This window comes from Archocentrus centrarchus, chromosome 2 (assembly GCF_007364275.1).
Source record: "Archocentrus centrarchus isolate MPI-CPG fArcCen1 chromosome 2, fArcCen1, whole genome shotgun sequence".
In the NCBI taxonomy this organism is placed as follows: domain Eukaryota; kingdom Metazoa; phylum Chordata; class Actinopteri; order Cichliformes; family Cichlidae; genus Archocentrus; species Archocentrus centrarchus.
The window spans coordinates 10,398,758-10,518,143 of NC_044347.1; the positions used below are offsets into that span (position 1 = coordinate 10,398,758).

At 40.2% G+C, this 119,386-nt stretch overlaps 4 protein-coding genes and 1 long non-coding RNA gene across 11 annotated transcripts; 3 read left to right on the plus strand and 2 right to left on the minus strand.

Annotated features, from left to right (window-relative positions):
- Positions 1-11,212: 11,212 nt before the first annotated feature.
- LOC115795948 (uncharacterized) lies at positions 11,213-17,950 on the minus strand. Its single transcript, XM_030752106.1, has 6 exons — positions 17,841-17,950; positions 17,643-17,727; positions 17,352-17,502; positions 17,128-17,267; positions 11,427-12,021; positions 11,213-11,346 (listed from the first exon to the last, which is right to left on the minus strand). Exons 3-6 carry the CDS (start codon positions 17,407-17,409, stop codon positions 11,306-11,308), a joined length of 834 nt encoding a protein of 277 aa, XP_030607966.1. The 5' UTR covers positions 17,410-17,502; positions 17,643-17,727; positions 17,841-17,950; the 3' UTR covers positions 11,213-11,305.
- Positions 17,951-22,727: 4,777 nt separating this feature from the next.
- Positions 22,728-28,686, plus strand: LOC115797678 (uncharacterized). The gene is made up of 3 exons (XR_004021449.1): positions 22,728-22,941; positions 23,161-23,265; positions 27,619-28,686. It is a non-coding gene; the product is annotated as an uncharacterized LOC115797678 (long non-coding RNA).
- A 342-nt stretch (positions 28,687-29,028) lies between these two features.
- LOC115797020 (uncharacterized) lies at positions 29,029-35,075 on the minus strand. The gene is made up of 3 exons (XM_030753505.1): positions 34,970-35,075; positions 29,243-29,837; positions 29,029-29,162 (listed from the first exon to the last, which is right to left on the minus strand). The coding sequence occupies exons 2-3, from the start codon at positions 29,808-29,810 to the stop codon at positions 29,122-29,124; spliced, it is 609 nt and encodes a 202-aa protein (XP_030609365.1). The 5' UTR covers positions 29,811-29,837; positions 34,970-35,075; the 3' UTR covers positions 29,029-29,121.
- A 7,522-nt stretch (positions 35,076-42,597) lies between these two features.
- Positions 42,598-97,469, plus strand: LOC115795138 (collagen alpha-1(XVIII) chain-like). Of its 7 annotated transcripts, none has more exons than XM_030750980.1 (43): positions 42,598-42,885; positions 74,102-74,643; positions 76,235-76,315; positions 76,397-76,456; positions 77,296-77,371; positions 77,745-77,816; positions 79,598-79,740; positions 79,822-79,839; positions 80,379-80,585; positions 80,667-80,693; positions 80,812-80,874; positions 80,956-81,039; positions 81,120-81,170; positions 81,258-81,398; positions 81,669-81,722; positions 82,079-82,123; positions 82,262-82,324; positions 82,684-82,815; positions 83,467-83,532; positions 83,625-83,651; positions 84,386-84,484; positions 84,654-84,689; positions 85,733-85,819; positions 86,014-86,046; positions 86,150-86,185; positions 86,283-86,342; positions 86,637-86,714; positions 87,273-87,308; positions 87,409-87,462; positions 87,854-87,925; positions 88,026-88,103; positions 88,182-88,209; positions 89,022-89,072; positions 90,987-91,021; positions 91,121-91,237; positions 91,323-91,470; positions 92,087-92,151; positions 93,803-93,931; positions 94,021-94,053; positions 94,133-94,495; positions 94,579-94,776; positions 95,644-95,753; positions 95,837-97,469. In XM_030750980.1, exons 1-43 carry the CDS (start codon positions 42,810-42,812, stop codon positions 96,045-96,047), a joined length of 4,185 nt encoding a protein of 1,394 aa, XP_030606840.1. In that variant the 5' UTR covers positions 42,598-42,809; the 3' UTR covers positions 96,048-97,469. The 7 variants fall into 7 exon arrangements, with proteins under 7 accessions (XP_030606840.1, XP_030606805.1, XP_030606821.1 ...); XM_030750945.1 differs by lacking the exon at positions 42,598-42,885 and adding an exon at positions 62,909-63,837; XM_030750953.1 differs by lacking the exon at positions 42,598-42,885 and adding an exon at positions 62,910-63,837 and having other exon boundaries at positions 88,026-88,091.
- Positions 97,470-98,092: 623 nt separating this feature from the next.
- LOC115795190 (NACHT, LRR and PYD domains-containing protein 3-like) lies at positions 98,093-112,894 on the plus strand. The gene is made up of 18 exons (XM_030751003.1): positions 98,093-98,250; positions 99,052-99,109; positions 100,479-100,581; positions 100,906-101,016; positions 101,102-101,212; positions 102,493-102,571; positions 102,664-102,865; positions 103,209-105,000; positions 105,274-105,447; positions 105,596-105,763; positions 105,858-106,019; positions 106,819-106,992; positions 107,538-107,711; positions 108,149-108,304; positions 108,476-108,649; positions 109,648-109,821; positions 109,901-109,947; positions 110,050-112,894. Exons 3-18 carry the CDS (start codon positions 100,493-100,495, stop codon positions 110,577-110,579), a joined length of 4,317 nt encoding a protein of 1,438 aa, XP_030606863.1. The 5' UTR covers positions 98,093-98,250; positions 99,052-99,109; positions 100,479-100,492; the 3' UTR covers positions 110,580-112,894.
- The last annotated feature ends 6,492 nt before the right edge of the window (positions 112,895-119,386 follow it).

The window sequence follows — 119,386 nt, forward strand, 5'->3', positions numbered from 1 at the left end:
TTTTCCTTTTAATTATAGTTTTTATTTATTTCAGTTAACGACAATGTTTTTTCAATTTCAGTTTTCGTTATTTCGTTCGTTTTCGTTAACTATAATAACCCTGATTCCCACTGATCTGTGACCTGACTAATAAAGATATTTATTAGTCAGGTCACAGATCAGTGTGAAACAATCCCAGCTGCAATATGCATCACATAAAAATTTAGGAATAAAACAGTCCAGTGTCCCAACATGTAAAAGGAATAAAAGACACAAAGGCCAGGGCCAACAGTGCCACAATCAGCTACACTACACACAGTGACTACTTCGACAGGAAGTAGCAGTCGTCCTCGCAGACCCACCTGGATGTATGAAGCATTCACCTCAGTCTCAGCTTGCAAACTGTGCCTTTAGGCTGCAGCATGTGGTAGGCCCTGGCCTGCAGCAAGAGACAGAAAATAGAACCACATATTCAACTGCATCTTAATTACACAATTCACAGGACAGCAGCAAACTCTCCACTAATGATGTTATGTCTTGTACTGAAGCCCAGAGGCCTGCGCTGAGCAAAAGGGGACGTGTCCAAATGAAGCCTGTGTCCCATTTTCTGAAATCATGTGACTGCTTCATTATGTGGAGTTGCTGACAAAGACGTGGGAAATATAGGAAGTGTTCTGGGTGACCTGAGTCTGATCCGCTGTTATAGCAGCATAATCAGAATCACCTGGATCCTGTACACATTAGAACTTCAGTTTCTGCACCCCTGCTTCTTCAGTCTTCTGTGAGAGTGTTTTCCACGGCTGTGGACGTTATACCGAAAATGTATCGCCTTTTTTATTCATGAATAAAAATTAATAAAGGACCTCCACCTCCACCCAAGCACTTCCTGTAACTGTTTATCCACAAACACACCACACACTGTCTCTATACTATACTTTATACAGTGTTTTAAAGTGTATGTGTATTGATATATATATATTTTTAGATAGTGTTTGCTATTTAATTTCAGCCTTCTCCTGTACCTTAGCTGCTGTAATGCAAATGTCCCCATCATGGGATCATTAAAGTTTTATCTTATCTTATATTTTATTAATATACCACAATCAGCATAGATTTATTTCATCTTGCTTTACAATACCGCAAGTGGAGCTTTGGACAGAATTGCATAATTATGCTAAAAGATCCAGCAGCCACCAGAACAGCAGGAATGCTGTACGTCAAACGTCCAGCAGATGTCAGCACTGCTGAATGAGCTGTTAAACGGGGCCTCATCGTACCATCACTAGTGGAAGGTTCCAAATCTTTTTATAGTGAGGGGAGATTTGGAGCTCAATATGTGAGTAAGAATGCAGAGGGGGAATTTACCACTCTTTTTTTGTGAAGTAGTCTTTGATACACTGTAAACAAACTAATGTATTTAAAGCTTTGGAAGAGGTGATTGGGATGGTTTGTTTGCTCGTAAGTAGAAAAATCACTAATTGAAAGAGACTAATTAATGCTTCAAGACTTTAATACTTTTTTTACTTTAATACTTCAATACTTTAATACTATATAAAATAAGTATTAAAAGTATGAATGTAATCGAGTATTTTTTTAAAGTAATCGAGCACTTTAGAAAGTAATCGAGTACTTTTGAAAGTAATCGAGTATTTTTGCAAGTAATCGAGTATTTTTACGAGTAATCGAGTATTTTTACGAGTAATCGAGTATTTTTGCAAGTAATCGAGTATTTTTGCGAGTAATCGAGTATTTTTGGAAGTAATCGAGTATTTTTGAAAGTAATCGAGTATTTTTGCGAGTAATGGAGTATTTTTGCAAGTAATCGAGTATTTTTGAAAGTAATCGAGTATTTTTGCGAGTAATGGAGTATTTTTGCGAGTAATCGAGTATTTTTGCAAGTAATCGAGTATTTTTACGAGTAATCGAGTATTTTTGCAAGTAATCGAGTATGTTTGCAAGTAATCGAGTATTTTTACGAGTAATCGAGTATTTTTGCAAGTAATCGAGTATTTTTGCAAGTAATCGAGTATTGTCTGAGGTAATCGAGTATTGTCTGAGGTAATCGAGTATTTTTGCAAGTAATCGAGTATTTTTGAAAGTAATCGAGTATTTTTGAATATTTTATTCCTTTATCACTTTATTACTTTAATACTTTAATGCTTTTTTAATACTTAATACTAAATACCTAATTCTTTAATGCTTTAATACTTAATACTTTAATGCTTCAAGACTTTAATACTTTTTTTACTTTAATACTTCAATACTTTAATACTATATAAAATAAGTATTAAAAGTATGAATGTAATCGAGTACTTTAGAAAGTAATCGAGTACTTTAGAAAGTAATCGAGTACTTTTGAAAGTAATCGAGTATTTTTGCAAGTAATCGAGTATTTTTGAAAGTAATCGAGTATTGTCTGAGGTAATCGAGTATTTTTGCAAGTAATCGAGTATTTTTGCAAGTAATTGAGTATTTTTGAGAGTAATCGAGTATTTTTGCGAGTAATCGAGTATTTTTGAAAGTAATCGAGTATTTTTGAAAGTAATCGAGTATTTTTGAAGGTAATCGAGTATTTTTGAATATTTTATTCCTTTATCACTTTATTACTTTAATACTTTAATGCTTTTTTAATACTTAATACTAAATACCTAATTCTTTAATGCTTTAATACTTAATACTTTAATGCTTCAAGACTTTAATACTTTTTTACTTTAATACTTCAATACTTTAATACTATATAAAATAAGTATTAAAAGTATGAATGTAATGTATTTTTTTAAAGTAATCGAGCACTTTAGAAAGTAATCGAGTACTTTTGAAAGTAATCGAGTATTTTTGAAAGTAATCGAGTATTTTTACGAGTAATCGAGTATTTTTGCAAGTAATCGAGTATTTTTGAAAGTAATCGAGTATTTTTACGAGTAATCGAGTATTTTTGCAAGTAATCGAGTATTTTTGCGAGTAATGGAGTATTTTTACGAGTAATCGAGTATTTTTGCAAGTAATCGAGTATTTTTGCAAGTAATCGAGTATTTTTGCAAGTAATCGAGTATTGTCTGCAAGGTAATCGAGTATTGTCTGAGGTAATCGAGTATTTTGCAAGTAATCGAGTATTTTTGCAAGTAATCGAGTACTTTTGAAAGTAATCGAGTATTTTTGAAAGTAATCGAGTATTTTAGAAGTAATCGAGTATTTTTGAAAGTAATCGAGTATTTTTGAAAGTAATCGAGTATTTTTGCAAGTAATCGAGTATTTTTGAAAGTAATCGAGTATTTTTGCAAGTAATCGAGTATTTTTGCGAGTAATCGAGTATTTTTGCAAGTAATCGAGTATTTTTGCGAGTAATGGAGTATTTTTTACGAGTAATCGAGTATTTTTGCAAGTAATCGAGTATTTTTACGAGTAATCGAGTATTTTTGCAAGTAATCGAGTATTGTCGCGAGTAATCGAGTATTGTCTGAGGTAATCGAGTATTTTTTCAAGTAATCCAGTATTTTTGCAAGTAATCGAGTACTTTTGAAAGTAATCGAGTATTTTTGCAAGTAATCGAGTATTTTTACGAGTAATCGAGTATTTTTGCAAGTAATCGAGTATTGTGTGGGGTAATCGAGTATTTTTGAAAGTAATCGAGTATTGTCTGAGGTAATCGAGTATTTTTGAAAGTAATCGAGTATTTTTGCAAGTAATCGAGTATTTTTGCAAGTAATCGAGTATTTTTGCAAGTAATCGAGTATTGTCTGAGGTAATCGAGTATTGTCTGAGGTAATCGAGTATTTTTGCAAGTAATCGAGTATTTTTGAAAGTAATCGAGTATTTTTGAAAGTAATCGAGTATTTTTGAAGGTAATCGAGTATTTTTGAATATTTTATTCCTTTATCACTTTATTACTTTAATACTTTAATGCTTTTTTAATACTTAATACTAAATACCTAATTCTTTAATGCTTTAATACTTAATACTTTAATGCTTCAAGACTTTAATACTATATAAAATAAGTATTAAAAGTATGAATGCAATCGAGTACTTTAGAAAGTAATCGAGTACTTTAGAAAGTAATCGAGTATTTTTGAAAGTAATCGAGTATTTTTGAAAGTAATCGAGTATTGTCTGAGGTAATCGAGTATTGTCTGAGGTAATCGAGTATTGTCTGAGGTAATCGAGTATTTTTGCAAGTAATCGAGTATTGTCTGAGGTAATCGAGTAGTTTTGCAAGTAATCGAGTAGTTTTGCAAGTAATCGAGTAGTTTTGAAAGTAATCGAGTATTTTTTGAAAGTAATCGAGTATTTTGAGGTTAATCGAGTATTTTTGAAGGTAATCGAGTATTTTTGAATATTTTATTCCTTTATCACTTTATTACTTTAATACTTTAATGCTTTTTTAATACTTAATTACTTTAACACTTTTACTTTGATACTGCTTACTTTAATACTTACTTTAATAGTTTAATGCTTTCTTTACTACTTACTTTAGCACTTTATTACCTTAATGCTTTAATGCCTATTTTAATACTTGATTACTTTAACACTTTATTCCTTTAGCACTTTTTTAGTATAAGACTTTAATGCTTATTTTAACACTTGATTACTTGATTACTTTAACACTTTATTACTTTAACACTTTAATACGTAATGCTTATTGTAATAATTTCTTTACTGCTTACTTTATTCCTTTAATGCTTATTTTAGTACTTGATTACTTTATCATATTAATACTTTCCTGCTTACTTTAATACTTTCTTTACCATGTACTTTATTACTTTAACACTTTATTGCTTTTGCACTTTTTTAATATAAGACTTTAATGCTTATTTTAATACTTGATTACTTTATTAGTTGATTACTTTATTACTTTAACACTTTAAAACTTTACTGCTTACTGTGATACTTTCTTTACTGCTTACTTTATACCTTTGAAACTCCATCCATCCATCCATTTTCTTCCGCTTATCCGGGGCCGGGTCGCGGGGGCAGAAGCCTAAGCAGAGAAGCCCAGGCTTCCCTCTCCCCAGCCACCTCCTCCAGCTCATCCGGAGGGACCCCAAGGCGTTCCCAGGCCAGCCGAGATACATAATCTCTCCAGCGTGTCCTGGGTCTACCACGGGGCCTCTTCCCGGTGGGACATGCCCGGAACACCTCACCCAGGAGGCGGCCAGGAGGCATCCTAATCAGATGCCCGAGCCACCTCAACTGGCTCCTTTCGATGTGGAGGAGCAGCGGCTCTACTCTGAGCCCCTCCTGGATGGCCGCACTCCTCACCTTATCTCTAAGGGAGAGGCCAGCCACCCTTCGAAGGAAACTCATTTCTGCCGCTTGTATTCGCGATCTTATTCTTTCGGTCACTACCCAAAGCTCGTGACCATAGGTGAGGGTAGGAACGTAGATCGACCGGTAAATCGAGAGCTTCGCTTTTACGCTAAGCTCCCTCTTCACCACGACGGACCGGTGCAGCGTCCGCATCACTGCAGAAGCAGCCCCGATCCGCCTGTCGATCTCCCGTTCCCTTCTCCCATCACTCGTGAACAAGACCCCGAGATACTTGAACTCCTCCACTTGAGGCAAGAACTCGTTCCTGAGCCGGAGATGGCACTCCACCCTTTTCCGGCTGAGGACCATGGCCTCAGACTTGAACAGAATCGGTGACAAAGGGCAGCCCTGACGGAGTCCAACACCCACAGGAAACGAATCCGACTTATTACCGGCTATACGGACCAAGCTCTCACTGTGGTTGTACAAGGACTGAATGGCCCGCAACAATGGGCCAGACACCCCATACTCCCGCAGAACCTCCCAAAGGACACCCCGAGGGACACGGTCGAATGCCTTCTCCAAGTCCACAAAGCACATGTAGACTGGTTGGGCAAACTCCCATGCACACTCGAATATCCTTGAGAGGATAAAGAGCTGGTCCAGCGTTCCACGACCAGGACGAAAACCGCATTGTTCCTCCTGAATCCGAGGTTCGACTAACGGACGCACCCTCCTTTCCAGCACCCTGGCATAGACCTTACCGGGGAGGCTGAGGAGTGTGATCCCCCGAAAGTTGGAGCACACCCTCTGGTCTCCCTTCTTAAAGATGGGGACCACCACCCCGGTCTGCCAATCCAATGGCACTGCCCCAGATCTCCACGCGATGTTGCAGAGGCGTGTCAACCAAGACAGCCCTACAACATCCAGAGCCTTCAGGAACTCGGGGCGAATCTCGTCCACCCCAGGGGCTCTGCCACCAAGGAGTTGTTTAACTACCTCAGTGACCTCACCCCCAGTGATGGTCAAGTCATCCCCCTCATCCCCAGACTCTGCTTCCACTACAGAAGGCGTGTCAGTGGGATTCAGAAGGTCCTCGAAGTATTCCTTCCACCGTCCGACTATAGCCTCAGTTGAAGTCAGCAGCACACCCCCCCCCCCCCCCCCCCGCACTATAAACAGTGTGAGTGAAGCACTGCTTTCCCCTCCTGAGTCGCCTGACGGTTTGCCAGAATCGCTTCGATGCCGTCCGAAAGTCTTTTTCCATAGCCTCACCGAACTCCTCCCACACCCGAGTTTTTGCTTTGGCCACTACCCGAGCTGCATTCCGCTTGGCCTGTCGATACCTGTCAGCTGCCTCCGGAGTCCCACAGGCTAACCAAGCCCGATAGGACTCTTTCTTCAGCTTGATGGCTCCCTTCACCTCCGGTGACCACCATCTGGTTCGGGGGTTACCACCACGACAGGCACCAACCACCTTGCAGCCACAGCTCTGAGCAGCAGCCTCAACAATGGAGGTGCGGAACATGGTCCATTCGGACTCAATGTCCTCAGCCTCCCTCGGAATGCTGTCGAAGTTCTGCCGGAGGTGGGAGTTGAAGATCTCCCGGACTGGGGCTTCTGCCAGGCGTTCCCAGCGCACCCTCACAATACGTTTAGGTGTGCCAGGTCTGTCCAGCATCTTCCCCCGCCACCTGATCCAACTCACCACCAGGTGGTGATCAGTTGACAGCTCAGCTCCTCTCTTCACCCGAGTGTCCAAAACATACGGCCGCAGATCTGATGATACGATTACAAAATCGATCATCGACCTGCGACCTAGGGTGTCCTGGTGCCATGTGCACTTATGGACATCCTTGTGTTCGAACACGGTGTTTGTTATGGACAAACTGTGGTTTGCACAGAAGTCCAATAACAAAACACCATTCGGGTTCAGATCGGGCAGGCCGTTCCTCCCAACCACGCCCCTCCAGGTCTCACTGTCATTGCCCACGTGAGCGTTGAAGTCTCCCAGCAAGACTATGGAGTCACCAGATGGAGCACTCTCCAGCACCCCGCCCAGCAACTCCAAAAAGGGTGGGTACCCTGAACTGTCATTCGGCGCATAAGCGCAAACAACAGTAAGGACCCGTTCCCCAGCCCGAAGGCGCAGGGAAACTACCCTCTCGTCCACCGGTGAAAACTCCGACGTACAGGCAGCAAGCCGGGGGGATACAAGAATACCCACCCCAGCTCGCCGCCTCTCACCGAGGGCAACTCCAGACTGGAACAGAGTCCAGCCCTTCTCCAGGAGACTGGTTCCAGAGCCCAGGCCATGCGTTGAGGTGAGCCCAACTATATCTAGCTGGTATCTCTCAACCTCACGCACTAGCTCAGGCTCCTTCCCCACCAGAGAGGTGACATTCCATGTCCCAATAGCCAGTTTCGATAGCCGGGGAATCAGTCCGCCAGGGCCTCCGCCCTCGGCCACCGCCCGACACACACTGCACCCGACCCCTACGACACCTCCTGCGGGTGGTGGGCCTGCAGGAGGGCGGGCCCATGTAACCTCTTCGGTCTGCGCCCGGCCAAGCACCACGGGCTAATGCCTGGCCACCAGACGCTCTCCCTCGAGCTCCCTCCCCAGGCCTGGCTCCAGGGTGGGGCCCCGGTAACCCTATCCCGGGCAGGGTAAACTGTTCCCTTGTTTTTTCACTCATAAGGGTCTTCTGACCTTTGAAACTTTTTTACTTTAATATTTAATACTTGATTATTACTTTAATACGTTCTTTACTACTTTACCACTTTAATGGTTTAATAGTTTAATACTTTCTTTACTATGTTATTACTTTAACACTTTATTACTTTACTGCCTACTTTAATACTTTATTACTCAAAGTAAGTATTAAAAGTATTACGAAATACTTTAATTCTTAATACTTTAATACTTTCTCAAATACTTTCTTCCTTACTTTAATACTTTCGCTAATACATACTTTTATTAAATACTTTATTACTTTAAAATTTTACTGCTTTACTACTTTCTTTAATAGTTTACTAATTACTTTATTACTTGATTACTTTAATACTTTTTTACTATGTATTTTCTTTACTACTTTTATACTTATTACTTACTTTAATACTTTAAGCACGTTCAATAGTAATATTGAACGTAATATAATAGTAATATAATAGTAACATAGTTTAATCCAGGTGTAATTGTATATTCTTTTGGTTAAGTGGAATAAATGCACTGTTCACAATAATGAAAGGAACAAAGAAAAAAAAAGTAAAGCTTCAAGTCAAACATCTGGGTTATTGATCTGGTCAGTTCATTAGCAGAGGGGGTTGTTAGTCAGTTACAGCTGCTTTGGTGTTTAATGAAATTAACAGTAGGTGCACTAGAGGCTACAATGAGACAATCCTCAAAATGGGGATGGTTTTACAGGTGGATGCCACTGACATTTATTCCTTCCTCATCTTTTCTGTTTTTATTTGGTGTTTTTTTCCACTAGTTTTGCATTTGGCTAGGGTCAGTGTCACTTGTAGCATGAAGCAATACCTGGACCCTACAGAGGTTGCACAGGCAGTCCAACTCCTCCAAGATGGCACATCAATATGTCTCCCAGCACAGTCTCAAGAGCATGGAGGAGATTCTAGAGGACAGGAGAGCTCTAGGAGAGCTGGACAGGGCTATAGAAGGTCCTTAATCCATCAGCAGAATCGGTATCTGCTCCTTTGTGCAAGGAGGAACAGGATGAGCACTGCCAGAGCTACAAAATGACCTCCAGCAGGCCACTGGTATGAAAATCTCTGACCAAACAATCAAACAGACTTCATGAGGGTGGCCTGAGGGTCCGACATCCTCTAGTGTCTGTCCTCACTGCTGTGGAGGCTGATTGACATTTGCCATTGAATACGAGAATTGGCAGGTCTATCGCTGGTGCCCCATGCTTTTCACAGATGACAGCAGGTTCACCCTGAGCACACGTCTTTGGGGTGTTTTAAAAGTTTTAAAAACAATACTTGTATTTAAAATTCTTAGTTTGTCCAATTACTTTTGAGCCTCTGAAACGCCTTGAATTTAAGTCTGTGTTTCAATCACATCTTGATTGTTTGTACACCAGTACAGTGGTTTTTCAATTACAGTTCCTAACTTATCTGGTATAGACATTAAACTAAAATGGATAAACTCTGTAATAGGAACACTGTTTCTAAACCTGGCATTTCTGTACATTTCTTCTGGTGTGTGTGTTCTGCTGGATAGCTTTGTGCCATTTCTCTTGGAAAAAAACCACCAAAACAAAACAACAACAAAAAAAAAACCACCTCACAAATTAATCTAAGAAGAATCTGTTCAATTTTAGAAAGCTCAATATGTTTTTGAACATCTGAATAATAACCACCCAATGAAACCAAATGTGTTTTTGATTTTTAAATACATTAAACTTAGACACTAGTTTTTAGAGAATTTTAATTTTCATATTTGTGTACGTGAAACCAAACTGAGGTGTTTTTAAATCCTGTGGCATTGTATTTAGCCTATTTCAATATTTTTCTGATGTAGAAGCCCACTTATGATGTGATTGTGTTTTCACAGTGATAGGTTCCAGGAGAACAAGCAGAAACACCTGGAACCTAAAGGCTGCAGTGGCAAAAGAGCTGGGACTTAAACTTCCTAACGTTGCTTCCGTGACGGTGAATGAAGGAGGGAAAAGTTCAGCTCAAGAAACCTGTGGGAAGGAACCTGAAGGTGGAGGAAACGATGAGATGCAGTCGAGCTCAGGTGAACTAAATGGAAGGATGGACATCACTGCAAGCCCTTCGGCGCTTAGAAGTGAAGTGACGTGGGCAGATGTTTCAAAGTCAGTTGCAGCCAGCGGAACAGGAGGCAAAGCCACAGCTATAAATGGAGTAGGAGATGGCACCAGTGCCAATCGAAGAGCTGAAAAATGAACACAAAGCTAATGAAGAGTTGTAATCGAGTTTTCCAAAGTCACTGCTGTAAAATTAGAACCTCTTCCAGTATTTCCTGATGTAATTTGATCTAATGAACAAGGACAGAATGAGATTATAGAGAGTGGGAGGATGAAGATTTTACCTTAATACTGACTCTGTAAGAGGATTGAAACTTTTCTCTTTTTTTTCTTCTCAATAATCAACTTTTTACCATAGTATATTAAAGTGTCTTCAGTTACTCTTTTTGACACTTGCATGACTAAAGATGATACACAGATATTAAGGGGGAATTTACCACTCTTTTCTTGTGAAGTAGTCTTTGATACACTGTAAACAAACTAATGTATTTACGATCTTGTGCCAAAGCTTTAGAAGAGGTAATTGGGATGGTTTGTTTGCTCATAGGTAGAGAAATCACTAATTGAAAGAGTTAACTGTTGAATTCTCGTGTGGTTTATTCTGGGGGAGGGGCTTAGGTTTGGTAAGCCTGGGTCAATGCTCCTGACAGACGGTGGCATAACAGGCAGAGTGTGTTGGTGAGGGCCCAATAGTAGTGATGGCGAGCTGAAGCTTTGAAGCTTTCCATTCACTCAGCGAACCCATGGGTCGAAGCTTCTTGGTGCTTCATTTACTCTACTGCGCCATCAAGAGGACAGTAACTGTAAAACAGGTGATTATAATCACAAAGTGGCTTTAGTGTGTGAAGCCTTGAACAGAATAAATGAATGAATGAATTGTATGATGGCAATAAATAAATCCTGAAATAATTAATATGGTGTCTGTCTTTATGATGCAATGTTGGGGTAAAGAGGGAAAGTGGAAATAAACTGGGGAGAGGGTTGTGATGTGAATGTGATTGTGTTACTTGGTTTGTAACTGCTCATGACACAACGGACATTTTATTTATTCATTTTTATTTATTCATATTCATTCTTATTTAGAAATAAAAGCTACAGTAGCTACAAGCAACTACAGTGCTGGGCTTCAGGCAGGTTCTTTTGTTAGAGATGATCTCGTCTGCTTTAGAAAATATCCTTTATCTTTGCTTCCCAATAATCTAGGGGGTTCTCCAATCTGCCAACGTTTGGTTCAGCCAGGTTTGGACCTCCACCGTTGCCTCTGCAGTGACATTTTGGGTCCTCGTCTACAGGATTGTGGTGTCCAAACGATGCCACAGTTTGCTACCTAAGACAAACAGGCTGTAAGTGACAAGGTACATAACAAGTACATAAATGCAATGACATAATTAGAATGTATCCATTTACCTTGAGTCACAGGCTGAGAAGCTTCTGATATGTGCGGTTGTGATGATGAGGAAGAGGCGTAGTTACGTATGACAGCAGCACATTCAGAAATGAGCCTCTTCTCTGCATCTGCTGCTTTATTGGGGCTAAAGAAGCCTATCTTTTTAAACCTGGGATCAAGCAGTGTTGCCAGTGACATGACACTCATTGGTTGTAAAGCAGAGAGCTTCTCCCTTAACTGACTCCTCAGACTATCAGCCATTGCTGTGCTCTCTGGAGTCTGGACCATTCCCAGGTCTTCCTCCTCCAGTGCATGGTGCAGCATTGATAAAAGGGGAATGACCTTTGATCCTGAAACTCTCTTCTCCTCTGACAGCTCAACTGTGGCATCATTAAATGGGGACAGCACTTTTAAACAGTCTGCAATAATGTCATATTGTTCTGATGAAAGTGGGGTGATGTCAGGATGTAGGCCTGCCAAAGCTGCTCCTAGAGGTTCTCTGAGGTCATAAACATGTTGGAGCATGTTGTACGTGCTGTTCCAACATGTATCCGCTTCTTGGATTAGCTTCAGTGATGGCCGGCCCATTGGCTCCTGCACCTGTGTCAGCCTCTCCTATAAAATTAGCCAAGAAAAAGTGATTAATTCAAGTGTCACTGCAGCAGCGACATTTAATAAAATGGCACCATTTATACTAGGGATGCGCCGATCCAATATTCAGTATCGGTATCGGTCTGATCCTGACCTAAATTACTGGATCGGATATCGGAAAGAAATAAAAGATGCAATCTGATCCGATCCACCTAATGTGAGCGTTTCCCTCACATTAGCTGTATTACAGTTCGCCATTGTCTTCTTCTTCTTGTGGGTTTGCGGTTGACCAAACTAGCTTAGAGCTGTATTACCGCCACCTACTGGAATGGAGTGGGGATGAGGAGTTCGTAAAAGTCCGTCTGCACAAGCGCAAAGAGGCGGAGCCGGTGCCGGAGATAGTGAGCTCAGATGGAGTGGAAGGAAATATTTTTCTAAATTAAGCTTTTCCCCCTGTAACCACCATTAAACCTTTACTGGGAAACAGCTGGAGGTCCTTCATCAACCACCTGATCAGTAGGTGAAGAAAAGAGAACTTTGTAGCTGCTCCATCCACCCTGTTTGTGTCACACAGGGAAAAACTGCAGTATGGAAGTTAAATAATAAGTGTGTGTGCTGCTGCTTAAGCCTTTAGGTTTCTGCGTGTTCGTTTATCGAACAGGAATGACACAAAACAAACAGAATAAGGAGTCCAATTATTAAATTTAATAAAACCATTTCAAACAGTTCAGATATCTGGGCAGTGGCGGCTGGTGCTAAAAAAACTGAGGGGGGCGCACACAAACAAACAAATGAAAAACAAACAAAACAAATCTTAAAAAATAGCACTATATGAACATGAATTTTGCCCTACTTTCCTTCTGCCCTGCAAATTTCTCAATTACATTCTTGTTAAAGTCAGTCATCTCTGTGACTAGTCTTTTCTCCATTGACAACATGGCCAATGCATTCAGCCTGTCCTGAGTCATTGAGTTTCTCAGAAAAGTCTTGATTCTTTTCAGAGTTGAAAAGCACCGTTCAGCTTCTGCTGTGGTCATGGGTGTGGTGATGAGGATCTTCAAGAGCGTGACAGTTTCTGAAAAGACTTCTTTTAGATTGTTTTCCATAAACAGCTGGAGTAGGCCCACAGCACCACAACAGGCTTTGAACTCTTCCTTGCTGTAGATGAGAGTAAGCTCTGTCTTCAGCTTACCTCGATTGAGCACTGGATAGGCTTTTAAGGTGTTGCTCAGTGCATCTTCAGGAAATGCTGTGTTGTATTGTTCAAATCTGTCCCCCTGCAGGAGTGTGGCACTAACAAGGTGGTTTGTGAAAGAAAAGCGCTCCCTGGTGTGTCCCAGTATGATATCACAGACCTTAAGAGAGAAGGACAAACATGAAGATTATGATTTTATAATCACATTTTTCATTCTAAATATGAAATGTTATTTTGTCCTTTCTATTAAGTCATAGAAAGAAGGAACACATTTTATTTATAAACTTACTGATTTTAATAACATTTGCTGCCATTTTTTAAGGCTGTGTTATGAAATGTGTTACAGCATTTTTGTGGGACAAGATTATACAAAATTCAGTAACCAAATGTTTTATTCCCCATTACCCATAAACTTCAGTACAACTTAAATAATAAAATATCTTGCTGACAAACATTACATCAACATACCTACACAGCATAGACACAACTAAAGGTATTTCTAACTACAACGCACATCTTCCTAATATATTAAATAACACTACTATAAACCAGTGTAACAGTGATTTTCCGACGCTTCTTCACTGGCTGACTACTACCTACACTGCTTTGTCCAACCATGGAGTGGAGAGAATTTCTGCCAAAGAGAAATACTTGCAATATTATAATAATGAAGAAGAAGAAGAAGAAAAAGAAAAATCAGCTATTTAAACAATTACCTGATCTTTTGAATGTCCTGCTGGAACTGTTGGATGCTCTCCTGGATACAGACTGAATCTATGACCTTCTTCTGGAGTTTGGCATAGAGAAGGTCCACATGAGGCATGATATGGTGGAAAAGTTGCAGAAAGAACTTAAAATCCTGATCCTCCAGTAGCATGGCAAATGCTCCAGCATCTCTGACGGTAATGGGGTCAAAGTCACCAGAGTCTTGTATGCTTTGGAAACAGCGGATGAGGTCCTCTCTGTGCTCAAACACGGTATTGATGGCACGGCTGTGAAAGTTCCATCTGACATTGCTGGATGCTGGTAGTCTGTGGGCCACAACTTTATCAAGAACGCTTGTGCGCTTGGATGATCTGGAAAAAAAGCTGGAAAATCCACTAAGGTTAGAAAAAAAAATTCTAACTTTGGTTATGTGAGAAGTGGCCTGTTGCATTATTAGATTGAGCTGATGAGCATAGCAGTGGATGTAGTGGGCATTTGGGTACACATCTTGTATCTTCTTCTGAACACCTGCAGTGGCACCTCGCATCACGCTGGCTCCATCATATGCCTGACAGATTAGCTTAGCCTTTTGATCCTCAGGAAGAATAGTTGCAAGACGTTCTTTTAGGGCTGTAGCAATGGAATCAGCTGTAGCCGACTGCAGAGGGATAAACTCAAAAAACCTTTCCTGCACAGTGTTTTTGGCATCGATATAGCGTAGTACAAGCACAAGCTGGCACTGCGTAGCAACATCCACAGTCTCGTCTGCCTGGATAGAAAGAAAATCACTGCTCTGTGCTTCTTTGATTATATGCTCCTTCAGAACAGAAAACATACAGTCCAGTAGCTCATTCTGCACAGTTTTCGAAGTTCCCTTAAACACAGTAGCATTCTCAAGGTGCTCTTTTAGTACTCCATCAAGAGAAGCAACAAAATCAACCAACCCACGAAAGATCCCGGGATTTTCAGAGCTCTTACTTTCGTCATGACCACACAAGGCCAGCTCAAAGGCTCCACAAAACTTAACACAGTCTATTATTCTAGAAAGGATGTGCCGATTTTTTGTCACCTCTTCATTGTGCCTTCTAACAGCAATCCTGTAGCCTTCATCTAGCTGTTGAGCAATGCTAAGTTTCCCCCAAAAACTTAGCTTCATTGCATTGTCTAGGTGGCTGCGGCTGTTTTCGTGCCGTTTGCATTTTTCTGAAAGATGTTTTAAGTCTCTTACCCCAGTTGTTGTCCACATTGCCTCCGTGCCAGAACTTTGAAATAGCAAACACGGAAAGCAGTAAAAGGCATTGCTTACATCACATCCAGCTAGCCAACTCCGCTTGTCATAAGAAGAGCTGGAAAAAGCCCGCGTGTAGGATCGTCCACGATCACTTGCCTGCTGCTGAATTTGTAAATTGGGACGATCCGGTCCAAGCTCCTTTATCCTGTTTTTTTCTTCAAGTGAACGCTTTGTAAAAGCATTTTTTTGTAAAGACAAAACAGAATTTTCTCTCATTTTGAAACTACTCCACTTTGCAAACGTAAACGTGAATGACCTAACGAACTGCAGCTGCGCTAATGAGTCGAATCGGGGATTGTCCAATCACACAATGTTTTAAAAAAAATTAGCCAGTACTGACACTCTACCAGTAATGACACAACAGAATGGGTGTGTCCGGGACGCAGAGCGCTGCGCCCTGTGGAAAACCTTAAATAACCAATTAAAAGTCAGCCTCAGATCACCTACTTGCCAAAAGTTGATGCGCCTACATACACTCTCATTAGAACGGCGCCCTGCACATAGGATAGGAAGTGTGCACAATGTGAGCAATTAAATAGAATTATGTATTTACTATTTTAATAAATTCTAACATGTCTATTGGACACACAGTATGAATAAATACATTTCTAAGTATTTTGCAGTTCAGAAATCATTTATTATCTAAACAATTTAAAGGGGGCGGCGCCCAAGCGCCCCCTACTGGCCAGCCGCCACTGGACCAGAGAGTGTAGATGAAGAGGAGCAGACTCAGCAGGTGAGTTATGCAGGTGAGCGGTCGTCCTTTGGAGACTGCAAACAGGGAAACATTAGTGATGTTCCATCTGATACTAAAGCCTCGAGGTCTGTGTGGAGCAAAGGGGGCGTTTTCACATCAAGTCTGTGTGGAGGTCCGAATCGTTTTTCACAATTTCACGTTATAAAAGCCAAACGAGGCGCCGTTTCCTGAAATCACGTGACTGCTTCTTCACACCTGAACTCAAAGATTAAGAAGTGTGGCCCAATGTTTTTGTTTAGAGCAAGAACAAATCTAATGCTGAGTGAAGAGTTTCAGTGCTTTCAGCTTCCAGGTCATACAGATGTTTGACTGCAGCTGTTAATGCTTCCAAGGCTCTGTGCTGTGTGTGTGTGTGTGTGTGTGTGTGTGTGTGTGTGTGTGGTCTGCATCAGTCCTGCTGACTCTTTCTATGGGAGCTAATCTTCATATACACAGTTTGGGAGAATCCATTGAAATTCAAACCCTCCTAAAAAGTCACACTCACAGGTTTCCATTAACATGGATCGGAGGCTCTGAGGCAGCAGAGCTATAAATGTCAGCTAGAACCTGACAACTACTTCAAAAGCTCTTTCATCAAATTGTGACATCATGATTTTCTGATGTTTCCAGGAAGGTTCTTGGTTCTGGAGTGACGGCACATTTACGCCTTTTTCTAACTGCTGTCCTGGAGAGCCAAACAACCATGGTGGCGAGCAGCACTGCATCCTAATGAATCACTGAGGTCAAAGAGCACATCTATATTTGCTGATTAAAGACATGAAAGAAGTGGAAAACATAGATGCCGATGTTTGATGTAGAGATAAAAAGTGCTGGGATGATGCTGAGTGTCGGTCCACTCGTCCATCCGTCTGTGTGATGGTGATCTGGTGATTCCTCAGCTGAGCCAGTGACAGGAAGAAGCTTCCAGCAGCTCATTGCTTCCATGTTAGTGTGTGAATCATCAGCCTCATATAGAACTTTATTTCTTCTACATCACTGGAACTCTTCTTAAGGAAGAACTGATTCTGATTTCTCTGTGAGTGCAGAGGTTACCATTAAACTATTAAAGTAAGTAATCAGTTAAGTATTACAGTAATCAAGTACTGTATGCATGTCTAAAAAAGGTTCAGTTTCCCCTCAAAGCTATGTTATAATGTTTCTAGCTCACAGAGTCACTGAAGGGTTGCTGAGTGCTCAGCCTACCTCAGCTGTCTTCTCCTGGAGCAAAGCCACCTTGGCCAGCAAGCTGTGGCAATAACCCGCCCCAGGGTGAAGATCATCACACACCCTACCATACAGGTAGACTGCTTCTTTTAGCTGCTCATGGGCCTGATCCAGCAGACCTGCAATCAGAATCACACAAATTAAATGTTTATTTTTCAAATCAATTCACACTGCTAAAAATCACTAGCAGTCTGGTGACCTACCCTTCTCAATAGAGGTCTGTGCAGCGTGATATGCTTTTGAGGCATTCACAGTTGGCATGTGAACATACTTAACAGGGAGAATGTTGAGGATGTCATCTGGATCAACAGGAACTTTGCTTTGGTTGTCAAAGTAATAGTCTCTCAGTCTCAACTAGTGTGGACACAGGATTTAAAAAGTGCTTTTTCAAGAGCTAATTCTGCAACTTAAACTACATAATATGTCTTACACTTGGACGGACTCATTTAAACAGGCCAATTTAATACTAAATGCATATTTGGGGTGTCTGTTACCTGTACGCCAGTCTTTAAACAGAACTCTCTGAGCAAGGAGAGTTTCTGGAGGCCGCAGAGCTCCACCAGGTGGTTTGGACCAGAGCTGTTCCACAAAAAAAAAAAAAAAAAAAAAAAAGGGGCAAAGGAAGGGGTTGTCCTTATATCGACCCTCTATTACATAAACATGGTGAGAACCAACAAAAGCCATGTCCTCACCCCAGGCTGTCAGAGACGTTCTAGGTTTCAGCAGCATCCTGGCAGACCAGATTCCACAGCTCAGCCCCTGTGAGCGCTTTCAGATGCCCCAGACCCTCGGCCACGCCGTCTTGACTACTTCTTCGTCTCCTCTCCTACAGAAGTGGGTGAGAAGTGGGGGACCAGTAGGCAGCTGGGTGAAGGCCTGAACCAGCTCTGGCCTCAATCTACAGAGGCCATGAGGGAAGCTCCAACCTTCTTGTATACATCCCTTCTTGTTCTCATCCTCTTCACAGCTTTTATTACTCTCCTCTTCTCCAGTTTAATAAAGGACCTCATGTTTTTGGTTAAATGTGTTTGGTTACTGTAGTAATGCCACAGCTGTGAGGAAACACACTTGGAGGCAGGGGCGGGCTAAGGTTTAAATTCAGCCCGGGAGCTTGGTTTGGAAAGGCCTTTTATCCAATCGTACAACGGAGCAGCAAAAGGGGGAAAAAGTTAAACCCCCCTCCCCTTAGCTGGTGTCTCACTCTTCACCTCTCCTAATAATGTGCTGGCTGGGCTGCAGTGTTAATTTTGACAGCAAATTTTGATTTAGTTTACATTTTTGTCTTTTGACAAAAATGTAATTTTGTTTTAGTCATAACTTAGTCATGTGAATAGTTTTAGTTTTAGTCGACGAAATATCGTAAGAATATAGTCGACTAAATCTACAGTCGATTTAGTCGACTAAAATATAAAGGGTGTAAAATTTAAATGCTTTTTCTTCAGTTCCCTTGAATTAGTCATTATACACACTTACATTAAATTAAACATTTATTAAAAGTTATGCAATATTATTAATAATGTTAACATTAGCGTTTCACCTGCTTCCCACACACCTGATCATTAACACCACCTTACTGAGATAATACGAGCGTTTTACAGCAGGACGCTCTGAAAGGTACAGGGCAGTGTTCAGGACTAAGATTAGGAAAGGCTAATCCACCGCGGTGTGGAGATTTTCTCTAAACACAAACGCTAAACTGGGAAAAACACTTTACCCTGCATGACATTAAAATGCTGACCTTTGCATGGAGATCTGGGTGACTGGTTCGCGGAAGTCACTTAAGATTTGTCGTGTTTTTACCCGAGATAGTCGCCCTACATAGTTTACACATCAAGCATTTTCGTCTCGTTTTCATTCGTTGACAAAAGTGTCAATTGATTTCGTCATCGGTTATATCGTTTTGGGTAGTTTTTATTTAGTTATCGTCTCCTTTTCGTCATGAAAAAAAGGGCCATTAACGAAAACTATGACGAAAATATAGTAGCCCCTCCTGATGAAAAAAGAGCCAGCTCTTAGAGCCGACCATCACTGTCTGCACTTGCGGCCGCGCGAGCACTGCTGAGCTTAACTGGGTTAAAAATAAATAAATAAATAAATAATTCTGATCACCGGCCAGTTCGGCCTGGAAACGACCGGCCGTTCGGGAAACCTCCCGAACCTCCCGATGGCCACCCCGCCCCTGCTTGGAGGCCTGAATTCTCTTCATCCGATGTGCAATTTATTTACAAGTGCTGTTTACAAGGCAGGTCAGGCTGGTGATATGACCAAACAAAAACAAACTTAAAACTGTTCAGAAGAACTCAAAAATTAACTAAACCAAAGAAACCCAAAGGCTAGGCCCATATTGGGCCCTCACCAACACACTAGGCCTGTTATGCCACCCTCTCTCACTGTCAGGAGCATTGACCCGGGCCTATAAAACCTAAGCCCCTCCCCCAGAATAAACCACATGAGAATTCACCAATTAACTCTTTCAATTAGTCATTTCTCTACCTACGAGCAAAAAAACCATCCCAATCACCTCTTCTAAAGCTTTGGCACAAGATCGTCAATACATTAGTTTGTTTACAGTGAATCAAAGACTACTTCACAAGAAAAGAGTGGTAAATTCCCCCTCTGCATTCTTACATTCCTGAACCATGAAATAATTGCCAAAAGATAATTATTTTACACATGTGAGTTTTTTTAGGCTGTAGAGGTCTCAGAAACTAACATAAGCCCATGTATGAAATATTCTACACTTGGCATTAAGGGATTTAGAGCTCTTGTACAGATATTTTCTCTATGCTGGAAATTTTCATGCTGCTGCTGGACGCAGTATGAATTCACTGTCTGTCCACAAGAGGGCGCCAAACTGATGGCTCAGTTACTTGTGGGCCGTCTGTAAGTGAACAAAAAATCTCCAGGGGTGAAAATATTTATTAAATCCAGCACGTTTGTATGAATATTTTAATGTTTGGGAGGGTTGTAAAACTTTTGAAATGTTTATTAAGACATTTGTGGCTCCACCTTTATGTCCATGTTTTTAATGTATTTATCTTTATATGTTTATTATGTTTTGTTATGTTATGCATTGTTTTCACTTTAGATGTTCAGTACTGCTCTATTAATGTGATAGTCATAACTGACTGTGTTGCATTTATTACTGTAAACACACAATCCTCTGGACACTAAACTGCCTTTGTTTGTTTGTCTTTATTATTTTAGCTGATGTGCGGCTCAAATTAAAAAATAGCTTCAGTTAAAGGGTTAGGCTTCCTTTTAATTTGAACTATTTTAACCCCCAAACATCAGCTCACAGGTCCACTCTAAGTGCTTCCACTTTGCTTGAATGTAGAACAAACTTTACTGCACTGAAGGAGCACTGTGAGTTGCCTATGATATCACCACCATGCCTTAAGTGCCATATAGTTCAGATGCTATTGTGAGAGCATTATTCAGGAACTATCATATATCAGGCTTTTCTCGCCATTCAGGTCATGTGAAATGCACTGAATGTTTGCTGGTTAAAGTCCAGAATATGGGAACAGGTTTAGTGCAAACGGACAAACTGGTGTTAATCATTTTTCTGTTTTGGCTGCAGGGATTGTTTGGAACAACTGGATTTTTCTTCTGGATTTTTCATTTGAATTGATCAAAAAAAATTTCCAAAATAATTCAAAGTCAAGTCAAAGTAAGCGAGTGAATCTGTGTCTGTCAGTCTGAAGTGATTTATTGTGCATGTGTGCGTTTCTTGGATATTCCCATTGCCACACAAACATGTTAGAAAATTGTTCTGCAGACTCTGTTGTGCTTTAAAGGTCCCTCTTATAATTACCCTCTGCAGAATTTAACTAAACCACAAGGGGGCAGCATTTTATCATTTTGGTGCTCCTGTTTAACTTTTTTTTTCATATATTTTAATCTACCCTCATTTCCTCAAGAAGCTTATTGCCTTCTGTCTGGGATTTTTGCTGAAAGATTACACTGATCCACTGCATCATCTAGTGGTAGATATTGGTACTGCACAACAGTGCAGCCCAGCCTTAACTTAAGTTGATGTGTAACACACAGATTCTTGGACTAAAAAACAGCCTCAGTCGTGGGCAAACAATGACAACCAGTAAAATTCTAAGATATTCCCACTGATCTGTGACCTGACTAATAAAGATATTTATTAGTCAGGTCACAGATCAGTGGGAAACAATCCCAGCTGCAATATGCATCACATAAAAGTTTAGGAATAAAACAGTCCAGTGTCCCAACATGTAAAAGGAATAAAAGACACAAAGGCCAGGGCCAACAGTGCCACAATCAGCTACACTACACACAGTGACTACTTCGACAGGAAGTAGCAGTCGTCCTCGCAGACCCACCTGGATGTATGAAGCATTCACCTCAGTCTCAGCTTGCAAACTGTGCCTTTAGGCTGCAGCATGTGGTAGGCCCTGGCCTGCAGCAAGAGACAGAAAATAGAACCACATATTCAACTGCATCTTAATTACACAATTCACAGGACAGCAGCAAACTCTCCACTAATGATGTTATGTCTTGTACTGAAGCCCAGAGGCCTGCGCTGAGCAAAAGGGGACGTGTCCAAATGAAGCCTGTGTCCCGTTTTCTGAAATCATGTGACTGCTTCATTATGTGGAGTTGCTGACAAAGACGTGGGAAATATAGGAAGTGTTCTGGGTGACCTGAGTCTGATCCGCTGTTATAGCAGCATAATCAGAATCACCTGGATCCTGTACACATTAGAACTTCAGTTTCTGCACCCCTGTTTCTTCAGTCTTCTGTGAGAGTGTTTTCCACGGCTGTGGACGTTATACCGAAAATGTATCGCCTTTTTTATTCATGAATAAAAATTAATAAAGGACCTCCACCTCCACCCAAGCACTTCCTGTAACTGTTTATCCACAAACACACCACACACTGTCTCTATACTATACTGTATACAGTGTTTTAAAGTGTATGTGTATTGATATATATATATTTTTAGATAGTGTTTGCTATTTAATTTCAGCCTTCTCCTGTACCTTAGCTGCTGTAATGCAAATGTCCCCATCATGGGATCATTAAAGTTTTATCTTATCTTATATTTTATTAATATACCACAATCAGCATAGATTTATTTCATCTTGCTTTACAATACCGCAAGTGGAGCTTTGGACAGAATTGCATAATTATGCTAAAAGATCCAGCAGCCACCAGAACAGCAGGAATGCTGTACGTCAAACGTCCAGCAGATGTCAGCACTGCTGAATGAGCTGTTAAACGGGGCCTCATCGTACCATCACTAGTGGAAGGTTCCAAATCTTTTTATAGTGAGGGGAGATTTGGAGCTCAATATGTGAGTAAGAATGCAGAGGGGGAATTTACCACTCTTTTTTTGTGAAGTAGTCTTTGATACACTGTAAACAAACTAATGTATTTAAAGCTTTGGAAGAGGTGATTGGGATGGTTTGTTTGCTCGTAAGTAGAAAAATCACTAATTGAAAGAGTTAATTGGTGAATTCTCATGTGGTTTATTCTGAGGGAGGGGCTTAGGTTTTATAAGCCTGGGTCAATGCTCCTGACAGTGAGAGAGGCCTAGTGTGTTTGTGAGGACCCAATAGCCATGGGCCTAGCCTTTGGTTTAGTTAATTTTTGAGTTATTTTGAACAGTTTTAGAGGGTCGATATAAGGACAACCCCTTCCTTTCCCCCTTTTTTTTTTTTTTTGTGGAACAGCTCTGGTCCAAACCACCTGGTGGAGCTCTGCGGCCTCCAGAAACTCTCCTTGCTCAGAGAGTTCTGTTCAAAGACTGGCGTACAGGTAACAGACACCCCAAATATGAATTTAGTATTAAATTGGCCTGTTTAAATGAGTCCGTCCAAGTGTAAGACATATTATGTACTTGAAGATGCAGAATTAGCTCCTGAAAATAAATTGAAGGGTAGGCCACCAGACTAGCTGCTCCAGATTGCTAGTGATTTTTAGCAATGTGAATTGATTTGAAAAATAAACATTTAATTTGTGTGATTATGATTGCAGGTCTGCTGAATCAGGCCCATAAGATGTGATGATCTTCACCCTGAGGCGGGTTATTGCCACAGCTTGCTGGCCAAGGTGGCTTTCCTCCAGGAGAAGACAGCTGAGGTAGGCTGAACACTCAGCAACCCTTCAGTGACTCTGTGAGCTAGAAACATTATAACATAGCTTTGAGGGGAAACTGAACCTTTTTTAGACATGCATGCAGTACTTGATTACTGTAATACTTAACTGATTACTTACTTTAATAGTTTAATGCTTTCTTTACTACTTTATTACTTTAACACTTAATACTTAAATACCTAATTCTTTAATGCTTTAATACTTAATACTTTAATGCTTCAAGACTTTAATACTTTTTTTACTTTAATACTTCAATACTTTCATACTATATAAAATAAGTATTAAAAGTATGAATGTAATCGAGTATTTTTTTAAAGTAATCGAGCACTTTAGAAAGTAATCGAGTACTTTTGAAAGTAATCGAGTATTTTTGCAAGTAATCGAGTATTTTTTCTAGTAATCGAGTATTTTTGCAAGTAATCGAGTATTTTTGCGAGTAATCGAGTATTTTTGCAAGTAATCGAGTATTTTTGCAAGTAATCGAGTATTTTTGAAAGTAATCGAGTATTTTTCGAGTAATCGAGTATTTTTGAAATATCGAGTATTTTTGCGAGTAATGGAGTATTTTACGAGTGATGGAGTATTTTTGAAAGTATCGAGTATTTTGCAAGTAATCGAGTATTTTGAAAGTAATCGAGTATTTTTACGAGTAATCGAGTATTTTACGAGTAATCGAGTATTTTTGCGAGTAATCGAGTATTTTTGCGAGTAATCGAGTATTTTTGCAAGTAATCGAGTATTTTTTGAAGTAATCGAGTATTTTTGAAAGTAATCGAGTATTTTTGCGAGTAATCGAGTATTTTTGAAAGTAATCGAGTATTTTTTGCGAGTAATGGAGTATTTTAAGAGTGATGGAGTATTTTTGAAAGTAATCGAGTATTTTTGCAAGTAATCGAGTATTTTTGAAAGTAATCGAGTATTTTTACGAGTAATCGAGTATTTTTACGAGTAATCGAGTATTTTTGCGAGTAATCGAGTATTTTTGGAAGTAATCGAGTATTTTGAAGTAACGAGTATTTTTGCAAGTAATCGAGTATTTTTGCTAGTAATCGAGTATTTTTGCAAGTAATCGAGTATTTTTGCGAGTAATCGAGTATTTTTGCGAGTAATCGAGTATTTTTGCGAGTAAACGAGTATTTTTGCGAGTAATCGAGTATTTTGCAAGTAATCGAGTATTTTTTGCGAAGTAATCGAGTATTTTTGCGAGTAATCGAGTATTTTGCAAGTAATCGAGTATTTTTGCAAGTAATCGAGTATTTTTGCGAGTAATCGAGTATTTTTGCAAGTAATCGAGTATTTTGCAAGTAATCGAGTATGTTTTACGAGTAATCGAGTATTTTTGCGAGTAATCGAGTATTTTTGCGAGTAATCGAGTATTTTTGCAAGTAATCGAGTATTTTTGCAAGTAATCGAGTATTGTCTGAGGTAATCGAGTATTGTCTGAGGTAATCGAGTATTGTCTGAGGTAATCGAGTATTTTTGCGAGTAATCGAGTATTGTCTGAGGTAATCGAGTATTGTCTGAGGTAATCGAGTATTTTTGCAAGTAATCGAGTATTTTTGAAAGTAATCGAGTATTTTTGAAAGTAATCGAGTATTTTTGAATATTTTATTCCTTTATCACTTTATTACTTTAATACTTTAATGCTTTTTTAATAAATACTAAATACCTAATTCTTTAATGCTTTAATAATTATACTTTAATGCTTTAATACTTAATACTTTAATGCTTCAAGACTTTAATACTTTTTTTACTTTAATACTTCAATACTTTCATACTATATAAAATAAGTATTAAAAGTATGAAAGTAATCGAGTACTTTAGAAAGTAATCGAGTACTTTTGAAAGTAATCGAGTACTTTTGAAAGTAATCGAGTATTTTTGCGAGTAATCGAGTATTTTTACGAGTAATCGAGTATTTTTGCAAGTAATCGAGTATTTTTGAATATTTTATTCCTTTATCACTTTATTACTTTAATACTTTAATGCTTTTTTAATACTTAATACTAAATACCTAATTCTTTAATGCTTTAATACTTAATACTTTAATGCTTCAAGACTTTAATACTTTTTTTACTTTAATACTTCAATACTTTAATACTATATAAAATAAGTATTAAAAGTATGAATGTAATCGAGTACTTTAGAAAGTAATCGAGTACTTTAGAAAGTAATCGAGTATTTTTGCAAGTAATCGAGTATTGTCTGGGGTAATCGAGTATTTTTGCAAGTAATCGAGTATTTTTGCAAGTAATCGAGTATTTTTGAAAGTAATCGAGTATTTTTGAAGGTAATCGAGTATTTTTGAATATTTTATTCCTTTATCACTTTATTACTTTAATACTTTAATGCTTTTTTAATACTTAATTACTTTAACACTTTTACTTTGATACTGCTTACTTTAATACTTACTTTAATAGTTTGATGCTTTCTTTACTACTTACTTTAGCACTTTATTACCTTAATACTTTAATGCCTATTTTAATACTTGATTACTTTAACACTTTATTCCTTTAGCACTTTTTTAGTATAAGACTTTAATGCTTATTTTAACACTTGATTACTTGATTACTTTAACACTTTATTACTTTAACACTTTAATACGTAATGCTTATTGTAATAATTTCTTTACTGCTTACTTTATTCCTTTAATGCTTATTTTAATACTTGATTACTTTATCATTTTAATACTTTCCTGCTTACTTTAATACTTTCTTTACCATGTACTTTATTACTTCAACACTTTATTGCTTTTGCACTTTTTTAATATAAGACTTTAATGCTTATTTTAATACTTGATTACTTTATTAGTTGATTACTTTATTACTTTTTTACTATGTATTTTCTTTACTACTTTTATACTTATTACTTACTTTAATACTTTAAGCACGTTCAATAGTAATATTGAACGTAATATAATAGTAATATAATAGTAACATAGTTTAATCCAGGTGTAATTGTATATTCTTTTGGTTAAGTGGAATAAATGCACTGTTCACAATAATGAAAGGAACAAAGAAAAAAAAAGTAAAGCTTCAAGTCAAACATCTGGGTTATTGATCTGGTCAGTTCATTAGCAGAGGGGGTTGTTAGTCAGTTACAGCTGCTTTGGTGTTTAATGAAATTAACAGTAGGTGCACTAGAGGCTACAATGAGACAATCCTCAAAATGGGGATGGTTTTACAGGTGGATGCCACTGACATTTATTCCTTCCTCATCTTTTCTGTTTTTATTTGGTGTTTTTTTCCACTAGTTTTGCATTTGGCTAGGGTCAGTGTCACTTGTAGCATGAAGCAATACCTGGACCCTACAGAGGTTGCACAGGCAGTCCAACTCCTCCAAGATGGCACATCAATATGTCTCCCAGCACAGTCTCAAGAGCATGGAGGAGATTCTAGAGGACAGGAGAGCTCTAGGAGAGCTGGACAGGGCTATAGAAGGTCCTTAATCCATCAGCAGAATCGGTATCTGCTCCTTTGTGCAAGGAGGAACAGGATGAGCACTGCCAGAGCTACAAAATGACCTCCAGCAGGCCACTGGTATGAAAATCTCTGACCAAACAATCAAACAGACTTCATGAGGGTGGCCTGAGGGTCCGACATCCTCTAGTGTCTGTCCTCACTGCTGTGGAGGCTGATTGACATTTGCCATTGAATACGAGAATTGGCAGGTCTATCGCTGGTGCCCCATGCTTTTCACAGATGACAGCAGGTTCACCCTGAGCACACGTCTTTGGGGTGTTTTAAAAGTTTTAAAAACAATACTTGTATTTAAAATTCTTAGTTTGTCCAATTACTTTTGAGCCTCTGAAACGCCTTGAATTTAAGTCTGTGTTTCAATCACATCTTGATTGTTTGTACACCAGTACAGTGGTTTTTCAATTACAGTTCCTAACTTATCTGGTATAGACATTAAACTAAAATGGATAAACTCTGTAATAGGAACACTGTTTCTAAACCTGGCATTTCTGTACATTTCTTCTGGTGTGTGTGTTCTGCTGGATAGCTTTGTGCCATTTCTCTTGGAAAAAAACCACCAAAACAAAACAACAACAAAAAAAAAACCACCTCACAAATTAATCTAAGAAGAATCTGTTCAATTTTAGAAAGCTCAATATGTTTTTGAACATCTGAATAATAACCACCCAATGAAACCAAATGTGTTTTTGATTTTTAAATACATTAAACTTAGACACTAGTTTTTAGAGAATTTTAATTTTCATATTTGTGTACGTGAAACCAAACTGAGGTGTTTTTAAATCCTGTGGCATTGTATTTAGCCTATTTCAATATTTTTCTGATGTAGAAGCCCACTTATGATGTGATTGTGTTTTCACAGTGATAGGTTCCAGGAGAACAAGCAGAAACACCTGGAACCTAAAGGCTGCAGTGGCAAAAGAGCTGGGACTTAAACTTCCTAACGTTGCTTCCGTGACGGTGAATGAAGGAGGGAAAAGTTCAGCTCAAGAAACCTGTGGGAAGGAACCTGAAGGTGGAGGAAACGATGAGATGCAGTCGAGCTCAGGTGAACTAAATGGAAGGATGGACATCACTGCAAGCCCTTCGGCGCTTAGAAGTGAAGTGACGTGGGCAGATGTTTCAAAGTCAGTTGCAGCCAGCGGAACAGGAGGCAAAGCCACAGCTATAAATGGAGTAGGAGATGGCACCAGTGCCAATCGAAGAGCTGAAAAATGAACACAAAGCTAATGAAGAGTTGTAATCGAGTTTTCCAAAGTCACTGCTGTAAAATTAGAACCTCTTCCAGTATTTCCTGATGTAATTTGATCTAATGAACAAGGACAGAATGAGATTATAGAGAGTGGGAGGATGAAGATTTTACCTTAATACTGACTCTGTAAGAGGATTGAAACTTTTCTCTTTTTTTTCTTCTCAATAATCAACTTTTTACCATAGTATATTAAAGTGTCTTCAGTTACTCTTTTTGACACTTGCATGACTAAAGATGATACACAGATATTAAGGGGGAATTTACCACTCTTTTCTTGTGAAGTAGTCTTTGATACACTGTAAACAAACTAATGTATTTACGATCTTGTGCCAAAGCTTTAGAAGAGGTAATTGGGATGGTTTGTTTGCTCATAGGTAGAGAAATCACTAATTGAAAGAGTTAACTGTTGAATTCTCGTGTGGTTTATTCTGGGGGAGGGGCTTAGGTTTGGTAAGCCTGGGTCAATGCTCCTGACAGACGGTGGCATAACAGGCAGAGTGTGTTGGTGAGGGCCCAATAGTAGTGATGGCGAGCTGAAGCTTTGAAGCTTTCCATTCACTCAGCGAACCCATGGGTCGAAGCTTCTTGGTGCTTCATTTACTCTACTGCGCCATCAAGAGGACAGTAACTGTAAAACAGGTGATTATAATCACAAAGTGGCTTTAGTGTGTGAAGCCTTGAACAGAATAAATGAATGAATGAATTGTATGATGGCAATAAATAAATCCTGAAATAATTAATATGGTGTCTGTCTTTATGATGCAATGTTGGGGTAAAGAGGGAAAGTGGAAATAAACTGGGGAGAGGGTTGTGATGTGAATGTGATTGTGTTACTTGGTTTGTAACTGCTCATGACACAACGGACATTTTATTTATTCATTTTTATTTATTCATATTCATTCTTATTTAGAAATAAAAGCTACAGTAGCTACAAGCAACTACAGTGCTGGGCTTCAGGCAGGTTCTTTTGTTAGAGATGATCTCGTCTGCTTTAGAAAATATCCTTTATCTTTGCTTCCCAATAATCTAGGGGGTTCTCCAATCTGCCAACGTTTGGTTCAGCCAGGTTTGGACCTCCACCGTTGCCTCTGCAGTGACATTTTGGGTCCTCGTCTACAGGATTGTGGTGTCCAAACGATGCCACAGTTTGCTACCTAAGACAAACAGGCTGTAAGTGACAAGGTACATAACAAGTACATAAATGCAATGACATAATTAGAATGTATCCATTTACCTTGAGTCACAGGCTGAGAAGCTTCTGATATGTGCGGTTGTGATGATGAGGAAGAGGCGTAGTTACGTATGACAGCAGCACATTCAGAAATGAGCCTCTTCTCTGCATCTGCTGCTTTATTGGGGCTAAAGAAGCCTATCTTTTTAAACCTGGGATCAAGCAGTGTTGCCAGTGACATGACACTCATTGGTTGTAAAGCAGAGAGCTTCTCCCTTAACTGACTCCTCAGACTATCAGCCATTGCTGTGCTCTCTGGAGTCTGGACCATTCCCAGGTCTTCCTCCTCCAGTGCATGGTGCAGCATTGATAAAAGGGGAATGACCTTTGATCCTGAAACTCTCTTCTCCTCTGACAGCTCAACTGTGGCATCATTAAATGGGGACAGCACTTTTAAACAGTCTGCAATAATGTCATATTGTTCTGATGAAAGTGGGGTGATGTCAGGATGTAGGCCTGCCAAAGCTGCTCCTAGAGGTTCTCTGAGGTCATAAACATGTTGGAGCATGTTGTACGTGCTGTTCCAACATGTATCCGCTTCTTGGATTAGCTTCAGTGATGGCCGGCCCATTGGCTCCTGCACCTGTGTCAGCCTCTCCTATAAAATTAGCCAAGAAAAAGTGATTAATTCAAGTGTCACTGCAGCAGCGACATTTAATAAAATGGCACCATTTATACTAGGGATGCGCCGATCCAATATTCAGTATCGGTATCGGTCTGATCCTGACCTAAATTACTGGATCGGATATCGGAAAGAAATAAAAGATGCAATCTGATCCGATCCACCTAATGTGAGCGTTTCCCTCACATTAGCTGTATTACAGTTCGCCATTGTCTTCTTCTTCTTGTGGGTTTGCGGTTGACCAAACTAGCTTAGAGCTGTATTACCGCCACCTACTGGAATGGAGTGGGGATGAGGAGTTCGTAAAAGTCCGTCTGCACAAGCGCAAAGAGGCGGAGCCGGTGCCGGAGATAGTGAGCTCAGATGGAGTGGAAGGAAATATTTTTCTAAATTAAGCTTTTCCCCCTGTAACCACCATTAAACCTTTACTGGGAAACAGCTGGAGGTCCTTCATCAACCACCTGATCAGTAGGTGAAGAAAAGAGAACTTTGTAGCTGCTCCATCCACCCTGTTTGTGTCACACAGGGAAAAACTGCAGTATGGAAGTTAAATAATAAGTGTGTGTGCTGCTGCTTAAGCCTTTAGGTTTCTGCGTGTTCGTTTATCGAACAGGAATGACACAAAACAAACAGAATAAGGAGTCCAATTATTAAATTTAATAAAACCATTTCAAACAGTTCAGATATCTGGGCAGTGGCGGCTGGTGCTAAAAAAACTGAGGGGGGCGCACACAAACAAACAAATGAAAAACAAACAAAACAAATCTTAAAAAATAGCACTATATGAACATGAATTTTGCCCTCCTTTCCTTCTGCCCTGCAAATTTCTCAATTACATTCTTGTTAAAGTCAGTCATCTCTGTGACTAGTCTTTTCTCCATTGACAACATGGCCAATGCATTCAGCCTGTCCTGAGTCATTGAGTTTCTCAGAAAAGTCTTGATTCTTTTCAGAGTTGAAAAGCACCGTTCAGCTTCTGCTGTGGTCATGGGTGTGGTGATGAGGATCTTCAAGAGCGTGACAGTTTCTGAAAAGACTTCTTTTAGATTGTTTTCCATAAACAGCTGGAGTAGGCCCACAGCACCACAACAGGCTTTGAACTCTTCCTTGCTGTAGATGAGAGTAAGCTCTGTCTTCAGCTTACCTCGATTGAGCACTGGATAGGCTTTTAAGGTGTTGCTCAGTGCATCTTCAGGAAATGCTGTGTTGTATTGTTCAAATCTGTCCCCCTGCAGGAGTGTGGCACTAACAAGGTGGTTTGTGAAAGAAAAGCGCTCCCTGGTGTGTCCCAGTATGATATCACAGACCTTAAGAGAGAAGGACAAACATGAAGATTATGATTTTATAATCACATTTTTCATTCTAAATATGAAATGTTATTTTGTCCTTTCTATTAAGTCATAGAAAGAAGGAACACATTTTATTTATAAACTTACTGATTTTAATAACATTTGCTGCCATTTTTTAAGGCTGTGTTATGAAATGTGTTACAGCATTTTTGTGGGACAAGATTATACAAAATTCAGTAACCAAATGTTTTATTCCCCATTACCCATAAACTTCAGTACAACTTAAATAATAAAATATCTTGCTGACAAACATTACATCAACATACCTACACAGCATAGACACAACTAAAGGTATTTCTAACTACAACGCACATCTTCCTAATATATTAAATAACACTACTATAAACCAGTGTAACAGTGATTTTCCGACGCTTCTTCACTGGCTGACTACTACCTACACTGCTTTGTCCAACCATGGAGTGGAGAGAATTTCTGCCAAAGAGAAATACTTGCAATATTATAATAATGAAGAAGAAGAAGAAGAAAAAGAAAAATCAGCTATTTAAACAATTACCTGATCTTTTGAATGTCCTGCTGGAACTGTTGGATGCTCTCCTGGATACAGACTGAATCTATGACCTTCTTCTGGAGTTTGGCATAGAGAAGGTCCACATGAGGCATGATATGGTGGAAAAGTTGCAGAAAGAACTTAAAATCCTGATCCTCCAGTAGCATGGCAAATGCTCCAGCATCTCTGACGGTAATGGGGTCAAAGTCACCAGAGTCTTGTATGCTTTGGAAACAGCGGATGAGGTCCTCTCTGTGCTCAAACACGGTATTGATGGCACGGCTGTGAAAGTTCCATCTGACATTGCTGGATGCTGGTAGTCTGTGGGCCACAACTTTATCAAGAACGCTTGTGCGCTTGGATGATCTGGAAAAAAAGCTGGAAAATCCACTAAGGTTAGAAAAAAAAATTCTAACTTTGGTTATGTGAGAAGTGGCCTGTTGCATTATTAGATTGAGCTGATGAGCATAGCAGTGGATGTAGTGGGCATTTGGGTACACATCTTGTATCTTCTTCTGAACACCTGCAGTGGCACCTCGCATCACGCTGGCTCCATCATATGCCTGACAGATTAGCTTAGCCTTTTGATCCTCAGGAAGAATAGTTGCAAGACGTTCTTTTAGGGCTGTAGCAATGGAATCAGCTGTAGCCGACTGCAGAGGGATAAACTCAAAAAACCTTTCCTGCACAGTGTTTTTGGCATCGATATAGCGTAGTACAAGCACAAGCTGGCACTGCGTAGCAACATCCACAGTCTCGTCTGCCTGGATAGAAAGAAAATCACTGCTCTGTGCTTCTTTGATTATATGCTCCTTCAGAACAGAAAACATACAGTCCAGTAGCTCATTCTGCACAGTTTTCGAAGTTCCCTTAAACACAGTAGCATTCTCAAGGTGCTCTTTTAGTACTCCATCAAGAGAAGCAACAAAATCAACCAACCCACGAAAGATCCCGGGATTTTCAGAGCTCTTACTTTCGTCATGACCACACAAGGCCAGCTCAAAGGCTCCACAAAACTTAACACAGTCTATTATTCTAGAAAGGATGTGCCGATTTTTTGTCACCTCTTCATTGTGCCTTCTAACAGCAATCCTGTAGCCTTCATCTAGCTGTTGAGCAATGCTAAGTTTCCCCCAAAAACTTAGCTTCATTGCATTGTCTAGGTGGCTGCGGCTGTTTTCGTGCCGTTTGCATTTTTCTGAAAGATGTTTTAAGTCTCTTACCCCAGTTGTTGTCCACATTGCCTCCGTGCCAGAACTTTGAAATAGCAAACACGGAAAGCAGTAAAAGGCATTGCTTACATCACATCCAGCTAGCCAACTCCGCTTGTCATAAGAAGAGCTGGAAAAAGCCCGCGTGTAGGATCGTCCACGATCACTTGCCTGCTGCTGAATTTGTAAATTGGGACGATCCGGTCCAAGCTCCTTTATCCTGTTTTTTTCTTCAAGTGAACGCTTTGTAAAAGCATTTTTTTGTAAAGACAAAACAGAATTTTCTCTCATTTTGAAACTACTCCACTTTGCAAACGTAAACGTGAATGACCTAACGAACTGCAGCTGCGCTAATGAGTCGAATCGGGGATTGTCCAATCACACAATGTTTTAAAAAAAATTAGCCAGTACTGACACTCTACCAGTAATGACACAACAGAATGGGTGTGTCCGGGACGCAGAGCGCTGCGCCCTGTGGAAAACCTTAAATAACCAATTAAAAGTCAGCCTCAGATCACCTACTTGCCAAAAGTTGATGCGCCTACATACACTCTCATTAGAACGGCGCCCTGCACATAGGATAGGAAGTGTGCACAATGTGAGCAATTAAATAGAATTATGTATTTACTATTTTAATAAATTCTAACATGTCTATTGGACACACAGTATGAATAAATACATTTCTAAGTATTTTGCAGTTCAGAAATCATTTATTATCTAAACAATTTAAAGGGGGCGGCGCCCAAGCGCCCCCTACTGGCCAGCCGCCACTGGACCAGAGAGTGTAGATGAAGAGGAGCAGACTCAGCAGGTGAGTTATGCAGGTGAGCGGTCGTCCTTTGGAGACTGCAAACAGGGAAACATTAGTGATGTTCCATCTGATACTAAAGCCTCGAGGTCTGTGTGGAGCAAAGGGGGCGTTTTCACATCAAGTCTGTGTGGAGGTCCGAATCGTTTTTCACAATTTCACGTTATAAAAGCCAAACGAGGCGCCGTTTCCTGAAATCACGTGACTGCTTCTTCACACCTGAACTCAAAGATTAAGAAGTGTGGCCCAATGTTTTTGTTTAGAGCAAGAACAAATCTAATGCTGAGTGAAGAGTTTCAGTGCTTTCAGCTTCCAGGTCATACAGATGTTTGACTGCAGCTGTTAATGCTTCCAAGGCTCTGTGCTGTTTGTGTGTGTGTGTGTGTGTGTGTGTGTGTGTGTGTGTGTGTGTGTGTGTGTGTGTGTGTGTGGTCTGCATCAGTCCTGCTGACTCTTTCTATGGGAGCTAATCTTCATATACACAGTTTGGGAGAATCCATTGAAATTCAAACCCTCCTAAAAAGTCACACTCACAGGTTTCCATTAACATGGATCGGAGGCTCTGAGGCAGCAGAGCTATAAATGTCAGCTAGAACCTGACAACTACTTCAAAAGCTCTTTCATCAAATTGTGACATCATGATTTTCTGATGTTTCCAGGAAGGTTCTTGGTTCTGGAGTGACGGCACATTTACGCCTTTTTCTAACTGCTGTCCTGGAGAGCCAAACAACCATGGTGGCGAGCAGCACTGCATCCTAATGAATCACTGAGGTCAAAGAGCACATCTATATTTGCTGATTAAAGATATAAAAGAAGTGGAAAACATAGATGCCGATGTTTGATGTAGAGATAAAAAGTGCTGGGATGATGCTGAGTGTCGGTCCACTCGTCCATCCGTCTGTGTGATGGTGATCTGGTGATTCCTCAGCTGAGCCAGTGACAGGAAGAAGCTTCCAGCAGCTCATTGCTTCCATGTTAGTGTGTGAATCATCAGCCTCATATAGAACTTTATTTCTTCTACATCACTGGAACTCTTCTTAAGGAAGAACTGATTTTGATTTCTCTGTGAGTGCAGAGGTTACCATTAAACTATTAAAGTAAGTAATCAGTTAAGTATTACAGTAATCAAGTACTGTATGAATGTCTAAAAAAGGTTCAGTTTCCCCTCAAAGCTATGTTATAATGTTTCTAGCTCACAGAGTCACTGAAGGGTTGCTGAGTGCTCAGCCTACCTCAGCTGTCTTCTCCTGGAGCAAAGCCACCTTGGCCAGCAAGCTGTGGCAATAACCCGCCCCAGGGTGAAGATCATCACACACCCTACCATACAGGTAGACTGCTTCTTTTAGCTGCTCATGGGCCTGATCCAGCAGACCTGCAATCAGAATCACACAAATTAAATGTTTATTTTTCAAATCAATTCACACTGCTAAAAATCACTAGCAGTCTGGTGACCTACCCTTCTCAATAGAGGTCTGTGCAGCGTGATATGCTTTTGAGGCATTCACAGTTGGCATGTGAACATGCTTAACAGGGAGAATGTTGAGGATGTCATCTGGATCAACAGGAACTTTGCTTTGGTTGTCAAAGTAATAGTCTCTCAGTCTCAACTAGTGTGGACACAGGATTTAAAAAGTGCTTTTTCAAGAGCTAATTCTGCAACTTAAACTACATAATATGTCTTACACTTGGACGGACTCATTTAAACAGGCCAATTTAATACTAAATGCATATTTGGGGTGTCTGTTACCTGTACGCCAGTCTTTAAACAGAACTCTCTGAGCAAGGAGAGTTTCTGGAGGCCGCAGAGCTCCACCAGGTGGTTTGGACCAGAGCTGTTCCACAAAAAAAAAAAAAAAAAAAAAAAGGGGCAAAGGAAGGGGTTGTCCTTATATCGACCCTCTATCACATAACAAACATGGTGAGAACCAACAAAAGCCATGTCCTCACCCCAGGCTGTCAGAGACGTTCTAGGTTTCAGCAGCATCCTGGCAGACCAGATTCCACAGCTCAGCCCCTGTGAGCGCTTTCAGATGCCCCAGACCCTCGGCCACGCCGTCTTGACTACTTCTTCGTCTCCTCTCCTACAGAAGTGGGGGACCAGTAGGCAGCTGGGTGAAGGCCTGAACCAGCTCTGGCCTCAATCTACAGAGGCCATGAGGGAAGCTCCAACCTTCTTGTATACATCCCTTCTTGTTCTCATCCTCTTCACAGCTTTTTTTACTCTCCTCTTCTCCAGTTTAATAAAGGACCTCATGTTTTTGGTTAAATGTGTTTGGTTACTGTAGTAATGCCACAGCTGTGAGGAAACACACTTGGAGGCAGGGGCGGGCTAAGGTTTAAATTCAGCCCGGGAGCTTGGTTTGGAAAGGCCTTTTATCCAATCGTACAACGGAGCAGCAAAAGGGGGAAAAAGTTAAACCCCCCTCCCCTTAGCTGCTGTCTCACTCTTCACCTCTCCTAATAATGTGCTGGCTGGGCTGCAGTGTTAATTTTGACAGCAAATTTTGATTTAGTTTACATTTTTGTCTTTTGACAAAAATGTAATTTTGTTTTAGTCATAACTTAGTCATGTGAATAGTTTTAGTTTTAGTCGACGAAATATCGTAAGAATATAGTCGACTAAATCTACAGTCGATTTAGTCGACTAAAATATAAAGGGTGTAAAATTTAAATGCTTTTTCTTCAGTTCCCTTGAATTAGTCATTATACACACTTACATTAAATTAAACATTTATTAAAAGTTATGCAATATTATTAATAATGTTAACATTAGCGTTTCACCTGCTTCCCACACACCTGATCATTAACACCACCTTACTGAGATAATACGAGCGTTTTACAGCAGGACGCTCTGAAAGGTACAGGGCAGTGTTCAGGACTAAGATTAGGAAAGGCTAATCCACCGCGGTGTGGAGATTTTCTCTAAACACAAACGCTAAACTGGGAAAAACACTTTACCCTGCATGACATTAAAATGCTGACCTTTGCATGGAGATCTGGGTGACTGGTTCGCGGAAGTCACTTAAGATTTGTCGTGTTTTTACCCGAGATAGTCGCCCTACATAGTTTACACATCAAGCATTTTCGTCTCGTTTTCATTCGTTGACAAAAGTGTCAATTGATTTCGTCATCGGTTATATCGTTTTGGGTAGTTTTTATTTAGTTATCGTCTCCTTTTCGTCATGAAAAAAAGGGCCGTTAACGAAAACTATGACGAAAATATAGTAGCCCCTCCTGATGAAAAAAGAGCCAGCTCTTAGAGCCGACCATCACTGTCTGCACTTGCGGCCGCGCGAGCACTGCTGAGCTTAACTGGGTTAAAAATAAATAAATAAATAATTCTGATCACCGGCCAGTTCGGCCTGGAAACGACCGGCCGTTCGGGAAACCTCCCGAACCTCCCGATGGCCACCCCGCCCCTGCTTGGAGGCCTGAATTCTCTTCATCCGATGTGCAATTTATTTACAAGTGCTGTTTACAAGGCAGGTCAGGCTGGTGATATGACCAAACAAAAACAAACTTAAAACTGTTCAGAAGAACTCAAAAATTAACTAAACCAAAGAAACCCAAAGGCTAGGCCCATATTGGGCCCTCACCAACACACTAGGCCTGTTATGCCACCCTCTCTCACTGTCAGGAGCATTGACCCGGGCCTATAAAACCTAAGCCCCTCCCCCAGAATAAACCACATGAGAATTCACCAATTAACTCTTTCAATTAGTCATTTCTCTACCTACGAGCAAAAAAACCATCCCAATCACCTCTTCTAAAGCTTTGGCACAAGATCGTCAATACATTAGTTTGTTTACAGTGAATCAAAGACTACTTCACAAGAAAAGAGTGGTAAATTCCCCCTCTGCATTCTTACATTCCTGAACCATGAAATAATTGCCAAAAGATAATTATTTTACACATGTGAGTTTTTTTAGGCTGTAGAGGTCTCAGAAACTAACATAAGCCCATGTATGAAATATTCTACACTTGGCATTAAGGGATTTAGAGCTCTTGTACAGATATTTTCTCTATGCTGGAAATTTTCATGCTGCTGCTGGACGCAGTATGAATTCACTGTCTGTCCACAAGAGGGCGCCAAACTGATGGCTCAGTTACTTGTGGGCCGTCTGTAAGTGAACAAAAAATCTCCAGGGGTGAAAATATTTATTAAATCCAGCACGTTTGTATGAATATTTTAATGTTTGGGAGGGTTGTAAAACTTTTGAAATGTTTATTAAGACATTTGTGGCTCCACCTTTATGTCCATGTTTTTAATGTATTTATCTTTATATGTTTATTATGTTTTGTTATGTTATGCATTGTTTTCACTTTAGATGTTCAGTACTGCTCTATTAATGTGATAGTCATAACTGACTGTGTTGCATTTATTACTGTAAACACACAAACCTCTGGACACTAAACTGCCTTTGTTTGTTTGTCTTTATTATTTTAGCTGATGTGCGGCTCAAATTAAAAAATAGCTTCAGTTAAAGGGTTAGGCTTCCTTTTAATTTGAACTATTTTAACCCCCAAACATCAGCTCACAGGTCCACTCTAAGTGCTTCCAGTTTGCTTGAATGTAGAACAAACTTTACTGCACTGAAGGAGCACTGTGAGTTGCCTATGATATCACCACCATGCCTTAAGTGCCATATAGTTCAGATGCTATTGTGAGAGCATTATTCAGGAACTATCATATATCAGGCTTTTCTCGCCATTCAGGTCATGTGAAATGCACTGAATGTTTGCTGGTTAAAGTCCAGAATATGGGAACAGGTTTAGTGCAAACGGACAAACTGGTGTTAATCATTTTTCTGTTTTGGCTGCAGGGATTGTTTGGAACAACTGGATTTTTCTTCTGGATTTTTCATTTGAATTGATCAAAAAAAATTTCCAAAATAATTCAAAGTCAAGTCAAAGTAAACGAGTGAATCTGTGTCTCATTCAGTCTGAAGTGATTTGTTGTGCATGTGTGTGTTTCTATGGACATTCCCATTGCCACAGAAACATGTTAGAAAATTGTTCTGCAGACTATGTTGTGCTTTAAAGGCCCCTTTTGTAATTACCCTCTGCAGAATTTAAACCACCAGGGGGCAGCAGTCATGTGCTTTTACCAGACATGTGTTGCTGTTTAACTTTTTTAAATATATATTTTCAATCTATCCTCATTTCCTCAAGAAGCTTTTTGCCTTGTCTCGGAGGCTCCAGAGGTCTCAAAAGCTATGACACACTTGGTTTTACAGGGTAATGTTGATGGGTAACACACAGATTCTTGGTTCAACAACCTCAGCTGTGGGCAAACAATGACAACCAGTAAAAATTTTTAATTTTATTTATTAGTCAGGTCACAGATCAGTGGGAAACAATCCCCTCTACAATATTCATCACATAAAAGTTTAGGAATAAAATAGTCCAGTGTCCCAACTTGTAAAAGGAATAAAACACAAAGGTCAGGGCCAACAGTGCCACACTCAGCTACACTACACACAGTGACTACTTCAACAGGGAGCAGCAGTCATCCTCCCACACCCACCTGGATGTATGAAGTCAGCTGCCAATCACCCCAAACCAACTGTGCCTTTAGGCTGCAGCATGTGGTAGCTCCTGGTCTGCAGCAGGAAAAAGAAAATAGAACCAGATATTCAACTGCATCTTAATTACACAATTCACAGAACAGCAGCAAACTCTCCACTCTAAACATTTTTAATCTAAACCATCTGAACTCTGGGTCATATAACATACCTGCACAGAGAGACAGAAACTATAACAGCAGAGTGGAGTAAAAGTTAGACTGCAGTATGAGTGCAGTCATACACACCTGCCTTCAATCAACCTAAACCAGTCACAGCCACTGGAGATGGAGCAGATGTGAAACACACAAAACCAGTCCCCAAAAAAAGGACTGTTTATTTCCCTCCGTGAATCTGACGGTGAGTGTCACAAACAATGGAAGCTGAGCGTGGAGGTTGTAAGGACCCGAATGCAGGACGAGTGGAAGCAAATGGAGTTTAAACAGAAAACGAGCTTAACGAGTTTATTTGAAGGCAGACCCAAGGACTGCAAAACAAAACTCTAGGAGGGGGGTGGGGAGCAGATGATCCACCAGGACAAGGGGAGAGTGAGACAATACAGACAGAGGGATAATTAGGGAAATGGAGACAGCTGTGAGAGCAGGTGAACAGAATAACACAAAGGAGACAAAGCACGCAGAACACAAGACTGGCAAAATGAAACAGGAAGTGAGAAGATGGGGAAACAGAAACACAAACTTGACACCACACAGGGAGACACAATAGACTCCACACAATAGGGAGGAACACCCAGGAAAAAACACAGGGAGAACTAAACTCTAAAGCTGGGAACTTAACTAAGGATACATAAAGAGAACACATGATTAGTATTTACTCTCTCTTCCTTGGCTAGTCATTCAAATTTTCAAATGTATAATATAATTGTGTTACCATAAAAACACAATGAGTGAGTGCAACAATATATGATTAGAAAGGTCAGGATTGATCAGCTGAGGGATGCTAATGACCAGCCTGCCCACTGGGTTGCAGAGGAAGAAGCACTGGGCCCTGGCTTTGACACAGACATCATCTCCTCTGTCTTCAGATTTTAAAAAGCAACACAGAGCTCATTATTGTTCTCCTTTGGAGGTCGGTGGGAGGACACACACGTTTACATAAGTGCCACCTTTGACGCAAGCCTTCCTGAGCTCTGACAGCCGAGAGCAGGAGAGAAGATGGATGGAATTTAAAGCTGAAGCGTGAAGGTGAAGAGTGGGAGGTCTCGCCAAACAACACCTTCATCGCAGAGCCGGCGGTGAAGGAACGACAGTGAAAAGTGGACTCCGCTTTACATGTGCAGACAGGACTGACAGAGAAATGAGGAGCGGGGGGACCAAACGGGGAGGGAGTTTGAGGGCATGTGCTGACAAACTGCATTACGCTGACACTCACTTTCCTTCTGCCTGGTGCAAATCTGAGCTGCTTGAGTGTTGAGTTATGAGTATGATGGATCTTAGAATTTATATATTTTTTAATAATTAAGATGTTTGGAAAGTGCCCTCCAAGGTGCCTCCATAGCATCACCAGTGACTTTTAGAGGAAGAAAATTTGTATCCACAAGCAGGGAAACACTATAAATACACTGTGATGTACATTTCTAATGTGTTTATTTTAGGCTTTTCACACAATCAAACAAACTGGCCTGCTCAGATGAACCCCTCAGTATACGCTCAGATGGAGATGTTTCTGCAGTTAGCAAAGTGGTTTGAAAAGTGTGCAAAAATCGACTTTTTTAGTCATGCTTTTAATCCTGATGCATGCTCTTTTACAAGGCTCCTTGTTTGCCCTAATCCTCACAATCAAAGTGGAAAGTGTCAAGTTAGTACACATCAGTGAGAACCTTTCAGAACTTTTTCTCATAATGCAGCGTTTTGTTCCAGTTTTATCTGCAGTCATATTTAAGTAAAGGCTCTGCGAAGGCTTCCCGCCCCCTCGCAGGTAGATTGTGGGCGTAGTTAAGGAGCGTCTGTCATCATGCAAAGCTTTACTCTAATCATGGAATGCACATTTTGGCACAGACAGGTGCCAAACTGCAGGCAAACGTGTCCCAACAGAGCCTCAGTCAAACACGTGGAGAGCACTGCATTAATCTGCATTTGTCTTTTAATTTCACCATCATCAAAAATCTCTACACAAATATTACATTGTGAAAAGGATACTTTGTAAAAGTTCAGCACCTCTGTCTGCGTTTGAAGAGTTTCCTGCTCTTTAAAATCTACCAAAAGATTGGAAACAGTTGGTTTCACAGCCTTTTTTTGGACCCTGAGGGGATATCTGTGAGAGTTCAGACCTCATAAACCTCATAAAATCATTTGAAAATGTGCTCCTTGGGCTTCAAGGCTGCAAACTGACTGAAGTCAGCATCAGAGAGGAAGTGTTCTTATCAAATAACTCTTTGGCATGCAGCACAAAACGTTCGACTTTAACTCAAATTCACCTCTGTTTGCACCGCCCTGTTGTGAGTTTTTGGATGCCAAATGGAAAAACTTCATGAAGATGGTTGGATGCTAACCTGACTCTGTCCTAGCCCTGAGCCAAATGAGTGTGAGGCTCGTTCAGGAAAACTACAAAAACCAAAGAGCTTCATCTCAGACTCTGGAGACCTCAGACAGCATGTTCAATGTTAAAGTTTATCACATTATGATCACACTCCTCTGTAAACCCAACGTGTTGTAGAGTCAAATATGAGGCCATCTGTCTGACAGCTAAAGCTTGGCCCAAACAGGGTCCTGCAGCAGGACAGTGATCCAAACGCAGCAGCAGCAAGTCTACATCAGAATGACTGAAAAAGAAAAGAATCAAAGTGCTGCAGTGACCCAAATTGAATGAACTGATGCACCATTTTTTAAGAAGAGTCAAAACTCCTCTACAATGATGTGAGAGACTGAAGGTCACATAAAACGATCACTTCAGGTTATTGCTGCTAAAGCTACTGAATGATGGGGTGTAATATGTTATATGTTGCTGTTTGTCTCAGGTGGCATTTAAATCATTTTAAGATCTGGTAAGGACCTGATGACTTTTCTTATGTCCTGATACATAAAACCTTAGAAGTGAAAGAGGGATTTTTACCATGACTGTGTGACAGTATAGAACCCAGGCAGCTTGGCCTCGCCTCTGGAGGCAAAAACCTCCAGAGATTTTAAAATAAATAAATAAATAAAAATCTTAACATATTTGGTGTCTTGTTTTTTTTTTTTTTTTTTTCTTTCTTGACTTTTTTTAGCTGGCGGAAATGGGCTTCATTCGGGCTTTTACTTTGAAAAGCCCACGCTGGAAGCTGTGCGGTGATCCCCTCCTGCTTTTTTTTTTTGCGCAGTTCTGTGCGTAAAGGTGCGCTCGCTCTCCGCAGGTATCCGGGCGGTGGGTGAAACTTCCCCCCACGGCGGTGTTTATTTTTCTCCACCAGCTGCTGGAGATGAGAGCAACTCAGCGACCTCCTCAGAGCGTCTGAAGGGATTTTATTTGCTTTCTCTGTCAGACTCGGAAAGAATTAATCACGGCAAGGATGCACGGACGCAACAGATGGTGGACCTGCATCCTCGTGCTGCTGGTGACCGCGCAGACGCAATCTCAGCGAACAGGTAACCGGATGACTTTATTTTGTAACTCTTATACTTTCCCAGCCAAGCACAAATATTCAGAAGTGGCGCAAATAAGAAAAAAGCTGTAAAAATGTGAAAATTGTGCAAAGAACCAGGAGTTTCTTATTATTATTATTATTAACCTTAAACTTCCAGTTTTGTCATTTGAAATGTGAATTCTTACTTCATCAACAAATCTGAGCTATGAGTTCAGACACATGACCTGAAAGGGTTTTTCAGGCTGGAATGAGGTTGTGATGGATGTGAATGTCTGGGCTTGTTTATTGGGAATAATGAATAACTCATCATCTCCTCCGCTGTCAGAGGCATGCACTACTGTGTACTGTCTGTAAGAGTGCACCTAATACAGAAGGATGTGATTTCTTCAAATCATGCATTGACCTGCTCCCAAATAAGGATATCATGTGCTTTTCTTTATTCGAGGACTTTGCATTTATTATATTGGCTGCTTTTGGCATCGTTTTGCACATGGGCGGATATGAGACACTTGGGCCCCGGGGCACAGACACATAAAAGGCCCCTCACAACTCTGAGATAAGGGGCGCTTTATTCTGCTGTGGTTGGTCTGTGCCATTGTTGGGCATTCAGAAAGGTCGCCCTGAAGTTAAAGGGGTCAGTTATGGACTTCTGGGCTCTGGTCTTCTGTGACGGCAGACTTCGGACAGTCATAACTTAAATACTGTGGGGCGATAAAGGTCAGCACTGACTCATTATGAAAGGGGTCCTATTATTTTCTGTCATATGCTGCAGCAGTGGTGATACCCCAAGCATGACCAAAGCTTCAGATAGTCAAGTACGTAAATGCCTGTTCTTCAAACCGCTCTAAAAGCTCATTTTTCAAAAGCTTTTACAAGTTTTGGCTCTTACTGACAACCCTGATATGTTCATCTGAAGCACACAAACCCCGCCCACCCTTTGTGACGTGGTCCAGAGCTCTGCGTACACAGAACATGGTGATGCTAGTCACTGTACTAACGTAACTGAGGTGAATTTATTTGCTCCATCGTGAAAATTATTCCAATGTTAAACATTTGTTCCACATGACTTTTCTCTCAGGTCGCTTGCGCCCCACCTGTCATGGTCCGCCAAGGTGCCACCCACTTTAAGACTCACTGAATTGAAGGAAGAGGAGCTAAAACGTCTTGTTTTAGTTCATAGAAAAAAAAAAAAAAGAAGAAGCTTCTGGATCTGAAAAGTGAAACCAGTACAGAAGTGCCTTAAACCTGCATTATCTCTAATGGCCAGCAGGGGGCGACACCTCTGGTTTCAAAAAGACGACTAATTGTACAGAAATCTGTGTGGGACAAATGGCCCTTCTGCTCACTTAATTAAGACTTCAGCCATCACTTTACTGATGAGTTTCTGGCCTCAGTCTCTAGTTTCAAGTCTTATTTAATACATGTTGTTAATTAAATGAATTATGGACCCATTTAGAGTTAAAAATAGGTTAAAAATCAGGGAATACTTCAGGAATGACAAGTCCTTTGGTTTCCCACCCCTTCCTTCAGTTTGGCTTCACAGCGGGATTCCACAAACAAGTGGGCGACCTGTCACCTGTCATCTGAGGCGTTGCACCAAAGCCCAATAAAAGGTGAATAAAGATTATTTTGAGCTGTTGTAATAAAATATTGACCTGGAAATGAGTTTAATGGGTGCGCTGGAATGATTTTTCCAACAAACTCCTAAACGCTTGTTTTTTTTCTGATGAAAAGTGGCAAATGTAATAATAATAACCAGTCGCAGCAGAGCGTCCCCCGAGCTGATCCAAGAGCCAGTCACATAACCCTGGTTACCTCTCACCTCCACAGCTTCATGTTGGATCTCTTCATCATCTTTTCTTCTCTTCGTGCTTGTTTTGCATTCGCTTTAATTTGCATCTCTTTGTAGCCGTTTTAAGTCTCTTTGTGGCAGTTTTTTTGACTCTCTATAAAAAGACACATTAAAGGTGTCTTCAGTTTGATGCTTGGACTCGCCTACAGTATATCCATGGCCGTGTACATGTGTGTGCTGGTGTTTTATGCAAACATTACACTTCACAGCTAAGCTCCTCTCTAAGACTAATATTTGAGGAGAGATTAAAAGTAGGTCCATGCAGGTGTGTGTGTGTGTGTGTGTGTGTGTGTGTGTGTGTGTGTGTGTGTGTGTGTGTGTGTGCGTGTTAAAGCTGCTGATGCAGTTTGTTCAGATTTTCCCCTCTTCAGGGCTCATCAGTCCCTCCCAGACAAACACACTTCACCTCGTCTAATTTTACCTGGCTGTGGTTTCCCTCCTCTGCAGGCTACACACACACACAAACACACACACACAAACACACGTTCTCCACACAAAACACACACATAGTATGCTGACATTCAGGCATGCCCACACATTCATGTAGAGACAAAGCGCTGTGTATGCAGAAATGCTTGGGCTGCCTTTATACAAGAATTCAGGCCTTATCCTGAGCGCAGGGTTCAGGGGTGCATCCCTATTTTCTGAGTTTGTTTTTTTTTTCCATAAAGAAGAAATTTTTTCTGCATTTGATCATCATCATGCTGATTAGACATCCCTCAGCTGCCTCTGTCATCTTCAGCTACACAAATGACATTTTAAAACTGCTTTGAGTCAAATTTAAGAGAAGTTACTGAAAGAAAAAACATTAAATTCATTAAAACAAATGAGAGGTTTCCAGAATTTCTTCTTTCCATTCACAATTTTGTCCTAATGTTTTTAATATTGGTGAGGTTTTTGTTGTTGTTGTTTTTTTGTAGTTTGAGAGCAAGTTTGAGCAGTTTGACTGAAAATACTGAAAATGAAGACAGAGTGTACACCAGAGGGGAAGCAGTTTGTGGCTCTTCAGTGACTTTTTATTACTTGAACGTGCTTCTATATTATTTCTATCTGTTGGCATAAAAGTGATAAATGACTCAAAGCTTGTGGTGGGATCTATTATAACAGGTAAAGAGCCCAGAACTCAGGTTTAAAAGGTGTTCAACCTAAAAAAGCAAAGTTTTAAGCAAACCTGTGCTTAGATGTGGGGCGTTGATACTATAAACTACACAGGCGATATGTTGTTAGCCTTTCTGCCCTCAGTTGCTTTCTTTGGTACTGATGTTTTCCCCTCCGTGGTTTTCAGCACAATAGCATATTAGGGCCATTGAAGGGGGAAAAATGATGGCACTGAGTAAGGTGTGAGTACAATTCAATTCACAGTACACTCAGATACACACAGAGATCAGCATTAACTCAGGTCAAGGACGACCCATTTTAATGAAAATGAGCTCGTAGTTTGTCTCTCTTCATGTTTTGATTGGAAAGACATGATGAATATGATGTTCTGGTCTCACAGTTATTAACCATGAAAAGTGTGAAGAGTTTTCTTGAATTTTGCACACTGAGCAAATAAAATGGGCCTATTTATAGACTGAGCGTGATGACATCACAGTTGTCGTTGATGTCTTTAAATTCCATTTGCAAATGGAGTGTGATCGACTTAGCAGGAAATCTGTTTTTTTTTTTTTCCAAAACAAAACTTCCAAAAACAACCTACTTAAATAATAGTCTTTTATTTTGTAGGAGATGCTAAATTACCAATAGGAAGGCCAACTTTACCAGAGAACTTCAGGAAAGATTACACAAGCAGCTCAGAAACTTCAAGAAAGGCTTCAGCATCATTTGCATCCTATAATTGGTATTTTTTGCATAATAATGTTAAAAAGCGGCTTCAAAGGTAATGTGATAAAAATGCAGCAGGTTTGAGAGGATTTCTGGGAAAGTGAGTCTACCAAAAAAGGGAACTCAAAGAATGAGCATCATAGATTTATACTTCACCGTCTGTCTGAATATGAAGGCAAAATTTACATCTTCTCTGTTTTCTTTCTCTGAATTTAGCGCCTCTTAAATTTACTGTGGCTGTGTTTATGGAGCATATAAGCGTATAACCTGGGTGGCCAAACGGTGTCTACTCCGTTATATATGATCCTATATTTTATGAAAGCAGACAAGAAAAGGGGCATAACAACACCCACACACCGTGTTGCACAGAATGAATGGCTCTAAATAAAACTGTGTGACTCTCATGCAGAGGAGATTATGGGCTAATTAGACTGGTTTGTTTCTGTTTTCTCTGGAGCAGCCTGTCTGAACACGAGCACCATTTCTACCATTAAAAATCCCTGTGTTGCACTTTATAGGGAAATTTTTTTTTTTGGTTTGTATAGTCAAGTGTTGATGCCTCAAGCCTGTGAAATGCAAGCGCACGTTGAACATCGTTATCTGTGGAAATGCTTCATATTTAATAAGTATTACAGCTGCAGGCCGGACTGAAGATGCTGCTGTAATATTAACAGGCAACTCAAATGTAAGAAAACACTCATTAAAAAGACATTTTTCATCGTTTTCTGGCACTGAATTGTGTTCACAGATTATCTGATATTGAAAATAATTAATGACAGATTTTTTTTCCTGCACTACAAAAACATGATATAAATCAGGTTAAATGACTGATTATTATCAGTCAGATTTAGAAAGACTCAGTGCAGACATTTGTTTACGTGAAAACAACAGTTGTGGTTACTTTAAGTCAGTGAGGTGTCTCTGAATGTAATTTATGAAAACACAGCTCACCACTAATGACAGAGTGAATACTGCAGTTAAGACTGTTTGGCTGGAAAACACATCTGACTCAGATATGATCTAATGACATTCATATCAATCATTCAATCCTTCTTATCTATAAGCTGCATGTCTTGGGTGTCATTAACATCTCAGATTCACATGTCTTGACATATCTCATCCTAGCCTCTATTTTATTATCTTGACTCATTGCTTATCTTAGCCAAATTGCAAACATTGTGTAATTGTTGATGTTACATCCATCTTTTTTATTCAGTCCATGATCTTGGCTGATGTTGCTCAGCAGAAAATAGTATTTTTTCCCCAATAAGGTGATTCCCAAAAAGCTGTTAGCAGAAAACTTTATGTATCTCAGCATGATGTGCAGTGTGTCATTAAAATATCTGAGGAAACTGGACCAGTGGAGGACAAAAGAAGAAGCGTCAGGCCTAAAAAAAAAAAAAAACTATCTACAGCAGATGAACACTATCTGAAAATCACGTCTTTAAGAAACAGGAAAAAAATCCAGCAAAGACCTGAAACATGACCTGAGAGCTCCATCTGGAGCTTCAGCTGATCCATCAACTGTTCACTGAAGCCTCATCAGAAACGTCTCAGTGGAAGTGTGGCTGTCAAGAAGCCGTTCTTAAGGAAGGGAAACAGGGAGAAAAGGCTGAAGTATGCCACATTACACAAAAATTAAATAGCAAAAAATTTTCAGTCCAGTCTAGCTGCTTTTGGATCAGTGTCTGCAGCCATCTGTAAAACATGGTGGAGGCTCTGTGATGGTTTGGAGCTGCATTTCAGTTAATGGTGTTGGAGATCTTATCAAAATTGATGGAATTATTAACATAGAAAAGTACCATCAGATGATTTTGATCCTCCATGAAATACAATCTGGAAAGCATCCTATTGGCAACACTTTCATTTTTCGGCATTACAATGATCCCAAACACACTGCCAGTGCAGTAAAATCATACCTGGATAGAAAAACACACAGTGGAACGCTCTCAGTCATGGATCAGCCTCCCCAGAGCTTGAACCTCAACATTATTGAAGCAGTGTGGGATCATCCCGACAGAGAAAAGAACAAAAGGCAGAAACATCCAAAGAAGAGCTTTGAATGTCCTTCAAGAAGCCTGGAGAACTATTCCTGAAGACTACTTAAAGACATGAGAAGAAAGCTGCCTCAGAGAGTTCAGACTGTGCTGAAGAATAAAGGTGGTCACACCAAATATTCACTTTCAAGCTCCTTAGAAACTGTTTTTGCCTTACATAATGTATTTCAATGAATGTTTCCACATATTTGAATAAGTTTCTGCTCCTGTTTCTCATTTTTTGTAGCAAAATATAAAGAAATGAGGGCTGGCTCAAGACTTTTGCACAGTACTGCCTTATCTATGGCACAGAAGGCAGGGTTGAAAGATACTTTTAAGAAAACAGTTGCAGATCTAAATATCTAATTTCACGTTTGTAGCTTATAAGTTTGGTGGTGATGAAAGTTTTGGCTTTGGTTCGTGAGCACACAGCAGGTGGTGCAGCTGAACGGCATGAATCAAAGCTGCCCTAACCTTCACATGCTATTTGTGGATGCCTGCCGATTAGATCTTAAAGAGCAGAGCAGGTGGGAACGCCAAGCCACGGCCACCATCATCACCACCTCAAAGCCACCAGCGCCGCAGCTGGGAAAACAAAGCATTTCCCAGCAACACAGAGCGCCTCCGACCGGCCAGTTCAGATGGCACGTCTGATAGGCTTCACGGAAAGATGGAGGATGGGAAAGCAAAACATCCTCCCGTCCCTCAGCGTGATATCACACCTCCACTTTATGACGGTGACATCTACAGAGCTGACAGCAGGCAGAAAACACCCATTAGTGCCGTTTACAGAGAAATTTGAAGTTTCAGTCGTTACAGTCTGCAGGTCTAATGTAGCAGAGCTGAAACTGAGACACACAAAAGGGTAAAAGTTGTAATCATAGATAAAAGTGGGTGGAGAAATGTCCCAGAGGCTGTGCGGAGAACAAGGAGTGTCAGCAGTGTGTTTTTAGAAGCTGAGCTGCTGCAGTTTATTCAGCCTGCAGATACACCACCTTATTCTCTGCTGGGGACGATCAAATTCAGGCCAATAAAACACCAAAGTATAACTGATGCATCTTTTATCAAGCTGTATTTATTTAATAGGTTTAGTTTTGTTACAAAAATATATCATCCAACATATGATCCAAGCTAGGGTCAGTGGAGGGCGGAGCTTTTCACAGCCTACATTATATCATGAAGTTAAATCACTGGTTCCCAATCTTTCTGGCTCCTGAACACATCCAAAAATGCACCCTGAGTGCCATGATTTGAAACCCAAAGTCTGACTAATATTTGCTCCAGTAAAGATTAAATAAAAAATGAATTTATGTGCAGAACTGCTCCTTTCAGGTCCACATTCCTGCATGAATGCTGATGTTTGCTTCCTATATCCTCCTGTTTATCAAGAAGTCCAAGGTCTTTAGTTGCACAGCTGTGAACAGGAACAGTTCCTCTCAACCTTGAAGTTGGCAGATTAAAACACATCCAGGAGGACAAAGAGGCTCGTGTGAATCACGTGAATTAGGAGAATAAACTGCATCCTCATCTGTGCTTTCATTATGATGATGAGTAAAGAATAGTTTGTTTGTTTTTTTAATCTAGAAATATTTTGGAGCACTTACGCTTGCAGAAAGAACTTTTTTTTTCTTGTTTTTTGGTACTTTGTATTCTTACTCAGGTTGGACACATTGTTTTATGAACCCCCAAATAATGGAATTAAATCAACCAATCACATTCTGGCATTAAAATCCCCCGATGCACAAAACTGTGCAAAAGTCTCGACTTCTGATTTATTTATCTTTTGCTCAGAAAGTGAGAAACATCAGTAGATGCATCGATTTATGCACATATGTGGAAACATGCATGAAAATAAAGAATAAAGAAGCTTGACAATGAATATTTGGTGTGACCACCTTTATTCTCTGACACAGTCTGAAAATGATTATTTTAAACTCTGAATCATGCAGTCCGACTCTATTGGAATCCAATGATAACAATATGGAGCTGGTAAATGAGCAGGTTTGCTTTAATGTGTGAAACATCATCACATGTCTGTGCTCTTCAGATTCCTGTGGTCGCTTCTTTTAGATTTCTGTCTACTGAAAAACTCATTTCAGTTCAGCTTCGTGTTATTTCATTTTCATGTACAGCAAAGTCGTTCTTTGAACTTCGGTGGTCAAAAAAAAAAAAAAAGTGTGTCAGTTTCCTGTGTTTCCAGGTGCTTTGTGTTACAACATCACAGGTTTTGCAACTCGAGGAGCTCTGCCTGAAGGTCATTTCTTCAGTGCACAATTGCAGGTCATGCTGCCGATCACAGAGAAGCTGCTTGCTCACAGCTGAGGAGGCATCAATCATAGCTTCGTTTTGCTGCCTCGCTCATTTACAAGGGGTTTATTGGCTGTGAAGAAGCTTTCCAGGGAAACCTCACTGGGTTTTTGAGAGGGGACTCTCATGGCCATCATTTGCTTTTAGTGAATTACAGTCAGTCTTGAAAGTGTCATAATCAGGAAATTACTTTTTACTGTGCTTGAATCAGTCAGAGGGGCTGTCAGAACGAAGCCTGCAAATCATTAAATTCACCTCCTTTAACCAGCATAGAAATGATGTTTGGGCTCATCCTCAGATTTGTTTTGTTTTTTGTTTTTCTTTAAGAGCAGGTAAAATTGAACTTGTAACCTCTATTTAGGGGTCATTCACAATTATCAACATTTTCCAAAGTGTACAAAGAGTACTCTTTTTCAGACACCCCTCCCCCCACAAAGAAAATGAGATTTTTTCATGACATTTCATTTCTCCTGGTTCTTTGGTATTTTAATGTAATAGGAAGTATTAAAAACACATCCTGGTGTTGAAAAATTCTGGAAATCTTGGTATCAAATAAACTCTTTCCTATCTATGAAAACATTGTGTTGTTGCACTAATAAAAATCCATCCAAATTATCGCTGGTATTTATATTGTTGTAAATGACTCAAGCTATAATCTTTCAAGCATATCTCAAGCATTATCTCTCATGAATGATATCATTTAGAGTCATAAAGGACATTCCTGTCACAGGGTAGAAGCTGCAATCACTTCTTGGCAAAGTGACTTTCATATATTGTTTATTAATGAGGGTAAAAACTGTCATTGGCATTAAAAATGAATTTTTCCCGAGAGATCTGCCAAGAGGGCTGCAGAAATTGCAACAAATATAACAATAAAGTTCTATAAAGAGTAGCCAAAAAAGGCCTGGATTGATTATAATGTAGATACAATAATGCAGAGTCATAAATATATTTGCAAAACAAGTCATTTCTTCATTTTATATATAAGCACTTCATAAATCCTGTGCACTACACTCTATTTACTGATATAAGCAAAGATAAAACATTAAAAAAAAAGGGGAATCCCCCCCCAACCTTGGTTCGTCCTTTAGCAGAGGTGGCAAAAGTACTGACATTCTGTACTTAAGTAGAAGTACAAGTACTTATGTTAAAAAATACTTTAGTAAAAGTCGAAGTACTGGTTCAACTTCTCTACTTAAGTAAAAGTAAAAAAGTGCAGGCTCTGAAATGTACTCAAAGTAAGAAAGTAAAAGTAGTTCTTTGGAGGATGTTTCTACCTGCTATTTTTGTGTAAAACAAATCGAACCTCATTATATATTATTGTAATAATATAAAATAGTACATGAGAATACAAATGTTATTCCAATCTAAATTTTAATTCTAATGAATGCACTCAGCTTGAATCTGTTATGTAGGACACAATCTGTGAAAGGGAATTTAAACACAGCTCTGTTCTCTGTGTCCTCCATAGTAGAGGGTGACTGTGCCTCCACCTAAACACCAACATGAGGATACTCAGGGGTTACAGTGGGATTCAGAAGGTGGAGGAACCCTAAGATCAGCTGTAGTGGCTCTGCATGGGGAGAAGAATCACAGCTTTCTATTGTAGCTGCAGTAAATGATGTTGGTGTGCAGGCTGTGATCAGCTGACCTGCTGCTGCTGCTGCTCTGAGGTTTACTGCTCTGTGTGGATGAAGTGAACTCACAAAGATGTAACCCTGTATTTCACAGCTATCTGAGCTGATCTCCATCCCCTACACTGACAGCATACAGGCTGTAGAAATGTTGGATTCAGTGATTGAATCTCAGCATCAGCAGCTTTGATTCAAACTCATCTCTGCTGCACTGATGTAACCTGTAACTCTGACCATGAACACAAACACTGCGCTCCAGTCCAACACAGAGCTTTACTGTAAATACAGTACAACAAACTGACCTATTTATTAAACACTAAACTGCAGCATTTTCATAGAATCTTTGAATAACACAACGTCAGCATACTTCAGTTTGTTTTCCAGTCCTTACCTTTAATTCTAACCTCTCTTCTTCCTCTCCTGTCCTCTTTCTCCATCTCTGAGTGAACTTCACTCTCTTTGCTCTCCCTGAAATACAGCAGCTCTTCTTTTAGCTAGCAGACACACTGTGTGACAAACTGCACACACTTTGTGTGTTTGCTGATATTTGTTGAGCATTTAGAAACATTGCATTTACCTGCCACACGTTACTCCCTTCATGCTCGCTCCTCTTCAGTAGCGCTAGCTAAGCTGTTTATGTGCCGCAGCGCAACTTACGGACTCGGTCCGGCCCGATTATAACGCTATAAATGATACATTACTTATATGGGTTTGCGTATTTAATCCCTTTGTACCCTTTAAGCCCCGGTGATGGAGGATACGCAGTACGATTGTCTCTTATATGTTATTATTCCTCCGTTTAGGCTCAGATCGTTTTATGTTTGAAGGCGCACTGACCGGAAATGCAAACTTCTCTCTGACGTTAAAAAGTAACGAGTCTGTTTGAAAATGTAAGAAGTAGAAAGTACAGATACTTGCGTAAAAATGTAGGGAGTAAAAGTAAAAAGTAGTCAGAAAAATAAATACTTAAGTAAAGTACAGATACCTGAAAAATCTACTTAAGTACAGTAACGAAGTATTTGTACTTCGTTACTTCCCACCTCTGTCCTTTAGCGACTTCTAGCATCTTTTGAGACAGCTGACAGCAAGTTTTCTTAAACCAAATTGAGCAGCTGTGCCACCAATCACCAGATTATGCACAAATACACAGGCCAGCATAGATGAAAACTCACCAAGAACCTGTAGGATTAATGTACATACCTTCTGAATAAAATCATCGTTTTCTGTGGTTTACTCTGTACAGTTTCCATTCATGATTTGGCTTTTTGGAACAACGCTTCCACTTCCTTGTTGAATTTATCTCTGGTGGTTTTGGCTGCTTTCCACACCTGCTGCATTGCACTCACAGCTTGTTCCTGTCTAATATCGTCAGTAGTCTTTTCTGTGAATCAATAATGGCCTATTTTAGAGAATTCAACGAGGCCTTTGAACTGATCCACCAGACTGGGGGCCATATCTCTGCACACCATGCAATAGTGTCTCGGGTGTTGGGGTCAGGCGGCAGCGCTCAAATTACATAGTTCTGACTGACATTTTCTAACTATCAGAAAAGCGTACGCTGGGTTTTGCGTGTGCCTGTTAAGAGCCAGGCCCACAGCGTTTTGAACCGAGCAATGACAGATTGATACCTAAAGAAAGACAGAATAGTCAGTTCAAGACGAAATAAAGGCACATATAACCCACTCAAGGTCAAGTTTATTTGTATTTGTTACGCCATTTTAAAAACAGCATTTATCTGGATGATGATGTTGGAGTTTCCCAGCATCTGGGACTCGAGGCAGTTGAACAGTGACCTGATCAGCTTGTCTGTAGGGAAACATAAGAAGAAAGTACTGAAGACTAGCAGTGGTTAAACTTTCAAAATAAGTAGTAATTGATTGTGTTGTCATCTCAGATGGACACAGGGCCATCAGTATACACGGTTGATTTGTGGGGAAACACTGAGGGGGATCTCACCTGATTATCTTAGTAGATCTGAGTGAAACTGGCTCGACATCATCTTGACAGTGACACAAACACAGGAACCCCTGAGGGACACCGAATGGACAGCTTCCTTAGTTTGTGGCTGTCTGGGTTCCATGTCCCACAGAAAGTGAGAGAAAAGTCTAAATGTAGTGTTTTTGTTGGAGTGGGATGACCGCTGATGTTATTATCAGCCGTTTCTGGGCTGACGTCATGTTTTTGAGAAGCTTTCTTTTGTTCCCCTCTCTCCATGAGCCACTGTGGTTTTGTGCTCTTTGTCATTTTATCACTCACTGAGAGCGTCACGGTAAATACGAGCCCTATTTACCCCAAAGTCCAGGAACTTAAACCTGCAGCACCGAGACCTCAACTTCACGTCCCCTCGAGCTCCTGCTCCAGAAATGTACCTCTGCCAGGTGAGACCACAGAGAGGATTCTTGTGTGAAGATAATATCAAGGATCCAGGCTGTTAAATCATTTTCTTTTTTTCCCCCCTTTTAATCACTTAAAAAGCTCAATTATTGCTTTTAATTTTCTGCTGTCAGTCAGCTCATTAGAGGCGTCACTTCTCATTTATTCTGGCTTTCTCACATTCAGGAGGAGCCGCCGTGCTCTTTACCACCTCAGTTAGGGGATCGTCCAAACAAGGAGTCGCCTGTGCTGCCTTCACGCTCCCGTGCTGCTGCGTGATTCCCAACTGTCTCACCCCCTCTTGTTTGTAAATGCCCTGCTCTCATTCGTGCCAATAGCTCACTTTGACATGCCACAGGGGTGGTGGAGGAGGAGGAGGGCGTCACGGGTGTTGATTTCTGCTGAGCTTCTGCCAAAGATGCCCTGCAGGGAACTTTCTTTTATTCTGCTGCTTGACTTTGGAGAATTTGAGTTATTTGATAACTGGAAAGAACAACACGCACACACATATACACACACACACAAACCCTGTGAGGTGTGCTGCTGAAATGTGGTTATTGAGATGCACCTGTGTATACAGGTTGATTTTTCTTAGCGCGTTAGTTTTTCTTGGTAGCACTCCACTTCTGTTTTGGCATCAACAACCTCCTTCAGTAATCGGCGTCCACATTAGCAGTGAGTGAAATCAGTAACTGGAGCTGCTGTTGCAGGTGTACCACAGATATGATTGAATTGATTCAAGTTGTGTGATGATTACCCTTTTTTTTTAAAAGTCTGATAATCTTATCACACGTTTTGTTTTTTGTCCTCCATCAGTCCCTGTAGTTTTCTAACATTTCTGTGAGACACTGTGAGTAGTTCATGAATGCAGTGTAACCAAAAAAAATATACAGTTTTCTGATCACATGGAGCTGCAGAGACACAGTGGCTGAAAATTCAGGTTTTTGTCAATTTTGCGTTTTCAGTGTTTATTCAATTACTGTTTCCAGCTGGAATTCTCAAAGCGTGGCCCGTGGTCCACTGCCAGCCCGCAGTAACGGCCCACAAGCTCAACAAAGAAAGATGAAGCTTCCGCACTTTGTAACTTACTGTTTCTAAATCAGCAACGATTGAGAGCAAAGGGAAATTTCTCTTCATTTTCAGGGTTCCTGTTTTAGCCTTCAGGCCCTTAATCACGTACAGGTGGGGTAACGATATGCCAGCTCACTAACTGGAATTGCATTTAACTCTTGTTAAGTTCCTTTAATGTGACTTGTAAGTAACCATTAAACTAAATGTTGGTTTTGTTTCTTTGCAGTTAGATCATTTGTTAGTGTTTACTCTCCGATCAGCCGGTATTTAAGCTCAGTGAGTTTAAGTTAGTTTCTTATCCCTCACTGGTATGACAGCTTGAGCTTATTTAACCACTTTTACGGGTCCAGAATGATGATTTGACTTTTAGTGAGAGTCTGTTTGACCAGAAGATGCTTCTGGTAACATAATGTCTGCAGTTATTGGTACTTAACTGATCTTATTAGAGAAGAATGGAAACATTTCAAACTGTTTTCTGTGTTTGCTGTCAGTGACTCCGCTCAGTAGATGTGACCCCTGCAGCCTCTGTGCTGCTGCCCTCTGCTGGGTCATTCGGGTACTGGTAGTGCAGGAGCATGACCAAAAGTATGTGGACATGTCAAGCAGCTGCTGAGCTGAACTGATGCGGACTTCAGCTGGAAGAGAAGAAAGCAAAGAATTGACCAGATATTCCTCAAACTCTCGAGTTTGTTTTTCAGAATAAATCTGATTGTGGCAGAAGAGTTTCTGGGGTTTCACAGACGGGTGGCAATTACATGTTACCTCATATTAAAAGCTATAACCCACAACTCTGTTGTGAAATAGATGCATTTGTCTGTATCTCAGCCTTAGTTTTCATTTACAGCATTGACTTGTAGCTGATTAAATCTCCATATTTGGGGCTGACTCGCCCTGCAGAGTTTATTCCTGTCACCAGCAGATTAATTCCAGAGTTTATATCTTTACATCTGTTGCACAGACCGCCAACATAAATGGCTGCATACTTGTAGAGATTCATTTGCCTCATTTAGCCTCCTTCCTCTCATTTAATCTTCCATTTTCAATCTTTTATGTCATAAATATAATGATCTTATTGGACCAGCAGCGTCATGGTCTCTTTGTGTAATTGCTGCATCATATTTCTGTCTGACTGCACTCGATTTCCCACAGTTAGCACAGATAGATGCGTGTCCCGCTCTCGCCCACCTGCTCTTGTCGACCCCAGCTGTCGGGGGTGGCAAAGACCCGCCAAAATGCTCAGTAATCAGTAATTATTTTTTTTTCTTTAAAATTTGAACCAAGTTGAGGTGGACATCTTTTTAGGACCTTCTGTTCAGCAATTTTTGCAGATGCATGAAATTTATTAGGAATTGTCATGAAACAGAGCAGGGTGTCATTGGGGCTAGTTGTTGTTGCAGATGTTTGTCAGGTTTTCATTTCCTCTCCGTCATATTTAAGTAGCTGGAGTTCTCCAAAATAAAAGAAGACGTGCAGTTTTAAGTATAAAGTTTTCTTCTTTTCTCCCCCAGTAATCATCACACTGCCCCTCATGCTTGTCTTGTGGGCTTTAGGAGGGAAATGCTGCTTGTGTGATGTTGCAACAGGGTTTATGTTTCTGCAGAATACTTTTGGTAAAACTTTGGTTTGCAGGTTCTGAGTAGTTCATCAACCCCTGCTGATGGTTTCTGGAACTATTTTATGTCACTGGAGCTTTAGCATTCAGCCACAGCTCACTACCTGTGACTGCAGTTTGCTGCAGCTGCATGCAAATATATATACATATGTGTGCCAGTGTAAATGTAAGCAGCAGCTGCCTTCATAATAAAATGCCCTGCGTGAACTCGATGCAGCCGAATGCAGCGGTGTGTTTATGTGCCCTGATCACGGCCCTGTGCAGGTCACAGCAGCTGACAGCTGCTGGTGATGAAAAGTGTTGGGAACAGAGGGAGCGTTAGCACGTATGCCTGAGAGCCTGCAGGGCGATTATGGTGATTCATGACAAGCACAAAGAAAATATCTGGGATTGTTTTGCCTGAAGGACACCCCCCCACCCCCACCCCCGCATTTTTATTTTTTATTTTTTTAATATACAGTAACAGTCAAAAGTTTGGACACACTCACCCATGAGTGTGTCCAAAATTTGGCTTTTAGTGTCATAAATGTAAATAAACAAATAAAAACTTCATAAATTGTTAGTTTATGATGTTTGTGATTCATATATCTGTCAGTAAGACACCAGTTTTAATTCTCTGCTGTTGAAAATGAGCTGAAACCTCATCAAAGAATCAGAAAAGATACAAAAAACGCAAACAGGAAGTCTGTGACTGCTTTTGGTAATTACTCCAAAACTGAAACATATGAGTGTTTTCTTTTTTTTCTGTTTTAGTCATATTTGACTCTACTGTGCTTGAGTCGGGATTTTACTGATTTAAGTGGAAAAAAAATTTGAGCAGAACTTTAAAACGATTTCCAGGTCTGGTTCATTGTTCATGTATCCCAGCGTGGTTCAAGTGTTTACTGCAGATAATAAATCTCTGTGGAATAAGATCTGCTCCACAAAGTGCCTCTGATAACAGAAATTTGAGAGAAAGTTGGTGCTGCAAAAGATGTTTTTATAAAGTGGTTTAAACTGATTTTTGTGTTTTTATTCATCTTTTCATCTTCTTATGAATTCCTCTCGAGGTGAGAGGACCGCAGAGGTGAGAGGTGAGTGGAGAGGTGGAAGACGGGCAAAAGAGGAACCTGTGAAATTTGTCTCTGCTCTTTTAAATCCTCAGTAATTCTTTGGTGGCTCATTTATGACTGGAGAACCCATCCAAGTTGTCCATTATCAAGAATGTCCTCAAAAAACGACCTCATAGGTCTTTTCTACTGTACTTGAGCACTCAAAGCACTTTATAGAACACTTCTCATTCACACCTATTTATACAAGCACTTCAGTATCTTGCCCAAGGACACTTTGGCATGCAGACTGGAGCAGCCAGGGATCAAACCGCCAACCTTCCGATTAGTAGGTGACCTGCTCCACCTCCCTAATTTCCTTTGGGATCAATAAAGTATCTATCTATGTATCTGAGCTACGGCTACATCACACCAGATTTAAATGTGAAAATGAAGCTGAACCAACCTGGAAATTCAAAACGAGCTAAAAGATGGTAAAATGTGTTAAAGTGGGAGTAACAGCAGAATAACAGTGAAACCTGTGCTAAGATATGATAAAAAAAAACAAAAAACTCACTTATCATGCAGAAGTTGTTGTTGAACTTTTTTTAATCTATTTTGTTGTAAAGTGCTTCGTAACGACCTCTCTGTGAAACTTTACTTACTAGAGGGAATTTAAATTAAGTATAAGAGTGTGTAAAAAAATATAAATACACATAACTGTGAAGACACATTTTCATAAATCAAATTAAGTATGAATCAGTAAGTATCAGTGCAGATACATAAATATAACCTCATAAACTGTTCTGGTGAAACATCACATTGTACAGTACTGTGCAAAAATCTTGAGTCTTGAACCTATGAGTGGCAGAACAGAAACTGAGTTTCTGGACACAAATCCAGTTTTTCCTTCAGTTTCCTTGGTAGGCGCTCCACATTGGTCTGACTCTGAGGCATTTATAACGATCAACACTTCCAGTTTTATTGGACATGAAGGGTTTGAATATGAACTGTAGCCTGGAGACTTTTAGGTGAGGTAGAATTTAAAACAAGCTCAAGCACACTGTAGATTTTCAAAAGAAAAAAAAGGTGCATAAGCCGGTTATTTAACAGCATAATTTTTACAAAGCATTGTCTCGATCATGGCTCACTAATGTGGAGCTTCCTACTGTAAATCCAACATTTTGGGTTTTTGGATAAAATCAGACACCTTGTGACACCACTTTGGCTTAAATCTCATTGGCCTAATGATCAATTATTCCTCTGATTATTTTCACAATTAATAACATGTAATTACAGCCCCATTAGTTTGGCAGTGCAGACAGGAGCTCCTTTAATGAGTCAGATTAGTAGATTATAATCTGTTCTGTTGCCGCTCTGCTCTGAAAAACAGGAAGATAAAGAACTTAATGATGCATTAAAGCAAAGTTTCACCAGATTAAACTCTAATGGCTCTAATGTTCCCGTCACTCTAATGTGCAGCTCAGCAGCAGTTGGGTTGTGTGAATGCACAAATGGTGGGGATGAGGCAGCGTGTCATGCACTGTGGGTGTGGGAGGTCCAACAGCTGGAATGTGTAACAGCTGGCTGTCCAAGTTTGGCAGATGCTGGATGATGAGGGCACTCTGGGCCGTGCGGAGGAGGAAATGGAGGAGGAGGAGGAAGAGTGTTGGTGGGGAGGATCCCTTCTTCCCTGATCCCCTGTCTGTGAGAACCTGGAAGGAGTGCTTTTTCCGAGGATTTTCTCCAATGAGGCAATGGAGTCGGTCCCTCGGGAGGGCAGCTGCTGTCTCTCATTCATCCCTCACGCTGCTGCTCAGCCTCTCTCCAGCTGCGTTCACGCCGTTTATCCAATTATGTTCCTCCCAAGGCTCCAGAAAGTTGACTTGGTGGTTTAATCTTTGGTTATTGTGGTTATTGGGAAAACAGAGCAATAAATCAGACATCTAAACGCAGCGAAGCCATCAGCGCTGTGTGACTGAACCACCCTCGTTCGCCCTTTTCTTCCTGAGAGATGAGGTCATTTCTCTTCCACTGTCAGTCAGCGTGCCCTTTATATTCTCATCATCTTAGCCTGTCAGCTCAGTTTTCCCACCTTTTTCCTCCTTTTGTCTTTTTTTCCCCTCTTTAACATGAAGCCATGTGAAGTAGAAGTGCCTTTAAAATACTGCATGAAGTAAAATGCTCCCATTATCACACTTCTGCTCCAACAGTGTGTTGATCTTGCTGGTACTGCTGCAGAGTTTAGTGTAGTGGTTCCCAACCTTGGGCTTGGACCCCTCCTAAGGGACACAGGATAAATCTGTGGAGTGCCGAGATAAATTTTTTTTCTTAATTTTCATTAATTTTTTATTTTCATTTCATTAATATTTGTAAAAATGTGTTTTAACATTATTAATGTGACCTTAAAGTTTAATGCTGAAACTGTGAATGCTGCCATCTCGCCTTAAACCATTTTAGATTTGAAAAACCGAAGAAGACAAAACATTAACTGCTGTGTTTGTAACATTTTCAGCACATTTAAAAGCTGGATTTAAGCAGCTTAATAGTAACTAAAGTTTCTGCAGATATGCTTTAAAACAATAAGAAAGACTGAGAAATATGAAATATGAGAATATGAAAGATATTCCTAAAACACAGTTTTTACCCATTTCTTATTTCTCTAATCAGTGATTCCCTCATTATTTTCTATATCTTAATTTAAATTTCAGCCCCTGGACTCCTCTGCTGCTGTAATAGCTGCTGTATGTGGTTTAAGGTTATTATCATGCTGTAATATGCAAGACCTTCCCTGAAAAAGACATCATCTGATTGGGAGCATGTGTTGCTCTAAAACCTCTATGTACCTCTCAGCACCGATGGAGCCTTTCCAGATGTGCAAGCTGCCAGTTCCATAGTTACTGATGCACCCCCACACCATCAGAGATGCAGGCTTTTGAACTGAGCGCTAATAACTGAGTGCTTAATGGTCCCTCTGCTCTTTGGTCTGGAGGACACGGCATTCCATGTTTTTAACTTTAATTTTTGATTCATCTGACCACACAACAGTTTTCCTCGGTCCACTTTAAATGAGCTTTGGCCCAGAGAAGATGGAAGTGTTTCTAGATCACGTTCACACATCGCTTCTTCGTTGCATGACAGACAATTAACCTGCATTTGTGGATGGATGGCACCTCGAACTGTGTTCATGGAGAGTCATTTCTGGAACTGTTCCCGATCCCATGCAGTGATTTCCTTGACTGAATCCTGCCTGTGTTTAATGCAGTGCTGCCCGAGGGCCTGAAGATCCAATATTAATGTTCAGCCTTGTCTCTTGCACACAGAGATTTCTCCAGATTCTTTTAATGATATTATGGACTGTAAATGATGAGATATTCAAAGTATTCACGATTTTACTTTGAGGAACATTATTCTGAAGTTGTTTCACAATATGTAGATGCAGTTTTTGCAGATTGGCACATCCTTGCCTTCTGTTTTCATTTACATTTTACACAGCTCCCCAACTTTTTTGGATTTGGCGTTGTATTTATTAGTGAAGGACTGAAATTGGTTGAATGATTGTAAGTGGAAGAAAATGGGTGTATTTTTATCTTCGTGGCTGCTGGTCACAGCTTTGGAGCCATTTCTTTGCTCTAAAGTCACAGTTCAGTTTTCTGGAGCTGCAAAGAGTTACCCTCTTGTGTCTTTGTGGTTAAAAATTTTGAAGCTAAAGCCTGAAACCAGTTTAACATGAGGAGTCAAACCAGCAGGAAACAGCTTTGGCCCTTTCAAAAAGTTAAAAAATATTGTTTGTAGCATCTCTAAAGTTCATTAAATTAACCTGTCACTTCCTGTTTGATTAAGCTCTACTACACTCTGGGTTACTATGTGGAAATTATTGCCTCTAAAACACCAACTTAGCTTTAGTGTAATGCAAGTTTAGGGTTATTATTTATTTTAAGAGCATTTAATCAGTCCTGCTCACCAAGATGAGAGTTCGTGTTAAATTTCTGGGGGAAAAAAAGTTAAACTCCTTTTTGCTCCTTTTTCTAAAACTATGAATTAAACCTTTTTTTCTTATAATCAATAGTTTATTTGTGAAATCTCCACATTTCTGCAGAGCATGCTTCTGCCTAGGTCGGGTGTGTCTGTGTGGTAAACAGAATGGCTGTATGCTTTCTAAGGAGACTCTCAGGAGTCACGCAAGGGAGGAGTTTTGGTGTATTTGGGTAACTCTGAGTAAGTGCTTTTTTTTTTTTTTTGAAGGAGTTTGCACTGAGAGCTCTGCGGGGAGGGTCCCAGAGCAGTTTTTATGCCTCTGCTTTCATTCACTGGATGCTCAGTGGCCCTTGAACAGCCAGGATTTAACTGCTAACCGGCTGGCTAACAGGTGGTGCATTGGGGAAACAGTGAGAGCACTGTTGCTGCAGCCAGCGTCATGTGGAGGAGGCTCCAGACTCCGATTCTTCTCCTCATCCTCTGTGTTGGGAGCTTGGAGGCCTGGTTCTGGAGTCGCACACCTGAAAAAACAACAACAGAAGCGGTAAAGTTAGATGCTACTACTACGCCCGTTTATACAGTAAGGGATGAAGGTTCTACAACAACGGTCAGTGGTACAACAGAAGAAGAGGATGGGGCTACAGCCACAGCTACTAGTGCAAAGATGGAACTGGAAAATGCCACCATGACAACCAGTGGTCCAAAGACAGAGGAGAAAGGTGTCACTGTGGCAGCTGGTAGTGTGACAGAGGAGGAAGGTTCTTCCACAACAGCAGAGAAGGAAGTAGGTGCTACAAGGACATTCACTGGTGCAAAAGAGGAGGCAGAAGGTTCCACTGTGACAATCAGTGTTGCAGCGACGGAGGTTCAAGGTCCCACCGTGACACCCAGTGGTGCCAATCAGGAGGAGGAAGGGGCTGCGACAACTAACAGTGTAAAGGTGGAAGAGGATGGTGCCACCACAGCAACTACTAGTACAAAAGAGGAAGAAGGTTCTACCATCACACCGACTAATAGAACAGCAGAGGAGGAAAGTTCCTCCATGACACCCAGGGGTGCAAAGGAGGAGGAAGAAGAGGATGACGACTTGTCCGGGATCGGGGAAGAAATCTTCAATGTGGCCACAGGAATCCGTAAATTTATCAAGGCTTGGGACGCGACCACGACCACGACCACCTGGACTGCTAGCAGCGGCCTGACAGAGACGACGGAGACGCCTCACGTGACGATGAAGCCAGGCAGGTTCTCAGGGGAGAGGGTGGAGGAGGGGTCCGGGGGTGGGGAAGGGGGTGGATCCGGGTCAGATGTGACCATTACAGGTGGCGTTTCTAAAATGAAAGAGGTTCGCACCAGTGACCCGCCCTGTCTCCCTGTGCCCTCTGATTGGCCCATTTGTAGACAGGTAACCTTTTTCTCGCTGCCCAACTTTTTCAACCACACCTCCGTGGAGGAGGTGGGGGCAATCCTACAGGAGTGGGCGTGGCTCACGAGGGCAGGATGCCACCACAGCGCAGAGCTGTTCCTCTGCCTCCTCCTGACTCCCAGGTGCCCATCCCCCGTCACTCACCCGCCCTGCCGCAGCTTCTGCCACGCACTGCGAGACAGCTGCTGGGCGTCCCTGGAAAACGGGCATCTCCCGGTGGAGTGTGACCTTCTCCCTGAGAGAGCGCATGAGCCTGGGCGTCCTGTGTGCGTGTCAGTTAGTAAATGGAAAGGTAACCCTGGCGGGTTAGAATGTATCCAGTGTGGCGATACATTTTGAATCCGGACTGTCTGTGTGTGTTTGTTTTGGTGTCCAGACACATTATTGTTGCTTTGATCGTCTTTGGCCGTCACGTGATTCACTTTAAACATGATTTTGCATGTTTTTACAATTTAACTTGATCATATGGAGCCCCCTATGGTTCATATGACAACAGGTACTTTACATCACAGCTGCAAATATATTTGACCCCTACCATGATACCAATATTTGATTTTTTTCAATGCAAGGCAGCAAATTCATAATTTTTAGAAACCATAATCATCGCATCTATGATCATCAAACAGTTGCAGTTTAGTTAGATACAGTCTTTTCTTTTTGGATAATTCTAAAGAAAACATCAAAATTGATGCATGAGAACTATCATCATCTCTTTTTTTTTCCAATATCTCCTTCTGAGGTCACAAAGGGCTTCAATTAACATTCTTGCTTTCAGATTGTTGTCAGATTTAACATTTTAAGTGCAGGTCAATTTGATTAGCAATATATCAAAAACAAACACAGACATGTTCACTGTAGGAAGTACCCAAAATCTATGGAGGACCCAGACCGCCAAATTAAAACTAAACAACTATATATGGAATCAATATGTTGTTTAAAATAAATGTAAGCATTATTTGATTTATAAAATTTAAGACAAATTATTTTTTCTGCTTTTACTTTTGTAGTTTTGTACTATGTATTTTTGCATTAATTGCCTATTTACCTATTCATTTATTTTTCTTAAGATTAATGCATTTATTTTTGCTGAGGCTCATAACACAAAAAGCACCTTTCAGTCAGGTGACTGTTAGAAAACCCAGGTGCTCATGTCTCAGAAAATAAAACTGAGTTTTTAAAAAAAATAACCCTATTAAACATATATATTGGAATAAGTATTAATAAGCAGACTGTAGAAATTTAACTGTGAAACCAGAAAAAAAGGTAAGACAATTAACAAACAAATGTCAGGCTATATTATATTTTATATATAAACACTTACATTTGTACAATATGTTTGATGCATTTTTTTCATTATTTTTATTTATGGGACGGTTTCAGTCCTCCATATATTTAAATCTCTGCAAAAAAATTCTAAAACCTAGACTATAGAAGATGGTTTTCATTAATGGAAAATACAAACATTTTTTAATTCTTGGGTCAAAACATGCAAAATCACTCATGCTGCAACTGCTGCTCCTGCTGTGGTGTCGCTTTCCCTCGATGCATGACGAAACAACGTCGTTGTTGCCAGGCTGCATGTCACGGTTCATGTGATTGTCTCGTCATCTGCAAACAAAGCGCTCTTATGCGAGGAGTCAGTAATGGTCAGCAACAGCAAGCATGCAGACTCTTTGAGGATAGTTGCACCTTCTTTATGAACCCCATCTCATCACATACTTTAAACCAGGAATGGTATATAGATCAGTTTAGAAACCTTTGCGGTGATTATAAACCCTAACAAATGTTTCCGAGGCTTGTGTTCAGCTTTCTAATAGCTTGATAAATTTAATAAAACTGTCTTTATTGTGTGTTTTCCTGTGGAAACACCAGCATAGGTGCGTTACACCCTACAATGGGCTCCTGAATCTACGCTGCGGTATGTGGTAGAGAAGTCAAACTGGCTTTTTAAATGGATATTGTGTTGTTGCACCGGCAGTACAGGTTATAAAATGTCCCTGTGGTTAATCAGACTCCACAAATTAACAAGTAGGTAAGTAAAAGATTTTGGGTTTTGTAACCTGATTATTTTTAGTAGTTTTTAAGGACATGAGGCTGCATTTTATCATAAATACTCAGTTTAAGTTCTCAGTGGCCAAGTTGTTTTTAGACGTAGGCTTTTTTTTTTTTTTTTTTTAAATCCTTCTATTGCTCTCATTGCATCCTACTCCTGCATGCCAGCCACGCTTTTCTGTCCCGGGTTATCTCCCTGTCGTTTCTGATCAGCTGGTGTGTTGTGTAGATTTAGAGATGGAGGGTTTTAGCTTCTCAGAGCGGGAGGAAACAATCAGGCCATCTGTGGTGGAGGTGGAAGTGGGGGAAGCTTGTGGAAGGCATTTCTGATAACCGCTGTGGGTGGGAAAATGGTCTGCTCCAAAAAAGATTGAGTGTGACGATTGTGCGCTCAGTTTATGAGAAAGAACAGCGGTGTTGGGTTCGGTAACAAGAGAGCATTGTGGTGGGACGAGACGGGGAGGCTCAATGTCTCTGCCAAGGGTCAGAGGGCACGGCCAGTCGCCTACCCTCTCAAGCCAATCACACTTGATGGGCGGTAATTGAGTGTTTGGCTGACCATTAGAAGATGAGCAGAGGCACTGAGTGGGGTACAAGTGTGAGAAAGACTTTTATGTCAGTGGGAAATTACCCGCTTTTTAACTTACAAGCAATTTAAGCTGCTTTTTGGACCATTTATGTGTCATTTATAAATCTGACACCAAGTTCACCTTTTTTTCAGCTGGTGCTGAGGTTAAAAGGTCTACACCCACCCTAGAGGGCCTCCGGGTCCTCCTGCTGCATGGTTAGTGCTCAATCGGTCCCCGGGTATTAAAACAGCGTACCTCTCAGCCTCTAACTGAAAAGCAAAAAAAGGTTTCAACATTTCTTCAAACCATAAAAATTAAAAGTATTCCAACCAGCAGCTGAAACTTTACATTATTAACATTATTAACTCCATCATATTAAAGCTGCGTACACGCTGGAAGTGATTCGCAGTGATGTGGTGACCAGAGGCCGCAGAAAGATAAAGATGTTCCACGACTTCAGATGACTTCAGATGACTTCAGGCACCTGCAGGTGAAGTAAAAGTGGAGGCGATGGCAAGTGGGTGGACTTAAGTTTTTCTCAACTTCCAGGCGAGCAACTGAAGAGTACCGCTGATTGATACCTGACTTTCTAGTAAATACTGTACATTTGAGGCAACCAGAGCCAGAAATGTGTCCATCAGCTTCAAAGCAAGCACAACAAACTAATGGCTCCCTGCGTGGACACAGCTTAAGACTGTAGCAGGACGTCAACCACTGCTTCATCTGCTTCACGCTGGGGTGATCCTCTAGTTCACACTGAATCGCTACAGGGGAGCAATCCAAGATGGTTGGATGGGAGACTCAATGCGCCATTCGCCTGTTTCCCGTTCCAGGCAACATTGCCTAGGTGACCATCTAATGTATTTACTACCCCCTTGTATTATCCCAATCAGCAGTGTCCTAGTTGCTTTGAATTGCAAGTAGTTATTTCATCTGATTTCACTTGAAGTCACTGAATATCATTGAGTTCCTCTGGTATCTGTTGCCACGTTGCTCGTAGTTGCTTCCTGCGTGGACGCTCTGTAACAGAAACCTGGCTAGCGTGTTGGAGAAGGAAAGTTGAGACAGTCTGGAGCCAAGTAGCAGCAACTCAGCCCTTTACGCCTCGTCGCCGACACGACGTGTTTCAGATGTGTCAGCGTTCGCGGGCTTCCTGCAACAGCACGAGTGAAATTACCGTAATAACCACATGTTGGCTGTGAAGCACAATTTCTCCGCTTTCAGAAACCTTTTAGGTTCACACTAATGCAAAGTGCGCTCGTGTAAACATGTCAGTGAAGATAGCTCATTGGTAAAAGGGTTAACTGTCAAAATACTACTACATATTGGGGGTGTGTAATGAATCAAATTTTATTTTCAGTTACAACAAGATAATCTAGATAAAATGGTTAATGAGCTGCATTCTCTCCTTTTATATTCAAACACATCCTTTTTCTCTTCTTTTTGCCTCTTTTTAATAGTCTGCCTGCCTCAGACTGTGGCAGATTTAGTGCAAAAGACACTTTTCTTTTTTTAAAAGTTGAATGGATCCTCAGATTCAAATAAATAATCCTGATTTCAATATAATTTCATAATAATTAATTATGATTCTTGCCATAATCAATCAGCCCTACATCATGCCTATAACACACATATCGAGACAGCAGCGGTTAACATCTGACCCTGCAGCAGTACTAGAAGTAGTAGTAACACCCACTAAAATGTAAAAATATGGGCTTGAAATATGGTCCTGTTAGGAATATGGATGATAAATCATACATTTTAACATCTGCTGCAATATGAACCAGTGGTACCTGTTACTGTTCATATTTCTCACATTCTTCACATAGAGACATTTATTTTGGACGGTGGCCAAGAAATCCGACCTTTTCAGCTCCTCTGCCTCTTAGAGAAGCAAGATGGGAACAAAAAAAAAATCCAGCTGATGTCATCTGAGCCGCACCGATCCCCGTCACTCAGCTTTAATTGGCTTCAGGCTCTCGGCTCAGTCAGACATGGATTAGAGTCTGTCAGGGGCTCAGAGGCCAGCTGAAGGTGTCACAGCCTCTGTTTGAAGTGTTAACTGATGCCACAGCCGGGGCTCGGCTGGATTAACAGGGTGGGTCACATGTTGGCTCTGTGGATGAAGTGTTTGGTGTCGGCTTGTTTTACGGTAAAGATTCCCTGAATTAGCTTCTTATCTACATCCTCACTTTCCCAAAATTAAGGCTTGTGGCTTTCTGCTGCAGATGCATTAAGCTCTGCTTCAGGAATGCTTGGATAATGGCATAATTCTCCTCATGCAAAACACTAAAATTACTGGAATTGCTCATACACAATAGACGCTTTGGTGTAATTACGGAAGGCCGAGAGTGGCTTTCGCCAGTAAGGACATTTCAGGCCAAGCGGAAAAGAATGAGGGTGAAGTTAAATGTAGCTTCTCAGTCTGTGGAACAGTTCGGCTTACATTTTTCTCTATTTTAGGCCATTTTAAACGCCAAACCATCACTCACTTGCACTGATTTGCCCATCTTACTTTGTAATTTAACTACATGGCGTGGTTACTGCTACTGCAATAAAATATAGGCTTGTGCAGATTTTAGTAGTATAAAAAAATCTCCTTGTGTTTCCCCTCCAGGGAGAGGGAAGCCCTCCACACTCCCGACCCTCTAGAGGGGTTCATTAGTTCCACCGTGACATTTCAGCATGTTTTATCTGGCATGTTTAGTGGGCTCGGGCTGAGGCCGTCCACTTTGTCCCATTAAGAGTCCCTCATGGTCCACTTTCCCATGGTCATCCGGTCATCCGACGCCCATTTCCTCCCTCCCTCCCTCTGTCCGTCCATCTGTCAGTCTGTGCCGCTCTTCGCTGCCAGTGTCTTTTTCTTCACTTGGTAAAACAGGCGGGCGTTGGATTTCTCTGGAGTTACATGTTGGAAAAAACAGACATGGCACCCCCAGTAATCCCCCGTAACCAAGAACATGAGGTCACTGAGGCTGTGAAACACTTTTGTGGGTTGTTCTGGCATACAATGGGGACAGTTAGTGCGGAGAAAGGAAGTCAGAAATTAACTTTTTATGGTCTGTTTCAACAAAAAAGTGCATTTCATTAATCATAGGTGTCCCGTGCAGAGATCTGAGCCGATGTTTTAAGAGCATAAAAAACTATTTTGACAGCGTCTCACTGTGAGCAGTTTGCTCCTTCCTGAAAATAATTTACTGCCAAAGTTGCAACAGTTTTGCTTGTTGCACACGCCAGATTTCTGTGGTTTTAGCTTTGTTTATTTCAGTCCTTATGACTTATTCAGGGTGGGCGGGGCTTCACGTCCTTAAATGCACCAATCAGAATGTAGCAATATTTGAGTCAAACTTTGTTTTCTTCCTTTGGCAGTCCAATGAAACTGCACAGTTTTTATATGTTTTTCATAAAATTAAAGTTGTGCTTTTTATATTATGGCATACATTCACCAGTCACTTTATTAGGTACACCTTGCTAGTACTGGATTGGAACTAGCTTATGAATTTCCCGTTCTACCACATCCCAAAGGTGCTCTATTGGATGGAGGCCATTTCAGTGCAGTGAACTCATTGTCGTGTTCAAGAGACCAGTTTGAGATCATCTGATCTTTGTGATATGGTGTGTTATCCTGCTGGAAGCAACCATCAGAAGATGGTCACACTGGGGTCATAAAGGGATGGACATGGTCAGCAACGATACTCAGGTTGGCTGTGTTTTTTAAGTGATGCTCAGGTGGTATTAAGTGTGCAGAGAAAATATCCCCCACATCATTACACCACCAGCAGCCTAAACTGTTGATACAAAGTAGGATGGATCCGTAATTTCATGTTAACTACGCCAAAATTTAGACCCTGCCATCTGGATGTGGCAACAGTTTTTTTAATCTTGTAAAATTGTAGCCTCAGCTTCTTTCCTTCCTTGCTTAGCCGACAGGAATGGCACCTGGTGTGGTCTTCTGGTTCTGTAGCCCATCTGCTTGAAGCTTTGATGTGCTATGCATTCAGAAATGCTCCTCTGCATACTTTGGTTGTAATGAGTGGTTATTTGAGTTCCTACCAGCTCGATGATGTCCAGCTTATAGACAGCATTAAAGATGGACAGAATAGTGTTTCAAAAATGGATACGAGTGCCAAAATTTACATTTTTGTCCCTCTGGAATTATTCAGTTGAAAAATCCCACTAATCAAAATTTCCAAATTTTCCAATTTGGCCATATTTCCATCTTAGGAGACAGCTGTTTGACTGCAGAACTTACTATTAATTTATATGATTTTGACTATAAGTCAGTATATATTTTAAAAACTTTTTCTGAGCTTCTGTGTTACAAGTAAAACAAGACAGTTGGAGCTACACAGAGCTGTGCATGTTGAGGAATTACCCTTTTACCCCTCTGACAGCATGACACAAACAGCTGGATTCATACCGTTAACATTCATCCAGTGCTAATTATTCTCGTGCAGTTCAGTGAATGTAATCAATGCATAAAAACTCCTTTACATCGAGCTTAGCTCTCTCATGCTAGCACACCCGGTCATCAGGTTTTTTAGCAGGCTCACACAGAGGGCCAGATAACCATTTACTTTTGCACCAGCAGCCACTTTAGAACCAGATGACTTGACAAGCAGGTCTTTGGACAGGTTCAGACCTACAGCACTGCACTGCCCAGCTCATGCAACTAATATGACTGCACTGTCAAGTTCATAAGGTTAGTTAGTTCTACCCTGTCCTAGTTTAGGCCATTATAACTGGACCATAATTCATACCTTGCACTCAAAGCACTTTTAACATTGCAAACTGCATCCACACACACACACATTGTTAACTGTCTCTTACACACACGCAAACACACATGGATGCATTAGGAGGTAGTTGGGGTTCAGTACAGCCTTCTGAGTAGTAAATAACCTGCTCTAAATCCTGAGACACCATAAACAGCAAGCTTTAGGGGACCACAGGTGAGAAGTGGGTAACCATTGAGGATTGTAAGGAGTCCATCCAGGAGACGACACTGAGACAAATAGTATTTTCTGTACTACTGCACCCTTCACCCTCTTAGCAAATGATTTTAAAAACAAACAAACTTCTGAGTAATTTCTAAAGTTAACTTTGATACGAATAAACATGTATGATTTTGTACTAAGATCACAGAAAAAAGGTGAGCCTAGTGTACCTGTATTTTCCTGGCTTTGTTGACAGCCATCATTAAAAATGGCCACCATTATGAGTTTTTAAATGACTAATAGATAAAAAAATAATCCCAAGAGAGTTTATGCAGCAATTTTGATTCTTGAACCCACCTGAGAACACCCCTTTAATGCTATGCTGCACTAAAATGTCTTAAATGGATGCAGCTGGAAGTCTTTTTGCAAACAGGAGAGTTGCCTCCTGCTGGCTACTAAGAATAATGCAGAAGTCTTTGAGCTCTGTGATCTCTGTAAACAACTTTCAGATTAATTTATGGGCCCAACTGCTAATTTCAGGTCATACTGAATACAGTGTAAAGTTGTTTTTGTAAATGATGCTCAGTATTAAGGAGGATTATACGAGGTATACTCGTAAATCTGGCTTCAAAACACCAAGATGGTGATGACAGAAACACCTCAGCTCGAGGTTTCATAGCAAGACTGACTAATAGCTGATGTCACGGTGGCTGCATTCACATTTTGTGTTTCAGTCTTTTTTCGTTTCTGAAAGAAACGCCTGTCTTCAGCTGTATGGTGGACCAAGGATTTCAAAGCTGAAATGATTTTGCTTCATTTTCTGATCCAGAATCAGCAGATCTGTCGCAACATGCACAATATTTTGTGCTGTACGAAATCTAAACATGTTTGTTTATATATTTATTTATTTTATGGTGCCCGAGGAGGTAAAATAATATACAATCATGCCAGGAACAAGTCTTAAAATAAGCACGTTCCTTATTCCCCGGTGCTTCCTTTGCATTTTGGCTCACAGGGAAAAAACAACAGAAATAAATTAAGACCCTGAGACTGAGATTGCAGCTCAGATAAAGAAATTAGAAAACTTTGCATAATTGTTATGTAATGGTCCTGAAACCACAATGTTAATGTTGCTGGCAGACATCAGTCTCGCTCGTGGGAGACTTGGCTGTTGCCGAGCTGAAGGGTCGGGTTAGCGGGAGAGCTGTGGCTAAACCGGACAGCTTCCAGATGTGGAACTGGAGTCGGGGCTCGGCTTGAAGAAAATCATTTTCAGTATACCACTTTTGATTAACTGTACGTGCACATTTGTGCTGTCATTTGTCATTTTCAGAAATTGCATAAATATACACAAATATATGGTTTCTCCCACAGCTGCAGCAGCTGTGTTGCCGTGAGACGAAGCAGTAGCAGGTGCCGTCACTGAGAAGCCCTCCACCCCGCCCTTCTCAAGCTCGAGTTGGATCAGATCCCAGAATCCCAAAGGAGCCGGGCTTTTCGTGGCTGCTGTGCAGGTCGAGAGTGTTAGCAGGCTGACTGCAGTTGTAGCTGGTTGTCCTGTAACTTTCCATGACAGCGGGATAAGCAGGTAGAAGGTGAACAAAATCCTTAAGACATGCTGGGAAAAATAAGGCAACTTAAACAGCCCCAAATAATGACTGTGCTTAAACTCATAACATTCACATCATTGGGAAATTTGGGACCTCTGTAACCCTTTAATGCACAGATTGCAGTGACAGGCCTGAAATCATATACTGGGCCAAAAATGCTGTTTCTCCCCTGTGAGGCCGATTTATGCTGTCATCTATCTCGAGGCTGCTGCTTCTCATTTCCCTTCTGTGCTATTTCAGTCTATGGGAATTGAAACGCCTGCATTTTTTAAATCATTTTTGTGACCCACTCTCAAAGTCTCACAGATGCCGAGCCATAAATGTCTTGTTGTAATCATGTTTGTGGTCAGTTTTGTTCTTAATTCGCCCTCATTGCTGAATTTAGGCTCTGTGGCTTTACTGTGTGACCTGCAGGGTCAGTGCGGTTTAGGGTTTGTTGTTCCATATGTGCTCATCATGGGTCACTTAAGTTAGCAGCTATCTTTACACCAGTCTCCTAACTCAGTGCATGTCACAGTGGAAAGTACCGAGTTTGTGAAATTCATGTATTCTCACATTAGAAAGCCGGTCTTAATATGTGCTGGAAATATTTTAATTTGCTCTCTCTCTCTCATCATGACCATAATTTACAAAATGAATGAAACTAAAACTCAAAAAGAAAGTCCTTCATAAAGAAACCACTATTAATAAAATGCTGTTGTATGTTTAAGGTTTTTCCTTTGCTTGTGATTTGCTGATCATTTCTGTGCTTCAAGCTCCCACAGAATTAGAACTGTCTCATAATGAATCCAGCTGATTTTCTTTGTAGTTCTTTGTCTTTTTTTGTTTAGAGCAGCACTTGAATGCGGGTTTTCTTTTTCCAGTGTGTGCACTGACTAAATCTTCACTTCCTGTCTACCTCCCTCACACAGAAGAGAGCAGCATCTCTTTACTCCAGCTGATTGGAGAACCTCCACTAGACGAGTTCACCAGTGTCTTCGGACCAACGGGCCAGCCTGTCTATAGGTTCACGCCTTCAGCGGTGCCGAGCCAGCCGGCTCTGGTCCATGTCCCCAACCCTTTCTACCGCCACTTCTCCCTCCTCTTCTACATCAAGCCCTCCACTCCCGCCGCCTCCGTCCTCTTCGCCATCACAGACGGCACTCAGAAGATCATGTATGTCGGCGTCAAGCTCAGTGCGGTCAAGTCTGGCCGTCAGAAGGTGCAGTTATTCTACACCGAGCCCGACTCTGAGGCTTCGTACGAGGCGGCCAGCTTTGAGGTGCCGAGCATGGTGGACACCTGGAGTCGCTTCTCACTGTCCATCTTGGAGGACCAGGTGACCTTATACCAAGGCTGCGACTCTGAGCCACAGGTGGTGAAGTTCGAGCGTTCGCCGGACCCCATGGAGCTCGACTCTGCGTCGGGGATCTTTGTGGGTCACGCAGGAGGAGCCGACAGCGACAAGTTCCTGGTAATGTTAAAGTGGATCCTAACAAAGGCGTGACCTTTGTAATTTACTTTCATGTTCAAAATATCCTGAGAGAAGTTCTCTTTTTCCTTAATGATGGTGCACTTTTTACATTAACCCCCTGAATCTTAATCTGAAACTTGTGAATGAAATGCAAAACTTCTCCAGGAGTAGTTTTGTTCAGAGGAAGCAAGACTCAAATAGCTGCTCGCAGTATTTTAGGTAAAAATTAAAGTAATAAAAATAAGTTGTGACTTGCTTGAGACTGACGAGCTGTCAGCTGGTCACTAAAGTCCAGCTGAGAAGTCTAGAGCTTTTTTTGTCATTGCCATCCTGGTGTTCTGAAATTAGACGTGACAAGAAAGATAAGAAACTCAAGGATGATCAGCTAGTGAAACATGCCCTGATTTACCATCCTTTTTGACTCTATCTGGGACCATAATTTAGAGAATTATCATCCAGTTGTACTTAGTAACATCCTAAACTAACTCTTAAGACCATAAACTCATTGGCGAAGCATTTGTATCATGAAGTAAAAGTCCGTAAAAGCTTTTAAAGGTTCATAAAAGCTCAGAGAAAAAAAGAGTGCAGAGCTTGCTTGAGAAAAATAAAATTTTAAAGATTTCTTATGTATTGGTATCTTTTTGGCTTCCTCTGGATTCTGTCATCATGCCACCAAGCAAAAAAAAACCTCTGTGTTGGTTAGCTTGTAGCCATTTCCCTCATTGCCAGGTTTAAAAAAATGGTGGAATTGAATCTTGTGACTCATCTATTCCTGGCCAATCAGAAGCATGCAGTCTGTTGATGTAACATTTTCAGCTCAACGCAGCTCACTTGGAACCACGGCTGAGCAGGTACTAAAAAAGTACCTGGTACCAGGTACTACCACCTAATGGAAAACCCTTAAAACTGATCAGAGTCAAGTTGAGTAACTCTAACCACGACCAGGTGTTAACCAACAGGAAGTACACAAACACAGAGATACCGCATATACCTACTTTGAATGGTTCCAAAATATTCAAGAAATGTGCTAAAAGAAACAAGGGAGAAAAGATCCCTTTTTTATAAAACAGTAGGAAAACCTGCAGTAGGTGAGAAAAATGATCCCTTTTAAAGACTCTTATTTTCCATTTCCTCAGTGCCAAGAACTGCCAAGTTTTTGTTTTACACAGCCGTGTTTGCAAGAGACGTCTGTTGTCTATTCACAGACTCCAAGGAATCAGCAGAGGAAATGCTAAAGAGATGTTTCACAGTTCTGACAGGAATAAATGAAAAACAGCAATGAATCCTCCTCCAGATGTCACCCAGGGGACCCCGGAGAGCCTGAATGATACACTGTGTGCTGAAAGATCAGGTTATCTGGAAGTCTGACCTTTTTAATTGTCTCTAAAATCACCCAAGCAGGCAGGTTTGTGTCAGGGTCAAGAGCAACAAGAAGGCAGTATCACCTTTAACCTTTTAGACAGGGAGTCACGTGGCTGGCTTTGAAGTGGATAACTGTGGAAGAGATTAAGACAATTGCAATTCAAGCTCATAAAAACCTCACACATCTCATGGTACTAATGATCGTGTTTGCTGTGTGTGTGTGTTTTAGGGTGACATGGCAGACCTGAAAGTGGTGGGAAACCCTCAGGCAGCTGAGCGCTTATGTGACGATGAGGACGACTCTGACGCTGTGAGCTCTTGTTTTTTCTAATATTCCATTCAAACCACCTGAAGTACTTTTGTGAAACACGGTTTTCTCTCTGTCTCGCAGGCCTCTGGTGACTTTGGTAGCGGCGAGGGCGACAGGAGGCAGACAGGAGGCAGCGTGAAGGTCTGTATGAGCTTTTGTGGATGCTTAATATGAGTGACGAAGCACTCACGAATTTAAAGTGTGTGATTAAAGTAAGGAACAGGAACATGAGGGTGTAATTGCATTATGGGAATTGTAGGACTTGTTTCTTTGAACGTTTGAGCCACGTGAAGCACTAAATCACTTTCTGTATCTATTTAAATTAAGGCAAAGTCATCCAGTGCTGTGTGAACATCTCATTTCTTTATATTTTGCTTCCAAGCAGACAGATTTTCTTGTCATTTTTAAAGTGTTGAAAATCTGTCTTTGGACTTTGGCTGCTTTTTCACTCATTTTCAGTCTTTGTACCTGACCATTGAAAAAAAACCTAACTCAATGGACAAACCAGTGTTATGTCAAGGCATAAAAGACAAGTTGGAACCAATTTAAAATCTATCTTTAGGCACTTTGTTAGCAGCCTGTCACAAAAACAGATTTTTTGTTCCCATTTCTTTAACTGACTCTGAAAAATGCCAAAGATAACAGTTTGACAGACATAAAATTGTATTTTTGCACCAACAACCTGATTCCCAAAGACCTGAAAACTCATAGCATATCACAGCAGGGTGAGCAGTGTGTCAAAGTGGAGGACAAAAGAAGAATTAAAATGCATCACATGATATAATAAAGTCTCCTTTTTGCCACCTGATTTGAATAGAGGTGGAGCCAAAGATTAAAAAGTGTTGTCCACTTTTGTGCACAAAAATTGGCCCAAATGTAATACAATAAAATACAAATCACACCCAATACATGTGATGTGGCTGCATTTTACTGTGTGCCTATCCAGATGTTTTAAACTGCTGTATTTGTTCCCTCCACAGACCACCCCTCCACCTTTCCGTCCAGTGCCTGAACCTCCATTGATTTCCACACACATAAACAGACTCACACAAACAGGTAAACAGAGAGTTAATTTATGACTACAGAGCTTCAACGTGCTTTTCCAGGATGCTCATCATGTAACCATGCTGTGTAATGGAAGTTTTTAATCATACAGCAGCCGCTGCCAAAGAAACATCATGTAGACTCAGAGTGCTTTTAGCCAGAAATATGTGCACCGGGGTGCCTGTCTGGACCTGAAAGTGTGGAGAGATTTGCTGCAGTGTGTGTGTTTGTGAGTAGAAGCTCTTTAGCTCCCCCTCCTGGTGGAGGGTAAAAGAAGTACATCCTTTTTTGACTGAGCTGCAAAAGTTTCTTCTTCCATCGTTCCACAAAAACGTCTCATGAGTTCACCGAGCAGAAGGTAAAGGTGTGTTTGTGTTGGCTTCAGATGTCAGGTATCATCCCTCCGTGGACTACAGCAGGCAGGACTACAGCAGGTCTGGATTACTAGGCTCAAGAGGTGGGTTGCAGGGGACAAGAGGGTCCTGATAACAGCTGGCAGCTCATCAGATTAGGATTAGGATTATGTCCTAATCAATCTGTGGCCTTCCTATCACAGTAAAGAAAGAGCGCTCTGGCTGTGGCTGCTTTCTTATTCTGCTCAGCATATCGGTGGAGGTTGATTGATCTCCCACGCCAGCGTCGCCTCTGCAGGCTTCAGTGCGATGGCGCCCAGTCTTTTTGTCCCTGAGAGAGAGTAAAATTGGATTGCTACTGTAGCTTGTGGTCATTTGATTCATTGTGATTTTGTTTGTAGGCACAATATTTATTTCTGCGTGTAGTGAGATTCTGAATAGTCCTCAAGAACTGTTTAATCAAACTGACTTCATAGCAAAGGTGTTCAGGAGAGGAGAAATTGTGTCTTAAAGGTGTAATCTTTATCATAATTTCTGTTCCAGTTAACTTTACCACAGCACTCAACTATAATAATTCAAGTTTAATGTGCTATGAGACATTTATGGAAGACCAAAACTGCCAAAATCAAAAATAGTGAAAAAATAAATAAGTGACTCAATAAAAGAAATTCATTTCAATGCACCATATATCTTATAAAAATGTAAAAGTACCCAACAATTAATGCATAAAATAAGACTGAACTGATATTTCCAATTTAATGTTTTCCATTAATTGTGTTATTTCCTCCATTTATTTACTTACTGGCTCAGTTCAGTACCTCGGCCCAGCAGGTTATGGTGTTTTTAGTAACGTTTGTATCGGTGTGTGTGTCATTTGGTCTTTAAACTCAAAAAGTTTTGAATGAATTCTGATAAAAACTTTGTAGGGGTTCAAAGTGAGGTCATGTTAACAATCCATTAAAGATCCACCAAGATCTTCAAGGTCATCCTAATGATTTATTGGTCCAAAATTGACGGTTGTGTTTGAATTTGCAGTGAATTAAACCTAATAGTTTAAATATCATAAACAGTGAACCATGCATGCCCTGCCTCGTGTGATTCTCTTGGGCGCGTGAAGACGTTTTGAATCCAGTCGTCGCCAACAATAGAAAACAACACCTTACACAAAAAGTGGAGCTTTTAAATAAGCAGTGTTTATCTGAACACTTTAATATTTTTCTTTTGTTCCATCCTCTCCATCGTTAACTAAAAGCAAACTTGCAGATCCACAGGGTGCAATTTAAACAATTAACTAAAATACTGTTAGTGACTCATCATAGTTTCTTTGATTTTTTTATTTTTTTTTTGGACCAGTTAAATTGAAGTTAAAAAGTTAAATATAAAATGCTGAGTAAAAGATACGACTGAGCTTCCAAAGGGAGAATTGCCGTGAACGGTGCACTGGCGCCCTCTACAGGTCTGATTTCTACACTGCTGCTTATTGAGAAAAAATAAATGGCAGCCACTTTATGTCCAGACAAACTTCATGTTTCTTTTATTAAAGACTTATTTGGCTTTGGCTTTGGGGATCTTCCGTGCTTTCATGTTGTGATTGTTGCTGTTACAGTTTCACATTTTGCTTTATGGTGATGGTGAAGGAATTTTTGCTGAGCATCACAGGTCCAGTGTGTCTTGATTTATGCAATGTATGCTTCTGTTGGAGGTAAATGCTGCTTGATATCCATGTAATATATAAGTCTAAATTACACAGTAATATATGCTAGTTTTATATTTCCACATATCACAATAAAAACTGGAAAATGTATTGAAGCATGGACCTGGATATGGAGCTGATTATTGTTCTGCTGCACAGTCTAGATATTCCTAACTTGCTAAATGACTTCAGGTTCCGGTGGAGCTAAAGGAGACAAAGGAGACAAAGGAGAGAGAGGCTCAAAGGGCGACCAGGGCCCCGCGGGACCAAAGGGAGACTCGGCTGTCAGCGTTGGCTCTGGATTTTCCTCACAGGGTGGAGTCCAAGGACCGAGGGTAAAACGCCACTCCGTGTCTGGGTGTCATGTTGAGTGACCATATTACTGATACACTGATCTGTTTCTTTCTGTGTTTCAGGGTGAAAAAGGTGACAAGGTATGTAAAAGAACTTTGATTGGGCGCATTTTAACTGAAGACAAAGCTACAATGAAATTATGGTGATGCATAAATATTTGGACATGTTCAGTTTTTTGTCCTATTTCATTTGTCCACTTACTTTTGGACATATGCAGTTTGGGCTTGGTATATTATGAGCGAAACAAAAATGTACAAATAATCCCTGTGGTCCAAAAGCTCAAGATTCAGACAGCTCTTAAACACTCAGCTTCAGATATAATTTTTACTCTTGACTCTGTATGATGTCATTGAGAAAGGATATCCTCATATCCTCAGCTCTACATGTGAGAAAGGAAGCCCCACCCACTTACTATTTAAACCTTCTGTTTGTGAGGGGCAGCCAATCAGAAGAAAGTTAGTTGTACTCCTCTTAACTCCTGGGTGCTGCCCCTCAGCAGGCTTCTGGAAGTTGGCCAGTCAGAAAAAAGGGAGAAAAAAAAGTTTGGAACTGGTTGTATATTTGTGTGTGAATATAATCTAACAGTCCAGAACCAAGCATCCAACATTCTCCCTGACAGGGGGAGACTGGCAAAGTTTACCCAGGGAAAAAAGGCGAACGTGGGGCTCAGGGGCCTCCTGGACCACCTGGCCCTCCAGGACCTGCAGCTGAGGTGGTCCGACTTGGGGATGGTTCCATTGTGCAGCAGATGTCCGGACCTCCTGGACCACCTGGGCCGCCAGGGTTGGATGGGGCTGCAGGACCTCCAGGAGCTGATGGCGAGCCTGTGAGTACAAAGAAATTTAGAAGGACCCTTTTAAGTATTTGGGGATTCATGTTGCTCAGAGGTTGTTCATTAATCTTTCAGGGTGATCCAGGAGAGGATGGAAGAGCTGTGAGTTTGTTTTCATGTTGAAACATTTCTACTAAAGGGCAGTTATTCACAGGCTTTTCTCAATAGCGTGATTGAGAAATTATCAGTATAATCTTGTTTTTTTTGGTTCTGTTTCCAGGGTCCTCCAGGGCCACAGGGTGTTCCAGGAGTTCCAGGACTTCAGGGTGCCAAAGGCGAAAAGGTACCCTATTTAGGTAATCTGTTAAAATAAGAAACACAGCTTTATGTTGTGTAATCATCTGTGACCTTGAAAACTTTCCAGGGTGAACGTGGAGAGGGTCAGCCTGGACCCAGAGGCCCCCCAGGTCCACCAGGACCTCCTGGACCTGGTACTGGTGATCGTCCAGTAAGTCCAGGCTCCACACACTCATTTCTTTCACTTAATAACTTTCAAAAATGTTTCACTGCATTTTATGCTTCTTAAAGACATTTGTTGACATGGAGGGCTCAGGATTCCCAGACTTGGATAAAATCCGGGTATGTTTTTTTTTTTTTTTCATAAATAAAAAACATTGAGTAGTTATTTGAGGTGGTAATATAATAATTTTCGGATTTGTTATCCAGGGTCCACGTGGTCCGCCTGGCCTCCCGGGTCCTCCTGGCCCTCCTGGGATCCCTGGTACTTCAGTGGCTGTGGGATCCAATGGTCCAATAGCTGTTGGACCTGCTGGACCACCGGGACAAGATGGTGCCCCTGGTTTGCCAGTGAGTATTTTACTTTGACTGTGATAAACTATTTGATTAATTATCATTTTCAAGCCAAAACTACACAAAACGTGATGGTCCTAACCCCTCAAATGTGCTGTTAGACAATGACAGTGAAGGTAACTGAGTTGCAGCCATAGTCTGTTGCATATGAGGTTAAATCACTAAACAGGATCATTATTAACAGAAGTTTTTTTACTATTAGTCATAAATACCTGCAAAGTTTTGAAAAACAATAATTAATGACTGTGTTTTTGTTTGCTGCTGCAGGGACCCCCTGGTCCTCCTGGTCTACCTGGTCCACCTGGACCCAGGGGAGAAAAGGTAAAAGTAGAGTCAGAGTCTAAAGTACTGCTGTTTCAAGCCTCTTTGTGGGGCTGTACAGTGGCACAGCATGCTAACAAGAGACAGTGTTGTCTCTAAAAAACTTGACGACAAGGGGCATCATTTATTTCAAATCTACAGTAAATGAGAAATTCATTAATTTTGTAGGTATTTAGCCATTAACCAAAAAGTTATTATTTTGACCACATAATGGCTAAAAAGAATGTTCAAGAGGGATTAACATTAATACAATCTGAAAACCTGGACTAAATTTGATGATTCAAAAGAAGTGTATTATATGACTAGTATGGCTATAAATCATGTGTTTTGTCTTGTCTTAAATCTTCTTGCCCCAGGGTGGTAGTGGTGACCTCGGTCTTCCAGGACCATCTGGAGAAAAGGTGAGTTCGATTTAAATTTCTGTCCTTGAAACTCTCCTTTAAAAGCATAAAGATTTTCCCCATTGAACTGGTATGAAAACATTGTACTTGTGGTGGCCCATCCACTTGTCCTTCACATTCTTTGCTGCTTTTCTTTAGCAAGACACGCAAGGCTCCAACATTTTCACCGGCTTGTTGTCTTTCTTTACTCCATCCTCTACGGTATGTAATGGGTTGGTGACATTGGGGTGTGTCTCTGCTGTGGTGATTTACTTTGCTTTCCCCAGGTTTTCAACATTTTTTTAGTGAATCATGCAAAGCAACTCTGATAGAATCCAGCTATAAAAGCAGGCACATTACAATGAGCATAGTAAGTCCCCAAACCCTCATCTGCTTACTTTCACTTTTCCAATAATGGTCATATCTAACTTTATCTCATCTTAAATGCCTATCTCTGCTTAACTGCCAGCTTTGCGTGTGTGTGTGTGGCATTAAACCATTTGTTCCTCCTGACTTTTCTTCTCCACTTTATATGATTTTTGAAAGTAATCTGACATCACAGCTGTCCCCTGCCACTCCAGGGTTCTCAGGGTGAACCAGGACAGATGGGCACATCAGGACAGATTGGTCTTGCAGGGCTTCCAGGTCCAATGGGACCAGTGGGACCACCAGGACCCCCTGGACCACCAGGGCCACCGTACCGCATTGGCTATGTGAGTAGAGTTTTCAGTTGGTTTTTTATCTTTTTTGCCTGTTTATTTTGTTTTTTTTCTTTTGTTTTTGTGAACAGGTGACAGAAATTATGTTTGATACAATGCCACCAAATAAACACTGTATACAATGTGACCTGGAATACAGTCATTCAGGATTTAAATAAAAGGAAAAGTATATATATTTTTATTTATTTAAATGCTGTTTGGTCTCACTGCATTAAAGCCTAAAATTCTTTAAAATGCAGCTTTTCTTTGATTTTAGAGGACTGGGCAGAGGGAGCTACAGGAACGGATAGCAATGTGCACTGAAATTTGACCAAATTTTAATTCACAGTAAAGTACTGTGAATTAAGTACCCAACCCCCCCCCCCCCCCCCCAAAAAAAAAAAAAAATACATAAATAAATAAATAAAATAAATAAATAAATTGGGGATGTCAGCAGCAACCACTGATATCTATTCCAAAGTGTTATCCAATCCAGACAGTCTTATGAAACAAAGACAATAGAAACCAATAAAACAAGAAAATAGGAAGCACTGCATGGATTTGTTCTGATTATACTGTAGTTGCTGTTTTTGAGACAGCAGTTGGTTGAATGGATGATAAACTAGCAGAGATCACTCTTTTTGATTTCAAATGCTCTCCATACAGAGTGACCAAGATGGATATGAGGTACTCAATGGCTTGCCTGGACGCAGAGGTGAACCTGGACCACAGGTAACGAGTTACGAATATGGGAGATTGTTGTTCATTTGCTCACAGTACTCTACATACTCTATCTCACACTTTCCTGTGTCATATTCTTTCAGGGCCCACCTGGTGTTGCAGGTCATCCTGTAAGTATACCAGAGAAACTGTATGGCTTGCATATGTTATCTCTTTATATCCATGGTAGCGTAAATCCAAACTTTTTAGGATTCCAGAAAGTAAATAGTATATTAACAGTTAACATTGATTAAAGTCAGTAATTAATTAAAGTCAGTAATAAACTCAACTTTCAATTTAGTGTGCATGTATACAAGTTTTGTTTAGTATGCAAGGTATCCTCTTTTTTTTTTTTTGCACAAACCTGCTTCACATAAAGTATAAAACCTCACATCACATAAACCTTATTAAGTAGAAGGATGTGAATCAAACAAAAAGGTGTGCCTCAAGGTTTGACTTCACAGTCAATTCTAGTTTCTGTTTATTAATGATATCTTTATCTGTTTCTAAACAATGATATCACATATTTCTTATATATACATCTGTTAATCACAAAGTCACGAAGCTTTTCAGTTTTATATTAATTTCCCACAGGTTATTGGTCAGTCAAAAAAATGTATGAAATGAATTAATTCTAGGGAGGAGGCACAACCACAGCAGCAGGTGCAAGTCTGTTGTTTTATTCGAATTAACTGTCAAAATGATACGATATCATTGAGCAAGAAGCCCAAATAAAAATGTCATTTAAAGTTTGTCTTACTAAGAATGCTAATAGCAGCTTCCTATTCAAATTTTGGTGAATTTATAAATTCTTTTATGAATTCAGCACTCCTGTAAAGAGAATGGGTTTTAATACTGTTTTTAGGGAAATCCAGGGTTATCAGGCATACCTGGTAGCAAGGGAGCAGAAGGACCACGAGGACCTCCCGGGTTCCCGGGGCTGGACGGTTCGCCTGGAGAAAAGGTATGGTTGTTGCTTTGTTACTCTTCATGTGTGTGTGTGTGTGTGTGTGTGTGTGTATATATATATATATATATATATATATATATATATATATATATATATATATATATATATATATAGTGTTATTAATAATAAGGTCTTCGAATAATGTATTCTGTTTATTCCTTAGGGTTCAAAGGGAGACAGAGGCGAGAAAGGAGAGATGGTGAGTTATATGCAAGGTTATACATTTTGCAGTGTGCCAGTGTATTTCCTGTTAAAACTCATTTCTTGTGTTGTTAGTACAATATCCAATCAGACAGGTTTTTGTATATCTTGCAACAGATGCACAGTGCATTAGTGACAAAAATTTACAATGAACTATCTCACTGCTGTTCTGGAGCTTTCAGACTTTTAACATGATCCTCATCAGCTGATCGAAATTTGCTCATCTTATGTAAAGTTTTGTTTCTAAATTTATTCTTGAAGTTGAAAGGCAATAATCTTACCTTAAGTTCTATTTAGAAGTTATTCTGAAGTTCTTTATTTCGTATGAGTTATCATAGATCATACAGTCTATTTTAAATTGTCTTTGTAATATAATAATTTAGCGCAAAAAGTAAGGATGTTCATGCTAAATTTAAAAGCAAAATCATCATGTGCAAGGTTGCAAATAAAAAAGGTGTGCCTCAAGGTTCTGCTTTAAGCCCACTTCTGTTTTCCTTGGTTTTATTAATTTCATGTAAACCTTTCCTTTTTTTAGAGTTCAGTTCTATGCAGATGATACCATTATATTAATGTAGGTTATTTGAAGGTTTTTGCATTTAGTTCACTTTTATTTCTGTCTGTATCAATGGTATGATTGCTGGTAACAGGACTCAGTTAGATGCAGTTTATGCCATTATACAGTACCAGTCAAAAGTTTCATATGAGTGGGTGAGTGTATCCAAACATTTGACTTCTTCTGTACATAAGCTGTATATACATATGCAGTATGTATTTCAAAAATTTTTTTAATCATACATTCAAGAGATTTTAAAGTTGTTAACATCCTGCAAACTGTGTCCAAAGCTCCAGTTTCACCTGACACTGATATGTTTTCAATTTTCCTTTCAGTGACATATTTTGATTGATAAACGTATCCAAACCCTGTTGTGTATCATAAACATTTTCAAAAATAGTCATTAAATCAGGGACTCTGTTACACTATGCTCTCAACGTATTGCATATTCACTCATTTGTGCCTGATAATGAATCAATTTGTAACAGGGTTTGCCAGGACGAGATGGTGGACCACCTGGACCTCCAGGGCCTCCCGGACCTCCAGGGCAGATCATCTACCAGCCAGGAGGAGATGTGAGTCTCCATTCAAACTGTAATTGTACAGAAGTTGAATGAGTCTGCATTTATATGTAAAATAAAACTAACCCACACAGGAGAGCCTGTTTAAATCAGATTTTCTCCTAAAGTTACTCATCTTCATTAACAGCCACAGCATGTTTGTTTGTTCATTCACATCCATACTAACTGACCTAACTTTGTCTTGCTAGTATAATGACCTTTTTTGGAATGAAGCAGGGCAGGTGAGTGAATGTACCCTTTGGTCCCCTAACAATCTCACCATAAACCTCACCATGAAACATAAAGTTGTAAGAATATTTTTTTTAAACTACCTTTCTTCTTCAGATTGGATCGGGCATTCCAGGCAGGGCAGGATTCCCAGTATGTATCACCATGATCATCAAACAGTTCAGCCTAGAGAAATCTGAAAGGTTCAAAAGAATGAAAGGAAGTGATTGTATTATGTGTATTGATTTAGGGCCCAATGGGACCGAAAGGGGACAAAGGGGACCGAGGTCTGCCAGGATATGCACCTAAGGTAATTCCACACACTAAAACATGTATATTCAGTATATTTTGTGAAACACTATTTTTGAATTTAGTACATGTCCATATTATTATGGTTTAATATGACTCTTATTTACATTTTTCTGTAACAGTGCTTTTAAACAGTATCTTGTAATTTCCAAATTATTTCATGCAGTTGTTTGTGTTTAAAGTAACAGACAACAAATGGAGTTCAATATCTTTAGTAGCGGCAATATGTAAATAAGCCTTTGTGACTCAAATACTGTTTTCAGTAGTATTTTTATAAGTGCTTTGTTTTGCTCAGGGAGAGAAAGGAGAGCCCGGCATCATCATGGGGGATGATGGGAGACCTCTGTACCTGGGAGGCTTAACAGGATCGCCGGTAAATGAATCATGCAATAAAAATCAATCAGAATGAGAACAGTATCACTACATGTGGAATTATTTGAGCTCCAGTATGCTTTCTTGTTGTGCTGCCAAAATATCTTTTTTAGTACTGTGTAAAAGTCCTGAGCCACCCCTCGTGTTTGTATATTTTTGCTTCCAAGGACTCAGACTTTCTTATCATTTTTAAAGTGGACTTGAGAAATAGTTCTCCAAGTTTTCTGAAGATTTTTCAAAAATTGTCTTTGGACATTGACTGCTTTTTCACTAATTTTCAGTCCAGTCCGGATCATTTTCAAATGAATGTTTTGTTTGTTAAGCCACTTAACGCTGACCTATGAATCATTCAAGCACAAAAAGCACCTAACTCAAGGGCAGAACCACTGCTCAATGAATTTTAATTTATATACTTTATACCTATCACAAAACACATCACTTGTTCCCATTTCTTCAGGTGAATCTATGACATGCCAAAGATATCACATTTCAACAGACACAAAATAGTTTTTTTGCACCAATAATATGATTTACAGTGTGTTTGTGTTTTAATTTACAGGGTGAGAGAGGAAGTCCTGGTCCAATGGGAATTATGGTATGTAGTCTTATTTTTGAAAGCTCACTACTTTTGAGATGTTTAAAGAGCTAACGGCATCAGATTAGTATAACAAGCTTATATGTACATTTTTCACCAGGGTCCACAGGGTCCTCAAGGCCAGAAGGGGGAAATTGGTTTTCCTGGCCGAGCGGTAAGCTTTGACAGCAGATCTTTACAAACATTTTGTGACAAGCTGTCAAATAGGAAGATATTTGACTGGAGTGATGACACAGCCAGCTGGCCAGTAGGGAAATATCACACTCCATCCTGTTATCATGGCTGCAAAATACTGATACCAGATGTGTTTTGACAGACTTAACAGCAACTGTAACAAAGAGTAAAACAGTCAGGTCCATTCATATGGATATCTGATTTGCCAGGTTTGAAAAGGAAAAAAAAAAAATAAGATCTGAGTTGTACTGAATGGGTTTATTTATTTTTTGTATTTTGTATATTTTGTGCATTGTCTTTGATAAAACTATATAAAAATTCATGATGTCATAATTTAACTAGGATATTCTGCATGTATTGTCTTGTCTTAGGGTCGACCAGGACTGAACGGTGTCAAAGGAGAGAAGGGAGATTCAGGCAGTGGATCTGGATACGGATACCCTGTGAGTGCTGAAGATCTGGCTTTGGCTGGTTATCAGACCCTGAACTCAATCCAATTTTCAGCTTGTGTCAAAACAGTAATATATATTTCTTGTGTCTCAGGGACCACCAGGCCCACCAGGGCCCCCTGGGCCTCCTGGACCTCCTGTTCCCATTGACAGGCTCGGAGTGAGTCCAGATGTGAGATTTTCCTGTAGTAGTGTATATACTGGTCAAAAAATGGATTAAATGTCCATAATTCTTTCCTTTTTATTTCAGGGATATGATTACTCCAGGTATTATGCTGGTGAGTTCACTTCAAACTCAAATGCTATGGGTATAAGAAAGGTTTAATGGAGCAGTGCAGTATTTTACATTCAGAGTCCAGTCCGAAACTCATAAATCTGACATAGAAAGTCAATAATTCCTCCAGAAGTAGTGATGTAGTTGTTGCATTATGGCAATTTAACTGCAATATGACATAGGCACTCAGCAACCTCACTTTTACTGTATATAACAGAATAACAACCAGTTGAGTCTCCATTTGCAAAGAGACGCTAATGAGTGCGCAGACTGACTCAGATATGTTGGTAATCTGTCTGTGTTTATATGTTAGACAGCAGTTATGTGCAAACCTTCACCAACCTGACTGAGAGTGATTGCAATCAGTCTAAGTCAAATCACAATTGTTTGGAGACTGGTTGCCTGCCTTAACTTAGCGTAAAGGCTGGAGAAGGGGAAATAGTTAGCTTATCTCTGTTCAACACCTGCAGCAGAAGATTGATAGCATTAATACCGCAGATAAATAAACAGTTTTGTCTGTCATTTCTCAACAAGAAAGATATTGCTGTGTTCCCCCCCAACTAAAAAACAGTAGTCTCTTAAAAGCCAGGTCGCCAATAATGATTGGAGGTTCTGTCAGTGTGAACAAAGAAATGCCTGCCATGAATTACAGGCAGGAGAGAGGAGAACACATCCCCTTTGGTAATAAATACCCTGTTGAGGTGTTGAGAAATTAAGTGTTTGTCTGGAGGGATTTTAAACTTTTTTAAAAGGTGGAGTGTTGGAATGAGGAAATGCTGTGCTTAGACTGTTGTTTGACATGTTGCTTTTCTACAGCTAAAGGAGAGAAAGGAGATCGGGGACCACCAGGGACACTTGAAATTCCAGGTAGCACCAATTTAATAAAGAATAAATTTTTATACAGCGCCAAATCACAATAAACAGTTGGTTCAAGGCACATTATACTGTAATGTTAAAAACCATACAATAATTACACAGAAAACCCAACAGTCAAAATGACCCCCTACGAGCAAGCTCTTGGTGACAGTGGGAATGAAAAACTCTTGTTCCTGTTAAAACTCTTTTAACAGGAACAAAATGCCGGCAGAACCAAGCTCAGGGAGGGGCAGTCATCTGCCATGACTGGTTGGGGGTGAGGGGAGGGAGACAGCACAAAACACATGCTGTGGAAGAGAGCCAGAGATTAATAATAAGTGTGATGTATGTAAGAGTGGTGTGTAAACACATAGAGTAAAAAAGAGGTGAATGAAAAGAAACACTCAGTGCATAATGGGAACCCCCAAGCAGCCTAGATTTATTGCAGCATAACTAAGGGATCTTTCAGGGTCACCTGATCCAGCCCTAACTGTAAGAGTGATCAAAAAGGAAAGTTTTAAGCCTAATCTTAAAAATAGAGAGGGTGTCTGTCTCCCAAATCCAAATTGGGAGCTGCTTCCAGAAAAGAGGGGCCTGAAAGCTGAAGGCTCTGCCTCATTAAGTATACTAGGAAACACAGGTAAGCCAGCAGACTCAGAGCAAAGTGCTCTATTGGGGTGATACGGTACTATGAAGTCTTTAAGATAATGTGAGGCCTGGCCTGATTATTCGAGACCTTGTGTGTGAGGAGAAGGATTTTAAATTATATTCTGGATTTAACAGGGAGCCAATGAAGAGAAGCCAATATGGGAGAAATCTGCTCTCTCTTTCTAGTCCCTGTCAGTACTCTAGCTGCAGCATTTTGAATCAGCTGAAGGCTTTTCAGGAAGCTTGTAAGACAGCCTGATAATAATGAATTACAATAGTCCAGCCTAGAAATAATAAATGCATGAATTAGCTTTTCAGCATCACTCTGAGAAAGGATGTTTCTAATTTTAAAGATATTGCTCAAATGCAAAAAAGCAGTCCTACAAATTTGTTTACTTGACTCCAAGATTTCTCACAGTGTTACTGGAGGCCAAAGTAATGCCATCCAGAGTAAGTATCTGGTTCGACGCCACGTTTCTAAGATTTGTGGGGCCGAGAACAAGAATTTCAGTTTTATCTGAATTTAGAAGCAGGAAATTAGAGGCCATCCAGGCCTTAATGTCTTTAAGACGTTCCTGCAGTTTAACTAATTGATGTGTGTTATCTGGCTTCATTGATAGGTAAAGCTGAGTATCATCTGCATAACAATGAAAATTGATGCAGTGCTTTCTAATAATATTGTCTAAGGGAAGCATGTATAATGTAAATAGAATTGGTCCTAGCACAGAACCCTGTGGAACTCCATAATTAACCTTAGTGTGTGAAGAAGACTCCCCATTTACATGAACAAATTGGAGTCTATTAGATAAATATGATTCAAACCACTGCAGTGCAGTACCTTTAATACCTATGGCATGCTTTAATCTATATAATAAAATGTTATGGTCAACAGTATCAAAAGCTGCACTGAGGTCCAACAGGACAAATCCGGGGATGATTTTTGAGAGAAAAGGAAGGTTGGGGGCGCCCGGGTGGCTCAGTGGCGGAGCAGGCAACCACGTGCATATGCCGCATTGCGGTGTAGGCGGCGCAGACTCGAGTCCTGGCCTGTCGTTGATTTGCCCACACGTCTTCCCTCGCATCTTTCCCCCTTTTCCCACATGGCATTGAAGAGAATAATAATATCCTTGAACTAAAAGAACTACAGTGCTTTCAGAAAGACTTTTACTGTAATAAGATTTATTCTTTCACCACTTATAGCCACGTAAATGTTTCATGTTTTCTGTATATTGACAAATGTAAAGCAGGCCTTTTTTTTTTTTTTTTTTTCAAATCCAGGTTTTGGGTCACATGTTGACATTTATACTTTAAGGGTAAGCACCTGTCTTTACATTTTATGAGTAAATCTTTCAAATCAGTTTGGATTATATTGCTTGTATTTGGTATGATATTTTTTTATTGTGACTTTCCAGAATGAGCTAAAAGGTGAAACTGGCTTGAAAGGAGAGAAAGGAGAACCGGGTGGAGGATATTATGACCCCCGGTATGGAGGAAGTGGAGCCGGAGCCCCAGGAGTGCCTGGACCTCCAGTAGGATCACACTTTGAAGAACTATACTGCCACTTCATGCTTTTAAATATGCTGTAAATCAGACTCTGTCCTCCTTCTTTATCAGGGCCCTAAAGGAGACTCCATTATTGGCCCAACAGGCCCTCAGGGGCCACCTGGACCTCCTGGAAGAGGGTATGATGGACCACCTGGACCACCAGGGCCACCTGGACCTCCAGGACCATCACTGGATGGAACTTACAGAGGCACACAGAGTGAGTTATATTAGAAAAAGACTCTCAAATATGTACAGAAGTGAGGTGAATTTAATATTGAAATTTTAATTTCTTACTGCTCCTTTAATTTAAACCCAGTCTGGGATTTTAAAGTGGCTCTCTGAGTTTTTGTGCATGAAGAGCTGCTTATCATTGTGGAAAATTGCCTTGTATGCAAAGAGCAAAGCAAAAATATTTCATACTCTGACAGATGGAAGCCTTTTTTGACATTTGTTATGATGCAAAATGCAAGCAGAAAAAAACTCAGTCATACCAGTAAAAGCTAATTAATATCACTGCTTGTATTGTCTTTTAAACTCAGTTGTTTTGGTTTGCTTTTTAACAATTTAGGCAATTATGTAGAATTTAAAGTTGCTGAATTAGCTGTTTGCAATTCCTGTTTGCCGTGTTCCCATAGAAAACTATTACTGGATCACTTTATGCTGAAGGAAACTCTAAAACTGTATCATGATGTTTCATCTCTGTGAGATCAGATTAGATGCTTTTGAGAAAGGGTTCTTTTTTCTGTCTGTTGTCTGGAGCAATATCGAGGCTGTCTTATCAGAACTTTTAGCCTATGTTTAATAAAACTCATATGTCCGTGCTTGAATGACAGCTATCAGTATCCCTGGACCACCGGGACCTCCCGGAGCTCCTGGACTCCCTGGTCTCTCCTCTGGAGTGAGTAAAACTTTCAGTCAGTCAGATGTTTTCCTTGTTATCTGTCATGAACTATTAAAAAATAACACAATGTTGGGTGTTCATATTAAATATGACCAAAGTTTTTATAATAAAATAAATGTTTAAATGTAATTCTTGTGAGTCAATTGTCAGGCTACAGACTGCTCTAAATATTAGGCACTTTTATAAAAAGCTGGTTTCTTTAAACTGTGTATATGCACAGCACACCTATTAGTTACAGGCAGAACAGCTCAAAAGCCCTTGGTGCTCCCCATGAACAGGACTCTAGAAGTTGGCCAGTCAGAAGAAAGCAAGTTTTTTAGGGAAGGACAGAAGCTAAAACAGTTTGTTTACAACAGAGGCCTTAGGAGTTGAGTAATGAGTTATAGGTCATGGCACAGATTCAAAAAATTGACATGACGCCATCACACGGTTGCTGCAGATTTGTTTGCTGCACATCCATGATGTGGATTTCCCATTCCACCACATGCCAAAGGTGCTCTGTTGGACTGAGATCTGGTGACTGTGGAAGTCATTTGAGTACAGAGTTCAAGAAACCAATTTGAGACAATTTCAGGTTTGTGACATAGTGCATGATCCTGTCGGAAGCAGCCATCAGCAGATGGGCACTCTGTGGTCATGAAGGGATGGACAGCAACAATACACAGGGAGGCTGTAGATGCTCAGTTGAGCATCTCAGCTGAGAACCTGAGTTGGTACTAAGGGGCCAAAATGTGACAAAAAAAAAAAAAAAAATCCCCCACATTATTACAACCAGCCTGATCTGTTGATACAAGGCAGGAAGGATCCATGCTTTTATAATGGCTACGCCAGTATAAAATACCATAAAGTACCATCTTAATGTGGAAGCAAACATTGAGACTTATCAGACCAGGCCATGTTTTTCTTCTGTTGTCCAGTTTTGGTGCCAGTGTGAATTGTAGCCTGGGTTTTCTGATCTCAGCTGACAGAGTGGCACTTGGTGTGGTCTTCTGCTGCTGTAGAGGATGCTTTTCTGCATACCTTGGTTGAAATGAGTGTTAGTTTGAGTTACTGCTGGCTTCCTATCATCTCAAAGCAGTCTGGATAGTCTCCTCTCTGACAGCAACTACAAGGCATTTTCTCGCAGGGGAACTGCTGCTCACTGGATATTTTCTTTTTTCAGACCTTTCTCTGTAAACCCTAAAGACGGATGGGTGGGAAAATTCTGGCAGATCAGTAATTTCTGAAATACTCAGATCAGCCCATCTGGCACCACCAACCATGCCATATCCAGTCACTTAACTCATGATGACTTGCTGAAGTTCAAACTAAGCATCAGAATGAGGAAGTCATCTTGACTATGTCTACATAGCTATATGCCATGTGATTGGCTGATTTGTTAGCAAGCAGTTGAACTGGTGGCTCTAAGTAAAATAAGGATTTTTAAAAAAAACTGTGAATCTGAAAACTCCTTGAGCAGAGTATAAAAATAGAACATAGAGCTAAAAATTTGCATAAAGTGCCCTTTCAATGATTAATGGATTTCTTAGAATAATATGTTAAAAGCCTCAAATATTAACCTTAAATGTAGTAAATGGGAATTCAAGTTACACACAGAAATACACATTTTAGCTTCACAGTAATCCACATTGTGTTTTGTTTTTTGTAGGTGACAGTGTTGAGGTCTTATGAAACCATGACGGCTACAGCTAGAAGACAACCTGAGGGCTCTCTGGTGTACCTTCTAGACCAAACAGATCTCTACCTACGAGTCCGAGACGGAGTTCGTCAAGTCCAGGTGAAACATTTAACTTCATAGACCAGCAACAACGATGCAAAAATACTTCATATACATAAAGTTTTAACATTTAATTTTTTTTTTTCCAGCTTGGGAGTTACATTGCTTTCCCCACGGAGGATGTGAGTGTAATTTTCTTTTTTTTAAATTTCTGCTTCAGATATATAGCCAGTCAGGTTTTAACACACAATTTGTTTTTAGGGCAATGAGGTTGCTGCTGTGGAGCCTCCACCAGTGGTCCCTTATTCCCCAGACCACCATTCCAACACTGGCACCAACACTGGCTACTTCAACAAGCCACCTGAGAGTCCGGCCCAACCCCATGCACAGCCTGACTATCAACCATCTTACCTCGATCCCCGATACCACCCTGATTTGCGGTATCAGCCAGAACCCCAGTATCCAGAACAAACAGATCCCAGGTTTCCAAGTTATACAGACCGGCTAAACCAACCTGACGAAAGGCATTATGCTGTGGACTCTCGATACCCGGTCACTACTCCACGAAGACCACCCCCACCTCGACCCCAGCTTCCGGTCCACTATCACACTTCTGGGTCAGCGGTAAGACAAACCACTTGGCTCATCTAAAACTCCAGCTGGTGTCATCGTAAGAATACATTTTACTTCTGGGCATTTCCCCACAGCTCCACCTGATCGCCCTGAACAGCCCTCAGACTGGCTCCATGCGGGGCATCCGCGGTGCAGACTTCCTGTGCTTCACCCAGGCTCAGGCTATTGGGATGAAAGGAACCTTCCGGGCCTTCCTGTCCTCCAAACTCCAGGATCTCCACAGCATTGTCCGCAAGACCGACAGGCACAGTTTGCCGATCGTCAACCTGAAGGTAGCTGAACTAATTTTTTATCCAATGATGAGAAGATTGACCCAATCTTACACGACCTCTGCATGAGTTTTACTGTTCTCATACAGTGCATATAATAGATGGACATAACCACAGTGACGCCACCTATTCTTTGGCGCCATGATTTTACCTTTGTGGTTGTAGCCACCTTGGTTTGTAGCGCCAGAAGGAACCATATTTAGATGGGAAGGTGGAGTTTAATCATTATTATAGAATAATAAAATACTATAATTTAGCTCAATAAAATTGGAGCTCAGACCTTTTGAACCCATGATGTTTGTCGAGTAAAATTATTGAATCAGTGTGGGCTCATTTTGACTGAGAGCAGAACAAAAGGCAGAAACATCCAAAGAAGAGCTTTGAATATTCTTCAAGAAGCCTGGAGAACTATTCCTGAAGACTACTTAAAGAAATGAGAAGAAAGCTGCCTCAGAGAGTTCAGACTTTGCTGAAGAATAAAGGTGGTCACACCAAATATTGACTTTCAAATACATCAGAATTGTACAAACTGTTTTTGCCTTATTAACTGTATTTCCATGTATGTTTGCACATTTCAATAAATCACTATTTTTTACTATTTTTACTAGTGATCACTGATAACTTAGCTCTCCACCCTGTTGTACAAATACAGTAAATACTGCCTTCAAAAAAACAAAAATGCAGACTCTGAAGCTTGAAAGAGTGGCACTGTGGTGGGTGCTTCCATCTTTTTCATACAGTCTATTGAACTGACTCACGGTTGAAGCCACCCTCAAATATTCAGCCTTGGTGTTTGCCACTTCTTTGCTGGTTGGATAAGTTCCCACATTAAAAGAACAGGGTTTTAGCTGATTGTATTGTCTTTCTCAGGACGAGGTTCTGTTTGACAGCTGGGACGCCATCTTCAGTGACGGCAGAATGAAGGACAACGTGTCGATCTATTCATTTGATGGCAAGGATGTTCTTCACGACAGCACATGGTGAGGCTCAGAGCCATACAAATCGGAGTATTACAACATCTTTGCGTATTAGTTTGAGGTAACATTTTACTTTTTCTTCACAGGCCAGAGAAGATGGTCTGGCACGGGTCAACCAGCAGAGGTGAGCGGCACGTCGACAGCTTCTGTGAGACGTGGCGTGTGGGCGACCGGGCGCTGACCGGCATGGTGTCGCCGCTGCAGAGCGGCGGTCTGCTGCAGCAGAGCTCCAGCAGCTGCTCGAGCTTGAACATCGTGTTGTGCATCGAGAACAGCGCCGGTCACGCCAAAAGATAGATGCACACACTTTGACAATGTTTTACACACACCCACACACACTCACTGATCTGCCTTTGTACTGTAAATATGAATTTTTCAAAGAATAATTAGTTTATGTATGTTAACCCGTACTTTATGGTGCTACACAGGATTACCCACGCAAGTTAAGCTCAGGTGACCGACTGTAACTCAATCTATGACAGCCATATTGGTGCAGCTTCATTGCCATTTATTTAATGTTTAAAAGTTTTTAGCTAGCAGTCACTGTAATGAACATAAGCATGCTTGGTTTTAGCAGTTTGTGCACCACAAAAGGAGGAGGTTGATAAATGTTCCAGTAATTAAAAGAGACAGGAATACTAAACAGAGTTCCTCGTTGGTCAGTTTTGAGAAAGAATTCTGCTCTGTGGCTGTAACAGAATAAAGTCCGTATCTGGTCTTATTCTGAAAGGACAAGCTGCTGTTAAAGTGCCATTTTTATCTCGGCTGTTTTGAAGGAAAGGTTGAAGTATTGTCATGACCTTGGTGTTGGTGGCAGGAGCAGCGGTGGTGGCATCTGCTCCACAAAAACTTTAATGTTGGCCACAGCTCCAGAACAATGTGACCTAGGATGTTTAAATTACAACAATAGATGCATACTGTTCAAGCTAGACCCCCCCATTACAAATCCAAAGCAGCCAAGCATGGGCGCTTTCTCAGCAGTGTTAAATCCTGTGACCCGCTCATCTATGTGACACAACAGCAGAGAAAACACCACAAGGAGAGGGGATATTCTGTACCACTAGAAATGATGTCTGAACCACTGCAGTGTTGATTTTTGTGTCTCTGGGCTGAAAGCAGTATAAAAATGCTCTTAATAATATTTCTTGTGCCTTTAACTCCACAGCTAGATTTTTTTATATTGAGTGGAAAATGTATATTGGACAAAAAAATCTGATCATATTAATGTAATATTCAGAGTCCAAGTGCAAACTAAGCATTAAGCTTTTGTATGTGAAATGTATGTTTTTAGCTTCTTTACACTGATTTTACCTGTAATCCACTCGCTTTCATTCGCTTCAAGGGAAGATGTTTTCAAATTGTATTTTTAGCCATAACAAAGGGATATTTATTTTTTCTGAATTCTGCTTCTTCTGCTTCGCCTATAATGTGTGACGCGAGTCCGGTAAATGTGCAAAGTAAGAATGAGTTTGTTTGCGCTCATAGGAAGCAAACAAATGAAATTGTGTTCATACATCTGACGAGGATTCAGCCATAAATGTGTTGTGCACTGTTGCTGTTTTTCTTTTTGTTTTGTTTGCTCATTCTCCAGAGGAGAGGATTCAGCCCCTTCATTTGCTAACAGAGGTGTAACAAATGCAGTGAGATGTGTATTAATTTTTGTGTCTTCTGTCATGTGAGTGTCACAGTGAAATGCTGTGTCTCTTTAAATAAACTTGTGTGAAAAATGTGCGTGAAGCTCTCAGCTGCTGTTGTCTGACACTGATGGTCCTTCTGTATGAAGACAAGAACAAAAAAAGGTGGAAAATCCAGAATAGAAATGCATCTATAGGCAGTTTATAGATGCATGGAGCATGTTTTGACATTATGATGATTTAGATTTATACTTAAAGACACAAAGATCATTTACTTAAAAAGTCCTTAAGCCAGCTGTCTTCTGATTGGATGCCCCTCCCTAACTTAAAGCACATAGGTGTGGTTTCTGTCTGTGAGATAACCATATTAGGGACAGCTGTTCTCTGTGACATCATGCAGAGCCAGGAGTAGAATAAAAGCATTTAGAGCAGTCTAAAGTCCACTTGAACAGCGTTCTCTTGTGGAAAGTTGTGTTTAATGACATGACCATTAAACAGAACACAAGGGTTCTGTGAGTATGCAAGGTTTTTTTTTTTTTTCCATGAGTCCCCTCAGCAGGGTAACAGTGAGTACAACTTGTATTTGGCATCCTTATCTGTGGCGCTGCAGCTCAAGAGGAGTGGCTCATGATCACACGTCAGTGTGTAAACTGTTCCGGGAAAACATTCGCAGGACGTGACAAGCTCTGAAAAATTCCCAGACAAGGATTGAGCTGAGTTTCAGACCAAAAGGAAAATTCAGTCAAGACAGTCATTCTAAACAGTTTATGGTCAAAGACGAGGCTCAATCCACGCCAGACAAACTGAGCCTGAGCGTTTTACTCAGGATGACGCATCACTGATCAGCAGAGGATCTGTGAATACAGGTGTGTTGGACCTTAAAATGAATGAAAAAGGTCACTTTATGGATTTTTGTATTCAGTTTGTTTATGATCAAGTTTCAGGGCTAAACATCTTTTGAGCTCTGAGAATTAAAAATAAGTATGCCTGTTTTATATTTAATGTTTTTGTATGAAGATGTCTATAAAAAAGCCCTGCTCAGAGTAAAATGTCTTTAGTTAAAGGAACTTAAATCCATCATCAGAAAGGTGAGCAAAACTGTGCAAGTGCGTCAACTGCAAACATGGGAAACGCCTAAGAAAGAGGAAGCTCCTCAGGTTGCAGCAGGATTGCCAAATACAGCCTGTAATTTTAGTCATTAAGCAACATAAAAAAATGCAGAAGCAAAATCCCAGGAATCATTTTTATAAAGAAGCCGTGGTGCTCATCATTTCTGTGTGGTCGTCTCATTTAAGGCTCATATTTAACCAAGGTAAGAGGTCCATTTTAACACCATCACACGCTTTATTTGTTCAGTGTGTCAGTTTTTTTGTTTCTCCAGTCAACTTTAACTTTGTGACTCAACCTCAGGCTCTGCAGGTCTCTGTGTGTGTTTATGTGCAGCTTAATGGAAACACACCGGCACGCTCTAAACTTACACAAAATGTTTTGCCTTTATTTTTAACACATGATTAATTGTTGTGGGTCAATAATGTTTCTGAATCAGACTGCCTGCAAGAAAAAACCCAGGGAGCCTTAGCTTTATTTTCACTTTGTCACACCTGGGCGTGATAGTGGGATTTGCACACAGGTGTGGACTGATTCTCCAAATCTCTCTGTTCTTCTAGCGGTTGAGTTTCTCACTGAAGTTGGGAGTTTAGTGGCACTTCAGTGCAGCATGAAAAGGTAATGTAGCTTTGTTTTCTCTCCTTGAAATGTGTTTAAGCAGTGTAGCGTTTCCTTTCCGTTACAGGCGGGACAGCCCGCACACAGCTGCTTTTTCAAATATTACACGAGTTAAGAAGGTATTAAAAAACATCATCATTACATTATCATGCCTGTCACTGAAGTTGACTTTAATTAGTTTTTACAATATTGTAAGCCTCTTTTAAACCTCTTACAAGACAGTCATTTCTGACTTAACTGCATGCTTGCTTTTAATATTTGGTTTTAATTAGTTTTGGGGAGTATTATTAGAGCAAAAAACATTTTTTGTTCTCCATACCTGTAATATAGATTGAACCAATCCTTTGTCTTGTATAACATGAGGTTTTACACCCACCCATTAGTATTAATAATACAGAAAAGAAGATCAGGGGTTGGACATGCCTGGAAAAAATGTTAGGTTTAAAACTAATTTGGATGCTTTTGTTTATGAATGACTTGATTCATTTTTGCCTCTCTGGTTCTCTTTAATTTGTTAAACTAAAATGTTTTAAGAATGAGGAGCCACAAAAATGGTAAAAGAAGAAGCAGCTTTATTCTCATTGTACAAGAAATACAACAAAACCCGGGAACTCCCTTCTGTAATGTCTTCCACCTCTGGAGCAGTAAATATATGACATAAAATAAGGAAAAGCTTACCAGGTCTACTTTATGTTTCCACACTGAAGCATCAGAAATTATGATTCAGTCAGATAACTCTAATGATTTATTCTGAAGTTGTTTTAATTTTTGTTCATTTTTTTAAACAGTTTTCCATTTTATTTCAAAACTTATTTATTATTATTGCTGTATTTTGGCATTTCCTGTCAGGGTCCCTGGGTCTAGGACCCAGGACTGTTGCTTTATGGGTTATTTGGGGGTCCCTTTTGAGGGATTGCATTAGTTTCCTTGTTTCCTCAGTCTCATTAGTGTGTGTCGGCCCACCTGTTCACCTGTTTGACTTTAGTTTGTTATTATTTTTGAGTACACTCCAGCAATAAAGCTGTTGATCGTCCATGATCCTGCACTGGGGTCCAAACGCTGCCTGCCACACAGCAGAGCCTTGACATTTCCACTCTTGCTTTTTGCTTCTTTTTTAAAATTAATAATTTACTATGTGCACTGAGTTCAAATATCAGATTTTCATCTGACAGCCAGAATGAACTGCATCTCCTCTCCTCTACAGACACAGATGGAAAATACTGATAAGTTGATACGGATCGTATTTCCTCCGTATCAGCTGTTAAGTTCAACAGGAAATACCTGTTGAACTTAACAACATGCTTCTAGACCGTGATCCTCACTTTCATTTTTAGACTTACTCTGTATGCTGGGTGTGTTTTGTGTAAAGATTTGAGCTCTGCTATGGATCTTCCTGAAGAGCTAAATGAGGGAATCCTGCCCTCTGAAAACACTCTACCGGAGAAACTTTGTGGGCCCGATGAAGCTCAGGGGTAAGTTGTTACTACATGTGATCCATCCAGCATTTTACATATTGACACATTCGTCCTTTTCTGGAGTTTGGCTGCAGCCATTTCCATGTGAAGACTTTTCAGTTTTTACAGAGCAAACAACTTTTATTTCCAAGAGGCAAGAAAGGCCTAGAAAAGGTTAATGAGCACTTAAAGCCCTGTTTACTACAAGTTTCGTCCACCCAATCACACACACATTCATGCAAGCACTTTTTTCTATTCCTAAGTGTCTTGTCAAATAGTCACACATGGACTAATGTTGCGTTGGCAGGAATAATAGTCTTTTGGCTGCTCTTTTTCTGTCAGGTCTGAGGCAGGGTGGCCTGACTGTCCTCCACCCAGCTCTGTTTCAGTGATGAGTGACCACTCAAAGGAGCCGCCTCTCGCTTTTAACAGACAGCAGTCTTCTGATATAGAGTTAGTCCACATTTTACTACTGCATTAGTAAAGTTGTTTTCAGGCAGGAATAATAATCATAACATTTTTATTTACTGTCTGTCAGGTCTGAGGAGGAGCATCCTGACTCTCCTCCACCCAGCTCTGTTTCAGTGATGAGTGACCACTCAAAGGAGCCGCCTCTCGCTTTTAAAAGACAACAATCTTCTGACACAGAGTGAGTTAACATGCAGCTATACTGCTTTTTTTTTTTTTTTTTTTTTTTAAAAAACATCTGTCCTGTCTCCCTCCCCTCCCCTCCAACCAGATGACTGCCCCTCCCTGAGCCTGGTTCTGCTGGAGGTTTCTTCCTGTTAAAAGGGAGTTTTTCCTTCCCACTGTCACCGAGTGCTGCTCATAGGGCCTTGTTTTGATTGCTGGGTTTTCTTTGTATTACTAGAAGGTCTTTACCTTACAGTGCAAAGTGCCTTGAGGTGACTGTTGTGATTTGGTGCTATATAAATAAAATTGAATTGAAGTGAAACTTCATTCTAAGTCACTTAATAGAGCAAGGGGTGTGTTAGTGTAATGGTTCAGTCTGACATGTTTTTACCTCATTAGTCTTCCTTTTATTCACTCTCAGATCTGAAGAGATTTGTCATCTACTAATCAGGACTTCAGTGTTTCCTCCAGCCTAACAGTGTGTCTTTAGGCAATATGCTGAACCCTAGAAACTGTTAAAGTATGTGTATGTTAATGAACTCTATGTACATTGAAAATGCTGGAGTATGTGCCAGTGGTTCAACATGAGCTTTGAGTTCTTGATAAGAAATGCACCATATTATTTACCATTATTTGATCAATATATAATTGGTGTAATCAAGATGCTGCATTTTTTGAGGCGTGTTGCTGCCATCATATTCAAACTGATCCTACTGCTTTCTTAAAATTATAAATGTTCTAAGTTTAAACCTTTATGATTTTTTTTTTTTTTTGATGTTCTATTGTGACATGAAATTTGGAAATCACTGCATCCTGTTTTTGTTTGCATCTTACATCGTGTCCCAACTTTTTTGGAATTCAGGTGGCAAATGAGTGATTCTGAAATGGCTGCAGATGCAGACATGAGTGTGTGATGGTCAGTCTTTGTGTTAGGATTATGAGAGCTGGAATAGTCTCCAGTTCCCCTGTGAACGTAAGCTGGATAAAAAGTTTTTTTTGTTTTTTTATGAACAACATGTTGTTTTGACATGGAAAGCCAGTGTTATTGATACCAACAGGGGTCTCCAGACCTGATTAGTACTAATGGTGATTAAGACAAATATTGTTAGTAGCAAAATAACTTAAAAAATTATGATTTAGACTGTTTTTCTGACACTTGTGAATTATTGAATCAGTTGAGCCTCTTGTTTCCTTTAAATAATTGAATTAAAATAATTAATAGAAAATCCTGTAGAACAGAAAGTTGTATCAAAACAGGTATTTTTCACAGTCTGGATGTTTCATTTTTCTCCACAGACTACAGCAGGAGATGTCAGAGGTTCATGGTGGTGCATCTTTTGTGGAGCATCAAACAGACATGCAATCCATATTTAAGGTATATTTATCTCAATGTGCACTGAACACAGTTACAATACTTAAATTTTTTTTCACCAAGTGTACACTGGAACTTCTCGTATAATTTTCCAGTTGCTTGAGGAGAGCATTTTCATGTTCATGAAAGACGAGCTGATGAGGATGCAAAGGGTTTTAAAATCAGAGTGTCTGGATGAAGAAATGAACACTGGAGCAGATGAGGGGATGAGGAGCAGCAGAGAGGCATTTCTGAAAATTGCACTGCACTTCCTGAGGAGAATAAAGCAAGAGGAGATGGCTGACACTCTGCAGAGCAGTAAGAATATTTTTACAGCTGTACTGTAAATTAAAGAGAGATGTAGAGATGGGGACAATGAGGAAAAGGAAATATTTACAGTTTAAAGCTGCTATAATGATTAGATTTCTCAAGGAATGTCTTCATATACTCCATGTTGAGCATGACATTTTTTCATAGGATTCTAGATAACTGGAGTTCTTTTTGCAACTAGAGAAACTGTCCCCTCCTGCAGTGATGTTTATCTCTTATCTAGAGCCTATGGTTTTACTTCTTAAACTTGTGACATCAGCTACTATCTAATATTCAAATCTGGACTTGTTTGAGATAGGTTTTTGTGTTGTTTTTGTGTGTGTTTGTATAGAATCACCTGTGATGTGTCAGCATAAACTTAAGTCCAGTTTAAAAAGGAAGTTCCAGTGTTTGTTTGAGGGGGCTGCAAAAACACAAAGCCCAACCTTTCTGAATGAGATCTACACAGAGCTCTACATCACTGAAGGAGGGACTGGAGAGGTCAGCAATGAACACGAGGTCAGACAGATTGAAACCACTGCGAGAAAACCAGTCAGACCAGAAAGAACAATCACATGTGAGGACATTTTTAAAGCTTCACCTGGAAGAGATGAACCAATCAGAACAGTGCTGACAAAGGGAGTGGCTGGCATTGGGAAAACAGTCTTAACACAGAAGTTCACTCTGGACTGGGCTGAAGACAAAGCCAACCAGGACATCCAGTTCATGTTTCCTTTCACTTTCAGAGAGCTGAATCTGCTGAAGGCCTCAAAGTTCAGCTTGGTGAAACTCATTCATCAATTCTTTCCTGAAACCAAAGAAGCAGGAATCTGCTGGTTTGAAGACTTCCAGGTTGTGCTCATCTTTGATGGTCTGGATGAGTGTCGACTTCCTCTGGACTTCTACAACACTGAGATCCTGACTGATGTTACAGAGTCCACCTCAGTGGATGTGCTGCTAACAAACCTCATCAGGGGGAACCTGCTTCCATCCACTCGCCTCTGGATAACCACACGACCTGCAGCAGCCAATCAGATCCCTCCTCAGTGTGTTGACATGGTGACAGAGGTCAGAGGATTCACTGACCCACAAAAGGAGGAGTACTTCAGGAAGAGATTTGGAGAAGAGCAAGAAGCCAGCAGGATCATCTCCCACATCAAGACTTCACGAAGCCTCCACATCATGTGCCACATCCCAGTCTTCTGCTGGATCACTGCTACAGTTCTGGAGGATGTGCTGAAAACCAGAGCAGGAGGAGAGCTGCCCAAGACCCTCACTGAGATGTACATCCACTTCCTGGTGGTTCAAGCCAAACTGTGGAGTGTCAAGTATCACCTTGGAGCTGAGACAGATCCACACTGGAATCCAGGGAGCAGGGAGATGGTTTTGTCTTTGGGAAAATTGGCATTTGAGCAGCTGCAGAAAGGCAACCTGATATTCTATGAATCAGACCTGACAGAGTGTGGCATCGACGTCAGAGTGGCCTCAGTGTACTCAGGGGTGTTCACACAGATCTTTAAAGAGGAGAGAGGGCTGCACCAGGAGGTGGTGTTCTGCTTCGTCCATCTGAGCGTTCAGGAGTTTCTGGCTGCTCTTTATGTCTTTCTGACTTTGACAAACTCTGGTGTGAACCTGCTTCAGCCTAAAACCCGATGGTTGAATTTATTCAGGGACAAATCTAAGCTATCATACCTTTTCCAGAGTGCTGTGGAAATGGCTGTACAGAGTCCAAATGGGCACCTGGATTTGTTTCTCCGCTTCCTCCTGGGCCTTTCCCTGCCAACGAACTTGACACTGCTTGGTGGGCTGATGACTCACACAGGGAATATCTTGCATGCCAATCAGGAAACAATTGAGTATATAAAGACCGTGGTCAAGAGGAATCTGACTGCAGAGAGAAGCATCAACCTGTTTCACTGTCTGAATGAGCTGAATGACCGTTCACTGATAGAGGAGATCCAGCAGTACCTGAACTCAGGAAGCCTTTCCACAGATAAACTGTCTCCTGCTCAGTGGTCAGCTCTGGTCTTCATCTTATTGTCGTCAGAAGAAGATCTGGATGTGTTTAACCTGAAGAAATACTCTGCTTCTGATGAAGGTCTTCTGAGGCTGCTGCCAGTGGTCAAAGCCTCCAATAAGTCTCTGTAAGTTTAGACAGAAATGTAATTCATAAATAAAATGGTTAGCTGAGTGTAGTACCCCAATTAGTTTCATTAGCCTGGTCTTGTAAATGTAGGCAATCTTTAATGTTCCTATGTAAATTACATTGGACTCTTCTGTATAATGTAATTTAGTCCCATATATTAATTGGTACTTAAAACACCTGTCATTAAAATATGTCTGCGGTACTAATGTAGTTATTTAATTATTGCAGTTTTAATTAACATTGTTCTCTTTTGTATGAAAAATGAACTTAGGTTGAATGGCTGTAATCTGACAGAGAGAAGCTGCGAAGGTTTGGCCTCAGTTCTCAGCTCTCAGTCTTCCAGTCTGAGAGACATTAATCTGATGAACAACAACCTGCAGGACTCAGGACTGAAGGTTCTGTCTTCTGGACTGAAGGATCCACAGTGCAGACTGGAAAAGCTGAGGTTTGATCATCACTTATAACCAGATATCTGAAGGGCAATAATATCCTGATAGTACCAATGTTCACCCTTGGTTCTGTTGAAACATGAAAATTGAACAGAAATGTTAAATGTCTAAAATACAACATGTTTCTATTGATCTTGTTAACAGTTTGAACCAAAACAGTCTCACAGAGAAATGCTGTCAAGAGCTATCGTCAGTTCTCAGCACCTCTCATCTGAGAGAGCTGGACTTGAGTTACAATGATCTGCAGGACTTGGGACTGAAGCAGCTCTCTGCTGGACTGAAAAGTCCAAACTGTAGACTGGAAACACTGAGGTCAGGATATTATATTTCACACAGGGACTATGAATTACTTTTGTGATATTTAAAATAATTCTGTTAAGTACTGTTCACTGAAATTCTTCTTCAGCCTGATTGGCTGTAATCTTTCAGAGAAAAGTCACAATGCACTGTCTTCAATTCTCACCTCTACTCTGAGGGAGCTCGACCTGAGTGTCAACAACCTGCAGGATTCAGGAGTGATGATATTCTCTCAACAGGAAAATCAACATTGCAGACTGGAAACTCTCAGGTTGGATCACATTAAGACTTCTTGATTTAATATTCTGGACACCCAGGGATTCTTTTCATTCTCTTTGTTTAAAACGATCTTAAAAAATCTTGCATGTGTGTGTTTGTTTTTTTTATTTAAAGGTTTTCTTTCTAATTATAAGTTAGAGGTTTTACAATATTTTCAATATTTCCTTATCTCAGTCATAGAAAAAGAGAAGTAGAGTCTGCACATCAGGAGTAGTTCCAAAGCAACTTTCGTGGAGATCACCACACTTTTTCTGATTGTTTTTAGTCCTGCACCCCGTACTTTACCTTCTTGTATTGTATGCGTCCCTTTTTCAATCTTATCTCAAAGCCAGGTGTACTTTTTCCCATTTTGTTCTACAACATAAATTACATACATAAATACCCCTGTGGTTGATTCTATAGCTTTTAAGTATCCCAGAGAAGGTGTTTGCTAGCAAGTGGTAAATAAGAGTTCAGAAATTCTTATTCATATTCAACATCACACCAAACACAGGAGCTTAGTGGTAATAATGTTTAAGCCATGCAACTGTGGTGGTGCAGTTAACTGATGGCTTAAACATTATTACCACTAAGATGCACTAAGTTAGCATTTTATTTCTTGTGATTGCATTTAGAAATGAAAAATCATAAAAGCACTGTCTGTTTTTTTTTTGTTTTTTTGTTTTTTTATTTTATTTTATATATTTTTCTGAACAAAATGTGAGAGTAGTAAAGTTTCAGTCTGTCCCGTAATTGTTTGCATTACAGTATAAACACTTAAAACCTCACAACGTTTTTTCATATTTCATCAGGCTGATTCGAACTGGACTCACAGAGAAATGCTGTCAAGAGATGTCATCGGCTTTATGCACAAGGTCTTCTAGTCTGAGACTGCTCGACCTGAGTGACAATGACCTGCAGGACTCAGGAGTAAAACTGCTCTGTGAAGGACTCACACATCCACACTGTCCAGTTGAAATTCTCAGGTGAGGTCAAGAGGTTTTTTTGGCTAATGTAATTCTGTAGCTGTGACACTAAATGCTTTCATATGAGTTTTAATTACAAACAATTTTTCATAGGTAAAACTTTTCTCACACAGAAGAAGCTGGTTAGAATAATTTAGTACAAAGATCTGAATGTATGGCAAATGATTAGCTAAAGGCAAATACATTTGCCTACCAGCACCCTGAAGATCACCAATAAACACATTCTGTATCTTGCACACAATTTTATGAAGACTCGAGTGTGAGTGTGTATTTCAGTCAGTGTGGTGCTCAAGGTGGTATTAAGCAAGAGTAAAGTAAGGCCTTGTTTCAACTTGTGTTGCACAGATATCACCTCAACACAGGGACATTGTGAAAAAACAGCAACATGACTGTTGTTTTTGCACATTCTGTTGATAATTTGAGTTTATTTTAGCATGTTTTAAACTATTTTTAAACAAGGCTTTCTACAAAAGGACCATTTAAATATTTTGTGTAAAATACTCTCAAGTATTGCACACTTCAAAACAGTTTTCCCTTTTTGTTAGGCTGAATCAAACCAACCTCACAGAGAAATGCTGCCTCGAAATCTCAACAGTGCTCAGCTCCCAGTCCTCCAGTCTGAGAAATCTGGACCTCAGTAACAATGATCTGCAGGATTCAGGAGTGACATTTCTCTCTGTTGGACTGGGAAGTCCGCATTGCATGCTGGAAACTCTCAGGTCAGGATTCAACAGCAGTTTTTGGCCTGTGGCTCCAATGAAGTCTCTCTGTTATTTCTTTCTAACTGTCTTACATTCACAAACATATATTCTCTGTATACCTTGGGTTTGTGTTATTTATTACATTTTAATTTTAGCATATTTCATGTTAATTTGTTTTGTTTTAGGGTTTTTTGGTGCACATAAATTCTGTGCTGGTGCACCTCAGTGCTGCACCAGTGCAACTGATGTAAAAACTGATGTAAAAAGTTGTCTTTGAAAACTTTGTAAACTCATTATCATTTTCTAATTTCAGCTGCCATGGTATATAACTGATTATTACTATAATTAATACTACAAATGTTGGATGCATTTATTATATCACTAAGATCATATGGGTTTTTTTTTTTTTTTTTAATCCAAAATGGACATTAAGTTTACTGATTCAATTTCTTCAGGCTGAGTGGCTGCAAATTATCAGAAAGAGCTTGTGAAGTTCTGAGGTCTGCTACTCTGAGAGAGTTGGACCTGAGTGAGAACAGCCTGCATGATTCAGGAGCCAAGCTTTTGTCAGCTATGCTGACGAGCCCACACTGCAGACTGGAAACTCTTAGGTGAGGTCACATTTTTACATTAAAACTTGAGAAAATTGCACAATTGGATTAATTTTTTGTTCACTTTATTGATTTGTTTTTATATTTATGTATATTATAGTTTACAATTTCATGGTATGTGAAATGTGGGCAGCAGCATGACAGAAATTATAAATTTAATTTTTTTTTCAGGTTGAATCAAACGAGTCTCACAGAGAAATGTGGTCAAGATGTTTCGCTGGTTCTCAGCTCAAAGTCTTGTAGTCTGAGACACCTGGATTTGAGCAATAATGATCTGCAAGATTCAGGTGTAAAACTGATCTCTGATGGACTGAGGAGTCCACACTGTAGACTGGTAAAATTCAGGTATGCAACTATCCTGTCTGTACTGACTTATACATAACTGGACCAGGAACAGCGCCAGAGCACAAAGACAAGAACCCAACAACTTTGTACAAGTAATGAATTAATAAATCAGTCGGTGCTTAAACAATGGGAAACCTGCACAGGCTACAAATTAAAGAATTAAAAAAAAAAATAAATAAAATAAAACTTCATGAACTATGCATAAATACAACCTGTGCGTAGTGTGATCAAAGAGAAATGTAGCCTCAGTTATGAAAGTGTAAACATATCTGTTATAGGTAGCATAGCGTAAAAAGCAGGAGAGATTTTCTCATGATGGACATGAACTCACCACACACTGGGACAGCTGGAGATTCTGAGTGCAGAATCTTCTCAACAATTTCTGTTTGTTTAGCAAATTTTTGAGTGAGATAATACTTTTGAAACTAGTGGCTCAATCTAAGGAGTGACCCCTGCTGTGTTCCAAAGAGACCTGAGGGGTACTTCCCAGAGTCAAGCATATAATTTTTGCACAGTCCTTACCATGACAGTTAGAATAGAATGCCTTTATTGTCATTATACAGGATGTACAATGAGATTGGACGGCCACTCGTGTTCAGTGCCATGCAATAGAAAGTCAAACTTTCTAAAATAAAAATATAATAATCTAAAAATAAATAGAAAATAAAACACTATGTATAAAATATACAGAAAATGTATAAATATGCAGAAAATAAAATGATTAAAAATACAGAAAATAAGTGTATAAAAATATATACATTGTAAAAAATAAGTGTATACATATAATACTGAAGATGGAGAGTATTGCACTTTGTGAATGAATATTGGATATTACACAATATAGGAGTGACAGATATTCAGTATGAATAATATAATATTGCACAGAGATGTGGGTATTGCACATTTAGAGTGGGTGAGTGTGTGAGTTCAGGGTGGTGATTGCTTTGGCGAAGAAAATGTTCTTGAGTCTGTTTGTTCTGGCTTTGATGCAAGTTTAGATTGTCGGGCTGTTCGATCACAGCAGATGGCTGTACTTCTCTGGCCTCAGCTCTGAGGTCCAACCCCTCCTATCTGAAAGAGCTGGACCTCAGTTACAACCATCCAGGAGAGTCAGGGGTGAAGCTACTGTCTGCAGGACTGAAGGATCCACACTGGACACTGGAAGCTCTCAGGTATGATGTACAGAGAAGTTTTACACTGCAGGAAAACTAAGGGACTCCACTCTGGTCTTACTTTGTTTTTCTCTTCCAGTGAGGACCATGGTGGTCTTCAGAGGCTGAAATCTGGTCTGAGGAAGTGTAAGTAACCTGGTATTTAATGGAGCTGTAACATGGAATTTCTGGTTTAAATGAAAACCTTCAGACCTGCAGCTACATTTCTCACCTTTTCCTCTCCATCAGATGCATGTGAACTAACACTGGACCCAAACACAGCCCACAAAAACGTTGTCCTGTCTGACAACAACAGAAAGGTCAGGCTGTCACCAGAGAAGCAGCCGTATCCTGAACACCCGGACAGATTCGACTGGTGCTACCAGCTGCTGTGCACAACCGGTCTGACTGGCCGGTGTTACTGGGAGGTGGATAGGGAAAGAGGGGTCGATATTGGAGTGACTTACGGAAGCGTCAGAAGGAGGGGGGCTCGAGATGGCAGCAGACTTGGATGGAATGAGAAGTCGTGGAATTTGGAGTTCACTGATACATGCATCTATGCCTGGCACAATAACATTAGAACAGCTCTTCTTGCTCCTCCGTCACTTGGCTCTCACAGAGTAGGAGTGTATCTGGACTGGACTGCCGGCACTCTGGCTTTCTACACAGTGTTGCCGGACTCACTAATTCACCTGTACACCTTCTGTGGTGCTTTCACTGAACCCCTTTACCCTGGGTTTGGCATCTTATCACTAGATTCATTTGTGTCACTGTGTTAGATACTCAACCCTTCAAAAATTGCCTCTTCTCTCTTGATTAAAACATTAATTAAAACCCACATCTTATAGGTCTCAGTAATGATCATATTTTATTGTGAAAAAGAAATTCTGGACAATATTTCATAAATGTTAAAAAAGAGACACATGAGGGTGTAGAAAGTTAGAATATGATAAAGAAAATGCACCTGTATGCAGTTTTAGTATTTTAATGTCAAAATGCCAAAAATTGATTCTTTTCCTGTTAATTTTAGTTAAATATTTTCACAAGAAATTTGTCTCTGAATTCAAAAAGTGTATCTATACTCAGCTTAGTATGCTGCCTATATCACATTTATCAAATTTTTAAAAACATTTTTAATTTATGTGGTGCTGGTGGGGATTTCTGATTCATAAAGGTTGCTGGTCCAAAGGTCCAAACTGTTCACTGGAAAATCTCAAGTCAGATCAAGTTGTAATTCATTTTTAAGGATTTCAATGGGATCCATTTATTTAAATTCCCTCTCTCATAGTATGTAATACACACAGATAAGAACTCACACACAGAAGTCTAAATATGATATATTCTGTTATTTTTTTCTACAGCACTGCTGTTGTTTATCAGGCTCTGTGGCCTACTACACAGGACGTAAGCGACTGGGTGTTGGTACGAACTCTGTTTCCAACAAAACCCAGTTCTCTTTTCTTAAGCACTTATGGAATTCAGAATCACATGGTGGCTGAGGCCCATCCCAGGTGACCTTGGTCAAGAGGCTGTGTACACCCTGAAAAAAAATCAAGTCTATTACAGGGCTAACACAGAGAGAATGACAATAATTCAGACTCATATTTGCAACTGTAACCAATTTAGAATCATCAGTTATCCCATGTAAGTTTTCCATCATAGTTATCCCACATATGGGAGGAAGCTGGAGTACCAGAAGACAACTGGTGCAGGAATAAGGGGGACATGCACACAAAGAGTTGGTTGTAGTACTGATTCAACTTCTTTACTCAAGTAAAAGTGAAAAAGTACAGGCTCTAAAATGTACTCAAAGTAAGAAATTAAAATGTAGCTCTTTGGAGGACGTTTCTGCCAGCTAGTTTTGTGCAAAGCTAACTGAGCCTGCTATATTAATGTAAAAATAAAACATTATTACACGAGAATACAAAATTAATTTCAATCTATCATGAGCAAAGAAAAAAAAAAGAACTTTTAAAACTTTTGTTTGCGGTTACCTACATTGTAGAGGGTGACTCTGCCTTACCTAAACAGGTACAGTCAGGGGTTACAGTGGGGTTCAGCAGGTGGGGAACCCTAAGACTGGTTATAGTGGCTCAGTGTGGGGTAAAAAAATCACAGCTCACAATTTCTATTGTGAGCTCCAGTAGATTTGCTTTGTGTACAGGCTGTGATCAGCTGCTGCTCCGTTTGGATTTACACAACTGAATTCAACAAGATGTAACCCCGTATTTCACGAGCTATCTTGGCTGATTTCCACCCCAGTTGGTACAAAGAATGAATTCAGTGAATGAATCTAAGCGTCATCAGCTTAAATGAAATGAATCTCTGATATAATTGATGCAACCTACCAATCATCATGAACACCACAGCTGCTGTGCACCAGTCCAGCACACAGCTTTACTGTAAATTCACAACATTACATAAAACTAACCTGTTTATCCTGCAGTAAACTGCAGTATTTTGAATAACACAGTCTACCTCAGTTTGTATTGCAAGATGTTTGAAAAAAAAATCTGTAGGTTGTTTGTAATGATCTCCTCCTTTTGTCATTCTCAAACCTTCTGCAGCAGATAAACTGTATTAGTGTTGTGTGCTTTGTACATTTCTCCACACCTCCACAGAGTGGACCGCGTGTGGTTATGGAACAATACAGTTAGTGCATAAATGATTGTCCATTTAGTTTTAGATAATACTGCAATCATTTTGACATGTTTGTTTTTCCAGTGTTTATATGAACGTTTCAGCATAGTTAGGTCTCAGTTTATGTTCATGCATTTGTATTTCAACTTTGTTCATCATAAATTTAAATGTAGTTTTGTTCCTATTTCTAAATACGGGATCATTTGTTTTGCTATAATTAAGCAATAATTGATTCATTTTAATTTGTTTCTTTAAAGGTTAGTCATTACAAGTATTGACCATATTTCTCTCATCAGTTTAAAGTTATCAGCAGTTTATTCAATAACTCACTGCACCTGATCACCAAATAAACTTGATTTCACAATAAAACCAAAAATCCTCGTCAGTGAAAGTAGATGGAGTGATGGTGAGCATCTTCTGTCATTGGTGCCTAACAAAGGATCTGCTAATTCAACTCAATCACATAATATAATTCTAATGTAACTGAAACATGATGTTGTTTGTAAGTGCTCGATAAATCTATTTTATTGCTCGTTTTATTGTTCAAACAAAATACATTATGACTAAAAAAGACCAAAGTGAAATTTGATTAAATATCTATGAGCAATTTAGAATTTGAAGTTTCATTTTTGTCCAGTTTAAACAAACACACACACACACACACACACACACACACACACACACACACACACACACACACACACTTCACACAGTTCATGAGAACCTTTCAGGCTTGTATGCCCAGCCTGCTTCTCTTCATGCAACCATGACTGCATCCGCTCACATGGAAAGAGGTCTTTTGTGAAGTTACACTTTTGAGCCTCTGAAAAACGTGAGACTCTGTTTAAATATGGTTATAACTCCTAAACAATTAGTGAAATACTTTTATTCAACACCTTGAATTAAAGCTGAAATGTGCACTTGATTTAGAATCCACGGTGGTGGTGTACAAGTACAAAATGACAAAAAAGAAGGTATCAATGTTCATGAAAATGTCTCTAAGTGCTTAAAATCTACTGCTTCATTCTTTTTCCATTGCAAACTTTATCCAAAAATAAGGAGAGACGATTGAGTTCAGAGTATTTTGGCGTCTATATATGAGTTGACAAACTTTTGGGAGTATATTTGGCTGACTTTGCTCCCTGTTGCGATACACAACAGCAACATTTCAATGGAAAGAAGTAGAGGAATCTACAAACCCATCAGGGTATGAGAGAGATTTGTTTGTACTGCATTTAAACCATTTAAAGAGGTTGATGTTTTTTTAAAAGCTAACAAACTGGGAATCAAATGAACTAATGATGCGTAACTTCTTCTTCCTTTGAAGGCTCTGGGAGTCTAAACAGGAGGATTTGAGGAAACAGAGGCCAAACCTCTTCTGAAACTGGGACTAGAAAGCTGATGACACTTGTATTGATTTGTAGATTTTTCTCACTATGTTGAACACAAATGAGACGTTAGAGCTCATGTCAAATTTTCCATCTTGAGCTCCATGAATGCTGCATCACCAGCAGAGCCATTCATAGAGGCGATACAGCTGATCTTGTTTCTGCTAACATTGCATTCATTATTTTATCAGACAAGATCCCCAACACCACCTGAAATGCAGCCCTGCACCTTAACAGAGCCGTAGAGGCTGGAGACACTCTTGTACCTCTCTGCTGACCTCCTCTGAACATTCTGATGATGACTGAAGCTGAAAATTTCAAATCTGTATTCATCACTGAATAAGACCTGTTGTTTCCAAATTTCAGCACAACTGAGATCTAAATCAGAGAGAGAGAGACATTATTTTAGTAGTTATACACTATTTTAAGTTTTTTTAAACCCTCCCCACACACTTATACGCCAAATATATACATTACTGTACAACACGTACTACGCATGTGAAGAACGAGTACCGCAAAAACCTGCAAAACAGCGAGTCCGCGAAAAGCGAACCGCGACGTATCGAGAGATTACTGTATTCATAGTGTGTCCTGTGTTCATATTTTTTGATACAAAGTGTAACAGTGATCAGTGAGAATATCCCATGATATTCTAAATAAAGTCTGAAATTATTCTGAGACAGCCAACAACAAGTCGGACTTTATGAAAGTTACATATTTGCAAAAATCTGTAACATCCAATAACAGCACCAGTAAGGGTTAAACACAGTATCCCTAAATATAGAAAATCCACACAGAGAATGTCTCTCAAAGTCCATTAAAAAATTGACATTAATACATGAATACTTCCCCCATATCTTCCTGTAGTGCATTGCAGTTACATTGAAAATGTATTAAGGCTCAAAGTTACGCACAGTAAGGCATGACAAGGCTGCTATAGATGGCAGGTGGGTTCTGACATATACGCGGTTGCAGCTGATAGCTGCCTTGTGTCTGTGTCACTGAACTGGACCTCTCGACAGTGCTTGTGGTATTACAAACTCACCTGTGATATTTGTTTTGCATACTTGAGTTATTGTTTGAATATTAATATGTTATGCTATCTCTCTGGTGATGGCGCCACCATAGAATCTCACTGTAGAATGTTATGGTTTGATTTTGTTCTTACTATAATTCTGGTAGAATTATCGGTCTGGTATTTTGAAAGGAGTAAAGAATCACATCAAAAGAGATTCATTCCATCAAAGACACAAAGAGAGGATTTCACCGCCTTTGATCTGAAAAGGTATAAGTAGGCTCGTCAGCCAGATTTAGTGATCGCGAATCTCAGACGGCAGAAACAGAGAGCAAGACGGTTAAAAACGTAAAGCAAACAGCAGAAGCTAAAACTATTTTACGACTTTATCATTTAATATGTCAGCCACACAAAAGAAAACTTGCAGAAACATGCAGATGCATGAAAATGCTGAAAAGGAAGCTGCAAAGAAGGAGTTGGAGGAGCTCCAGAGACAACACGAGGAGGAGAGAAGAAGATTCGAGGAGGTAAAGAGAGAAACTGTGTTAGTCCTGAAGATACTGAAAGAAGAGAAGAAAAACCTACAGAAGGCAAAGAACTCAGTTGAAACGTTAGAGCTTCAAGAAGAAATTGCAGAGCTGAAAGTAAAAAGGGCAAACATAGAACTGATGGAAGGCAAGAAAAAACTGCAAGAGAAGAGAGAAGAAATAGAAAAGGCCAACAAGGAACTGAAGGACACAAGTAAGGAAGCTGAGAACGTAATGAAGAGACTGCGGGAGGCTCAGAAGGCTCTGGATAAGGAGAAGAAAAAGCTGCAAGAGACAAAAAATAAATCTGAAAATGCAAAGAAAGAGTTCCAGGAGGTCCAAGCAGCATTAGAGGAGGAGAAAAGGGCAATAATAGAAATGAGGATGGAATCTGAAAAATCACCAAAGGAATTGTTGGAGGTTCAGACATCCCTGAAAGAGGAGAAAAAAGCTCTGGAAGAAGCAAAGATGGAAACTGAAAGCTTAAAAAAGGAAGCTGACAGTTCAAAGAGGGAATTGTTGGAGGTCCAAAGAGAAATGGAAGAGGAGAAGAAGGCAATGCTGGAGGCCAAGAAAGCAACTGAAGTTGCTAAAATTCAGTGTGAAAATGTTACAGTGGAAGCCGAGATGGCAACACTGAAACTTGAAACTATAAAGATGGAATTGTTGGAGCTCCAAAGAGAAATGGAAGAGGAGAAGAAGGCAATGCTTGAGGCCAAGAAAGCAACTGAAGTTGCTAAAATTCAATGTGAAAATGTTACAGTGGAAGCCGAGATGGCAACACTGAAACTTGAAAATATAAAGCTGGAATCGTTGGAGGTCCAGAAGTCCTTGAAAGAGGAGAAAAGAGCTCTGCAAGAATCAGAGATGGAAACTGAAAGCGTAAGAAAGGAAGCTGACAGTTCAAAGAAGGAATTGTTGGAGGTCCAAAGAGAAATGGAAGAGGAGAAGAAGGCAATACTGGAGGCCAAGAAAGCAACTGAAGTTGCTAAAATTCAATGCGAAAATGTTACAGTGGAAGCCGAGATGGCAACACTGAAACTTGAAAATGCAAAGCTGGAATTGTTGGAGGTCCAAAGAGCGCTGGAGGAGGCAAGAAGCCAAGAAGCAGAAGGGCCTGATGCTGTGGTGACAGAGTGTGAAGATGCGCACAAACAGGAGGAAGTAAAAAAGGTGCTGAAAAAGAAGAAAAAATCAAAGATGAGCCGCATTTTCAGCTGGTTCAGCTGCATCAAAGGGGCTCAGGAGGAGGATGACTAACTTCACTCCTGGCATTAGTTTCCTCTTTCTCCCTCCCCTCTCTACTTTTTCTTCATCTTCTTCACCCAACAACTTCCAATCCATTTCCTCTGTCTCCCTCATCCTCATCCACCCTTTTCTCTCCTCCCTCCTCCTCTTTCACCCTTACTCCTCTCCCCGTTGCTTGTGTTGGAATTTTGCTGTTTTATCAATAAAACCAAAAAAAAAAAAAAATTAATGTGAATGTGTCAGTGTGATAGAAAATTCAGATCAGCAAACTTAGACTGACAATCAGTCTCTCGTTCAGATTTTATGCTCACAGAGAAAAAAGGTATCAAACAATTTCATCAGGATTTCATCATTTATTAAGAGCAAAGGTGCAATTTTAATTTTAAATGGAACTTGATGTAGTTATTCAGTTATTTCACAATTCATATGTCATCACATAAAGCACACCTGTGCATTCATTGAATATTGTCAGTACAGCAACACAATTCACACACTAGTCAAGAGGAAGTAAGAGTCACAGTATCGTCCTAGTTTATGTCAGTTTGTGATTTCAAAGGCAGTTCTAGTGCAAATGAAAAGAGAAGCAGCACACCAAAACATTTAGCAATAAAATACATGTGGCAATGCAGGGAAGTTATAATTCAGCATGCAGCTCCTCATCCTCCCTGTCTTTGTCAGTCGTGGTTTTCATCATCAAATTCACCACAACTGTGTCCACTGGAAGCAGGGCACAAGGGGCTGCTTTAACAGCCAGTGATTGGCTATTGGCTTCATTTAAAACCTCTGAAAGGATGCTTTTGAAACCAGACACAGTACTGAGAACATGCAGAGCAGGTCTGTCTGTATAGATATTATTATTATTTTATATATACAAACATTGTGGCACCACAAACGCTTAAATACATTTCCATTACCACACTCCCAATGTCCAGCTCTCTTGTACAAGCACGCGTGTGTGTGATTGTGTTCTTGGTGTGTTTCCATTCAGTACGGCTTGTACGTTGGTGCCAAGTTAAAATGAATATATCACAATAACTTATTGTCATTACATAGTGTGAGAGGTGTAAAGCAAAGCCACATGAGATCATTTGTTTTTCTTTAATAAAAATGCCCAACAAAACCAGTAGAACACAATGGAATCTGTTTCTATCTGAGGAAATCTGTGGCATAGTGACATATAGTAAAATATGTCAGTATCTTACCAGCGGCTGACAGCTGGAAATCTTGCAAAAGTGAAATGAAAGTAGTTGATTGCCATGCTAGTGTTTAGGAATATTCTAGGAATATTTTAGAAATTCCTGTTGTGCTCTTAAAAAAACAAACTCTACTTCAATAACCTTTATTTAATTCCAGACCATTTTTCAAAACCTGCGTTTTAAAGAGTTTTACAGCACAAAATAAAGAAGCCTCCAAGTCATAAAATGCAGTGATGGAAAAGAGCACTTTATTTCTAAAGCACTTTTAAAAGCAATAACAGGGCTGACCAAAGTGCTGCACAACAACACCAAACATGAAGGACAAACACAGGCCTGAGGATAAAACACAAACTCAAAGTGTGTCTTCACTCCCCCAGCTTATCACACCTCATCAAACTGTGATTTGCAGTGAAGGTTCCACAAAGTGGTGTCAGTGGAGAGTGGGCAGGCAGGTGACTTCTCCAGGTGAGTGATGGTGAAAGAGAGCCAGCTTTGGTTGGCAGATAAGTCCTTCCTTTAGGGGAACAATGAGGGAATCTTTCCACTTGCAAGGTACAATTATTGCATCAACTAACATTAACACTGACACAGACACATTGCTGAGAGTGCCAATCACACAATCAGTGGTTCAATGAATTCTGCTTTCAGAGACATTTGCCAACTGTGGCCACAAGATGGCAGTGATGTAAAGGATGGAAAGAAACAGGCATGAGAGAAGCTTTATGACAGAAGTCTGTTTGAGATAAAAGGACAGAGATTCCTTTATTTTGCTATGTTTTAATGAATGCTTGTTTTTTAGATTTCACTACAAAAGCACTGCTTGCCTTGCTTCCTGTGAAGCACTGGGTGACTTTGTACATGCAGCTTTCATGTCTATGTGAACAGGAATGTTCAGGCTTTTTACCCATTATTTTACACAGTGCTTCAAAATGTTATGGTTCCTGGATTTAGTCATGTTTCTCAGTTTGGGGATTTTGGGATTACATTTTTGGCTCCTGTTATTCTCATGGTGAGCTTCAGTCTTGTGATCTTTGGTCATTACTGGTTTCACTGAGCATCAAAATGAGGCTGAGGGCAAAAGTGAGTCAGTCTGCTCAGACCCCCATGTTAAACTGCTAAAGAAAACAGCATAAACAAGCACTGTGAAAGCCTTCATAGAACCATTTGGATAATGCTAATGTTCATAGTTATGAGAGTGCATACCTTTTTCAAAACAACAACCACGTGTTTCTAACCAAACATAGATTTTAACTTCTTGTGTCTGCACCACTGAAAACAGAGAACAAATACACTGAAGCCACAGTAATATTAAACATACCGCAGTGCTAGTAATGAAAGACAACATTGTGGGTCAACTCTAGTCAATTACAACAACTGTGATCCTAATTTAAGGACCAAGGTACCACCTAGAAAAACCATGAAAGATCTCAGTCCTCATTAAGATCATGGTAACTGGTGGTGACATAAATTCAATATGTCAATATTCAATATGGGTATGGCCGAGTGGTACGTGGCCATACCCATCGTAGTCTTCAGCTGCCTTACATCGTTAGGTGGAGCTGTTGGCTTCCT

Coding starts and splice junctions, on each gene's coding strand:
- LOC115795948 (XM_030752106.1), bottom strand. CDS start 17,409: ATGCCAACTGTGAATGCCTCAAAAGCATATCACGCTGCACAGACCTCT. Junction 17,268..17,351: donor ACAGACCTCTATTGAGAAGG/GTAGGTCACCAG, acceptor TTCTGATTGCAG/GTCTGCTGGATCAGGCCCAT. Junction 11,347..11,426: donor TTCTCAGCCTGTGACTCAAG/GTAAATGGATAC, acceptor TGTTTGTCTTAG/GTAGCAAACTGTGGCATCGT.
- LOC115797020 (XM_030753505.1), bottom strand. CDS start 29,810: ATGGGCCGGCCATCACTGAAGCTAATCCAAGAAGCGGATACATGTTGG. Junction 29,163..29,242: donor TTCTCAGCCTGTGACTCAAG/GTAAATGGATAC, acceptor TGTTTGTCTTAG/GTAGCAAACTGTGGCATCGT.
- LOC115795138 (XM_030750945.1), top strand. CDS start 63,039: ATGTGGAGGAGGCTCCAGACTCCGATTCTTCTCCTCATCCTCTGTGTT. Junction 84,485..84,653: donor ACGGTTCGCCTGGAGAAAAG/GTATGGTTGTTG, acceptor TTTATTCCTTAG/GGTTCAAAGGGAGACAGAGG. Junction 94,054..94,132: donor TTGCTTTCCCCACGGAGGAT/GTGAGTGTAATT, acceptor ATTTGTTTTTAG/GGCAATGAGGTTGCTGCTGT.
- LOC115795190 (XM_030751003.1), top strand. CDS start 100,493: ATGGATCTTCCTGAAGAGCTAAATGAGGGAATCCTGCCCTCTGAAAAC. Junction 105,448..105,595: donor TGCAGACTGGAAAAGCTGAG/GTTTGATCATCA, acceptor TCTTGTTAACAG/TTTGAACCAAAACAGTCTCA. Junction 109,822..109,900: donor TGGACACTGGAAGCTCTCAG/GTATGATGTACA, acceptor TTTCTCTTCCAG/TGAGGACCATGGTGGTCTTC.